The sequence below is a fragment of the Lytechinus variegatus genome, chromosome 6 (assembly GCF_018143015.1).
Source record: "Lytechinus variegatus isolate NC3 chromosome 6, Lvar_3.0, whole genome shotgun sequence".
NCBI classification, from domain to species: Eukaryota; Metazoa; Echinodermata; class Echinoidea; order Temnopleuroida; family Toxopneustidae; genus Lytechinus; species Lytechinus variegatus.
The window spans coordinates 15,878,796-16,022,974 of NC_054745.1; the positions used below are offsets into that span (position 1 = coordinate 15,878,796).

The 144,179-nt window shown below is 36.5% G+C and overlaps 4 protein-coding genes across 5 annotated transcripts; 2 read left to right on the forward strand and 2 right to left on the reverse strand.

Moving 5' to 3' along the window:
* Window positions 1-214: 214 nt before the first annotated feature.
* Window positions 215-8,860, reverse strand: LOC121417582 (transforming growth factor-beta receptor-associated protein 1-like). The gene is made up of 5 exons (XM_041611317.1): window positions 8,849-8,860; window positions 5,362-5,577; window positions 4,883-5,043; window positions 3,837-3,909; window positions 215-1,145 (listed from the first exon to the last, which is right to left on the reverse strand). Exons 1-5 carry the CDS (start codon window positions 8,858-8,860, stop codon window positions 807-809), a joined length of 801 nt encoding a protein of 266 aa, XP_041467251.1. The 3' UTR covers window positions 215-806.
* A 29,399-nt stretch (window positions 8,861-38,259) lies between these two features.
* LOC121417093 (transforming growth factor-beta receptor-associated protein 1-like) lies at window positions 38,260-66,730 on the reverse strand. Of its 2 annotated transcripts, none has more exons than XM_041610663.1 (18): window positions 66,656-66,730; window positions 59,581-59,694; window positions 59,049-59,101; window positions 56,364-56,457; window positions 55,667-55,765; window positions 53,676-53,705; window positions 52,786-52,842; window positions 52,363-52,467; window positions 51,488-51,622; window positions 49,631-49,791; window positions 48,260-48,392; window positions 47,641-47,736; window positions 46,402-46,506; window positions 45,170-45,361; window positions 44,609-44,802; window positions 42,912-42,980; window positions 40,543-40,615; window positions 38,260-39,254 (listed from the first exon to the last, which is right to left on the reverse strand). In XM_041610663.1, exons 2-18 carry the CDS (start codon window positions 59,656-59,658, stop codon window positions 39,090-39,092), a joined length of 1,839 nt encoding a protein of 612 aa, XP_041466597.1. In that variant the 5' UTR covers window positions 59,659-59,694; window positions 66,656-66,730; the 3' UTR covers window positions 38,260-39,089. The 2 variants fall into 2 exon arrangements, with proteins under 2 accessions (XP_041466597.1, XP_041466596.1); XM_041610662.1 differs by having other exon boundaries at window positions 59,581-59,710.
* Window positions 66,731-94,600: 27,870 nt separating this feature from the next.
* On the forward strand, window positions 94,601-100,811 carry LOC121417583 (low-density lipoprotein receptor-related protein 4-like). The gene is made up of 5 exons (XM_041611318.1): window positions 94,601-94,817; window positions 95,046-95,333; window positions 99,101-99,358; window positions 100,086-100,196; window positions 100,555-100,811. Exons 1-5 carry the CDS (start codon window positions 94,601-94,603, stop codon window positions 100,809-100,811), a joined length of 1,131 nt encoding a protein of 376 aa, XP_041467252.1.
* A 30,056-nt stretch (window positions 100,812-130,867) lies between these two features.
* On the forward strand, window positions 130,868-134,837 carry LOC121416532 (RING finger protein nhl-1-like). Its single transcript, XM_041610025.1, has 2 exons — window positions 130,868-130,976; window positions 132,674-134,837. Exon 2 carries the CDS (start codon window positions 132,697-132,699, stop codon window positions 133,543-133,545), a length of 849 nt encoding a protein of 282 aa, XP_041465959.1. The 5' UTR covers window positions 130,868-130,976; window positions 132,674-132,696; the 3' UTR covers window positions 133,546-134,837.
* Window positions 134,838-144,179: the final 9,342 nt, after the last annotated feature.

Below are 144,179 nucleotides of genomic sequence, written 5' to 3' on the forward strand. Positions count from 1 at the left end.
CCCAGTTGTACAAAGACTTACAATTGATCCAATCAATCGTAACTCTATGGAAATCCATCAGTGTCATAATTTTTTCTACGAGAAATTTGCACAATGTCCTTTTTATGCAAAGAGAAGCGCAGTGAATTTTCAAGAAAACAATGAATGCATGAATATACATCACAGCTAGAAAATATTTTGAACAAACATGCATAATAGATGTTGACGTTGCTGGCCGTCCATAGTTGTGATTAATCGGATCAATCGTAACTCTTTGTACAACAGGGCCCAGGTGTTGAATAGTATCTGCTGACCCAAACATCTTGTCGGCAATTTTCACTGACAAATTGGTTCTGATATGAGTCAATAACAGGGTTCCCACAGAAATTTGAAAACAAAATTCCATGACTTTTCCACGACTAAATAGCTGCTTTCCATGACTTCCTGTGACATTCCGGGAATTATGTCTAATTTGGGATGTCACCAAACTGGGAAAAATGGAAATCATGAACGCCAATTATAATAGCAGTGTATAAGAGTTGCGAGACACAACAAACTAGAAAGATGCCATAGCCAACAGGTAAATGCAATTCCATGACATTTCCACGACTTTTCCCATATTTTCTGAATTCCCTGACTTTTCCCTGACCACAAATTTTTCCAGGATTTACCACGACTATGGGAACCCTGAATAAGATGCAGAAAATTCAAAAGCTTTAAACAGTTGTCAGTGACCATTTGTGTAAATAAAAAAATCCATCTATCCTAGAAAGAGGAATATTCAGAGTTCACAGTCTCAAAGAGCACTTGTATCGGGTCAACCTTCATCACGTCGACTCCTTGCGCGTACTGAACAGCCTTCCCGTCACCGGACACACCGCTTTATTCCTCGCGCACTGCGTATGCGTGATGACCCCGTTCGGATACCGCACAAACGTTGGCTCGCTGAACGGCCTCTGGCAGACTTGACACGTCCGATCCTCGTTCATCGGGATGAGGCAGCGGCTGTTGTGGACGATCTCGCTTCGTAGGTGTAGGTTCTCGCTCCGGGTCAGGGTGTGCTCCACGCGAGACATTCGGCTGCCGTGTGTGCTGGAGCGGATCGCCTCAGAGAGGAAGCGCGAGATGAGGCCGACGGACCAGGTCTCGGGTAAGAGTTGAAGAACCTGAAATCAATATTAAGAAAATTTAAAAGTTTTCATACAATCAAAATCTAAAAATTTTGGTAATTGCAACAAGGGCATTGTGCTCTCTTTAACCCTAATTCTCCGGGGGGGGGGGGGGCCATAATGGCCCCCCCCTTCAACAATTTTCGCGATATATCTGCTGCGCGAAATTTTTTCACCTTGCAGCTCACTGACTTTTTACATTCAAGTCTCACGCAAATTTTGAGACCAAAGTTGTGACGCCTGGGTACGCGGTTAGGACATTACGCAACATTATGCAAGTGCATGTCAGACCCAAAATTGCTCATAAACGTGATTTCATGTACAAATCCAATGCAAATTGTGTATTTAGCCAAAATTGATGTGTATCATTATTTCTACTTTTACTGATTAAACTTAATTAATTTTGCCTTGTTTATGATCAGAATTATGCCTGGAACAATTTCCATTGAAAAAACAATAAAAAACAAAAAGTAAAAAAACAAAGAAATACATAAGAAATTCATAAAACAATAAAATACATAAGAAATTTCCAAACCAAAGTTTTTTTGAATTACGATTGTTAAGAATGCTACAAAGAAAATTTCTACCAAAAATTAGCATTCTAGCTTTATTTAGTGAATTAGAGCAAAAAGTATGATTTATGCATAAATTAGCATAATTAATTCGTATAAAATAAAATCTCATTATTTTGGAAAATTTTACCATACAGCCTTGTAGATTACATCGCACACTAGCAGCGTGCGTCGCTCGCGCAATCGGCGGCCGAGATCTTAAGGGGGGGCCATAATGCCCCCCCCCCCCCCCGGGAATGACAAGAATTAAAATACCCCGCGAGTTTTAGGGTTAAATATTAACATATAATCAGAGGAAATCATGCAATGAATAACTCAGGATCTCGTCAATGTATTTGACAAGAAAAGTCCATGTTTATAGGTACTTGCTAACGTAATTATTGCAGCATGAATGTAATGGGTAGTGATTTATTGTGTTACCATTTGAGTGGATTTATATGACAAGACTACACTGCTTTGAATGATGCATTATGGGTTAGGACACTGGCCAGGTTGGAGTTTCATAAAGCTGTTGGTAAGTTAAGAACAATTCTAAGAATGACTTGTGATCCTTTCTGTAACCGCACTTCATGATCACCAATGAATGGTGAACATCATTTACTAAAAGAAAGGATCACCAATCGCTCGTAACTTACAAACAGCTTTATGGAATAGCTCCACGATGTGAGTATCTGATGAGGATTCAAGGTGGCTCCTGGTTCATATTTAATTGAAAGACTTTCGCATAATATCAATGTTCGCTGCAACTACAGGTTCTATAAAGCTTTGAAAGCATTTCCCAAAGCCCTCTAAGCTGATATTGATTTTAGCATAATTATGCTTCAAAAGTTCTGCTATAAATTTTGCCTCAAAATAATGAAAAACAAAAGGTAAAAAAACAAAGAAATAAAATAAGAAATTCATAAAACAATAAAATACATAAGAAATTTCTTTTCAAACCAAGATTTTTTTACATAGTAATTGTTAGCAATGATATAAAGAACAAACCAAAAATTAGCATTCTAGGAGGTTTTTTAGTGAATTAGAGCAATAAGTAGGGGAAGGCGGGGTAAGTTGTGACACTTTTTGCATTTTAGAATTGATATGACTAGTACCATTGTAGAAACAAGTACCTTGCCTTTAAATTTGATCCTTGGGAAATGTTTTTCACCTACATATAACTTTCTACCCCCACAATGAAAGTCATCGTGACCTTTGAAAAAACCGATGTCAAATGGCTCAACTTGCCCCATATATGGGGTAAGTTGAGCCACAAAAAATATGTACAAAATGTATGGGGGGAAAACCAGCATGTTAATTTTTTGTTTAAAGTCTTTTCAATTGCTAATTCTCTATAAATACTAACGTCCTTTAAAAGGAAAAGAGCAGTCATGTAAATTCGCTCCTTTCAGCCTGCATTTCAATCGATTTTTATGGTTTGTTTGTTTTTTAAGATACATTACCATAAGAATTACCATGGCTCAACTTGCCCCATGCTGTTTGGCTCAACTTACCCCAGTCCGAACTTAATGCGATAATTTTGTATCCACACATTTATTATGCATCCATCATATAAAACACTATAACAAGGATGAAGATCCATACCTGGACTAACAATGTTGTTATCATGTCTTTACTATATTTAAAGACGTGTGTGTGTATAAAGCAGTTATCTATTTCACACTCTTTTTTACTTTTTTGGCTGAAATTCATATTTTTCCCTCTAAAAAACTACTTTTTGTTTCAAAGTTGAAAACAATATGGTGGGGTTAGGGGTTATGCTATGGGTCATCAATACATGACACCACCACTATGTCTGACTCATTCATTATTGGCCTGGGGCTGGTGGCTCAACTTGCTCCTATGCTCACTTACCCTGCCTTCCCCTACGATTTTAGGCAAAAATTAGCAAGAACTATTTGTCCCTTGGAAAAATTAACCATACAACCTTCTAGATTACATCTCACACTATTATCATGTCAATTTTCACGACGTTCACGCGATTGGCAGCCAAGATCTCAAGGGGGTGTTGATTCAACCCTCCCCCGGTTTTCTAACAGCCAAGAAAGCCCTGGCCTGGTTAGGGTTAAAGCATTTCCCAAAACTCTATATAAATCATCATGAAGAGTGAACTTACCCTGACCGTGTCAAAATCTGCGTCTGGACTGTTAAGTAGACTCATAGCAGGAGCCAGAAGAGAATCCTTTTTACTGTATTAATGAAAAGAAATAAAATGGAAAATTTTATTGCTTGAAATAGAAATCTGAAATAGAAGTACTCAGAAAATTCATTTTGCTCAACAGATCATGGGCCCAACGGTCACTAAGCAGCACCTATATCCCTTCAGTGTTGAACACAAAACAGGGTAGCAGCAGCTCCCATCTTTTAATGCCTATTGGTCTGATGCAACCGGGGCATGAACTCCTGACCTCCCGGTTGTGTGACGGATACTCTCCAACTCAGCCAACACACTGGTTAAAATAATGATAAAATCATGATAACAATAATATACAACATTTATAAATTGCTAAATACAATGCTTCTAAGTGCTGCATACTACAGTATCAAGCTGTTTTTACCACAGCTACCCTGAATATGTGCTCAAGCATGCCAGGAATTGCTTCCTACCAGTTACCCATTTACTACACCTGGGGGAGTGTGTGGAAATTGAGATAGGTGACTTGCTAAAGGAAAGGAGTGATGCAGGAGGACTATTTATTTTTAAAAAACATTTCACACCAATGCTTTATCATTTGACATCAACATGTCACAGAAAACTATATAAGCTCTGTGTTGTATACAGTTTGTGTGTGTAAATTTAAACATACATTTTTTAATGCAGATTTTCATCATTCACGATTGCTCTATCATATGTTTGAAACGTGTCACTGGATAATAAATAAGTTATACTTATGTGTGTTAAATAAAACTATTTACAATTTAAAAAAGACTTTTACAATTTACATATGCAATTGCTTTGTCATATATTTTGACTGTGCCACAAAATATTACATACATATTAAGCTCTCTGTATACTTCTGCATGTACATGTAAACACTTGCATTTTCATTCTTCTCCCACTTTTGTGTAGAAAATGTCACTGAAGAATACAGAATCTGCGTTCTAGAAAACAGAAAATTGAAGCCTTTGGATTAGGCCCTTGGTGATGCTACCAGTACTCACCCTTCCATTGGGTCCAGGTACACAGTGAGTAGGAGCTGGAACAGTCTTCTCCTGTAGGCCTGGTCCTGGTCCTTGGAATTAACCACGCAGTAGTTCTCTGCCGCTCCGTAGTCCTGGAGTTTGTGGACCAGGATCCGAAGAGCTTTGTCGTGCTCCTCGAGCTGAACGATCAGAAAAGACGAGCATAATAACAATAAACACATTGTGATGATAGTAATGATAGTGAAAACATGATTACTATCATGATCATTATGATTTGGGACCTGCTTCATGATAAGATTTGTAATATTTGTATAAAATACCTTTCCATCGAGTACCAGAATTGCACATTCTGTATACTTAGTGTGCATAATTCTTACTAAAGCCCTTGATTTGTAATATTTATATTATATGGTACATTTCTATAGAATATTGGACAATAAATACAATTATACATACTGTTACTTATGCCCTTGATGACGTGTATTATTTGTATGTACCTTTCCATAGAGTATTGCACATTCTGCGTACATATCCGTCTCCTTGACCTTCCCCAGGATAAGCTGGACCCGATAGATGGAAGAGTCCTGGAGTAAATGCCGCAGCTTGGACCGAGCCAGGTCCAGGTCTAATCGAGGAACTGTGTCTGGACTAGCCTTCATCTTCAGGACCTGGTCCAAGTACAGCACGGCTAGATGAGTGTGGTACTTCTCTTTCTGTAATAAAGGAAACAGGACAAAGAACATTGATATTATACACGTATGAATCCAACCAGTTGAGGTGAATTGATATCCGGTGCTATTAATTCCAAAAATGCACCAAGCGCCTTTAAAGCGTGGAGCGTTGTGGCCCAGTGGATTAGTCTTCGGACTTTGAAACAGAGGGTCGTGGGTTCGAATCCCAGCCATGGCGTAATTTCCTTCAGCAAGAAACTGATCCACAATGTACTGCACTCAACCCAGGTGAGGTAAATGGGGACCGGTAGGAAATGATTCCTTAAGAAGCTGTGTGCGCTATGAACGCCTAGCTTAGCCGGGTAACACAGGAGCGCCTTGAGCACCTAACAAGGTGGATATGTGCGCAATATAAATATCCTATATTATTATCATTAAACAGCTGGACCCTGTTGCACAAAACTGGTGCCTGAGTTTTTTTACGGCAAAAATAAGGAAACTACTGCATGAAAAAACTGCTGGAGTTTTCCACTGCTTATAAAATGGCCACAGTCAATTTGCAATGACATTTTGACTGAGTTTGAAACTCTAACAAATAAATATGGTTTTCACCAGACTTTTGCTATGGCAAAAATCAAGTCTGGCAAGAGTTTTATGTGAACGGGCCCTGGAGTTGAGAGTAATTGGGTGCCAATGAATAAGGAACTAGATAATCTTTTTTTTACTCTCTACAGCGCTTTCTCTCTCAAAAGCGTCCATTGGCAAAGTGTTAATCCACACTTTGCCACTCTCCACCCAGGTGTTAAATGGGTACTTGGTAGGATGTGAAAGCCTATAATTGTGTACATGTATATCGTATGCCTAGCAATTGAGTCTTGGAACTTTTGTTGGAATGTTCCCAAGGGAGTGGTGACAGTGCAGAAACTCATCTGTAGAGGATTTCCATGCAAAATAATGAGTCTCAATCCACACATTTTGCATTGTAAACTTGTAATGCTTGAGAATCAAGAACAAGTCAAAACTCACACCTGTCTTTTTTTATTTTTTTATTATTTTTTTTAATATAAAAGTCTCAATCTGTTCAAGTACTACACAGTAGGTCTATAGCTATCAAACAGTTCTAGTTTGACTACAATCTGTAGCTATAGGTTCTAGAAATATTTAATTGAATTTGACAGACACATAAAAATGTACACACATTTGTATACATAGGAAGCTGAAAATATCTTTTTACAACACTCATTGTGCATGTGTACTAATTATTTGTAATTACAAGGAAAACTCAAAGGCCCAAAAGAATTTAATGAAATGTCTCCCTCTCTAGTTGTAATTTAGGAAGTGTGACTCAAATCCTAATGAGCTCTGAACAGTCACAGATTTCAAAGACGTCATGAAATGGGATTGATAGAAGTTCAATAAAACTTTCCTAGGGTGCAAGCTGAATGGTACCAAAAATAATTATATTTTTTCAAAGTCAAGATACACTGTAAGAAGTTTAATCCCTAACTAAATTTGAGCATTTCTAATTGAAAATATATGAAATTGAAAGAAATGCCAATAGATCTCCTACATGTAGCTTGAAATGAACCCTATTTTCCAAGTTTTAGCTTACATTGTGTTGGTGGGTATATGCCTGCAGTCACTGAAAATAAGATATTTCAGACATAGATGATTAAAATAAATTAGTTACTTGATGCCTGCATGGTTGTCATTATAGGTCAAACCCTCGGTTGCGAGACGAACACTGCTCCGATCTGAACTGCGATATAATACCTATTTCAAAAAGCCACGTTAGAGGATCCAAGATATTTCATTGACAAGCACTATCGACCCTGTATCGCCCGATAATCGCCTCATCAGGCAAGCCTTGAGCATTGAGACAGGGTTGGACGAACAGCAGCTGTGATATTACGTAAGAGCAGCTCTGCCTGTAGTAGACCCTTTGGAATGAAATCATTGTATTTCATAAAGTTTTCAAAGGCATATTGTATAGAAATCCATTGATGTTAATTTTTCTCATGTTTAGATACTTAAATAACTGGCTGGGGTGATTTGGATTTTTATGCTTCAAAACTGGTGGGTGTTTCATAAAGCTGTTCGTAAGAACAACTTTAAGAACGATTGGTGATCCTCTCTTGTGGAAAATGGTATATGTTCATTGGCAATGGTTAAGCGCGTAAGAAAGGTTCACTTCTTTAAGTTGCTCTTAACTTACAAACAGCTTAATGAAATGGCCCCCAGGGGTATATCCAGAGCTACCAAGCCTCACACATTATGCGTGAGACTCAAGCATTTTGGACTCTTGTTCATCCCCTCAAATCTCTGTCTCACGCAACTGTCTCACGCAACATCTCACTCAGATTCACAGAAAACCTCACGCATACATGTAGCGGGTCTTTGAACTTGGCATCTCTGTATATCTCCTCTAATTACGATTTTGTGTCATGTCAATTATGAAGCAAACACATTTTAAATGTTTCCATTATATATTCCATATATTCATTATCAATAAAAAAGATATCATTATATTACAGAAGTGAGTCTCTTTGTACCAATTGGCTCACTTATTTTACCATGGGGTCTGTCCAAAAAGTTGGGGCACATGGCTTATGTGTGCAGTTTTCAATTTGCAAGACATTTTTTGTCTAAGTGTTTTGTTCTTACCAACAAATTTTGTGTTGTGTATGAATGTACTTGGAAGGCTACCACCATGAAATACTACACATGATTCCTGAGTAAGCAAGTTTGTGTTAAACTGTACTTATTTCTTGGTGTCTCCTGTCATTTTCCCCTCGTTTTCTGTGACATTTAAACATGTTATTTTCATGACAGAGTATTGATAACATTATTTGAGTATTGATAACATTATTTGAGTAACTACCAATTTTAACACAACCTAAGTAAACACTATTACTTGGCCAAGCTTGTCCCCCAAAACAATTTGTACCAACCCCCAAATATTTCTTAAAGATATGTCACAAAATTGTCATTACCTACGTTACATGTGGTGTCCAAATGTAAAAAGGGTGTAACATAAGTATTCTGCTTGATATTTTCTATTTCAGTACTAAGAAGAGCCAAAGTGTCTATGGAGTCAAAGAGCCTTCCCAAAGACATATAGCATGATAGCAGGAATGTTTGGTAATTTCTGCATTTCTTGTTCAAACCTTGCTGTGTCGGGATTGTGTCCTCATACAAAATGTAACGTAGGTATTCAGCTTGATGACTATCAATCTTTATTGGGGCAGCTTCACCAAAATCCATCATTACAATATCCTTAGGTATGATAAAGTTACTTGCATGTGGTTCTTACCGCATTCAACATTAACACTTTTGTCTGGTATTGATTTTTGTAATGGTGTCCATGTAACATAGGTATTGTGTTGTAGCGGCCATAGTGCCACAGAACTGCATAAATTCCTGTTGAACTGTTCCCAATAATATGGATTTTGAGAGGTTTTACATGTATCTATGACTTTACAAATCATTAATAAAGCTAGGTACTGTTTAGTGGCCAATAAACACACTGTTCTTGTCACTGGGTAATATCTATGTTACAAAGACACGGTGTCCATGTAACATAGGTAATACATGTTGCAAAATAATGCTTAACAAAATTACAGAGATCTATAATGAAAATAAATTTCTTTTCTTTGAAGGGATCCCTTTGCAACCAAGGTATTAAAAAGGCAATCACAACTTCAAAAAATCAACTTTTGGAGGATATGCATACCTACGTTACATGGACACCATGCCCAAGTGTAATGCTGGTATGAAAGGAGTAGAGAAACTGGCATGAAGAAATTTGCTTTTACTCTATGCAGGAGTGTAGAGTTGACCAAAGTCTATTAGCTCTAAGTCACATAGTCAGAAAACACAAGATTGGCACATACAATAAAAGTTTCTTCTTGTATTAAACAGAAATAGACTTCAAGCAAACTTTAAGTGATAGATATATGTTTCCCCGCCCCCCACCACCCCTAAAAAAATAAATGATTGGCATGACCAGATGATTGTTGGTTTGCTGTGCAGGTGCTATTCATTGGTGACATTACTGCTTTTGAATCATCGTTCTCATGCTATTTCTTGCAGATAAAGAGAAAGATACAAAACTTTCACCAACATGGTGTCCATGTAACATAGGTATTTATCAATCTCCTTCACACCCCAGAAAATTTTAGATAAAGAAATTTCAAGCAAATCCTATGTGGAATATATTAAAGTGTAAATAGCTGTTACTGTAAATGTATATTACTTTCATTATTTTTTATGTTGAATTTTGGACCCCCATGTCACAATTCTTGCCCCAACTTTTTGGACTGACCCCATGTGCATGTATTAAAGGCAAAGTTCACCCTGACAAAAAGTTTATTGTAAAAATAGCAGAAAAAATAATAAAAACTATTGCCGAAGGTTTGAGAAAAATTCATCAAATAATTAAAAAGTAATTAGAATATCAATTATTTGATTTGTGACGTCTATGCGAGCAGCATTCCTACATAGCGAATGGTAAAAAATCAATGAAATGTCATTTTCTCAGAAAATTGAAAAATGGTTTTCACTGTACCTTTTGTATATCAATAGACAAATTACTTCACACACGACCATGAATAGAAAACAAAATTAAGTCATCAGGAACCATACAGAATTTGAAATTCATTTATATTACATAACACATGGGGCAGCTGCTCGTTTATGACGTCACAAATCCAAAACTTTGAACTCTAATAACTTTCTTACTCTTTAACGGATTTTCCTCAAACCTTCACCAATATTTTTCAATATTTTTTCTGCTATTTTTACAACAAAGTTTTCTTCAGGGTGAACTTCCCCTTTAATAAAACATTTTGTGTCAGATCCAAACTTGTGGTGTTTTTGGGAGCAGTGGCTTCATGAAGACATGCAGCAACATGTAGGCTAATATATTTCCGCCTTCATGCACTACTAACAATTAAATAAAGCAGTAATTTTTATTTCGCCCAAGTTGATAACAAAATATAAAAAAAGCCCCATCAGATAACTTGCTATCCATAACCCCTCAACCATGACCCCCGTATTGTCTAATGGAACCTTCCACCCACAGCTATCCTTGACACGGGACAAAGGCATCTACCACGGACCGGTGCACTTCATTGTGGGTGGGGAAATAGCTTCCCACATGGTCACCTAAGCAAAGAGGGAGAGGAATGCGTCACAACAACTCTTAACACAGACAACCATTGAAACTAATTAACCAAAATCAAATAAACACCCTGTTGAGTTAAACTTAATCCGTGATTTTGTCTCGTCTGTTATAAATTTGACCTTGGTACAATATAAATGCTTTAAGTATCGCATTAAGTGCATCTTTTTAAAGTAACTGTGAGGTCATATAAAGTTTGAAGATAATTTCTAGGAATATAAAGTGTTTATGCTGGGTGAAAATTTGATTTTTTTTTACATGAATGAAGGATAAAAGTGATTTGCGAAAAGGTGGGGATTCAGCCCTCATAATGCTCCAAATAGCCCTGGAAACTAAAAAAATCTAACTTTGGAAATCCCCATTCATCCCAATGTTAAAGGACAAGTCCACCCCCACAAAAATTTGATTTGAATAAAAAGAGGAAAATCAAACAAGCATAACACTGAAAATTTCATCAAAATCGGATGTAAGATAAGAAAGTTATGGCATTTTAAAGTTTTTGCTTAAATTCACCAAACAATTATATGCACATCCTCCGGTATGCAAATGAGGGGACTGATGACATCATCCACTCACAATTTCTTTCGTATTTTATTACATGAAATGCGAAATAATCTAATTTTCTCCTCATTGTCAAGTGAAACAACAATTCGTCTCTGAACATGTGGAATGAGCATTGTTTAATGCTATATGGTTCAGTCAAGTTGGTCCTTATTGTCAAATCTGTAAAAATGAAATATATTATAATTTAAACAATAAAAAACAAAAGAAATAGTGAGTTATGGACATCATCTACTGACTCATTTGCATGTCAGCGAGTTACGCATATATATCACTGTTTTGTGAAAAATAAATGAAAACTTAAAAATGTCAACTTTCTTATTTTAATTCTGATTTTGATGAAATTTTCAGCGTTATGCTAGTTTGATTTTACTTTATTTATTCAAATCAACATTTTTCTGGGGTGGACTTGACCATTAGGCTTTAAACCCTATCCAGTGTTGTAGATTTAGGCATAAATTTGTGAAAAGTAGTACCTAAAAATATATATATCTTTTGCATGTTGCAAACATTTTTTTAATTTTAGATTGAACAAAAGCCTCGTCCTGTCCTGATAATGATTTCAATTGAGTTGTGATTGAAAATAATAACCTGAAAATTATTTGAGAGGCACCCCAATCCACTGAAGATGTGTCATACTGCCTAACAAGATCAATTTCCAGGTAATAATAATAATATTCCGCATTTATATAGCGCTTAATACATCGGGAACGTCTCTAAAAAGCACTTTACAGACATATTATTACCCCGGTCATCGGATCCTTGCATGCCCGCATACAATCTATGCACCTTCTCCACTCCCTGGGGAGCATTCCAACAAGAGTTCCAAGACTCAATTGCTAGGCATACTACATATAGGCTTTCACATCCTACCGGGTACCCATTTAACACCTGGGTGGAGAGTGGCAAAGTGTGGATTAACGCCTTGCCAAAGGGCGCTAGGCCATGGTGGGATTCGAACACACGACCCTCTGATTACAAGGCGAGAGTCAGAACTGCTACACCTAGGCGCTTCCACAGGTAGATTATGGACAAATGCACAATATATCAGTGAATACTGGATCAGATTCAATTTTTTTATCAAAATATTATTGATTCCGCCAACGGCCACCCCCCATTCTCCTCTATCCACTACTTGTGGAAATAAAAGCTCTCAAATCCCTGCCAGATGAGTCATAAAAAATGACGAAGAGGTTTCAAATCTACAGAAAAACACAGTCGTCTATTATCTAGAAATCAAATCAGACTTTGAAACATATGCCATCCATCGTGTTTGTTCCAACTGCAATGCAGACTTAAATTAACAAACTAATTGGCCCATATTTCTGAATTCAGGTTAAAGTTAAACACTGGTTTAAGGTTCTGGTTTAACTATGGATAGCCAATAGGGGCACAGATCCCTAACAGTACAAATCTACTTTATTTACTCATTTGACACTCAAATTGTTCTGGAAATGATCAGTTAACTGAAGTAATTTTCTTCATTATGAAGGCAAAATGAAGCAAAATAGTAGACATAAGAAAAATACAGTGTAAAAAGAATTTTTTTAATTTTAGGTTCCCCATAATTTTAGCACAGACTGAGACTGGTCTAATACCCTTTTCATAAACCTATCCCCCAATTAGCCGCCTAAGAGTAATGCGGATAATTCAATAAAAATTGCGTTCATAAACTCCGAAAATAAGCCGCATTATTTTTACGAGCGCCCGTCCTGAAAAAGGCGGATAATCGCCATGACAACTGGACACGCCCCCTCCGATGCGGTTGTGTTGGAAAAGGGTGACCTTGTGACCGCACCATGGCAATTATCTGCATTATTTGGAAATGCGTTCATAAACTCAAAATATTGTCCCGATGCTGCTATTATGCGGATAATAGCAGCATCAGAGTAATGCGGATAACTCTTGTCCTCCTCCAATTTTACGACCAAATTATGCTGCTATTAGCTGCCTATTTCATTGTAATTGGGTTTATGAAAGGGGTATAAGTTATATCCTACTTCAGAATACAGACCAGTGAGTGTAATAAGGGTAAACTCCATCATCTTGTTTGTTTAAACATGCCAAATACATATTTTTTTAGTACAATGATACATACAATGCACACATTATATGCAATCTGTTTTGCCAGTGCATGAATTGCCTCATTTAAAGGACAAGTCCCCCCCCCGAAACAAAAGTTGATTTTAATAAAAAGAGAAAAATCCCAAAAGCATAACACTGTAAATTTCATCAAAGTCAGATGTAAAGAAAGAAACTTATTACATTTTAAATTTTTGCTTAATTTTACAAAACAGTTATATGCACGCCCTGGTCGATCTGTAAATGAGGAGATTGATAACAACACACACTCACTATTTCTTTGTATTTCATTATATGAAATATTCTAATTTTCTCGTCATTGTCAAGTGAAACAATGATTAATCCCTCCCTGAACATGTGAGTTAGCATTTTTTGAAACCATATGGTTCAGTCAAGTTGGTCCTTATTGTCAAATCTGTAATTTAAAATGAAATATTATATTATTCAAAGTATCAAACAATAAAAAACAAAATATATACTAGTAGTGAGGGATATCATCGTCTGTCTCTTTTGCATGTTTGATTTGTGCATATCACTGTTTTGCGAAAAATAAGCAAAATGTTAAAGTGTTTAACTTTAATTTTTAATAAGCCCCATCATTTGTGTTTTTTGTGACCCCCCACTATACAAATATTGAGATATATTGAACATTGTACTGATTTGTATACACTGTATATTGTTGCTTTTTAAAAAGGAAATCAATTGAATTGAATTACAGATCCAATTTTGATGAAATTTTCAGTCTTGTTCTAGTTTGATTTTTCTCTTTTATTCAAATCAACATTTTCTGGGGTGGACTCGACCTTTAAATCATTTCAACCCAAATCTGTGCATATAGGGGGTGGGGGGGGGGGGTGGTATGGTAAGTGTCATAAGTGACAGTGCCTTGACTTTTGTCTAAAACATACAAAGTTCATGTTTATTAATATTATTACACTGGTAAAGATCATGGCTAGTACGATACCAAGTTTAATATTCATAATATAAATAAAAAATGTGGTTGAAAACTTGAAATGTAATGTATAGTTACCAAAGCAACAAGCAGAAAATAAATATTTCCCCAAAAAGTATAATTTACGAGTACTATTTTGTACATTTTTATGTACATGATGGTACAATTGTATTGTCCTATTTCTCTCTGACTGCTCTTCTTTTCTTATCTTCTATTTTTTCTCTTCTATTCTCTATGATCTCATTCTTCCCCTTTTCTTCTCTCTCTTTTCTTCTTGTACAGTTGTGCAATACATATATTAACAGTTATGATTGTTTGTCAAATGTATTATTTATGCCATTGTTTATTGTTTTCATGTTTGTTACTTTATGCCCAAAAGCGAATTTTGTGTATTCTTATGTATGACAATAAATTATCTTGAATCTTGAATTACTACCATACCAAATTTTGGCTAGATTCTCTGTCAATTTCGGTCGATTACACAGATTTATCTATTGAAAATGCCTCTTGTAATTTCAAAATAATCACTGAAATAATAACTACCCCGTTAAAACTAACTGATTCCCCCCGCATGGAGCAATGGACTAGTCCACTATTGTATTACAGCAATAGTAATTTGGTTACAGTCCATTGCGCCCTAGGGGTCAGCATTCAGCTAGTAGGTTAACTTGCACTTTTATAGCCAGCCAGCCTGAAAAAAATCTGGAGCACATAATTTTGACGTGGCAATCGAACTCAGCTTAAACTAACATTTTCTTTTTTTTTCTTTTGTATATTTTTGGGGTATTGATTAGATTTATTTGTGTGGGATAAACTAATCAGAGGGGTGGACCGGCATTCAATTGAAACTCTTCTTTATATTCTTTGGGTTGGAAAGTGTAGTGCAATCATACAGTGTAGATAATACTAGGTCCCTGGGAATGATTTTTTGACTGGGAGTGCTGATGTAAATTCAACAAGCAACAAATATATATATATATATACATAAATAAGATACATTCGTAATTCCGAAGCTTCGTTATTCCCAAGGTTCGGATATTTCGAATGTTCGTATATCCGAAGGTTTGTAATTCCGAAGGTTCATAAGTCCGAAAACGAAATGAGGTTCGCAATTCCGAAGATCTGTTAGTTCGAAAACAAAGTGAGGTTCGTAATTCCAAAGGTTCGTTAATCTAAAAACGAAATGAGGTTCGTAATTTCGAAGGTTCGTTATTCCAAAAACGTAATGATTAACAAACCTTATTTCGTATTCGGACTTACGAACCTTCGGAACAACAAACCTTATTTTGTTTTCGGATTCACGAACCTTCGGAATAACGAACCTTATTTCGTTTTCGGACTAACAAACCTTCGGAACATCGAACCTTTTTTCGTTTCCGGATTATCGAACCTTCGGAACAACGCCACAAATGTTCGGATTAATGAACCCTTTTACGTTTTCGGATTAACAAACATAGAGGTATAGGCAATTTACGTGTTTCGGAATTACTAACCTTGGGAATTCCGAAGTGTAACCAGGATTTCAATGCCCATTCCCCTATACCTCGATGCTCGTTAATACGAAAACGTAAAAGGGTTTGTTAATCCAAACATTTGTGGCATTATTCCGAAGGTTCAATAATTTGAAATTTGAAAACGAAATAAGCTTCGTTGTTCCGAATGTTCGTTAATCCGAATACGAAATCAGTTTCATTAATCATTACGTTTTTGGACTAACGTGACAAAAACACACATCAGCAATGGACATTTATATGCGGTAATTATAAGCATAATTTATAAAGGAAATCTGCATAGACCATGGGTTTAACCCATGGATTTTAAAAACCACCTTAGTGAATTCGGGCCCAAGAGTTTCTACTGATTGGAGTCAATTGTAACTATGGATAGCTACTGGAGGCACCAAGAGTGTCTACTGATTCAAGTCAATTATAACGATGGATAGCTGCAGGTGGCAAAAAGAGTTTCTACTGATTCAAATAAAGTATAATTATTGGAAGCTGTCTTGGGTGTCTCTAAGAATTTCAATTCTAACTATGGAAAGCTACTGGAGGCAACAAGAATTTCTACTGATTCAAGTCAATGGTAACTATGGATAGCTGCAGGTGGCACCAAGAGTTAACACTCATTCAAATAAACTTATGAAATGATGGAAATTCATTTTAAATGAATTTGAGAGGGTGAAGAAAAAAATCATGAAAATATTTCATACATCTATGGTACTCACATTATGTAAAATTTAATACTGTTCTTTAGATAAAAATTGACAATTTTTATGATAAACCCTACTTCATGCACGCTACATACATGTATGTAAAATTTAATGCACTTGAATACAAAAAATACAATTTTCATGATACGCCTTATACTTGATGTCATGTTTAAGCTTGTTGTAAAACACATTCCCAACACAATAGCGTGAGAGATTCCATTGATGTGTACAGATTGGAAAATTCTTTGCTCACATTACATGTAATGCACTAAGCTTTACTATGAAAAATTTGATGATTTTAATGATACACCCTATACTTGAGATGACAATACAGCTTGTTGAAAAACATATACCCAACACAATAAAGTGAGTGATTCATATTGATGAGCAGAGATTGGAAAATTCTTTGCTCGTATTACATACTCTTTGTATAAAAAAAAATGATTTTTATGATACACCCTATACTTGATGCAAAGGGTAGCTTGTTGAAAAACATATTCCCAACACAATAGGGTGAGAGACTCTATTGATGTGATGAGATTGGAAAATTCTATTGCTATGCAGGGTCTATTATATATGTGATATGACCATGACACACAGGATTCGATTGAAAAGAAGTGATGAGATTTTGGGAGTTTAGCAGACATTATGATTTCTGGAACGTGTAAGCCCAGCGAGGCCATGGGTACTGAACATGTAGAGTGTAATACACTTGCCCAAAATGAAAAAAAGGCTGAAGGAGTTTATTAACAAAAAATGGGTCATTTAAAATTCTATCAATAAATAGGCCTACTAGATAATAATTTATAGTACTTACAAATCAAATTAGATCGAGGCTCAAGAGGGACATTGCCCCCCCCCAAAAAAAAAGAAAGAAAGAAAGAAATAAATGAGATTTCGAGAAAGAAGCAATATAGTACAAATTATGATTTTGGGGACATACGTATTAAAGTCTAAAGAGGCCATTTTGTCTCAATATCACTTTAAAACAGAGACCTGAACAGGTACCATACTTGCCCCACATGAAAGAAAGCTATTAAAAACTAAAGGAGTGTTTAAAAAAACAAAATAGAAATAGGTCATTTCAATAGTAGATGAATAATTTAGTACTAACAAATTGTTTTAAACAGATTGACAAGCTTGAGGGCAAAATTTACCACCCCCCTCCAAAAAAGATAAAATAATATAAAAAAACATAACTTTATTGTATGAATACAGGTACCACTGATACATTTACATGCAGGAGTGCATGCATCATACATGTACATATAGCATGTAGTTCTTTCTCTGTAAAAGTCACATATACTGCCATCATAATTAAATAAATGGGGGCTAGACAAGTGCTAAAATTGAATAGTCTCCATTTCAGTCTCTTATCAGAAAAGTACAGAACAATTCAAACCCGTTGAAATACCACAGTGATGTCCACTGTGATAGGCCTGGGGGTGGTGTTTTGAAATCCTAACATTTGCTAGAAATATTAGATAAGATAGGAGAGAATATTGATATTCAGTTAATGCTATGTCATCCTGTATAGGGAATATTGCTCTAATCACAATTTTTAATGGAAAATCCTCAAACATGTCTCCTTGTGAAACTTATAACTTTTTGCTTAAATACCTCTGTCCCCAAAGTGGGTACCCTTTCCTGTCACAATCAACCCTTACAAATCGGTCGGGTTTCTCGACTTCAGTGCCAAATCCTGCAAAAACAGGAATGGGGAATTTGCAGGACATCATCAAATCCCTCATTTGCATGCCCCTATTAAAGTTGTGCATATCACTGTCTTATGAAAAATAAGCGAATCTTTAAAGTGCCATCACTTTCTTATTTTACATCTGATTTCGATGAAATTTTCAGCGTTATGCTCGTTTGATTTTTCTCTATTTATTCAAATCAACATTTTCCTGTGGTGGACTTGACCTTTAAATATCACTTGTTGAAGCCAAACTAGGATTAGTCTACATGTATGTGGGATGAGTCCAAACGGAATGTACACAAAGCGACAAATTGACCATTACCTCAGGTCAGTCTGACTGGGATACATGTATTTCAACAGATCACTGCACAATGTAAAAAGTCCATTGATTTGAATGAAAAGAATGCCATCGAGGAGCAAAATATATGAATCTCATCCAAGGATAGGATGAAAAGAGGGGTCAAATCGCCCCCCTCTTGATCCTTTACATCACCAAGATGCTATACCAATTATTATCCATGGAATGGGGTGCTTAAAGGGATGCTTCATCATTCAATTTCATTCAATGGATGGACTAAAACTTTAAAGGACAAGTCCACCCCAACACAAAGTTGATTTCACATCCGATTTTGATGAAATTTTCAGCGTTCTGCTTGTTGGATTTTCCTCTTTTTATTCAAATCAGCTTTTTGTTGGGGTGGACTTGACCTTTAAGAAGCAAAACATTCAAAATTTGTATGAAAATAGGAAAAGCCAAGCTGTTACAACTTTCAATTTAAATTGCACAATACTGATGAAGTAAACTGCATTATATGGATGAAGCAATTAATTGATATTCCATGGGTTTGTTAACTCGTATCTGATTTCCATAAAATATTCAGGGATTTGTTTTATCTACACAAATTGTGGAAAGCAGCTAAAACTGTAACTACAAAGACATACATGCAGTACAAGAAAGAAGACAATGATGCTTAGAATTGCTGTGAGAGAGTTGCTTAAACATTGAACCAAATAGTTTACATCGAGATTGATCAACTTTGCCAAAGTTATGTTAGAAAATCATGAAAACCCATTAAACTAAACAAATGCTTATAGTTGCTGTGAGAGATTTGCTACATTGCACCACATAATTTACATCTACGATCCCAAAGTTATATTGATTTTATGTGATTTGTTACTCAGAAAATCATGCAAACAGATACAATAAAATAAAAAATTGGCCGAAATTCCCATCTTACAAATCATAAGGAAACACGCCCCTGATAACAAAGACGTATGTTTACTGTGAGAAAATTGATCAAATTCCTCAAATTACAACTACTTTTCACAGTACACAATCTGTTAAATCATCTACTTCTAACTTATTAGCAACAGGAGATACCTTTAAATGCCTATTATTTCCATCAAACCACAAATTCAGTAGAAGCGCCACAATAGGAGAGATATGAAATCAAAAGCCTTTCACACATGAATAGGTCTTTTCAGAATACCCTAACAAATTTTTGGCTTCTCACTTGGTGCAAAAAAAGTTTTAAAACTGTACCCCTAAATCGATCGGCGGCCATTCTACAAATGTGAACTGGAGAGAGATGATCCATCAATATGCATGCACTATGAGAAGAGGAATGTGTTCAGATTTCGCTCTTTTCATTGGTTCATTTGACGTTCTATAGGTTGAATGTTACAGGTACTCCACTGGCTGGCTTCATTCGCACAATTGATAGGTATGAATGACGGAGCGCTGCATCGTCGATTTGCAATTTATTTACTAAAACTAAACAACTAAACAATTAAACTTTATTTTCAAGTTGAGAATCTAGAGAAACAGGTTTGGTAAGTATGAAAAACTTAATTGCTGATTAAACATAGTAAAAGGGGGAGACATGACACTTGCTCCGGCAACAATTCATTTTGTCTATTAAGATATAGAGTTAGGGTTAGGGTTCCAATAAGGTTTTATTTTACATGTAGGTTTAGGATAGGGTATAGTGTTAAATCAAGGGTTGAAGTTTGCCATTCCACTAGTTTGTGAAATTTACAGCCGAGCAATTGTCGCCGGAGCAAATGTCATGGAACCAGTGAAAGAATCAAACCTCAGCCTTAAAGAAGAATCATAATAATGTAATTGTTTCATTGGAAACAGGGTTTTCTTATGAGTGATATTGTTCAGAATTTCCACTGAAAAGGTCATTTCAGTTTCAAAATCTATTGAAATGTATGTATTCTCATCAATTTACGTTCAAACAGACAAATCTGTGATGCCCGATTAATTAAAATTTTTGGTTTTCAATTTATTGTTATGCTTTCTGTTTAATTATATATTTTAGGCAATTCATTTGAAAACGTTTGATAATGATGAAGGTGATTTCAACTTCGTTTAACAAGTTTTTAAGTTGTTACTTTCATTCTCGACCGAATTTATCAACAACAAACTTGGAAATCTGACCCTCATTCAAGTCTTTTATGAAATAATGTTCACTGTATTTATAGAAAACCGTGTGTTTAATATCCCTGTTGTTTATTAATTATGATTTCTTTAATGATTTTTACTAATAGTATTAAGCATTTATCAATATATTGGACAGCTAGTTATAAAATTGAAAAATAATGAAATTGTAAAAAATAGATTTTGAATTCATATTCCTCTTGTACATATCCACATTGCATTTTAAATGATTTTGAAGTATAGCTTACTTGTCCATCAATTTATTGCATAGCTACTTCAAACCTACATATAATTGAAAAATAATGATTCACAAAAAATGTATATCTCATATTCCTGTTGTACATCTAAGTTAGGCATTTTTCCAATGATTCCTAAATGTATGTATAGCATTTCTTTTTCAAAAATAAATTTATTGTACAGCTAATCTTAAGCTAATTAAAAACAAGTTCTTTGCTGTTGCCAAGTTTATATCAACCTTCCCATAATACCAAGAAACATTAAGTTTTTCAACTTGCAGAAAGGGAGAGGGAGAGGTTATGGGAAATGGAAATTGCTTGGGGTAGGGGTCACTTCTATTGAAGAATGGACGGCATCCACGTGAATTGCCCTGACAAGGATTCAGGGTAACAAATAAACTCTTTCTGCAAAGGGAAAATTGAATATTATCTGTTTGTGGTTAAAAATCATTTTTTAGAAAGAGACTAATATGAATATTAAAACTTAAAAGCAGTTATACTATTCTCATAGCGAGTATCATTTCAAAGATATGTACCATGAATTATATGAATTATCATTTTTTTGATGCATCACACATCACAAGATAACAATAGAAGAAATATGAAAGTGCAGTTTGATTCGTAACATTGCATCTAAAAAGGAGAAATTTCTGACAGCTATTAGAAATGTAATCGTAGCAATTTCACTTTTCTATTCATATCTAGTAATTATTTCATGTAGTATCCTATTAATCCAGCAAAATTGTCAATTGTGCAAATTAAACATGACTTCCCTTCTTGTTGCTTTTGTTGACGATTCAATGATTAAGTTGACACATTTTTTTCTTCATATTTTTCTTTTTTTGGTAACATTACAAGATTTACAAGAGACAGTTGAAATACCTTTACTTGTATGAAAGGTCTCGCTTTATTTAGTTATATTTTAATTCTGATTGGTACTTCATAAAAATCAACTTGAAAAAATATTTTGCCACAGAATTAGAACAGTATGCTCTCAGAAAATACCATAACAGCAAGCACTTTAGGGTTATACGACGACGAGAATACTAAGTTAACCATATAAAGGTTTCAAAGAGCATGATCTATCATCATTTCATATCATGCCATGATAAATTCATTGAATCTAATTACAATAGAGAATTGACTGCAAGGAAAAATGGCGGGTAACTCTACGGCTTACAGTCAAGCGAATCGATTTATAGTCTGATAGGCTACAGGGGGTAAAACACACGATATCATATCGACAATTGGCGCTAAAATGGACCTATTTTAAGAGAAAGAGAGAGACTGAGTGATGGGTAACTTATAGCATGCCTGGATACCCTTATTATCAGGCAAGCTCAAGGCTGACCCCCCCCATAAAATATCATCTCTTTATCTCTAAAATACACTATCAACATCAAGTAATGCATGCACATTAAAGGGGAGTATCACCCCCCTGAGGAAAGGTATCTTGTAAAAAAAGAAAATAAAATAGGCCTAATTTAACATTGGTGAAGGTTTGAGAAAAATCCATAAATGATTAAAAGAAAGTTATTAGAATTTTCAGTTTTTCATTCGCTGCCCCAAATCTTATGTAATATCAAACACATTTTTATAAATTTTTGTTTTAAAGGTCCATGATGAATAAATATTAATTTCTTTCAGGAGCGGATGTGAAGTGATTTAGACCATCTGATAGTAGACCAAGTGGGTTTAGCGATGATGGTGTTAGACAATCTGAGAATTGGACCAGATAGTAGACCAAGTGGGTTTAGCCATGATGGTGTTAGACGACCTGAGAATTAGACCAGATAGTAGACCATGTGGGTTTAGCCATGATAGTGTTAGACGATCTGAGAATTAGACCAGATAGTAGACCAAGTGGGCTTATCCATGATTCTGTAAGATGAGCTAAGAATATTAGACCATCTGATGGTAGACCAAGTGGGTTTAGCCATGACAGTGTTAGACGATCTGAGAATTATACCAGATAGTAGACCATGTGGGTTTAGCCATGATAGTGTTAGACGATCTGAGAATTAGACCAGATAGTAGACCCAGTGGGCTTATCCATGATTCTGTAAGATGAGCTAAGAATATTAGACCATCTGATGGTAGACCAAGTGGGTTAAGCCATGATGGTGTTAGACGATCTGAGAATTAGACCAGATAGTAGACCAAGTGGGTTTAGCCATGATTGCGTCAGATGAACTGAGAATATAAGACTGATCTGATAATAGACGGAGTGGGGGGGGGGTCCTGGGTTCACTAAAAGGGAAATTCTTAGTGGGGGTTCGAAGCAGCATCAGTCCATCCATGAATTGGAAACTATACCTGGATAATAAAGGAACCAAATTCCCATGCACAACTCTTTCTATTGGTTTATTCTGATCTGATTTTCTTTGAATAATTCCTTTTCATTTCTGGGCGGTTGCAACCCGTATATCTACACCACGCCAAGGACATCTCCCATAAGGTTTATTTCATTTCATGATCAAGGATAATATTGATTTAATCTCTTTAGCCTTGAAGTAGTACCTGAAAAGATGATTTGTTTGATTTTATCTGGGTGGAACATACAAGTATATTTTATTGATATACTCAATGATGACTTGATTATCAAGAGGGCTGGATCAATCCAACAACTTTGCGTGACACTTAAAGGGGAAGTAAATCCTGAAAAATATAAAAATGTCAATTTCTAAAAACTTTCTTTATCTTTGATGGGATTTTCTTCAAACCTTTACCAATATTTTTTTTCATTATTTTCGAGTATTTTATGACAAACTTTTTGTCAGGGTGAATTTCTCCATTCAATGCCTGCCTTCGAACACTATTTGAAAGCACATTCATATTTAACTATGCAAACTTGGAGTAATAGGTTCGTCCTATTTGCTTCATAGTAGATTTGAATGTGATAAATCGTTTCCTAAATGGAGTGAAATTTATATCACACAGATCTTCTTAGTGTCAGATTTAAATCTACTTTCCCTTTAAATCTACAAGTCTGGATTGACTCAATCTCTCATTTGCTTCAAAGGTGAATCAAATCTGCATTACGCCTTTCAAAAGTATTTCTTTTACATTGGATACAAACATACTCAAAATGGGCATACCCTTCTCCAAATGGAGTGACTTGTAACGCCAGGGATCCGTTTCATAAAACTTGTTATAATAACAAATTTGCAGCAATGCTTAAAAGCTACTGAAATCCTTCAATCTTATTGGCTGATAGTAAACTTGTAGAAATTGTGCATTTGTTTGCAACCTCCATGAAATCCTTGATTCTGATTGATTGATAAGTATTGTTGCCCAGGTAGTTACTATTGGATGGCAAAGTCATCATAAACTTAATATGTAGGGCCCTCATGAAAAATACTTTAAGGCTGCATTTATGCGACCTTAAGTCAGAATCATGATTTGAATCATGATTCAAAACACAAACATGAATCACAATATCACAGAATCAGCATTTAGACGACCTTCATTCCAATGATGTTTCTCCTCAGATTCGGGCCAATCCAGTGCGCATCACTATTCTAGTGCGCAGTTTGACAGAGGAAGTTTTTCGCAAGTGTTTTGGATCTTGAAAAATCTTTTGCTTCCAGAATTCAGTCTATACCTCATTTTGTTTACTTCTATCATATAGGGTCCATATGCTTCTATTCATCTTGTTAGTTTATCCAAAATGGTGTTCGGAAGTGAATTTCAGCATAGATCCAATTTAATATTGATACTGTATACTCAACAACAACTGAGATCATTGTCTGTCCAGTTAATTCATTTACTAGAACTTGAAGTTGAAGACATGACCAAAAAATGAAAAGTAGTGGACGATGCGATGACCAACACAGAACTTGAACATGACAAGAAATGCATGCATAGTACATATACAATGAGCATATAGAGCGCCTTGAGCTTGGCAAGAGTCAAACCGAAAGTAGCCCGACACAACAGTGAGGTCATAGAATCATGATTGTAATCACGATATCGTTTATTCGAACATTTTCGTACGTGATTCTGCAGAAACGTCTTTCCAAACGCCCCTTTTTTCGTGTTTCATGTTTGTGATTCTAATCATGATTATATTCAATTTCGACTAAACGCAATCGTGATTCTGCAGAATCATGATTTGAATCATGATTCTAGGGTAAAAAAGTGGCGGATAAACGCACCTTAAATCTGCTAAAGATAATCCCTGTATTTCTTCAAGTGTGTGACTTATACTTCACAAATTGAAAATGCCAAGTTGCTTTTGAGTAAAGATGTCCTGTATTTCTGCAAGAATGGAGGAATTCTATTTGATGTCATGGTAAAAACTATAACGCCATTACACTTCAAAGTTCAAAACAAGTTTCAAACTACACTCTCTCACAAGAGAAATCCAGAAATTGAAAACATGTTCTGTAAACATGAAAAATTACTGCACCATCTAGCTTTCATTTGATCAAAACTACATACTTGACTGACAGGGCTGTTCAGTTGGAACTGCCTACTTTTTGCTATAGAGCGTTTCATATTGATTCTGGAGATGATTTGATAAACGATACTCAATCATGGATAGCTAGGATAACCTTGAGGTCTTGGCTGATTGCTTCTGGGAATCAAAACGATGGGAAAAGAAACTAATAGTTACAAACATCTTATTACCCTTCAGATTTAGGTCTTTTCACGTACTACCATCAAGTGACGCCCTCTAAAGCCCATCGCACACTACACGATCCGTTGCGACACGATTGTTGAATGAATCACCTTTAACATGAAATATATCAGTCCCAAGAAGTAAAATATTATAAGTTAGACGTAATGCTTGGAATACTGATATTCAAATTGTATCAAGTCCAAATCTGTTTCAGGGGCCCGTTTCATAAAGCTGTTCGTAAGTTAAGAGCGACTTTAAGAATGACCGATGATCCTTTCTTGTGGTAAATGATAATCACCAATATATGTTGGTGATTATTTAGCACATAAGAAGGATCACCAGTCGTTCTTAAAGTCGCTCTTAACTTACAAACAGCTTTATGAAACACCCACCAGGTTGCACCCTTCTAAAGGTCTTGTCACATAATACAACTGGGCGTTGTGTCCAAGTTATGTGGGGCAAGTTACAAATTGATCCAGAGGTTTGAGGTTCGAGCCCTGTTCACGTCTTTCAGATGGTGGCGTTAAATGTCGGTCCCAGATGTATCTGATTGATACACCTCTGACGAAACTCAATTATGCACACACACCATCCAGTGTAAATAAGAAGACAGTGTGTCTTGCAACAAATTTGAAATTTGACTCTACTGAAGTTCTATTGAAGTGTCAAACATAAACGATTGAGATTTTTTTCCACATTGAAACATATTCATATAACTGACAATAATTATAGAGACCTACATGACTATCTCATCTCATGTGTCTAAATGTCTTGGGGATGAACAAATAATTCTAACAAGCACACTGACATCGCAACAGAACTGTTCCAATGAACTGCATGTAATCAATTTTACTAGCAAAATACATAAACCTTGATAGAAAAGAAAGTACATAAGCTCCAAATAGATTTTCACATGGATGACCTTGGGCCACTAAATACAGGCTAAATATCAATTTTTGAAAAGAACCTATGAAACATGAAAATCACTAACAGCCTGCTGAATACCCTAGGTGCTAGTCTTGCCTTACTCTATGCAAACCATGTAGTGTTCCATGCACTATAAAGGAACCAAACGGTGAAGTGGGGTATCTTGTGCAAATATCCCCTATAGATTCTGCACCTGCAAATAGCACAGCAATCATATGCGGTTGAGTGACGTTCAAAGGAATTTTGGAGCCAGGAATATGTTCTGGATGACGGAATCTCAGCAATCAATTTTCCTCCTCTCGGAGTTTTATCTCACGCGATGCGGGCATTGGGAGTTAAAAAGGCGTTAACCTGTTATTGATGGGTTGGAGTTAACGCCCCTTTGACTTTGAAAAGGACACAGGTACAAACACTGATTTATTTAGAAATTCAGCGCTAGTTGGCTTTTGTAAAAGAGTGCATAAAACTGAGGAAAAAATCTTCTTATTATACTTGCTAATGCTTTATCTCCATTCTACTACTTGTACCACGCCCGACAAGCACACATGAATATCAATTCATTACCGGTAAATCAAATGCATTTTAACATAAAGAATATTGGCCTATTGCTATTCTATGAAATTCGCTACCAATGAGCAAGTTATAGTAGAAGTGACTGGTAGGTTGTGAGCAATTGCATTTATGCCTCCAACTTGTAATTGGCTTAAAATAAGTATAATTCTTTTTCAGAGGAGGGGGGGGGGGGGAGGGAGTAGTTCAAGCCCTCTTGCCTTTTTTTGTCAGATTTAAACACATAGATCTACAACAACAATTTTCAGATTACATAAATTAATCATGCCAAACATTACCACTGTAAGTCATTCAAAAACTGTATTAATTTACGACACATATTTATTTATTTATTTATTCATTTATTCATGCATGTTCACAATTTACAATGTAAAAGAATACACAGAATATATCGTCGGCCTTATGCCAAAAGGGCCTTAACTGCTTTTGGCCATTCCGAGATAATGGCGTTTAAAGGTTTTGGCCTCTCTAATAATCAAAAGTTTGTGGTCGTTTTTTTGCTTTTGAAGCCAATTTCGATAAACGTGTTAAGTTATTAAGTTTTACATGAAATGTGTTAAATTTATTATAAAATATTCAGAACCCCTAAAATCGGGTTAAGGCCCTTTTGGCATAAGGCCGACGATATATAAATATATACGAAACACAAGTAAATAATGAGCATACAAAGGTGTTGCAACATAAGCTAAAAGCTTGACTGGTTGAAGCACCTTTAAACTTGCTTTGCATCCAAGCAAACAAAAAATAATATAAGAATAAGGAAGAAAGGAAAGAAAGAGAAGAATGTAATAGACTGCTGAGATATAACAATTAAGTTTCAAATTGTTATGAATATATGGTATAGTAATTCAACAAAGTTAAATTCTTAATCTTCAGTTACAAAGAAATGAAAGATAGGAAACAAAATTACTTGCTAGCACTTAACAGATTCTGTAATTTTGAAAGGAGATTGTGCTTTACATATATCTGTAACCATTGTATTTTCTAAAAATAAAGTCAAGGGATTGAAATCTTGTAACCTTCGCCTCACTTGAAAAAAAAAATCTGTCAATATTGCACTTATTACTTATAGTTATAGGTTCGAGTTCTTGTTCTTTTTCCTATTTTAGACGCAGACAGCGACTATTCATGCAGTGCAGTGAAAAACAGGACAAGGCTAAAACATATAAAAATATGAATGATATCGTTTCCAAGAATATCACTTTGTATCGCTTGTCATGCACCATGGGAGGTTGTATAGGCGACATAAACCCACCATTGATCTCAAAAGAAGACTGCAATCTATCGTTCCTCATAAATCATCCATGACCGGTTTGAAAAACACCTCATTACCGGTGGGTTCATCGTTGCAGCGCTATGAAACTCTCCCAGCAATTGTTGCACATACATTGATAGCGCAGACTTCATGAGTGCCTTTTAACCAAATTTGGCACCAAAAAACACCTACATGTACACTGTTTAGCATCCTGCCCTTTTTTTTCCAGAAAGACGGAGGGGCCCTTTTTTCTTTCAAAAACGCTGACAAACCCATCTATTAAAAAATACCAGCAGGCTAGTAATAAAAATGGTTTCCAGGTTTTTTAAGTCACCAGTTGGACTTAGGATATCATGCAAATTTATTATGGGGGGAGGGGTGAAAAAAGTAAAAAAATTAATGTTTCCATATTTTACACAAAAGGGGGGGGGGGACTAGGTGGCCCCCAAAAATTAAGGGGACACCAAACATGCATTTTTTTTATACATATGATATGGTCAGACCTGCCAACCTCTGGGAATGAAAAACTGTATTCTAGCTGTGATAAAAAACTGTATTTTTCAGAAAAAAGCTGCATGCAAGCTAAAATGCGCACTGCTCTTGCAGATGAAAAAAAACAACAAAGTTACCTGAAATTACATTGATCGAATAAACATAGTTGTGTACGTTTTATGAATAAGAGACTGGAGATGATTTTTCTCAATAAATTACGATTTTGTAAGAAAAAACGTACTGCCGTATTTCGGTTGCAAAAACGTACTAAACACGCCTAAAACGTACTGGTTGGCGGGTCTGCATGGTCTTCGTTTATTTCATAATATAGTTTCCATAGTTGTCAATATTCACAGTAAAAGTGTCTTTAATGCATCAGTTACAAATTTGCATGGTTTATTCAAAGAAAAGATCCTTATGTTCTTTGATGGATTGTAGGAAATTCTATACCATGTTAAAAGGAAAAAAAACATGGATCCCAAATTACTATGCAGAGGTGTTGCTCTGTAACATATATGGGCAACATGGCTTGAAATGTAGCAAAAAGTGTGTGCTACCTTAAGTATCGGGAAAAAGCTAATTGGTGACTCTTTTTCATGTAAAGTACCAGTACAATGAATAGCCCTTGCTGGCTATTCTGTTGTTTGTGTCACACAGGAAGCAAGGATCATTAATTTTCCAATTTATTTTGGTCTGATTCTTCCTGAACAGTGATATTTGAAAATGGTTCTTCGGCTCAAAATATAAAGAGAGAGGAATAGAGAGTGGGAAAAAGAGGGAGAGAGAGAGAGAGAAGAGGATGGAAAAAGAGAGAATGAGAAAGAGAGGAGAACAGACATACACTCAGGGAGCGAATTAAATTGTTTAGAATTGAATTCAACGATCAATTGGTTCTATTTTTGCAATCATCATATTTCAAATTGATTTGCAATCATCATATTTCAAACGCTAGAATGGCATAGGCCTACATTTGAGAATGAACAAATATTCAGTCGTTTATCTCTGACCTTCGAGAACACACATACTTTGAATAAAAAAAAATGTTAGTGAAAACTTGCATGTGTTCACATTACAACTAAAATAAAATGCTATAGTTCTATAAACTATGAATTCTATTAACGTGAACTTTCTATTTTGGCTACTGACTTTTTTTCCTAACACTGCTCAATCGAAAATGAAAACAAATAATCTGACATTCTATAGAAAAATCAATTTTCTACATGAGAAATAGGGATGGCAATCGCCATTCAAGGTCACCATTGTATCTGTCTTTAGTTCAAAACACTGACAGGCAGCCAACCATAACTGTTCTTTCATATGAGCAACAATCACAAAACTGCACTACAGGGATCTGGAAAGTGAAACTGATAAATTGAGGTCATAGAAGCCAGAGGTCAACAGAAAAGCAACAGAAAATGAGACATCATCATCATCTACTCAACCAAACGTCAATCTCTGGTGCAGTCCAATAGGGAGGGCATTGCAGGTGATATTTGAAAGCCCTGCAGTGGCTCCTATTGGTCAATACCAGATGATTGACATAACATCCAGCATCCTGATTGGTCAGCGGATGAATGCATATTTCTACAAGAGCCTCCAAATGGTCAGATTGACAAGACATCCAGCATTCTGATTGGTCAACTGATGAATGCATATTTCTACAAATGCCTCCTACTGGTTAGTTTGACATCATATTTAGCAATCTGATTGGTCAACTGATGAATGCATATTTCTACAAGAGCCTCCAAACGGTCAGATTGACAACACATCCAGCATTCTGATTGGTCAACTGATGAATGCATATTTCTACAAGAGCCTCCAAATGGTCAGATTGACAACACATCCAGCATTCTGATTGGTCAACTGATGAATGCATATTTCTAGAGGGAGTTCTGTTGGTCAATACCAGATGAGTGACATCATATCAAGGCATCCTGCTTGGTCAACAGGTGAATACATATTTCTACTGAACAGATGGACTTCAACTGGTCAGTACCATATAATTGACATCATATCCAGGCATCCTGATTGGTCAACTGTTAAATGCATATTTCTACAAAGGGACTTCTATTGGTCAATACCACACAACTGACATCATATCCAGACACCCTGATTGGTCAACCAGGTGAATGCATTTTCTTAATATACTATAGGCTGTGCATATTGGATATTCTATTTCTAAATTTATTATGATCGTGTACCCAAAAATATATGAAAAACAGGGACCTCAATATTTTTTGAAGAGGGGTTAATTGTTTGGAAACAAATTTGACAAGCAAAAAGGTTTTTTGCTCCAAAATGAAGATGATTTTGGTCAAATTTATACATTTTATCAATAAGCTCCTTTCCAGAGGGTTCTGCTTTAATGGTGGATAACACACGCAGCACCTCAGCTTCCCAGGACCATGCTGTTTTGTATCAATATCCATATAAACATACTACTTCTTTCATGCAGGAAGATTTCGAAGGGAATAGGCCAAACTAGCCTTATCAAACCAGGGGCCCCGTTTCATAAAAGACTTACAACTGTTGTAACTTTGCCATAATGGCAACTACCATGGCAACACGGCTCATCAGCAGCCAATCAGAATCAAGGTTTCCATGGTAGTTGTCATAATGGCAAAGTTACAACAGTTGTAAGTCCTTTATGAAACGGGCCCCAGTTGTAACTTTGTCATTATGGCAACTACCATGGTAAACTTGATTATGATTGGCTGCTGAGCCCTGTTGCCATGGTAGAAGCCATTATGGCACAGCTACAACAGTTGCAAGTCCTTAATGAAATGGGCCCTGGAGTATGCTGTAGAACATATCATGGCTATGATTCCCTATTCAAGAGCACTCTCATGGGTACGAGGCTATTTTTTTCATTTTATCTATTCAAACACCCCTCTTTCTCTCCTTCAATTCAACAATAAACTGCTTTCAAATTGAGGACGAGGTCGGAACATTGTCAAGGAATAAAAGAATTCCACTCATTGAAAAGGATGAGAGCTCCTTAGCCAGGAGGTGCTTCAGTTTATATTAAAGGGCATTTAAGGTCACGGCTTCCAAGTGTGGGATTCAAATCAAGAGTAAAAACAGGAATTATTAACATATTAAAGAGTTGATATGAATTTCCTGTTTAAGAAATTATCCAAAATATCAAGAGCATTTCCCTTATGTTCAATGGGCTCATGGGTTGATTTGAACAAAGGCCACAAAATAGGTCCTGGATATTTTTGCGCCCTTTTTTATTTTTACCCATTTGTGCTATAATATAGAAATATGCCCCAGGAGAAAAATTGGCCTTGACCTGAAAACATAAACATTTAAAGGCCTGATGTCTTTCAGACCGCCCTTTCACACGGTAAAAAAAAAATCGTAATTTGAATGGATTCCGGTGAAAAAATAATGACAAATTTCTAGAATGTGTGAAACCAAACTAGAATCATGAATGCTAATCACAATAACGAATACAAATTCTACTCCGGAGGTGAATTCCAGAATAAGTTTCACTCAAATTACCGAACAAATTTTCTGTTTGAAAGGTCCAATGATTCTAAAGACGAATTACAATCATTATTACGATATATGATGATTCAAGATTCACGTGTGAAAAGGCCCAGAGATTTACTGGAAATCATTTGAAACTTCTGATGATTTTGAACACTATTGAAAAGTATGATGAAAGCCAAAAATGTTTAAAGGCAAAATTACCAACCTGTTAAACTATTGACAAGAATAATTGTTTGATGATGTACAATAGACATTTAACTACATGTAAAAAAATAAATTTTTACCATTGTCACCACGATCCTCATCTTCATCATTACAATTATGAACAAATATTTCCATTCTGCTTTATAGATGTATGTATTCATCTAATGACTTTTTTTCCGGGATTATCATTTTTTCAAGCAATCTGCTTATAATGACAATCCTTCTCCTGCAAACTGTAAATGTTAAAATTATTTCATAGTAGATCATATTTGTTAAGAATGCATTTTCATTTCGTCATTTTTTTTCTCTGATTCATGCCAAAAAAAAATGTTTGTTATATATACGAATGTTATGAATGCAGAAGAAAAAAATAAATCAAATGAAATCAAATAGAATGACCTTGCATATAATTTTCATGCATTTAAACATCAAAGGCTATAAAATTTAAAAAATAATCCTAGGATTAAATATCTCAACACCATGAATACGATTAAGAGCTCGGTTTTAGAGGAATGCATCGCCTGATTATATTTCGGTGTGAGAAATCAATTTTCATCAAACAAAATTGAATAAATATCAATCGAAATCCTTTTGGGGGGGGGCATCATGGTCTAGTGGTTGTGACTCTTGTCTTTCAATCTGATGGACGAGGGTTCAATTCCCAGCCATGGTGTATTTTCCTTCAGGAAGAAATTTACCCAACTTGTGCTCAACCAAGGTCAGGTAAATGGGTTATTGCAAGAAAGAAATTCCCAAGATGCCAGAGCACCTCAAGGCGGGATGGCTATAAGCGGGGTAATGATAGCAGCCCTTTGTATACCGGTACTCAGGCAAAAAGTGCTAAATCCAGCTATTCTTCATACAAATTAAAACAATTGAAAATATTAAACTACGTGGAAGGTGAATGAAAATAGTACATGGATAGAAAAAGGAAGTAGGCATAGATCTCTACGTGATAAAATGCAGTAAAATTATATTCCATCATAAAAAAGAAATCACCCACACACATACTGTAGTGGGCATTTAATTCTTTGGAGTATAGTTGATGCCAGTGGGAGATTTATTACCTCAATTATGAATGGATGGCTTTGAAGAGAAAAATATGGACGACTAGTTGAGGTTCGGAAGGGCTAGTTATATGAAAATCTATTGAAAAGGTGGAATAAAGGTACAATGTGGATATATGAATGAGCAGGTCATTTGGGGATGACCTTGCTAACCACTGAATGAATGGAAATGACTGGGACTAGGTAGAGGGAGAGGCAGAGTGAGAGAGGGGGTGGAGGGAGAGGGAAGGAGAGAGAAAGGGGGAGAGAAAGGGAGAGAAAGAGTAATAAAAAGGTGGGAAGGGGAAAAGAAATGAGGGGGAGGAGAGAGGGGAGGAGAGAAAGCGGACAGTGAGAGAGGGACAAGGTTAGCAGGATATATATTGAAATATTGCACCATTTATTTCATAATTCATTGTGTTCTCTCATCTTTCTAAAAGTCATCTGTTACCTTCAAAGGACTTTTTAAGCAATTTCTAGCGCTAAAGCAAAGATAAAATGGGTATTAAATTGTACTTTTACTTGATTTTTTCCTCACATATTTTCTATGTGTTTTAGGGCTCTTCTGTACAGCATGAAACCATAAAATTTGGTAACTTGTTTTGTATGCTTTACATTTTACAATTTGTGTGAGGGGGGGGGGGTTATGTCTACCGTGATTGCACGTACATGTAGGTGGAATATCAGAGAGAGAAAAAAAGGGAGAACAAAAGTTGAAAAACACAAATAAATCAAAACTTCATGCCAATAAGTCCATTTCACGTACGGGTAAACAGAGACATTGCCGTATAAAAACAAGAAATCTGCTCGCATAAAAAAGAGATCAAACATCGTGCTATTGTGCATCACAGCAATAAAACTGCAAGTCAGAAATAAACACAATACCCTCCCAAAAATGGTCTCTGTTTAAAACCAAAAACCAGATCGCAGCCATTAATCATGGATGGGTTGCCGTGTGGAATTTTCTTCCTTGTTATTCTACTTTTCTAACGCACTATACTGCCCCCGTATCATAGTAAATTGGCAGCAGTACATGAATATAAAAGGCATTAGAGAGGAATATAATGTTTTTCAATAACTTCACGCATACTGTGGGTGTTTGTTCAAAGGGAATGCTCAATTCGAACTACATGTACCAACATTTCGGAGGAAGCTTTACAAAAGGCATCGCTGATGTTTAAAAGATTTCCTTTTCTGTAGAATGATGGGAAGTTTTCTTGTCCACTATTACAGTGTGTAATAATGGCAAATCAGGTTACGAGATGAAACAAAGTATTCTTTTAGATAACGTTTGAAGCTTAGAGTGATGGTATGAGCAATCGCGGAGTCCGTCTGTCCGTCTTCACTCCTGGGGAGCATTTCATCAATATGTTCATCCGACAAGTTGTCAGATCTGATATCTTTCCATGATTTTGATTGGCTAAGAGGCACAGTTCCTCTGGAAACTGTCGGATAAAATGGGACTTGTCGAATAAAACGTCTGACAAGTCCTTTCATGAAACACCCCCCTGAAGACGGACAGTCAACCTGCCCGAAACATTGAGTCTACTCCCTGCTCCTGCTATAACTCTCTTCGCCGACTCAAGCCAGCCTTCTCTCACCTATTAAAGTCTTTTACCCAAGCCTGCCTACTACTCAGCTTTCCACTCCTGGTTTACAGTCCTTTTTATAAGCACCACACTCATTTTGAAATGAATACTCTACTTTCAAATCTATACTTTCTCACTTTTCCAATTCACCTCCAATTTTATCTCCTTTTTTTTTATCTCAGTCCCTGCAGGACGTTACACATGGTGTACCATAAACCTCTTCCGCGCAAATACATGTATTTCTGAAGTTAGAAATAATAAATGACAGAGAGGTAACAGAAAATGAGAAAGATAAATTACAGATGTGAAGAAACAGGGTAAAAATATATGGAAGATAAACATCCCAGATGTTCAAATTACCCATTACTTTTCTAGTATGTAATTGGTGTCGACTTATACCATGAGACAGGTAGGTTTTTTTTTAAAGTCATTGTTCAAAGTATGATATCAGAAAAATGTATCATTTGATTTCTTACGATATATCATTTGATGCTCGGTGATTTAGAAATCATTTTATAAAAAAGAAAGTGAGCAAATAATTATGCAACAACTAAAATCCCCACTCGAAAAATAAATGTTCCAACTTCCAATGCGAAGGTCAGTGGGGTAGTCAGCCAAAAAATCACGAGGGGGTTCAACATGGCATATGGAGCGAAACTTAAACATTAGTGAGCGAGAGAAAATATTTATCTCTTTAAAATTAAAATCCAATGTGACAGATTTTGATAAATTCACCCTTTTTCCTTTCACTGGCTATCTCTTTTTCCTTAGCTATGGAACTTTTGGGATCCACTGAAACCCCCCCCCCAAAAAAAAAAAATCTACATGTATTCATCAGAGATGAAGGCATACTACTGAATGGTGAATACCTGCACATAATTTGTTTTCAAGCACCAGTGATTACGAAAAATGTGCCATGCTCTGTGTGAAAGATACGCCAGATACATGAGATAGATTCAAACACAGATTCGGAACATTTATCCCACAACAAGATACAGATGTAGTTCCTCTTTACTGCGTGTGGTGAATAGCCCCAAACGTGCCTACCACTTTTCACATTCATTGCTTGATTAAATCAATGTGTACTTGTATGCCTTACATGTAAAACAGATATGATATGAAGAGTACAAAACAGTTTATGGATAATTTGTTATTCATGTAATGATCTGATTTATAAGGTATAAATATATTTAAATTAGATTATTAGATCTTTAATTATATCAATTGCTTATTATGTTATGCTGAGAAAAAAATTATTATACTTGTATATGCTTTTGTTATTGGAATGTGGAAATAAATAAATCAATTCAAATCAAATACATGCAGCTTTCACATTTGACCTTTGACCCAATGACCTGACCTTCATCCAGATCTCTGACCCTATAGTACACACTAACCAACTTGAACTTGTTTTTACATTCCCTCACATTTCCTTCCTGCACCGCTCAGTGCCCACTGATGATACAATACAATAGCAACAAGACACATAAAACCATCCTCTCTTGCCCATGCGATACCTATTGTCCTAATTGTTGTCCTCAAACCCCAAATTTGATGTTTTTCTCTGTGGTTTTTACACTAAAAATGCCAAAATTGTGGGATTAAGAACACAATAGCTCAATGATAGGACAGCATTATACGAGGTCATAGCCTTCGCTATGCAGCTCGCATTTTGATTTTCAATGGCAATAGGTTAAATTGAACAAGTGATAAACAATATATTGAGATACAGAGATGAGTTTACTGATAGAATTGAATTGTTACACGTACATGTAGGTGCAAGGTATTTGTTCAATAGAACCATGTACATGATATATTGTCCTTGTGTAGCGATCAGAAAGACAATATACATGTACATATGTAGCTATTTGTATAATTATTAGGCTTTGGTGGTCTTTACTATGAAATCAGCATGTTTGAATATCAGAATTGTACCTTGGGAAATAGAAGTTTCTGGTTTTGTAAACCTTTCATATATTGGCCTTTTTAAAGAGAGAAGCTTAAAGTCTAGATCAAATCAAGCTTAAAGCTTGTGTATAGTTTTGGTTAATCCACCAAAATGCACCTATCACTATTCCAATTCATTGCTAGCTAATAGGAATGGATATGCCCTATAACAGTTATGATGTGGAGGATATGAAATGAAAATGTGTTTTACAGGATAAATTTTGCGATTTTACATGGAAATTTAACTTGATCGGGTCACCCGATCAAATTAAAATATCTGTGTGTTTTTGTCTTTCAATTAAATCCTATTCCAAATCATGGAATGGGCTGAAACTTTCAAGATATGTTCTTTGTAACTTTTGGATATCTAATCACTAAATTTATAAGATAAGTGCTTGAATGCCCATTTTTTTAAATTTAAAACAAGCATCGCAGAGAGAGGGCGCTATATATCCAAGATTTAAATATTTGAAATTTTCTCAGAGAAGTGCAGTTGGAAAAATATCTAACGGTCTCTACACTTCAGTAAGACTGCCATATTAGATGATATTCGATTATCAATCACATTATTGACCCTTTACCAAAGCTATACACAGGCTTTAAATACTATTGAAATGCATTGGATGTATTTGTATGGGGTAAATGACACTGAAGCCAAATCCAATGCATAATGATAATACAAAACGTCAAGTTAAGGAGCCAGGATATAGAGAAGATAAAACATACCGTGAAGGAATTGATGATGGATAAAGATAAGCAATAACAGAGGATAAACAAAAATGATAAAGATAGGAGAAGAAGTTGGTACAAAAGCATTCAAAACAGAGAGTCAAGGACAAAGCAAAGAGGAGAAGAATATCTATAGTCAATAGAAAAGAAAAGGGCCACATGAAAGAAATAATAATGATGATAATAATAATAATAATAATGATAATAATAATAGCTGGATTGATAAAGCGCTGCTATAATTACCCTGGCATTAGCTCTAGTTACCATCACCGACACTCGGTGCATTCAAGGAAATAATCCTGCCGGGTACCCATTCACCTCACCTGGGTCGAGTGCAACACAGTGTGGATAAATTTCTTGAAGGACAACACCCCATGGCTAGGATTCGAACCCATTTTATTCAAAAATAAAAGGGAGATCAGATATTGAAGGTAAAAAGGAGGCAAATTCTAAAGAGCGATGATGCAGAAAACAAGAGAAAGACAAAAGAGAAATGAGAGGGAGAAGATTAAAGACAGATGGAGAGATAAGGGACCGTCTGAACAATTCAGAGAGGCAAATAAAGAAAATAAAATTAAGAGGGATATTAAAAGGAAAATGAGGAAGAGAGAATGAAAGGAGACATGAGAAAATAGAAGAGGGAAGGGAAATGGAAGAAGGAACAAGACATATTCTGGCAGATAGAGACAGAAGGATAGAAGGAAATGAGAGAGATGAAGAGAAAAAGTAAACATTAAAAGCAATTGAAAGAAACAAGGAATAAGCTATGTTGTGTCTTGTCCACTCGTGAAAATTACCACAAATATCTCGATTTGCAAGGGCAGGCAACAGAATTGTATCAAAAGTTCATTGTGAAATAACTGGTATGGAGTAACATTTGTCACAAGAATCTTGCATGTAGACTTTTATGCTGACCTCAAAATGAACTCTGACCTTACCATGTGACCTCTGACCAAATAACAAGTACATCTACCATCTAAGTTTGGTTGAAAAGTGACTTATAGTTGCAGAGTTACGTGTCATAATGTTTGTGACAGACGGACAACATTTGGATCCTCAAGTCTTCCCTTCACCTCTGGTGGGCAAGACAAAGATACAAATATGGAGAATTGAGGAAGGGAAAATTGTAGAAGGAAAGTGACGTAAACGAAACGAGGGAGGAAAAAAAGAGGATGAAAGGAATTATAGAAAGATGGGAAACTGAAGGAAAAAAGAATCACATTTTGAGAGATTAAGATAAAGGAAAGTAAGATTAAAACATCAATGTGGGAGAGAAGAATAAAGAGATTACCAATCAAAATCATCATCACAAAATGTTTTTCATTTCATGACTTACCTCCATTTTCTTGACGAAGACTAGGTGTTCAAGGTATCTGATGACAGCGGTGGGATAGGCGTGTAGATAGTCAATAATAACATCCGGTCTCATTCGCTCACTAACAGGTTCATTTTCTGGTCTATCAGTGAATATCTGAAATTATCAATTCAATGTCAACTTAATTCATATGAAATATGTATGTAGGATTATATATTAATCTTTTGCTTCTGTTAATTTATTGTAATTACTGTTTGGTATGATAATAGGAAGTTTTCGCTACCAATAGGTAGGATGAATCCAAGAACACAGAAAATGTATTGAAAATGCCTGTTGAATGACAAAGAACAGCTGGGAGGATTTTGTCGAAAATTTGTGAAATGGAACGACAGTTCCGTCCTGTTTCTGAGTAGACAACAAAATTGCAAATATGTCGTCTGTCAAGGACGAAACTGCCGTTTTGAATCACCAATTTTTGACAGACTTCTTGGTTGCTTTTGTCATGAAGGGCACATGACAAAACATTATCTACGTTTGCGACTTTGTTTTGAAGCGTGGGAGCGAAATCATTATTCATTGCCTTGAATGTGGGTTTAACCTTTTCCACGCTACTTCGCACCAGTGCACACTCGGTGCCACGCAAACTTCGTAATTCACACTCAAAGAAACAATCCATCGTATGTATCATTTTATACCTTAATGTGTGAAATTAGGCTTTAGTTCCGAAATTTCTGATCATCATTAAAAAAAAAAAGTTATGGTCAGAAAGCTTGTAAAATTCTCTACAACTTTGCTGTGAATCATTTCCCCTCAAAATGTTGCAGTGAAAACTTTTAACGAGTGGAATTGAGTTAGTCCATTTCATTTACCTCCCCTGACCCAACCCTGAAAATAATTCAGCATAGAGGGGTTGATGGCCAAGCGCATAAAGACTTAATAATCATCTTTATCATCACCATCAGACCTGCCAACCTCTGGGAATGAAAAACTGTATTCTGTGATAAAAAAAACTGTATTTTTCCCAAAAAAAGTGTATTTTATAATAAAATGCTTGGCACACTCGCTCATCGTGGCGCTCAAGCTGCATGCAAGCTAAAATGCGCACTGCTCTTGCAGATGAAAAAAAAAATATTGAAACATGTGTATATCTTCACCCTGGTTTTAACAAAATGATTGAAAAAAAAACCAAGTTACCTGAAATTACATGTACATTGATCTAATAACCATATTTGTTTGTTTTATTAAATAGAGACATATAGAGATGATTTTTCTCAATCACGATTTTGTAAAAAAAAATAAATATTTTTTAAAGAAAAAATGTACTGCCGTATTTTGGTTGCAAAAACGTACTGAATACGCCTAAAACATACTGGTTGGCAAGTCTGCACCATCACTCTTACAACCAACACCAAACCAGGAGTGATTAAAATCAATTGTTTGATACCTTGGTTGCATTCTCCGGTTCCTTTCTCATGACCCAGTCCACATACCTCCATACCAATTCATGATCTGATAAACTGTAAAAGAGATAATATTCACAAATTCCAAGACATATATAATAATAATATCAACATGCTTATATAGCACATATCACTGCCAAAGGCGGACCTATGCACTCAATTGGATATTATCACCCTCTGTGTTTAGCCCCGCAGCCTTATACAATGCGGTGGCATTTCAAAGAATAAATTCCTGCCAGGTACCCATTTACCTCACCTGGGTTGAGTGCAGCACAATGTGGATAAATTTCCAGCCATGGCTGGAATTCGAACCCACGACCCCCTATTTCAGTCAGAAGACTAATCCACTGGGCCACAACGCTCCACGTGGATGTAAGTCCGACCTCTGTATGCGTTGGATTTTGATGAAATTATTCTTCTCTGTTTTCAATTTCATGTAAAAATATGTAATGCTCTGAATGAAATTATGATATCTTGGGTGATTGTGAAAAGTAATAAATATGAACTAACAGGTTGCTTTAGTTAATGACAATGCCCAATTATATAAATATGTACAAATTCATCAATGTTTTAAAATGATTAGTAATAAATACCTTAAAATAATCAAGGAATGACAAAGTTCTATTTCTTTCTTCAAATAATGCTTGAATTTCAAATGAAGACATTTGCTACCTGTCAGATTTACTCAACACTCTTTTTCGTTTGAATCCCAGCCATGGCGTAATTTCCTTCAGCAAGAAACTCATCCACATTGTGTTGCACTCAACCCAGGTGAGGTGAAAGGGTACCGGTAGGAAGGAATTTCTTGAATGCTTTGAGTGCCTAGGCAGCTCAGCTAAAGCCGGGGTAATAATAATAGTAGGGCCCACTGGTAGAACAGTTTTGGAAACTGAAGTAGTTACCCTGGGTAAATATACCATATTACTATTATCATTATTATTACTATTCGTTGATGATCAGTCAGACATAAATAAGTCTTTTGTAAATGATGTGATAGCTATGGTAGGCAAACAATGAAAATGCATTATGTTCAATGAAAATATGAAATTCCAAGCATCATTTTACAGAAACAGAACTTAAATCCTTGGTTATTTTCTTTGGGGTATCGTATCAAAGAGTAGATATTTAACTTTCTACACATTTTTTTTCTTCTTTCAGATGCAGTCTGCCAAGTGACTTTCAATATCCCTTCTTCAGATAGTTTTTTTTCTCACTCACTAATGCCTGAACAAATAACATGGAAACAACTACATGGGGCTCGAGGCAAAAGGCTGAAAAGAGCCCTGGAAAATCCCTGTTGATTGTTAAAGATAAATCCCAGTTTTGGTAACGATCTCAAAATGACTTTTGACAGAATCTAATATAATGACCACCCAAGAGTCTGTTTGTATGAATAAAAAATATGTGCCAAAGGATTCTGGAAGAAATCGTGTAATTGCTGAGAAATGAGCAAAATAAGCGCGGATTCGGTCACTTTCGTCGGGTCTTTATTCCAGCATTATTAATACACTGTCCCACGTGTGCCTATCTGTGTTGGTGATCTTCAGTGTGAACATATTTCAGCGTAGATTTCAAGATTTCACAAAGTTCAGTTTATGTAACTGTACCAGATCTAGATCCTCGATGATATTCTGACACTTAAGCCTGATTTTACAGATTTTCTCATGAAATCAGTGTTTACTGCAACTACTGGCATTTCTCTTTAAAGCTTATCCAATGCATCAGATTTAGGCAGTAGGCTATGAAAAGAACCCCCCCCAAAAAAAAAAAAAAAAATAAATTAAAAAACAAAACAAAACGAATAACCATGTAAGGTATACCAGATGAAAGACAAGATTCAAAGCTTTACAATCAAATATCATCTGTCTATTCTAGTTAAAATTAAGTTATAAATAATAATCATTTTTAAATTTACATAGTGCTTAATGCTTTGTGTTTCTAAGTGCTTCACATTGTAATTATCATTAGTACCCTGATCATAAATCATAGATTCTCAAATTTGTTTATTCTGGTACACAATGTACATTAATAAAAGAAGAATGGTGTTGAAATTGATTTTAATTAATATAAGAAGAATGGTTTTGAAATTGATTTTATCAAATACAAGGAGAGTGGTATTGAAATTGATTTTAATTAAAATAAAAAGAATGGTGATGAAATTGATTTTAATTAATATACGGAGAATAGTGTTGAAATTGATTTTATCAAATATAAGGAGAGCGGTTTTGAAATTGATTTTAATTAATATAAGAAGAATGGTGTTGAAATTGATTTTAATTAATATAAGAAGAATGGTGTTGAAATGGATTTTAATTAATATAAGAAGAATGGTGTTGAAATTGATTTTATTTACCTTGATAAGAAATCAATCACAAATCCTAGTCCAGGGAAGGTATCATCAGCAATGTCTCCATCAACTAATCTAAAATGGTTTATAAAGATAAAAACATTATCTGAAACATATCTTTAGTGATGGTGATAATGAAATGTGACAAGAACATAAGAATTAAGTCTTGTTACACTCAAAAAGGTGGTGATAATAACGATATTCATACTAGGCATATACAAAGCTCCTTCTTTCTAGAAATATCATATTCCCAGGCGCATATTAAAGAAAACAAATGAACACTAAAGTGCTTATACATATGTAAAAAAAAATTATGTGCCAAATGATTGGAGTAGAAGTATGTAATTTCTGAGAAATTGCTGACAAAAAATAGCATGAAATTCCAGTCCAATGTCACATCTTTTTCAAGCGATAATAATGCACTGCCCCACATGTGCTTATCTGTGCTGGGATCCCCAGAATGGTCATCATTCAGCTTTGGGTGATGTTTTCAGAGTAAGGTTTAGAAGACATGGAACTTTGTCAAAGAAAATCATGGAGGGAAAAATGAAGTCAGAAGAGGAAGTGACATAAAAGGAAAAGCTGGCTTAGAAATATTGAAGAGATGACAGGCAGAATCAATCAGTGATTCCCGCACAATGTGTGCACACTACATTGCTTTTATTTGTAATGATCCTAACCCTTTGATATCTTATAGTTAGACATACATTTATAACTGATTGCCATTTTTTTTCACTTGATTTTCTATTGTGCCAGAATTATTTCATTGTTCATTGTTTTTATCAGCGAATAAATCATACAATTAGTAGTATTAAAATTAGTTACTGTTCCCTTTTAATAATTTAAAATATTTCAGTTTGACTAATATTACCATTTAAGTAACAATATTTGTTTATATATGTTACTAAGTATTGTTATCCTTGATTTAGATTTTGACTTTATTTTCATGTATGATGTGATGATTTATGTTATTCTTTATGTTTTCATCAGGTCATTGATGATAAACAGTTTTATACTGATCTTTTGTACCTGATTAAATACGTTAAAAAAAAGGATAAACGAATGCTGCAAGACAGCACTAGAAAGAGACAGATGGAAAACCAGGACAACCAATCTTTTTAAAGAGATGGAACAGTGGTAAGGGTAAGGATTTGGTTAGTATAAAACCAAGGGCCCATCTTACAGAGAGTTACAACTGATCCAATCAATCGTAACTCTATGGAAATCCATCAGTGTCATGTGTTTTTCTACAGGAAATGTGCAAAATGTCCTTTGTAAACAAAGGAGAACACACCGAGCTTTCAAGAAATCAATGAATTTATGGATATACATTCATATCTAGGAAAAAAATGAGCAAACATGCAAAGAAAATGTTGACTTTGGTGGCTTTCCATAGTTGCAATTGATCGGATCAATCTTACTCTTTGTAAGATGGGCCCTGATCTACCGTGATGTGATGCCAATTTGACCTTGGGTCTGTTGCAGAAAGAGTTGCGTTTAAACGCAAGTCAAAAAATCAATTGCAAGTCCCAAATGCGCACTGTTGATTGGCTGAAAATCAAGTTACGCATGATTTTTAGAGTTGGGATTGATTGCAACTCTTTCTGCAACGGGTCCCTTGTCTTTATAGACTTTCTCATGAAATCAATGTTCGCAGCAAATACATTTCTTTGCCTTTACCTACAGTGAGACAGAGTCATTACCTTGACCATATGACCATAGCCTGTTCACTGTCCCCCTGGTACTTCTGGAGAAGCGCCAGAGCATGATGGCGACCGAATCGCTGAAGGTATTCACGACTGTCTTCTGGGTCAACCGAGTTCTCGCTTGAGATGAGGGTAATTAACTTGGATGGGTTGGACTCGGCGTAGAGCTTCATTAGGGCTGTATCTACCTCCTAATGTAAAGGAAAAGGATGGAGAGAGAAATTAAATTATATCTCATTGGGTTGGATTCAGCACAGAACTTTATGACAGCTGTATCAACTTCCAAATATGTGAAGCAGATGGAGAAATAGAAGAGAAGAGAGAGAGGAAGAGAGAAATGAGGGTAATTAATTTGGTTGTGTTTGACTTGACGCAGTTTCATGAGGGCGGTTATCTACCTCGTAATATGAGAAACAGACAGAGAAAAAGAGAGTGAAAGATAGAGGAGAGAGAGAAAAGATTCCTTGCCAAAGTTAATACAATTTGGCTCAAAAATAAAACTCCACTCCAGAAGTAACACCAGTGATAATAATTTGCTTAATTTCTAAACCATCTTACCAGTTTCATGCCAACTGCTAGGTCAGTCTCCCTCACGTCCTCAAGGAAGTCCATGAGAAACTGCTTACACTCTGTCGCCTTGTCAGGCTTTCCTCTCACAACCTGGCTAATATCGGCAAAGTCGTGAAGCGGAGGAATCGCTCGGTGGAAGTTGGAGTTGGAAGGCAGCAGGTTCGGGTAGAGGCAGATCAGCTATGCCATTGACGAAAATAAAAACAAAAATTACAAATGATATCATTTTTTTTCAGGAATGTTTTCCACTGTAGCAAGGGTGGCACTACCTTGCAGGCACAGACCCTGATTATTGAAATTTATTAAACAAAAGGGTCTTCACAAGAGACTAGCACAATTGAAAAAAAAGAATAGTATTTTTCTTCCTTCTAAATGATTTTTTTCCAGATTCCAGGTAAAAAAATCAGAGCTGCCACCCTTAACACAAACATTTCAGTATTTGAAAAGCTGAAATCAGTATTTTAGTAAGGAAATCAGTATTGTAAAAGAAAAACTAAATCAAAGACAAAACACAAGACTGAAACTTTAGACATCAATATTTTCCAGTAATAAAAAAGGCAACCAGTACTACTTGAAAAGCTCTGAAAAATAACACAACACCAGCTTACTTCTTTGCATACAGAACAAAGTTAAGCATATCACCAAGGTTTTTTATTCAAGAAAAGATACTATTGCTAAAAATGTTTTATTTTATTGCTTATTCACTTTTTCTCTGATTCCCCTATGATCCAAATCAATACATATTTTGGGGGTGAACTTGACCCTAGGATATAGATTATAAACAGTATTTTTCTTTCAACAATTCTGCTTACTACAACAGACCTGCACTTGCAAATTGTGTTTGTTATAATAATTTGGCAGTAAATTATATGTTTTCTATATGATACATGCCAAAAACAATTTGTACTTAATATGAATGTTTTTTATGTTATGGAAAAATGTATTATATGAATATGAACGCAGAAGGAAACAATAAAATAAAATCAAACCAAGAAGCTGAATATTACTAGGCACATCAGTGTGGGCATAAGTGTGGGCACATCATGGTCTAGTGGTTCTGACTCTTGCCTCTCAAACAGAGGGTCATGGGTTTAAATCCTAGTCATGGCGTGTTTTCCTTTAGCAAAAAATTTATCCACACTGTGCGGCACTTGACCCAGGTTAGGTAAATGGGTACCGGCAGGAAGTAATTCCTCCAAAAGCTGCTCCCCGGTGCTTACCTCTCTCACATCAAGCTTAGCTTCTTTGAATAATTCCATGGAGTCAGCAAAATTGAGCTGGGCAAACTGAATAAAACCTGCCTGTTGCTGTATGCGATTGTACATCTGAAACAAAGAAAATAATATTATTGGGAGATGTCAAGTTGTAGGATATATTTAAACAGAATATTAATGAGAGCTTATAAGTCCTTATCATGATATTTGGTAAGAATTGTAAAAAAATACAATAGCTGTAAAGGACTGCTTATAATATGCAAAAGTTTCAAAGTATACTTTCTTACTTTAAGTATTAAAGAATTCTTTCTTACTTGCACATGTACATGAAAAGGGAAATACGATTAAAATACACAAAATTAACAAATTATTCCATAACAAATCAATGACATAAATTTATTGTACTTTGTATCGGGATCTTTAACGTGGAAATCATGCTTCAAAATGACTTACTATAGTGGACAACTCTATTTGTTTCAGATTTCACCAATTATATTTTAAATTGTATCTTTCCTTTTTCTGAGCTTAACATATGTCATGGGAAAATATAATTCACACCACATATGTGAAGGTCAGGAGAAATATGTAACATAAAGGCAAAAATCCGTGAAAAAAACAAATCAGCCCTTTTGATGCATGTTTGCCAATTTGAGGATCCCCATAGAATATCTTGAAAGACTATTCAATCTTCCATAACTATCTGATTTTCCATCCAATTTTGATGTAACTTGTTTTAAATTGCTCCTTTCATGTTAATCTTCCCAATTAATGGTCCTCTCTCTGGGTTTTGGTTCTTTTAATTTTGATTAATTTTTAGTGAATGGTAGACCTGGAAACCTTCTACAACAGAAATGTATTCATAGAAGGAAAAAAAATTGACAAAAAAAAGAATATTTTAAAAAATGTGTATCAATATAACAATCGCTAGCCTGTTGTAGTGAGATTGGTGCGAAAACATGTAAAATGACTTGAAAACTTGATAAATTAACCTTTTAAACATGTGCTTGTAGGCAAGAATTCACTTGTTCTTTTCATGCAACAAGTTACTGGCCCGACAGTGATTTTTACTGGTCTGGGACTGTCGTACCGGTGCTGGTGTCACGCGCTGTGTATAATACATACTCTATGATTGGAGATTATAAAAAAAGGTAACAAATCATACAAATTGGTGTATTCATAGCAAAAAAAAGAGGAACAAATACTCTAAAAGGGCATGTCTGGAATGGGTTTGGAAATTATCATTACCTGCATGAACTTATCTTTCCCAAGTCCAGCTTTCCTGTAATTCTTGGCAAGGTTCAGGGCTTCTTCAACTCGTTTGTCAGCGAGCAATGCTTGTACCTGTTATAGAAGTGAAGAGGGTAAAAATAAAAAGTTAATCTGTTACCTACTGGAACAGAAGGGTCCCTATACATTGAATATGAAGTGCAGACATTGGTATTCAACAGGTTAAAGCTAAATCCCACTTGAAAAATGATTTTTTCGGGTTCTAGAAAAGAAAATCCAAGGAAAAAAATTTCTTGGGTCGAACCCCAGACTTATATTGAAGGCTTTTCGGAAAGATTTACCATCTGTCTTCAGAGGGGCATTTCATGAAAGGACTTGTCGGACATTTTATCCAACAAGTCCCATTTTATCCGACAGTTACCATAGGAACAGTGCCTCTCAGCCAATCAAAATCATGGAAAGATGTCAGATCTGACAACTTGTCGGATGAAAATATTGATGAAACGCTCCCCAGGAGTAAGATTGAGAGGAGTATGAGACACTTCAACTTAAATATCTCTCATATATCCTTGAACCTGATTGGCTCGTAGCAAATCAGTTTGTGTAAATCACCAACTATTTGTTTTGTGAAACCCACCTGCTTCTCAACTGGAAGTGGAACCAATGCATAGACCTCTTTATTGGAAGCGACAAACATCTTTCCTTCAAAGTCACCCAATAACTTCCCTCCCTGAAATGGAATGGTCTGCTTCTGCTGCTGGTCCAATACACTGTTGAATGAAAGAGTGTAAAGTTGACAGGGTGGTTCCATTCGAGATGAGGGGTGCAAGACAGAAGTTAAATTGTAGATTATTATTCAATATTGAGAGGTGAGATGCTATCAATAAATGTACATCATTTGATTAAGTTAAAGTATCTAACAACTAAAACATTAAATCAATAGTCACAATTTAAGATCGACCATTGTGCTGTCGTCATTCACATGGGAACAACAAGAACATAAAGATTGAAAATTTGAGAAAGAGGAAAAACGACAGTGCCTAAATTGTGGAACCAATATAGCTAACAAGCTTTTGAGTGATTCGAAACAAGGCAGCTCTAAGAGTGCTTTGAAAACTTTGTTCTTCATGAGGAATTCCTACAAATGATTCAAAACATAGTGGTTAAGTGGTCCCGAATCTCAGATTTTAAGAGTCAAGGGTTCAAATCCCAGCTATAGTGTATTTTCCTTCAGCAAATTTCATCCACAATTGTGCTGCACATATAAATATGATTGTTTTTGTAGGGCAAAAATAGAAGCATGCAATTCATTTACCACAGGGAGTATTATTAATACGTTGGTCAGCACGAGACTGAAAATTATGTTATTCAAGTATTTGACTGACATTTGATGCAATACCTTTTCCATTCCAAAGGTACCAATCCCCTCTCCGACAACTAAAACATACTACATCCAAGGTAGTGTTAGCAACTTCTATGTGTATATTTCTAACATTAAATCCCTTAAACCCACCTCATTTTTGTCAAATGTTCAGTTTTTTAAATTTCTTCCATCAAAATATTCCCAGGTGACAACACTGCCTCTAAACTAAAAATAATGATAATAATAATAAAGGGTATTTTCATAGCACACATATCCACTTTAGGTACTCAAGGCGCTTTGCATTACCCTGGCTAAGCTGGTCTATAAATTGGGTTGGGTGCAGCTGAATCAATTTCTTGTTGAAAAACATGGCTTGGTATCAAACCCATGACCCTGCTTCAAAGTCCGGGCCCCTGTTGCATAAACTTTGACATCCAATGGTGACTTCCCTGAAATCCTTGATACTAATTGGCTACCATGTTAGTTACCTTTGGATGGAAAAGTTACCAAAATGGTATCTTTCATGCAACGGGCCCAGGAAACAAATCCACTGGGCCACAACGGGCCACATTATCATTATTTGAGAAGAAACCACATTATAATCATTATAATTATCTGAGATAAAATATATATATTTTTTTTTACCTGTGGACTGTAAGGAATTCATCATCCAGCGCCACCACGTAAGGAAAGGTGTAACTGACCGCTGAAACAGACTCCGCCCACTTCAGTGGCGGCCTCTGAGACATGCCCCCGGAGGTGACGAACATTCCAAGGGCACCGGGACCGGCGAGTAAAAACTCCTCCTAAACAGAGAGAAAGAATGAAGGGAGAAACATAAAATCCACTGTATGGGTGACTGCAGATTACATATAGCTGAAAACAAAGATTTATTCCTGGGAAGCGTTTCATAAACATTTGTTGTCTGACAAGATGTCAGATCTGACAACTTTCCTTGATTTTGATTCATTGAAAAGCACTTTTATTATGGTAACTGTCAGATGAAATGAAACACTCCCCAGAAACTATCTTGCCTTTTTATTTTTGCGAAATGGCTTGATAAGGAAGCGTACTTATTTCAAATCCAATTTTTAAAGTAAGTTTTCCAAATGTATCCACTGAAAATTAAAAAAAAAAAAATATCCTTCATACTAATCATTTCAGAACATATGCATTCATATGACTTGGTTAAGACAGAACAATGACTTACACATTTGTGGTGATTAACCAAAACTGACATTTCTGACCATCCCCCCCAATTTTTGTTTATACAATCATATATGTAATTGTGGTCCATGCATGTAGGTTCAATGGCAAAATGCCAACATGTAGTCTAGGGTCATGAAATTAAATGTCCACCACTAGAAATTGCCAGCTTATAAAACTGGCAGCAAAATAAACTTTTACCCTAGATTTACCAGACAATGTCTTGTATGATGCAAAGTAGCAAAACAAAAAAAAGGTGTACAAGGGTTATCTTTTCTTTTGTTCACAATGAGAAGGGTATCACTTATAAAAGCAATTCAGTTTGTCATTCATCTGAAATGGCTAGTATATTTCATGAAACAAAGAGTCATGGATTTGTTACTAATAATGATAACAACAAAAGTAACAATATTCATTTTATTTATTATTCATTTTCAACACTAGCATAGTTATGATATGGATCTCTTCTTTTCTTTAGTCAGCCCACCTGTGCACTTTGAAACACCCGTATGAAGCGCCCTATAAATGTTATTATTATTAATAGTAATACCACATTTTATTCAGGGTAACAAATTTTGTTCCAAAAGCTGTTCTCCCAGCGGGCCCTGCTTGACATAATAATGCTATAATTACTCCCGGCTTTATCATTACTACTACTACTTGTATCAACTACTTTCATAGACAACAGATCCTTGCACATGATTGGCTCAGAGCAAATCAACGAGTGCACACATCACTGAATAATTGTTTCACGAAACACTGCCCTAATGGTGAGAGGGAATATGAGGGCAGACCTACCAACCCCTGGGAATGAAAAATTGTATTTTGTGATAAAAAATGCATTTTTTAATCAAAAAAATGCATTTCATAATAAAATGTGTGGCGTGCGCACTTAAGCTGCAAGCAAGCTAAAATGCGCACTGCTCCTGCAGATGAAAAACAGTTTTTTTTTTACATAATGATTAAAAAAAACAAGTTTATTGAAATTACATTGATCCAATAACCATATTTGTGTAAGTTTCATGAAATAGAAACATATAGAGATGATTTTTGTTATTAAATTACGATTTTGAAAAAAAAAAAATAAATCGTAATTTTCAAAGAAAAACGTATTTTGATTGCAAAAACGTACTGGTTGGCAGCTCTGTAAGGGCCCTGTAGAAAAAAGCGTAGCGAATGATTGTAAGGCCGAATTTTACAATTGATCATGCACACTAACCAATGCAATCAATCTTAGCAATCAGCCTAACAATCAATCGCTAAGCTTTATATAAAGGGGCCCTGATTAAAACCTACCCTTCCAACACGTTTGATGACCGGCGTGGTATGCTCCGTCTCGATGGGAAAGAGGTCTGTGATTTGACCTGTGTCATAGTTCACCAGGATGTACTGGTTGCTAAGGGCAACACAGACGCAAAATGAATCAATGCCCTATGGAAGATACAATCAAATACATTTCAATTTCAAAAGGGTGATGATTTTGCAAATGCAGAATGTGTACTACTGTGCTTGTGCACCTCAAAACAGAATATTTCTTCAGAGACAGCATTGTAAATTCTTCTATTATTATTACTAATATCATAATATACACTGTACAGACAATATTGACAAAAATATGTGGTATCAATATATGTTTATAAAGGATTATCCTCATCATCATAATCACCGTCATCTTCATAAGTCATCAACCTCCACACCATCATTGTTATCATCATCACCATCATCATGAATATCATCTTCATTACCATCATTATCACCACCACCATCATCATTGACAGGCGCGTCATGGTCTAGTGGTTCTGACTCTCGCCTTTCAAACAAAGGGTTGTGTGTTCGAATCCTTGCCATGGCGTGTTTTCCTTCAGCAAGAAATTTATCCACACTGCTGCACTCGACCCAGGTGAGGTAAATGGGTACCCGGCAGGATTAATTCCTTGAATGCACCAAGCGCTTTTAGCAGCTGGAGCTACAGCCGGGGTAATATATAATGCGCCACTGAATAGGCAACTAGATAGATCGGCGCCTCATAAATGCTATATATATTATCATCATTTTCATCATCCTCATCAACACCATCATCATCAGTATCATTGTCATCAACACCATTACCATCGTCATCATCATCATCAACACCATCATCAACACCATCATCATCATCATCGTATACTCACAATATTGACACTAATATCTGGTATGGATACATCTTTAACCAGGACCATCTTGTCTTCCGTCACAGAGTAGACTTGAACCAGACGCCTCTTTGTGGCCACAGCGATCTGATTGGTGAGAGGGAAGGGGAAAGTATGCAGGGATACAGAGAGAGACGGGGAGGAAAGAAACAGAGAGGCGGAGAGGGAGAAAGAAAGATAGGAAAGAACGAGATACAGGGAAGAGGAGAAAGAGAAAAAAATATTACACTTGAAGCAGCCACTCCTATATGACGTCACAAACTCACATCTTTGAAAATTCTTATTTCTCTATTATTTTTGATAAATTTGTGTCAAACCTTACCAATATAATCCTCATTTTTTCCTGCTTTTATTATTACGTCCTTATCATAAGGATGAACGTCCCCTTTAAAATATTGTACCTACCTCAACGCTGAAAGGACTACCACTTCTTGGATTCTCATTTACACAGAATGATGTCACCTTGATATAAAGAGAATTGAAGAAAGAACAATAAAAAGAAAATTACCACTATTAATGTTACCTCTACTACTAGTACTACTGCTGCTGGAACTACTACTACTAAAGCTTCTACTGCTACTACTACTACTACTGCTGCTACTACTTCTGAAACAACTTCTCCTTATTTTCTTCTTCTTCTACCACCACTACTACTATTACCACTACTACTACTACTACTACTACTACTACTACTACTACTACTACTACTACTACTACTACTACTACTACTACTACTACTACTACTACTACTACTACTGCTACTGCTACTACTGCTATACTACTGCTACATCTACTACTACTACTACTACTACTACTACTACTACTACTACTACTACTACTACTACTACTTCTACTACTAATACTACAACTACTTTTTTTTTTACTTCTACTAATATACTACTGCAGGAGATCTCACCAGAAATGAGCAAACTACCACCATTGTTCAACATGTAATGATGAAATCCTTACAAAATCACATAAGCGTTAAGACACCAAAATGGAACCATTATATCACAAGTTCTTCTACGCAAAAATGACGCCCTTTGAACCATTTGCCTAGTAAACCGGTCTAACCTGTGAGCATAAAATGCATGTTTATCAAAGTGAGTGGCACTATTTCACTCCCCATATCTGGAACCTGTTTCATAAACTACAGGAAATTTGCCATTATGTCCACTACCATGGAAACCTTGATTGGCAAGTTGAAATAGTAAACTACAGCTCATAATTTTCAGTTAAAATTGCTCTACAAATGGGGTAAGGAATTCAACTATGTAACATCTATTCATACTCACTCCTTTGATCTTGGCACCACTTAGAATAGGCTATGCAGAAAAAAAGATATATTAAAGTGATTGTTTAACATTGGTTTGACTTTTAAAAAATCTGAGCTAGAAGGTCATGACCACTTGTCACCTGTGTCTGCGATATGTTACAAAAATGAAGCCCAGAAAAAATTGCATTCGAAAATAATTATTTAGTGCTTCAAAAATTGAAATATAAAGTGACCGGAAACACCATCTTTATTTCATCCCATACACTCGTGTGTACTATTTAGGTGGCTTAACCCTAAATAGACTGGGCTATTTCGATGCCTAAAAAGACTGGGGGGGGGGGCTGATTCAGCCCCCCCTTATGATCTCGGCTGTTGATCGCGCGATCGCGACAAAAATTGGCACACGCGTTACCCATGGCATTATCTACAAAACTATAACATCAAATTCGGCAAAAAATCTCATGTCTCATTAATAATGCTAATTTATGCGTAAAATCATAAGTTTGCTATAATTAATAAAATAATGCCCCTGAAATGCTAATTTTTGTTTCACATACTCTAGATAGGCATCTGATCAAATTGATTTTGAAAAAATTTCAAAATCAAATTTATTTTCTTATGTATTCTATTGTTTTCTAAATTTCTTATGTATTTCTTTGTTTTTCGACTTTTTGTTTTTAATTGTTTTTTCAATGGAAATTGTTTGGGACTTTATTCTGACCATGAAAAAGATAAAATTAATTGATTTTAAGCAGTAAAGGGAAAAATAATTAAACATTTATCAATTTTTGCTAAGAACACTATTTGCATTGGATTTGTACACAAATTCACGTTTTTGAGTAATTTTGGGTCTGCATGCACTTACGAAATGTTGCGTAATTTTGGAACCGCGTACCCGGGGGTCACAATTTTGGTCTCAAAAGTTGCGCGAGACTTGAAAGTAAAAAGTCAGCGAGCGACGCGGTCAAAAAATTTCGCGCAGAGGATTTATCGCGAAAAATGTCGAGGGGGGGGCTGAATCAGCCCCCCCCAGTCTTTTTAGGGTTAAGACGCCTATTTACAAAATCAAAGCTTGCGTTGTAGTTTTAGCTTTTCATTCTCAATAATGGTTGTTTTCAGGGTTTATTAGTTCTAATACATGTACTGGTACATGTTTCATCTTTTGGCGGCTCACAAAGTTAAACCATACTTTTAAAGGGGAAGTTCACCTTGAAGAAAACTTTGTTGCATAAATAGCAGAAAAAATAGTAAAAAATATTGGTGAAGGTTTGAGGAAAATCTGTTAAAGAGTAAGAAAGTTATTAGAGTTCAAAGTTTTGGATTTGTGACGTCATAAACGAGCAGCTGCCCCATGTGTTCTGTAATATAAAATGCATGAATTTCAAATTTTGCATGTTTCCTGATGACTTAATTTTGTTTTCTATTCATGATCGGGTGTGAAATAATTTGTCTATTGATATACAAAAGGTACAGTGAAAACCATTTTCAATTTTCTGAGAAAATGACATTTTATTGATTTTTTACCATTCGCTATGTAGGAATGCTGCTCGCATATGACGTCACAAATCAAATAATTGAAATTCTAATAACTTTTTAATTATTTGATGAATTTTTCTCAAACCTTCGGCAATATTTTTTATTATTTTTTCTTCTATTTTTACAATAAAGTTTTTGTCAGGGTGAACTTCCCCTTTAAAAAGAATGGGTAAATTACAACGTTTGTAATTACAAAACTTTAAAAAGTCAAACAAACAACTAAAAGTTTATTTCTTTTATCCATTCTGATTGTGTTACTCTCATTATGCTGCTATGCTGTTAATATGAGTTGGGTCGTGCAAAGCTTGAACAAAAGCCTTTTATTTGAGTTGAAATGTCAAAGTCTATTCAAGATAAAAAGGTGGGTTCCAGAATTGGATAAAAACTTTATAAAAATGGCTTGATTCAATGAATCAAGCCATTTTTATAAAGTTTTAAAATCAACAAATCAGAGTGAATGGGGTGCAAACATACCTCTAGATTGAACATATGGAGCAACGTCAGAACATTATCACACAGTACAAGTATCCTGGTTAGGGCAGAGGCTGCCTGAAGTTGCTGAATTGGTTTTCTCTGTAAAAATAAACACCAACAATTGAATTTTTTTATCAAGTGTCAAATTCTTTACATTGTTACAAGTATGCATCTTTCTCCAAGGCAAATTTGTGTATCATATTTCAAATTTTCTACAAGAAAAGAATGAAGTACTTATACGAAGGCCCATTTTCATAAAACCTGTTATTTTAAAAGAAATCATAGAATGTATACCACATTCATTCTCATTTCTTTTCAGAGATTATTTTAAACACATTACTTTGCACAATACAGTCGGTCAAATTAAAGTTTATCTTCAAAAAAATTACTTATTGCATTGATATCTTAAAAAAATTTACAAAATCAGTAACTGACAACTTTTGTTACAATTCTAATTCATGTCATATCCATATATTGATTTCCAAAAATGTTGCCAATCTAAGGAGCAAATAAAAGAATGCTATCAATATGAGGAACAAAAAAAAATGGTACCAATTTGAGGAGCAAAATAAAAAAATGCTACCAATTTGAGGAGCAAATAAAAAATGTTGCCAATTTGATGAGCGAAATCTGAAATAATTTTACCATATGAAAGGTGTATATCTCTATTCAAACATAAAAAAGAGACATAACATACCACAGCCAAGTATTTATGAGACTGTTTCTCAGAGAAGAATGTGATCTTGCCATTCGGCTGCGTTTTCTCTTCTATCAAATAATGGATCACGAAGCTGAAGAAAATTGGAAAACAGAAGAAGAAATATGAAATTTAGTTTCATTTCAAGTACTGCTACAACTACTACTAATAATATGTTCATTTATATAGCGCTCTTACATTATATCATCGTTTCACAGCACTTTACACGATAGAATAGAAAATTCTAATAACTAATGTACATGTACATGTAAATATTATTGATTAAAAAGCAGTCTTGAGATGTTTCTTAAATACTTCCAAAGAAGGAGAAAGTCGCATATATATATATATCTTGGAAGGTCATTCCAGAGTCTTGGGGTAAATGTCTGAGAAGCATAGTCATCTGCTTTAGTATTTGTCCGTGGAATATGGAGTAGAGTAATGTCCGTACTCGAGCGAAGTACTACATGTAGTTCTTGTCAAGTGCGCATTTTAAATGAGGAGATGTTTTTATTTCATTTGTATGCGATTAAAGACAAATTTATTTCTAAACCAACACATTTTTTCCCTAAATGTGTTACTTTTACCAGAACAGAGGCCCATTGCAGAAAGAGTTGCGTTTAAAGGGGAAGTTCACCCTGACAAAAACTTCATTGTAAAAATAGCAGAAAAAATGATAAAAAATATTGCCGAAGGTTTGAGAAAAATTCATCAAATAATTAAAAAGTTATTAGAATTTCAATTATTTGATTTGTGACGTCATATGCGAGCAGCATTCCTACATAGCGAATGGTAAAAAATCAATGAAATGTCATTTTCTCAGAAAATTGAAAATGGTTTTCACTGTACCTTTTGTATATCAATAGACAAATCATTTTCACACCCGACCTTGAATAGAAAACAAAATTAAGTCATCAGGAACCATGCAAAATTTGAAATTCATGCATTTTATATTACATAACAGATGGGGCAGCTGCTCGTTTATGACGTCACAAATCCAAAACTTTGAACTCTAATAACTTTCTTACCCTCTAACGTATTTTCATCAAACCTTCACCAATATTTTTTACTATTTTTTCTGCTATTTTTGCAACAAATTTTTCTTCAGGGTGAACTTCCCCTTTAAACGCAAGCCAAAAAAAAAATTGGTCAAAAAATAAAGAAGTAGCATTTTATGTGAATTTTGAAAAATGAGCATAAATTAGCATATTTAATGAATTTAAAAATTCTGTGCAGAAGTTTTGAATGCCCCACCTAGTGCTATCATATAAAGCAAACAGAATTGAAATCGGACTTGAAATGGCGAAGGAGTAGCATTTTGAAATTGTGGACGGACAACAGACGACGGACGCCACGGCATAAGCTCATCTTGCCCTTCGGGCCGGATGAGCCAAAAATGGATGGACATATTTGCTTTGTTTGAATAAAATTGAAGACATCTTTCTTTCGACTGAATATTTTCTCCTGAATTTGTTGCTTTATTTGTTACAATAATCATTATGATGGCATTCATTTCCATCTCCATCAGTCTTTGGCAATTGTAGTTATTACTAGTCACAATGGAATTTAATTATGTCTTTCAAACATTGTCTTCCTTTGCTTCTCTTTCTTTAAAATCAACTAAACTTTTCACTGTCCATTTGCCATTTTGAAGCATACATGTATTTGCCAATTTGAGGATCCCGATAGAAAGTACAAAACTTTTTAAGCATCCATAACTTGCTTATTTCATAACCGATTTTGATGAAACTTGTTTTAAATGGTTTCTCTCATTTTACTCTTTCAAATAGGATTTTTTTTATTGGGTTTTTGTTTCTTTTCACAACAAATAAAAAGTATATATATGAATACAAGATCAAACAGAGTCCCATCTCATGGATGAAACAAGACATTAGAGAAAATGATACACGTGTATGACCCCATTATGTTTGTTGTAAATTTTCCCAAATGGCCACCTGGATATATATACCAAAACTGAATGAAAAACAAAACGAATCCTCACTGAAAAGACAAAATCTTGTTTTTTTTTAAATATTGACTTGAAACAAACTGTCATGCACTTGGATGCTTTTGATATTCAGCTTTTTACACTCCCCTTTTCTTTTATTTTTCATAGTATGCATAACGAACTGGGGTTGGCTTTTCAAAATGATGTTAAGGAGGTATTGTTCGACACATGTCCTACCACAATGTCAAAGAGAAATGCCAGTAGTTGCAGTAAACACTGATTTTATGAGAAAGTCTGTAAAACCAGGCTTAATTGTCAGAATATAATCGAGGATCTAGATCTGGTACAGTTACATAAGCTGAACTTTGTGAAGTCTTGAAATCTACGCTGAAAAATGTTCACACTGAAAATCACCAACACAGATAGGCACACGTGTATTAATCATGTTAATATTGCTTGAATAAAGACCCGACAGAAGTGACTGAATCCGTGCTTATTTCTCAGCAATTACACTATTTCTTCCAGAATCCTTTAGCACATATTTTTTATTCATACAAACAGACACTTGGGTGGTCATTATATCAGATTCTGTCAAAAGTCATTTTGAGATCGTTACCAAAACTGGAATTGATCTTTAATAGTTGCCCTAAATTCAGGGTAATCCTTTTAAGTGGCAGGAGTATCACAAGTGTTACTGGAAGAACCCCCCCCCCCCACCAATAAAATTATAATCTTACCAGTCACTTGTCCCAATGTAGAGATTCTTTCCACAGCATTCTATACATTCAATCTATAGGAAAGAAAGATGAGACAAAAGGAGGATAAGACAAAACAAAATGAAAAAATGGTTGTATGTATACAACCATTCTCTCATTTCCCTCAACTTTTTCTTGTTTCTACCTCTTTAAACTTCTTCAATTATTCTGCCATCTTTCTTTGTTTCCTTTTTCCCCCTCAAAATATCTCCCCATCATATCCTACTGCTGGCTCAATCAAAGTCAGGATATGTAATATAAATTTCCTGGTGATCACATTGCAATTTATTCCGAATTCTTTAAAGACTACTACACTAAAAGGTCCTTTGTGTAACAGAAGTTCCTTTTTTGTACCAGAAGGCAACAGTTTTCCTTCAGAAGGCTCAAATCATTATGAAAATGATATTTTATTGATCAAAGAAAACAAACAATATTTGCTATTCTTTCAAGCATGTTAACTTCAGCAACATACAAACATAACATCTACATGAAAGTAAAAGTATTTTAAACTTACTGAAGTTTTGCTAGTTCTCTCCCCAAGCAGTTTCAACCGCTCTACGGCTGGAACCAGCTCAAAAGCTTTCACACTCATCCTTGAAGTTCCTTATGATAAGTCTGGGTAATTTTTCTATGATAAACAAGGCCTGAAAAAAGATAAAAATATTTGGAGACCTGCCATGTAGCAAGTTACATAAAAAACCCTACATGTACAAGTTGCAGTAGCCATTCATTCACACCCGCATCACGCTCGAGGTAACTTTCAAATCCAGGCAGATCGGTTTTAGAAGCGTGCAGATGGCTTCATTTAAACACTCATTCAATGCAGATGACTATTTTGTGTTCTTTTTTTTCTTTAATTAGTCATTTTGAAGGTATATTATAATACTCGCAAAAACAAGGTTGGAAATTCCTAAACTACACCACAGATTTCTAGGTTTATTTTGGAGTTTCCAAAATTGCTTTTTTTTCTTCCTTTCTGCTCGAGTGCCCTCTTTTCGTCGATCATGTTGAGTTGTTTATGCAACTGTTTGAAACACTGTTTCTTTAATATCTGGCTAACTTTAACGATTAAGCCTCATGACACGCACTCCTAGTACCAATAAGGTGAAAACACAATAGTTTTGGGCTTGAGTGCCCCCTATCTTTTTGTAGAAACAACTAAAATAAAGAGGAATGCCAATGTGCCTCATGCCATGTCCGGGCCCCCTTGAATTTTTGTCTCAGAGGCTCAGTCATACTCAGTCATACTCATTGAATTCAAAATTACTAGACATCAGTATCACATTGACAGTAGAGGTGCTGGTCCAAAAATTGGGATTGTCCCAGAAAACAAGGATATCCTCATAAACCAAGACAGATCATGTCTTGATAAATTGAGATTGTCCTTGTTTATGGGACCTTTTTTTTCACTTACCCCAGCAGAACATAGACAGCAATTACAGGGATTTAGAGCATTTGCTTAAAATAGATTCAGTGACCTCAATCCCCTCAGTTCACTGTTACCGTGTTTACACAGTGACACGGCTCGGGGGTTCGACACGCGAGCCGTGCTCAACACGGCAATTTTATGCTGTGTAAACGCGATCAGTGTGATCCGCGAGCCGTGTCGAACACGGCTTTTTTGATCCGCCAAAATCGTAGGTTTCAACCCGCGAGCCGAGTCAGACTCAGCAATTTTTTCGTGTGTAAACAGAAAGCCGTGTCGAACTCTCTTGACCAGGTCACTGCGCGCGCTTTCACTTTTGGCATTGTTGTTGTTCGCACGGACAAGATTCGATTCCGGTGGTGAATTTCCTGCGTTTAATTTGCGACGTCATAATTCTTCTTCCGTTCGAGATCCGCGAGCAGTGTTGAACTCGCCTTTTTATATGTACGTATAAACGCGATCTCTGATCCCTTCTTCGCAGTGTTCAACCCGGCTCGCGGATTCAACACCCGAGCCGAGTCAATGTGTAAACACGGTATGTCTTCCAACAATCTTGTTATGAAACCTGACTTATGTTTACATCGACTAGTGCACTTAATTGGTGTCGGCACTTGACAGGTCAATGTACTTTCCTAGATTTCTTGTGTGGAGAAATCTTTGAAAACTGAAAGAGTCCCTGTTAACTGGGACGATCCAAATTTTCTGACCAGCACCTCTATTAGACTCCCGGGGGGGCCACTTCCATTCACGAGTGGATACCATGCGCGACCATGGGGTCTCGAAAAGCACCCTAAACACGTAATTTCCATATTCTGAAAATGCACCCCTTAACAAGTATTGGCGAGTGAAACCCTACCCTTAACAGGAATTGGAAACAAATAAACGATACTATTGGCAAATATTCCCTGAAATGAACCCCTAAACAAGTACAGGAATGTGTTATTGTTACGGGTCTTTCGGTCGTCGGCTTAACCTTATTTGGTTGAATACGACCTCACCTTCTACACCTCGCGCAAATCAGACTCTAAACACGAAGTTTTGGGGCAAAAAGGACATCCATTTTAAAACATTTTAATTTTGTTTTATCATCCCCGCAAATTCGACCCTAAACACGTAATTTTCCTAGCGAAATAGATACCCTTTTTTCATTATTTTCGTGTTTTTGACACCCTTATCACGTTACGTACGTAACGTGCCCTATCGTGAAAAATACATCCTTTTTACATGTTTTTTTGGTCACGCATGGTATCCACTCGCCAATGTAAGTGGCCCCCCCGGGACTAGACTACATACTCACTTCCAGAATACTGCCCAACTCCTCTAAAAGGGGCCGAACGAGCAGGGGTAGGGTGCGCTAATGGTTGTTACGTGGAGGTAACAGGCATTGCTTGGTATTGATTTTGCTTTAAGTGCTTCTGGATTGTTACTTTGAATATTTTTTTGAATATGAAATTACATCAGTAAGACACAACACGGAAAGAGTTCCTTTTGCGAAAGCCAACCTACCTTTAACCCCAAGGTGGTTGTTGAAAAGGGAAGCCTTACCTAGTCTTGAGGACTCTGTGATGAAATTTAAAAATATTTTTACATATACTTTTACATCACAGAGCCTTGAAATGGTCCCCATACATGCCTAAGCGAGACATGTAAACACGGATGGATTTCCTTAGGGAAATCTATCTTTAGAATTAGAAATCATTTAAATTTGTGGGATTTTATTTATCTATAAACCTTAATATGCCTATTGCATATGAAGGTTTAAAAAATCTCTTAGTATAGATATGAAAAGTGAGAGGTTTCTTACCAAACCGATCTTGTGGATCCATTCGTAAACATCATACAATAGGCTTGACCCTTGAACTGCTTTGTTAAAACGTAGCTTTGATGGGGTATGTTACAAAATGCTGTTTTGAAAACAATTTATAGATCTAGATGAAAATTATCATTTAACAAAAAATAAAGATTGAAGTTTGATTATAATTACAATAATAATTATTTATAATCATAATTCAAATTTTATTATTTTTAAAGGATAACTTTTATCTATAAATTGTACCTTTGATTAGCAATGTTTCAAAATGCCGTTTTGAAGAACAATTTATAGATAGATTAAACTTAATATGTGATTATAAATAATTATTTGTAATCACAATTTTGGTATTGTTAAACAAAATTTTTTAGATTGTTCCTCAAAACGGCATTTTGTAACGTCACTAATCGAAGGTACGTCATAACGAAGCGGTTCAAGGGTCAGGCCTATTGTATTTGCTTTGTTGACAAACAGATCGAGGGATCTACACGAGATCAGTCTGGTAAGATACCTCTCATTTTTGCCATTTGTAGCGAAATAACTTTTGTCCATTTATACGAATTAGGCGTATGAAGGTTCATAAACATATCTTTCCACCAATAGAGAGCATACACAAAAATATGCCCCAAATTTCTTTCAAGCGCTCTGGTGAATCCAAAAATTACTCCCAAGTTACTAATGAAAAATAAATTGCAACTATTATATGGAAATTAGCATTTTTGGTCACAAAAGTGACAATTTAATGATTTTTTCAAATTGTGTGCTCTGTACATTATTGGCATACCATACTAGTCCTACCTGTAGATTCCCCATAGGCAGGATGGTATTTATGGTAATGAACCCGAGTGCACCCATGGTTTCAAATCATCTCGCATGCGAAGGATTCATATGCACCTGGTGCACGCGAATCTTTCACATCCTTTTTAGCTCAAATAACTATGACTTTACATCACAGCTAAGAATTCTAATTGTGCTATGACACTTACCGAACCATATGGATCATTTGTTGACTTCTCTTTTCTGTTTTTTTTAATAAAATAAGAGCATTTTTTCGTGATCTTCACGAAGATACCTCCTGCTCAGCGTGGATATCAATTATTGCCTAAAGAGGGCGCGCGATATTATTCACAAGCCGGTTTGTTTACGGTTTTGCAGCTTGTACTGCTAGCTGCATTCTAGGCGATCAGCATTATTTTCTTGCTCGTTCAATCCACTTTCTTCATCATCTTGTCAAAAGATGGCGTACTTTACCTATAAGTATATACATGAGATGCAACCTGTTGATTTTTGGTACAATTTCCTATTTATATGCGCCGACGACTTGAATAGAGAATGTTCGATAGGCAAAATTGAATTCCGATTGTTGTTTGCGTAATTTCCACCGCAGTATTAAGGATAACTAAGGACGGATTGAACGGTTGATATTTGGAGGTAAGCGATAAAAACACTTTTATATATAATTCCTTTTTTAAAATGAACTTAAAATATGAATGTAGAATTACAAGATGAACATAGTGGAGAAATATTAAAAGGTTTGGCGTGTTTTATTCCCTCACATTCGTGTGATGAATGAAAACGTCAAAGTCCACTATGAAATCACATGCGTTGTGCGAGGTTAGTATTACTAACCTCGCATGTTGTGTGAGCGCCAGAGTGGTTCATAGATAAACAAGTGGAATGCCTCTGGCCGTCTCACCTGCATCACGCAGTTCAATATAGCAGCAGTGCTGACTTTGAATACTACTCTAACTCGCACAAGATGTTCAGTGATACATGGTTACTCTTATGTCCACTTTTTATGAACTAGACCAATAAACTTACAGAGATATGATGGTTATTCAACAGATACACCCAATTTGGCCAAAGTTCATTGACCTTTGACCTTGGTCATGTGACCTGAAATGCGCACAGGATGTTCAGTGATACTTGATTACTCTAATGTCCAAGTTTAACAAACTAGACCAATAAACTTTCAAAGTTATGATGGTAATTCAACAGATACCCCCGATTCGGCCAAAGTTCATTGACCCTAAATGACCTTTGACCTTGATCATGTGACCTGAAACTCAAACAGGATGTTCAGTGATACTTGATTACTCTTATGTACAAGTTTCATGAATCAGATCCATAAACTTTCAAAGTTATGACGGTAATTCAACAGATACACCCAATTTGGCCAAAGTTCATTGACCTTTGACCTTGGTCATGTGACCTGAAATGCGCACAGGATGTTCAGTGATACTTGATTACTCTAATGTCCAAGTTTAACGAACTAGACCAATAAACTTTCAAAGTTATGATGGTAATTCAACAGATACCCCCGATTCGGCCAAAGTTCATTGACCCTAAATGACCTTTGACCTTAATCATGAGACCTGAAACTTGCACAAAATTTTCAGTGATGCTTGATTACTATTATATCTAAGTTTCATGAATCAGATCCATAAACTTTCAAAGTTATGATGGGAATTCAACAGATATCCCCAATTCGGCCAAAGTTCATTGACCCTAAATGACCTTTGACCTTGGTCATGTGACGTGAAACTCAGGCAGGATGTTCAGTGATACTTGATTAACCTTATGTCCAAGTTTCATGAACTAGGTCCATATAGTTTCTAAGTTATGATGACATTTCAAAAACTTAACCTCAGGTTAAGATTTCGATGTTGAATCCTCCAACATGGTCTAAGTTCATTGACCCTAAATGACCTTTAACCTTGGTCATGTGACATGAAACTCTAATAGGATGTTCAGTAATACTTGATTAACCTTATGGCGAAGTTTTATTAACTAGGTCCATATACTTTCTAAGTTATGACGTCATTTCAAAAACTTAACCTCAGGTTAAGATTTGATGTTGACGCCGCCGCCGCCGTCGGAAAAGCGGCGCCTAGTCTCACTTTGCTTCGCAGGTGAGACAAAAAATTCACCCGTACTAGGCCTAACCGATTTCACCCTAAAGACGGATTTCCTAGGTAAATCCATCCGGGTGTGTAGGTCTCACTTATGCGTCTATGGAAAGAATGTCAAGGCGTCATGATGAAGAAGTATATGTTAAAATATTAAAAAATATTATCACAGTCCTCAGGGTCAAGGCTAGACAGCTGGCAGCCGTCTGTTTCGAGGAGTTTTTTAACATTTTTTAATTTTTTAATTTCTCCTCGTCGACAGACGGCTCGCTAGCGTGTCCCCGCCATTAGGGGAGGTACAACGCAAAATCCCCCCGGCGGGGCTCATCGAATATTTTCTTAAATGAATAACAATATATAAAAAGAAGCTTACCAAAATGCAGCTTGTTATTTCCTCTAGGCTTTGATTGGCATTTAAGTGGTGAAAATTCAATTGAAAAGGAACAAAAACAGTGACTTTCCTCGGCTGTCGTGTCGCTCCCAATTCACTCGTTCCTCCGAAGTCGATAATGTACACAAACATATGAGGTGGGATGAACTTCCGGGTCAACTGCTTATCGAAACCGTTGGCCAATCAGATCATCTCTTTTACGTCAGGCTTATGAATATTAATTTTCTTTTCCTTTTCAACGTTTGCTCGCCCTGGCACTGTATACGTGGTATATGTGTGACGTAAAGGTCATGGGGCGGAGTCTAACTTTCGCCGGCCACTTTTCATGAATAATTCATTACCAAGATGGCTGCCCACTCTCCGAGTCGCAAGTGTCAACTTTTAGAGACAATCCTCTGAATGCCAGTTTCAAAGCGGGAATTTAGGGTAAGAAACTGTCATCACTTAAACATTATCACCTAAAGGTGCATATAAATGCACTGTTTGTGTAAAATATCACGGTATTGAGGAGAAAAACAAGAAATTAGCCGTGGCCATTGAGCCCCCGTACAAACGACGGTTTAACTTCGGTCTATGTATTTGGTGACTGAAGCTGAGCCAACGAAGTTCAGCTGAACAACCAACATAACAGAGACCGAAGCTTTTGGTCTAGCTCAAGGCTAGCCAGTCAGACTCAGAGACTTGCCCGAATCAAATGTTTATGCCGGCATCTTGTTTCTCATTGTTGATTGCTAATGTTATGCGGACTCGGAGTCCAAGTAAGCATACGTTAGTAAATGATTTTTACTCTCTAGGAGCCTCCTGACTAACCGCAACACAAAAATACAATTCGTTGACGTGTGGCTCTCGATCTTGCACAATTGCAGTTGCAGACAACAAAGAACACACAACGCCCACTTTTCTACGCACGCAAAATTGGATACATGGGACCGTAGACAATACTATTACTTATAGAACAAACCAATTTTCAAACGACAAATAACACTCGTACGTGTACCTAGTGTCTGTAAATAGCATTCCAGAGAGAGGTAATTATAAGGAAATGAGGCTCACCTGTCCTGCGGCCTAGTTTGGCTCATAAAGTGGATCAAATTTCCGAGATTAGGAACTAAATTTATTGATGTTTCATGAACACCGTCGGAGAGGGCGGCAAACATATAAACAAATTAACCCAAACTGAAGTTGAGTTTGATCTTCCTGATAATAGTTCTTATCTGAAATCGAACTAAAAAAAAGGAGGGAAAAAATGACTGTTAGTTATACCCACTGGCTCCATCTCAACAAAATATTGATTTGAATGAGAAAAACAAAACAAGTATAATACCAATAATTTATTTTCATCGTTATGCTTGTTAAAGGCTTCAAGATTCAAGATTCAAGATATGTTTTATTCAATTTAGCAGCTACGAAGGCTGAATTGACATTGAATTTACAATAAAAACATATAAATTGCACATAAACATGATAAAATCTCAATTACAATAATAATCTTAATTCAATATAACCATAATAATTCAAATATACAGTGATAATTCAAATTTACAAAAATAATGATTCTAATTGCAATACTAATTTCGATTAACCATAATTATTTCAATGAACAATAATGATTCAAAAATAAGAGAAATGATAAGTTGAGTGTGTGTGTAAGGAAGCGTTTACAAGTAGAACGTAAAGAGGTAAAAACAGTCCTGCTGAACACAAAATCGAAAAGGTTCAACATAATGGGAATAAAGATATATGGAAGAGGGTGGGGGTAAAAACTATCTTTCAGTAAATTATTATTCAAGTTTCAAAATAGATGGGGCATATTGTTACAAAATAGGATAAAGTCATAATTGGTAAAATTGGCCATTGTTTCGTTCATCTGGTGTTTGGAATACAATGAATATATAATTATTTGAACATACATAGGAAATTGATAATATTCAACATGGATATAAAAAGGGTAATTAATACATTATAAGATCATTCGGGGAAATACATAGGACGTTTAAGCTTCATAGAAACATCGTATGTGTTACTCATCTATCATTTAAAAGCCTGATTAGATAGAGCATAGTACTTTTCTTGTATCGTTCTGTGCGGCACTTCATCAGTCTATATTTCTCGCTATTTCGGAGGGCTCTAAATTCAGATTGTTTGGGGGTAGCCAATGAGGAAAGAACTTTTCAAGGGACAGTGCAAATTTCATACACAAAGTGACACGTCTGTCATATAAGGTTGTAAGGCCAGAAGTTGAAAGTGCATTATCATATGAGTAATAATCATTGCCAAAAATGATACGCATTGCTCTTTTCTGGATAGATTCTATTTGTTTTGATTCATTTGCTGTTATGGACGAGTGCCACACAGGTGCACAGTACCGTCTAGTATGGGTCGTAGATAGCATGTAAAGATAGTTTGCAGGTCTTTTCTAGAGAGGTTGAACTTTTCAGACTACGAATCATGTACAGTTTTTTACTTGCTCTGGATACGATGTCAGTGATGTGAAGACTCCACTTCAAGTCATTTTGGATTGAGACACCCAACAGTTTTACATGATTTGAATTTTCGATGACTTGATTAGAGATGCTAATTGCTTGTGGCAATGGGGGTTTTCTACCAAAAGACACTTGAAGGGATTGACATTTGCTAGGGTTTAGCTTCATATTAGCGTTTCTACACCAAGTCTCTAGTTTGTGCACAGCGATTGAAATGATGCCAGTGGATGTTGATAGTCGACTCTCTGCCAGTGTAAGATCATCAACGTACTTCCACCTAGGGACCGATGATTCAAGGAGGGCATCACTCACGAGTGCGAGGAAGAGCAAGGGGCCCAATCGTGTCCCTTGAGGGACGCCAGCATGTGTTACTCGCTGGTCTGATAATTCACCACTATACCTCACCCGTTGGGTTCTTTGGGTTAGGAAACTCGACAACCATGGGATTGGTTCAGGTGTATCTCCAAGAGAAAAGATTTTGCGAATAGCAATGTTGTGATCTACAAGATCGAATGTTTTTGAAAAGTCAGTCAGTACTACTGTTGAGGTATAACCAGGTTTGTCAGCATTAGAATGGAGGAAGCCTAACAAGTTGACAAGGTAGTGCGTGGTAGATGTCTTAGCCCTGTTTCCATATTGATTAGGGTCCAATGTGCCTTCTATGTCTCGGAGTAGCCACCTGCAAACAAATTTTTCAGCAAGCTATGGCTGGTGAGGGCGATCGGTCTCAGTTTATCAATGGTAGCAGGGGAAGATTTAGGAACAGGCACTATTGTTGACTCTTTCCATTGTGGTACAATACCTTGTTCCAAAGAAGCATTGATTATTTCGCAGATCGGTGTGGAAAGTTCGAGGGCATATTCTCTGATCAAGCGGGTAGAAATGCCGTCTGGACCAGCGCTCTTTCCTACTTGAAGTGTGTGGAAAGTTCGAGGGTTTATTTGATGTCATCAACTTGATATATTTGTACCAAGCTCTAGGATTCTTTTTCATTTTATTCATAAATTTACTTTTTGTTAAGGGGGGGGGGGTTAGGGCTAATTACTTTACAAAGAATATTCGTCTTTCTTATGAAATAAATAATAGAGTATCTATCTAATTAAAGAGGAAAAGTCATTTCATTTGAAAAAATATAGCCACTTGAACTTTTGGAGTCTAAAACGAAATGTTGCCCATTGGCATTCTAGATTGCAATACACTACAATATTGACCAAAGTGAGAAGAAAGCTAGATTATTTCCTATAATAAAATGCAGAAAGAATGAGTGGATGACGTCATCAGTCCCATTATTATTTTGCATACCGATCAGGATGTGCATATACCTGTTTCGTGAACTTAAGCAAAACTTTAAAATGTCATAACTTATTTTACAACCGATTTTGATGAAATTATCAATTTTATGCTTGTTGGATTTTTCTCTTCTTATTCAAATCAACATTTTGTTGGAGTGGACTTGCCCTTTAAATTTTCAACGGTTGGTTTGAATACTGTCATGAATCCCCTTGCTCGAAGTGACAAAAAAATTCAAGTCGATCACCTCCTTAAAGTCATCATCCCCATTTAAAATCATTAGTGGAATGAGCAAAAAATCAGGGCAAAACACGACATGTGAGGCACATTTTCGGCACAAGTCGCGAGCGATCAGAGCTTTTGGCCTCATTATAGAGATTTTATTTCGGAATATAATATGAATTAACTGGGAAAAAACAACATCAACTCTTTCCTATTCAGACTGTTCCCATTCCCTTTTCTTTCTTCTTCTTCCCCCTTCTTTCTTTTAAAATTTGGTCGTTGATATTTTTTTGGTCAGAGCAAAAAATTATACCCAATTTGTACACCTGTTTCAAAACAATTGGCGTCGCTTTATTTATTGAGAGGCTTTTTGACAATAACTTCGATTCTTGCCATTATACAGAACAAGGTAAATGTAGCAAGTGGATCGATTTGCATAATTGATCATCATGATTGTTCCATATAAGGGACCAGGAACTGCGTTTTAAAAAGATAAAGGACGGCCATAAAAATGACGACATCTATATTCGTCTTGCCACTGACCTGTAAAGATATAATGGTCTAACTTGCCCCACACTGTTAGAAAAAATAAAAGAAGTTCCTGCAGCAGAGTCTCGAGAACACCTGTAATCTTACCGAATTGCGTAATCTTACAGGAAATTGGTATTTTATGAATGGAATCTTACAAATTTCCTTGTATAAAACACTCTTTTCCCCTTTTTAAACAGACCTGTTCTGTTAAATTGCAGAAAAATTCTTGTTTTATGAATTTACAGAATGATTCTGTTATTGCTTTCTACAAAATCTTCTGTTTATCATGTTTATTTTCTGTAAAATCACGGGTTTTTAACAATTTCCTGTAAGATTACGCAATTCGGTAAGATTACAGGTGTTCTCGAGACTCTGCTGCAGGAACTTCTTTTATTTTTTCTAACAGTGCATGCACCCCGACCCCTATGAATACACGTACTGGCCCCGCCTCTGCATGTTTCAGGAATTTACTAGTGGATTTACGTTCAATGCTCTCACGAAAAACCAGAATTCATCATCCACTCTCCCAAACAATAATCGTAAGTCGGCATGTATCTTAGAAATAATCCCTTCACAGACATTATAGCCTTTAGCATGTTTAGACCGTTTAGTCCCGTATTTAGGCTAAGTCATGATCCGAGGGGGGGGGGCAGTCAAAATAATATATTGCTGTACACATGTGTGGCCCCAAAACGCGTTTAAAGCTAGGGTGTTTTTCAGTTTTGGACGCGGACAGGGGGTGCACTTGTTAAGGATATCAAACACATCGATTTTCAAATAACGGGTGGTTTGAAAGACTGGTCAATGGTCAAAATAATGCGGGTTCAAACGTATGTATGGTATCATGTTTTTCTCTCCCGAGCTATTTAAAAAGACTAGCTAAACGTGTTTAGGGTATGTATTTTTCCAAGCTTTTCCCCGCGGGATCATATTTTGGCGACCACTTAAGGGCCAAAATGTGTAAATGAAGCCCGCGAAAACCTTGTTTAGGGGTTATTATGCACACAGAGAAAAAGTCTAGGGGGTGTTAATAATTAAATAATTTGGTCACGCATTTGTACAGCAATACCCCCCCCCCCCGGGCGGTCATGATTCGACTGCGATATGCGCGGCTACTTCGACAAAGAAGCCAAGTCTGGTTTCTCACTTTTGTATGATTGGTACCAATCCCTGCTGGAAAGAACACAGTGTCCCACAGTGTGTTCACAGTGTGTTCACATAGTCGACTCTGTGAAGATGTGATTCACAATGTTAAAACGCTCCAATTTAACAGTGTGAAGATGATTTCACATTGTGGACACCTCCACAGTGTGGTTTACCACAGAGTGTTCACTTAGTGATGTTTGATTTCACAGTGCGAATTTACTCGTTCACAATGTGAAGATGTGATTCACAATGTTAAAACGCTCCAATTTAACAGTGTGAAGATGATTTCACATTGTGGACACCTCCACAGTGTGATTTACCACAGAGTGTTCACTCAGTGATGTTTGATTTCACAGTGCAAATTTACTCGTTCACAATGTGAAGATGTGATTCACAATGTTAAAAGGCTCCAATTTAACAGTGTGAAGATGATTTCACATTGTGGACACCTCCACAGTGTGGTTTACCACAGAGTGTTCACTTAGTGATGTTTGATTTCACAGTGCGAATTTACTCGTTCACAATGTGAAGATGTGATTCACAATGTTAAAACGCTCCAATTTAACAGTGTGAAGATGATTTCACATTGTAGACACCTCCACAGTGTGGTTTACCACAGAGTGTTCACTCAGTGATGTTTGATTTCACAGTGCGAATTTACTCGTTCACAATGTGAAGATGTGATTCACAATGTTAAAACGCTCCTATTTAACAGTGTGAAGATGATTTCACATTGTAGACACCTCCACAGTGTGGTTTACCACAGAGTGTTCACTCAGTGATGTTTGATTTTACAGTGCGAATTTACTCGTTCACAATGTGAAGCTGTGATTCACAATGTTAAATCGCTCCAATTTAACAGTGTGAAGATGATTTCACATTGTGGACACCTCCACAGTGTGGTCTACCACAGAGTGTTCACTCAGTGATGTTTGATTTCACAGTGCGAATTTACTCGTTCACAATGTGAAGATGTGATTCACAATGTTAAAACGCTCCAATTTAACAGTGTGAAGATGATTTCACATTGTGGACACCTCCACAGTGTGGTTTACCACAGAGTGTTCACTTAGTGATGTTTGATTTCACAGTGCGAATTTACTCGTTCACAATGTGAAGATGTGATTCACAATGTTAAAACGCTCCAATTTAACAGTGTGAAGATGATTTCACATTGTAGACACCTCCACAGTGTGGTTTACCACAGAGTGTTCACTCAGTGATGTTTGATTTCACAGTGCGAATTTACTCGTTCACAATGTGAAGATGTGATTCACAATGTTAAAACGCTCCTATTTAACAGTGTGAAGATGATTTCACATTGTAGACACCTCCACAGTGTGGTTTACCACAGAGTGTTCACTCAGTGATGTTTGATTTTACAGTGCGAATTTACTCGTTCACAATGTGAAGCTGTGATTCACAATGTTAAATCGCTCCAATTTAACAGTGTGAAGATGATTTCACATTGTGGACACCTCCACAGTGTGGTTTACCACAGAGTGTTCACTTAGTGATGTTTGATTTCACAGTGCGAATTTACTCGTTCACAATGTGAAGCTGTGATTCACAATGTTAAAACGCTCCTATTTAACAGTGTGAAGATGATTTCACATTGTGGACACCTCCACAGTGTGGTTTACCACAGAGTGTTCACTTAGTGATGTTTGATTTCACAGTGCGAATTTACTCGTTCACAATGTGAAGATGTGATTCACAATGTTAAAACGCTCCAATTTAACAGTGTGAAGATGATTTCACATTGTGGACACCTCCACAGTGTGGTTTACCACAGAGTGTTCACATAGTGATGTTTGATTTCACAGTGCGAATTTACTCGTTCACAATGTGAAGATGTGATTCACAATGTTAAAACGCTCCAATTTAACAGTGTGAAGATGATTTCACATTGTGGACACCTCCACAGTGTGGTTTACCACAGAGTGTTCACATAGTGATGTTTGATTTCACAGTGCGAATTTATTCGTTCACAATGTGAAGATGTGATTCACAATGTTAAAACGCTCCAATTTAACAGTGTGAAGATGATTTCACATTGTGGACACCTCCACAGTGTGGTTTACCACAGAGTGTTCACATAGTGATGTTTGATTTCACAGTGCGAATTTACTCGTTCACAATGTGAAGATGTGATTCACAATGTTAAAACGCTCCAATTTAACAGTGTGAAGATGATTTCACACTGTGTTTCACACTGTGGGACACTGTGTTCTTTCTGGCAGGACGTGACAGCTCAAGGAACAAATCTTGATTGGGTGTGAATTGTTTAATGGTCATCTTGACCATTTCAGGGGCCAAAAGTGGGTCAGTATAAGGGTCGCTTTTGAAAATGTCTTGATCGTGCAATGATTGACACGTCAAATTATATCAACGACTGAAAAGAGACATCGAAAGGGGCAATGGGTGAATGTGAGTTCATACAGGATGAAGTCCTTGTCAAACCACACGCTTACATAGCAACAGATTTATAGCAACTGGGGTATAAGAAATAGCTGCATAATTATGATCTGTCGTTGATACTCCTCACATTGACCATTTTTTCCAACTACTATTTTTACTATAGAATCCATTTCAAGCAATATACCCATACCAATGGGCGACGCACAGTGGGCCAGAATGAGTTGAAAGTGTGCCAAAATTATACTCCGTGTTATATTTCTATTTTATTATATTGATTAAGGGTCATTTTGGGCGTAGAATCGACTGAACATAATTTAAAGCCGATATAATAATAATAGTACTAGGCATTATAGCGTCATCTATCTAGAAATATTCTATTCCGAGGCGCGTTGTTATTATTATTATTACCCCGGCTTTAGCTCGAGCTGTCTTTCAGCGCTCATGCATGCTAGGAATTAATCCTGACGTCACTTTGATACCAAATTTTGTTTGGCTACTTAAAACCTATAATATATTATGTGAAAAGACAAATTATGCTAAAATGTGCAGTATATAAACTTTGTGTTATGTACTGTTACTTTAAGATTGACCAGAGTGAATGTTGGTTTATGCTTCTCACATGACTAAAAAGTGTGTATGAGATCCTGATAATAATGTAATGGCATCAAAATGATCATTAGATTTAAAAACATACTTAAAAATCTGAAAAATATTGCTTTATCAAGCAGCATATATAGTAAAACGCAAAGTATAACACCGCGAATATTTTACTGCGAGGAGGGTTTTTGGCTGAAATTATTCTACAAGTAACTTTTATCTCTGGAAGAGGGGCGTGTAGCCATAATATGCGTTATCAACATATTGTTTGCATTATGCCCGGAATTCATGTCATTTTCATCGAATGGAAGGGAATCCGGCCTCGCTGTGCAAAAAATGAACGGCAATATATGTACACCCCACACGGTGCGCTGCGATGACTGCGCGGTATAAAAATGACCGTTTTTTAAACAGGTTTTAGGGATGTTGTGTCAAGTAAAATCGGCTCTAACATGAAAACGGGCAGCTAGATTTGGTATCGACTTGAAGCTTAGACATCTAGTAAAATGATGATGATAGAATATAAACAGAAATCCACGGAAAATCTAGACATGTAAATGGATTATCAGCCTATTTCGAGGAATAATTATCCTATAAACCTCCTAAAATGTGTCTTTTATCTAATTTGAACCCTTTCACACGAAAAAAGAATATATCAGGAATATGTGGGTGCCAATACAGATTCCGATTTGAAAAACCTGATGTGAAATGGCCGCTGTTGTAAGTTTTCAGTAAGCGGCATTTCGCAAAATGTCACATTTTACGATTTGAGATAGGAAATTAACAACCTTTATGCAAATTTCCGAATGAAATATCTCGCTGAAGTATTCTTCAAAGTGTTGTCTTTCAGCTGGGCACGATAAAAATTAAAAATCTGAAATTGCCCAAAATGACTTTTGGCGCACTTTTGTTTCGCCTGGCGGCCCAATGTGCGACGCCAGAGACAACCTACCCAGTAACTTTTCAAAGGGTGATTTTAAAAAAGAGGGGGAAAGAAGAAAATTAGGAAGAAAAGAAATTACAAAGACAGAAAAACCATAAAAAGAAGAGGGATTGGTCGTCTAGATATATAGCTGCAAATTAGAAACGGAAAATATCTGCCTACCCGTAGGACCTCTACCCGGCCGTCCCCCGCCCCTTCCCTCCTCCTCCCGTTTATCAAAATACCCTTCATGGGGCCTCCCAATACCCCCATGTTGGCGTGACTAACATCAGATGCAAATATTTTTATTTGTCTTGTTTGTGATAAAGTGGTAATAAAAAGATGTAATCTGCAGGCATTTATAAAAGAAGAATTTAATTGCTAAAGGGGCTAGGTCTACTTTGGACCATTCCGAGAAAAAACACGTTTTTTATTCTCACTTATTGCAATATTCTTATGAGAAACTAAATTGTCATGATGTACTACCCTATCATGTGAACAAAAAATTGGGTATAAAAGAAATCTATCTGTCTTAATATTTTTAAAGATATTCTTTTCCAAAAAAGAATATGTGGGAATTTAAGCCTTTTTGCAACTATACTGAAATGGACCTAACCCCTTTTGACAAAAAGGGTTATTTTTCTTTGCCATTTTAGTTCACTTTTTAATAGGAATTTCAACTTTTCTTTGTTGCCATCTTATAGAGCTACTAAAAATCTATACATTGAGACATAAAAATCAAGTTTGATGAAAAATGGACCTAACCACTTTTGCAAGTGAGCTCTTCAAGTACTGTATGATATTTTCTAATCTATTTGAGATATCGTCATGTTACTAATGACTATATAGCCCGGAAACTAATCAATGTTGCTATATCACCATGTTGTAAAATAATAATTCACAGCATGATGTGGCATCGCAAATAGATTAGCAAATATCATTTTTATAGATGCAGAGAGGCTAATCGTTTGATATTTTTTCCAATTTTTTCCCGTTCACTTCCTTTTATGCTTAGTCTGACTTTACGATACAAATATAATCATTAAGTAATATAGGTTATACATTGCAGATCACCTGTATGGTACGGAGGTGACCTAAGCTACAAACCAGACTCCAGCGTCGTAACCTTTCCTACCTCACTTTTCCCAATCTTATCAACATCATATGATTTTTTCCCAACCTGGTCTAACAAATCTCCATAAAAAACAACAACATAGAATTATAATCTGGTTTAATAACCTTCGAACCTTTTGTGAAAGAAAAAATATTTCTTGACTTTCATTCTCTTCAGCCAATTATATTTCCCTTTTTCCAATTCCTTTGCACTTGACATAAAACGTTATGACACCATTAATTTATAGACAATATATTGAAATAAGCTTATTATAGACTCTTGAAATTTGTTCATGTTCATATTTGTTTTCATCTCGCTTGAGGAAGACGGGTTGTTATACACTCTTCTGTACAAACTCCATAATATACACACTTCACGGTGGCAGAAAGTCGTCGTAAAGTAAAGTTCGTACCTAAATAAACATAAAATCTACTTTTTATGATAAGGAGTCAACTGCTCTGTACGATATGATAGGCCTATATACTTCAGTTGTTGAATATTCTTTCAAGTGAATTTGCGATCATAATAATTATGATTATTCTTTGCAGATGTGTCGTGATGATGGCGCATTTACCGTATTACTTTAAAACATATACACTTGTTACATGCATCTTCATCTTGTGCTTCAAGCACACTTGGAGTCGTAAGTTGTTTTGAATTTATTTCACTATTAATTGGGGGCATTTCCCTCATTCATGTTATTCATCTTTTGGGATTACAATAAAAGAAGAAAAAGCGATTTTTATTGGGTAGTCATGGCATTAATTACAATTTTGTTACTGTTAGTTATTGCAGCTTAACAAGCCTACCTTAATTTTTATTGAGAATATGACATCGTCACCATCATCAATATCATCATAATCATAATAATCATCATGATCATCATCAGCAGCAGCAGCAGTAGCAGCATCATCATCAGCATCATCATAATGATTATCACCATCGTCATCATCATCATCATCCCCACCATCACCATCATTATCGATGTCATCACCATCATTATCATGATAACCCTCATCATCATCATCATCATCATCATGATCTAACATCACCATCATCAACGTTATCCTCACTATCATTAGCATAATCATCATCGCAATCATAAGAATCATCAGTATGATCAGAATCATGACGAAACACGACACCCCCCCCCCCTCACGACCTCTCCCCATCGTCGTTAATTGGAATAATTGTCATCATTACACTCTTAAAACAAATCAGTCAATTTGACTAGACCAGTAGTCAGCTGGGAGCAACTGATATGGCAATCACTGATAGTCACATTTCTGACATATATTCTAGTCAGAAATAACGCTGTTCTAGTAAAATATGACTATAAAATAGTCAAATATGACTAGAATAACAGTTGCACCCAGCTGACCCTATCAACTAGTCATTTTTGACTGATTTGTTTTTAGAGTGTACAAATGTAGAGTCACAGCGCGAGGTGTCGGAGCGTGCGGTCACCAATTTTTGCTGCTGCGTTTTTTATCTTTTAAACTTGTTTTTAAATCTTATTTATTTGAATTTTCAACCAATTTTGGAAGGATCATACCATCAAAGATCGATGGGGAGCAATTTTGGTCAACTTTAGCGAAAATTTGACAATTGAAAACTGAAAATTAACTGAGATTGTTCGCACCGCAGAAAGCCAGACAGCGATACGTAATTGACATACATCATGCGCCGTAGATAGCCGTGTAGCACAACCTTCGTCGCCCTCCTTCATGTACTCCGACGCACCCTTCGTCGCATCGCGGTTTTAGCTATTTATTTGTTTTTAATTAAAACTCGCCGGATTTCCGTGCTTTTAATCTGTTTTAACCTGATTTGGAGTCATCTGTCTTTTTAACATCGGAACCTGGAATTTTTAGCCTGTTTTAATAAAAGTGCAAATTGCATCACGTCACGTGTTTGGTTTTCCCGCCATACTTGCCGCCATGTTGTTTTTTGTGAATCAACGAGGGACTTCTCGATGTAGTGGAAACGAAAAAGCGAGATTGGGTTCCCTTTTGACTTGTCTATCAACATATGCTATGATCTACATGTATTTGTCTGCACTGCTGAAACTGGATGGCCAAGTGAACCTGCAGAATCAGAAGAGTAATCAAGTCAGATACGGTAGGATCTTGCCATTTTTCGATCATGTTTTTGACTCTGAGTCTGATTGCGTGAACTTGCTCCTTCATCTTTGTGACTTAAATTCGAATTCAAACTGTGTGACAGTGAGTTTACGTGACATGTATTTGATATCATCCAATTGTGCAAAGAAACCTCAGCTTGGAAGAGGTCTTAATTTGAGATCAACACCCTTCTTAGGAGTACCGAGAGTCAAACTTCCCTTGTTTATATTGGTAAACTTGTTAGCTAATGATATCAATCTAAATCCTGGCCCGGAATATGGGAAACATAACAGAGGTCGTAAACCTAAATTCCCCTGTGGATTGTGTGGGTATGCTGTGAAGAGTGACTGTATCCAATGTACGGGATGTAACGAGTGGTTCCATAACATGTGTTCAGGTGCTTCAGATGAGACTTTTTTACAGCATGTTGAACACCCTAGCATGGTTTGGATATGCCCTGTCTGCGATGACCTGAACATTACTGGATCTACATGTAGATCTGAGCATGACGGTGATTCTGATTCTTGCGTAGAAAATTTTTATAACCCATTACAATACCTGGATGAAAATGATATGGATTTAGATGTAGGAAAGAATTCATATCCCGACTTTGACACGGACGCAAATCTAAAACCCATCCACTCTTCTAGTCCGAGTCGGGGCTCCCGTAAGTTAAAGGTCAAGTCAAAGTTTAGTAATCTTGAAAACTGTAGACAAGTTCCAGCACTGAAGATTGTTGATTCATCAGATGGCTGGAAAGTAGTACAACAAAGAATTTCTCCGATTAAACTTTCTAATTCCTCTGGCAAATGGATCGTAAACAAGAAAGAAATTCAGCAGCAAGTTTCTCCAATTAAGATCACTAAATCCTCGGGCAAATGGATCGTTAACAATAATAGAGAAACTGCTGCACCGTCAAACTGTGTTGCTAAGAAATATCAAAACAAAACCAAATCTGTTTCGACTATGCGTTCTTTGAACATTGCCGTTATGAACTGCCGTAGTGTTAGGGGAAAGGCTGCGGTACTATCAGCATTTATTGATTCCGAGAAGCCAGATATTATACTTGGTACAGAGTCTTGGCTTGAACAGGACATCAACTCAGCAGAAATCTTCCCAAGTAACTTTAATATATTTAGGAAAGATAGGAACTCCAATGGAGGCGGAGTCTTTGTAGCCATCAACAAAAAGGTCCCATGTTTTGAAAGGAAAGATCTTGTAGATGAGGATAATGAAGTTGTTTGGTGTGAAGCCTCCCTCCCTGGCCAGACTATCCTGATTGGTGCATTTTATAGACCACCGGGAGAAAATATAAACCCTATTAATAGGTTGGGAGAAAGTTTATTTAAGATCAACAGTTGCACCAGGTCTCCTCATGTTATTCTTGGTGGTGATTTTAACGTCCCAGGATTGACTTGGACTGCTAACGATGATGTAACTTCACCTAAAGGGAACCTCCAAAAGTCATTGTTAAACTTAATCGACGACAATCATTTGACCCAGATGGTGACTTTTCCCACAAGGCACCACCAGAATGGAACCGAGAATACACTGGATCTTTTGTTAACAACACATCCTTCCCTGATTACAGAAGTCAAGCCGGTCGCGGGTCTTAGTGATCATTGCACCGTTAAAGCAAAGTTCAGCACTATCACTAATCTTCCCAAGAAACCGCCACGAAAGATCTTTCTGTGGAAGAGTGTAGTTCCTGATGACATTAAAACCAAAACTCAGGAACTGCATACAGATTATTTTAAAAGACACCCCGAGCTGAAATCTGTTGAGGAAAATTGGTCATGGTTTAGGGACACACTGAAGTCAATAGTATCTGACACAGTGCCTACTAAGACAGCTAAGGATAACATTCGCAAACCCTGGTTCACGCGAAAACTCAAGCGCCTATGTAGCAAGAAGGAAAAGGCTTACATTAAGGCTAAGCGATCTAAGTCACATCAAGACTGGATTAATTTCATACAGATTCGCAAGTTAGCTAACAAATCTATTCGGTCTGCACATAGGCAGTATGTTAAGGACCTAACTGATAATGCCAGTGTTAAAAACTTCTGGAGATATGTACGTTCAACAAGGAAAGATAACGTGGGTATCCAGCCCTTGAAAGTCAACGATCAACTTTTTACTAAGGATCAAGACAAAGCTCGTGCCTTGTCAAGACAGTTTGAAAGTGTCTTCAATCGTCAGAGTCAACGCCCTAACTTAAAAATGCCCGGAAATCCTTTTCCTGAGATGCCGCCTATTGTCATTGACACTGAAGGAGTAAGAAAACTACTGCGGAATATTGATACCTCGAAAGCTATTGGACCAGACCAGATCCCAAATCAAGCTTTGAAGTTGGCAGCAGATGAAGTTGCTCCCGTATTACGACACTTGTTCCAGCAGTCTCTAGACTCGGGCGACCTCCCAGAAGATTGGAGAAAAGCAAATATCACACCTATCCATAAAAAGGGGTCGACCACGGACCCAGCAAATTATCGCCCTGTCTCGTTGACAAGTGTTTGTTGTAAGTTACTGGAACATATAATTGATTCAAACTTAATGGCTCACTTAACAAAATGGGACATACTCTCTGAAAATCAGCACGCTTTTAGGAAGGCAAGATCCTGTGAGACTCAACTTATCTTAACAGCTCATGATTTTACCATGAACATTGATTTTGGACTTACAACTGATGTAGCTATTTTGGATCTTTCGAAAGCCTTTGATGTCATGCCACATCATAGCCTCCTTACCAAATTGGATTTTTATGGGATTCGCTCTAAAACCAAGAAATGGATATCATCCTTCCTCACAGAGAGATATCAGAGGGTCATTGTAAATGGTGAATGCTCAAACTGGGTCCCTGTACTCAGTGGAACTCCGCAAGGCACAGTACTCGGGCCCCATTTGTTTCTTCTCCACATAAATGATATTGGGAATGGAGTGAAGAGTACCACCAGACTCTTCGCGGACGATTGCTTAGTCTACAATACCATTAGATCATCTAAAGATGTGGATCAGTTACAGACAGACCTCAACACTCTGGTCGACTGGGCTAAGACCTGGGGAATGGCATTTAACCCTAGTAAATGCACAACAATGCGGATTACAAGAGCCAGAAATCCGGTCAAAGCATCCTACCAGATGATGGGAACTGACCTTGAGGAGACCTCCCACAGCAAATATTTGGGTATCATCCTGCAGAACGACATGAGATGGAATAAACAGGTTGAGAATTCAAGAAAAAAGGCAATGAAAGTCCTTAATTTCTTGAAAAGGAACTTTTACCAATCCTCATCTAAGACGAAGGAGAAGCTGTATACTATGCTGGTTAAGCCTCATCTTAACTACGCGTCTTCAGCTTGGGATCCCTACACAACTACAAACATAAAAGATCTCGAAAGGGTCCAGAATGCAGCAGCTAGGTTCACCACCAACACTTATGGGCAAGACTCTAGTGTTACTGCTCTGAAGGACTCCTTGGGTTGGATCCCCCTCCAAGAGGAAAGACAGGGTTCCCGAATCACCAGTTTATTCAAGATGATCCACGGTTTAATGGACGTCAACTACAAGGAATACATCTCTCTGAAGGAAAATCGAGCAAGACGGGGTCATGATCAACAATTCTACATTAAACATGTAAGAACAGACACACATGCAAACTCATTTTTTCCGAGGACTGTCAAAGACTGGAACCATCTCCCCTCCTCAGTTATATCCCAACCATCCTTAGCAACTTTTAAGTCAGCACTCAAAAAAACCATAAAATCGGAACCTTAAGCTGGTGACCGTACGCGACACACCTCCAGTTTAAACACCTTTATGGCGTCTTTTGGAGGATTCCTACCAAGTACCAAGTACAATCTTCGGAATCATCATGCCATCATCTTAATCACTGCCAACATTGTGATTACGTTGTACATTTATTACCGTGACTACAACGGTTACACTTCGTAATTCCGAAGCTTCGTAATTCCGAAGGTTCTTTATTCCGAAGGTTCGTAATTCCGAAACACGTAAATTGCCTATACCTCGATGTTCGTTAATCCGAAAACGAAAAAGGGTTCGTTAATCCGAACATTTGTGGCGTTATTCCGACGGTTCGTTATTCCGAAGGTTCGATAATCCGAAAACGAAATAAGGTTCGTTTTTCCGAAGGTTCGATAATCCGAAAACGAAATAAGGTTCGTTTTTCCGAAGGTTCGATAATCCGAAAACGAAATAAGGTTCGTTTTTCCGAAGGTTCGTTAATCCGAAAACGAAATAAGGTTCGTTAATCCGAAAACGAAATAAGGTTCGTTAATCCGAAAACAAAATAAGGTTCGTTAATCCGAAAAATGAAAACCGGGAAAGCAGAGGCAGAGGCAAGGGGGGGGGGGGGTGGTGGACACTTGCCGTTCAATTGTTATGAGGATGCTTTACCCCCCAAACGAATTTTCGTTTGGGGGGTAAAGCCAAAAAATGAAACTCATACGTCAAAATGGGCACTTTGGTGATATTTTCACCTTAAGATTATCAAAAAAACTTTTTTGAAATGACTTCTTATTATGGCAAAATGTATATTTAGCCTTTATTTTTCAGGAGAGAGTATAATGAGTGAGCGGCTTGGTGAAAAAATCAAAGGTGAAGTTATAAAACTAGTTTTGGGGGTCAATTATTCTTTAAATGGCATTATTGCGAGCGTGAATCACAAGCTAAAACTTTAGGGAATTTCAATCAAAATGGAAATAAGTTTTTGAAAATCCGAGCAGATTTCTGCTGTCACAGTACATCTAACTAAAGAATTAACACGAGCGCAAAACGCGAGCTTAAACATACTGACCAGAAAAGGAATCTTAAAGAAAGAATTTAGTGACCTCTTTAAGATACATATTTCACCAATCGAATAACTGAGAGTGCGAAGCGCAAGCTGAAAATTTGCAATATTCCAGCCTGAAAACTTTACTTTAAAAAAAGTATTTTATTTCGAAAACATGAAAAACAGCATATTTATTTTTGAAAAAAGATCTTTCCCATTTTTGGAAAAATATGCATTTCTTGGGTGCACGTGCGCCCTGCCTCCCTCCCGGCGGATCCAACTTTTGTCAAATGGGGGGGGGGGGCAATTTTTTTCAGCCATATTTTCCTCGATCGGCAGCTTAAAGTTGATTTTTGTTTGTTTTTTGAAAGGGTAGTCCTAACAGTCAATAATTAGCTTTATACTTATAAAATAAAGTAAATATGTAATAACATGATAAACCCTTTTTAAATAATGCGAGCGCGAGCTATATTTTTTTTAATGATGGGCAATATGTTTGTGATCTTCAAAACGAGATGCCTATGTAACTAGATAATAACTGCGAGCAAGAAGCGCGAACAGAAATTTTAAATATAAGCTCTGACCTGATCTAAAGGGGACATTTTAAGAACTTTTTGCAGTTAGCCATGAAGACGATGCGTGTTTCAACCAGTGGCGGCGGAACGTATTTTCCTTTCGGGGGGGGGGACCCAAAAAAGGGGCCAATAGGGGCATTTTGGTGCAAACGGATATTTTCGCCATAAGATTATCATCTGTGTAAAGAGGTTGTGTGTTTTGTAGTAATTAAGTTGAGCAAAAATTATTAAGTGATCTCTGATTGGTAAGTTATATATTTACGTTTCATTTCTGCGAGCGTAGCGAGCAAGCGGTTTGAGGGGAAATGTAAAATTCGCCTATTTGGTCAATTACTGTTAAAAGGGCATCCTTGTGACATGTTGCCAGCGAATCACGTGCTCAAACTTTTGGAAATTTCATGTAGGCCTAAAATTATAAAAATGATATTATTTACCCAGGGAAGCCACTTCAGTTCTGAAAACTGTTCTCCCAGCTATTATTATTATTATCCGTGTTTGTTACCAAAATGAATAATTTTCATTTTCGGAAATACGAACCTTATTCAATTTTCGGATTAACGAACCTTCGGAATTACGAACCTTATTTCGTTTTCGGATTAACGAACCTTCGGAATTACGAACCTTATTTCGTTTTCGGATTGACGAACCTTCGGAATTACGAACCTTCGGAAATACGAACCTTCGGAAATACAAACCTTCGGAATAACCGAACCTTCGGAATTACGAAGCTTCGGAATTACGAATGTATGCGGACTACAACATGGTATTATGATAACTGTTACCATAGCATGTATGGTAAGTATCCAAATTTTATGCAATGTAGGTTACGATGGGGGAATTCGGGGGGGGGGGGGAGCAATCGTTATCTACAAACCAGAGCAGTGCCATAAAGTTTTTTTTTCTAGATGCTTTATTTCAAAATGACACAGGATAAAGGCAGAGTAGAAAAAAAATCATGGTTATACAGCCCATCATTCTGATCCAATGATCATGCTTTTGTCAAAACTGATCTCTTTCCTCCTCCTCCCCGGATCACCATGGAATGAGATCCGTGATGATCCACGTTGCATCCTTAAAGGTGTAAAAGGTGTTTAGGCACATGTGAATATACGATGATTATTGGAAATTTTGTTTTTATATTCAGTTGAGTGTATACCCGATCCTTGTGAAAATGGAGGAACTTGCAGCACATATCCTAATGTCAATGGATCTATCTGCACATGCACAGACGAGTTCAGTGGCGCAAGATGCGAATCCCGTAAGTTTAGTTTTTTTAATTTGTTGATCGCTTTGAAAGAATATTATATCAGGATACAAATACAAAGAGCTTCCTTATAACATAAAAAACAAAGGCTAATACAAACAATTATATAGTAAGCTTCTTTTTAAAGGCCAGTTTGCTTGACGATTATATGATTGAGCCGACGGTAGAGGCGGTCCCAGAGGCTGAGCGTGTGTGCAATGGGAGGAGGGGGATGCCCATGCAGAAATCACAATCAGATGGATATTTAATATTATCATTTTTTTTACAATTTTGAACTCGGTTTTGAAAAAAAAAGTTTTGGGGCCGCCTTAGCCCACCGCCCCCGTTCAGAATAAGAGGGGTAATCATAACATTTCAATAATCGTAGGGCCCATTAGAAGATCAGCATAAAAGGGGAAGTTCACCCTGAAGGAAATGTTTGTTGCATAAGCAGCAGAAAAATGGAATAACAAACATTGGTAAAGGTTTTAGTTAAATTCATTAAAGATTAGGAAAGTTGTTGGTATTTTATTTTTGTTTATTTGGGTCGTCATGGAAGTGCAGCTGCCCCATATACAATGACACTCGAGGATCTGGCTAAAACTATTCGCATCGAAGGAACATCACATAGTACTATTCTCCCGAGGGCCATCGGCCCGAGGGAGAATAGTACTATGTGACGTTCCTGAGTGCGAATAGTTTTAGCCTGTTCCGAGAATGGGTCATTGTATATTTGTTTTATATCCCTTCCACTCATACCATTTTACAGCGAAACTATTTTTAGTAAGTCGATATAGAACAATCGCTGAGAAGTTGAGAAAATAAGTTGCTGTATGGATCGTCTGTTTGTTTTAGTTTAGGAATGGGTGTGATTTAATCTGTCTTATGATATACTGAAGGTACACTAAAACCAATTTCAATTTTCTGAGAAAATTACATTTCATTGATGATTCACCACATGTGTAGTAAAGCTGCTCGCATATAACGTCACAAATCAAATAATTAAAGGGGTACTCCTGGCTGAAAAAAATAATATCTAAGTAAATAGAATCAAATTCACAAAGCGAAATGCTGAGATTTTTATCAAAATCTGATAAAAAATAACAAAGTTATTGAATATTAAATTTTAGCAATAATCTGTGAAAACAGTTATATGCACATCATCATGAATATTCATTAGGTGATGTCACATGATCCCCACTTTCGTTTTTATTATATTAATACATGACATCAATATTATTTCCTTTTTCATATATTTGTGAGTTATAAAATGTCTCTATTAAGACGAAATAAGTTGCATAAATTAACATATCAGTTGTCATGGTTTTTAGTTCTTCGCGAAAAAAAATGAATAAACCAATTATTTCACTTAATAAAGTACTATAGAACAAGTGGAGATGTGACATCATCAGTTTGCTCATTGGATATTCATAGATGGGTAGAACTGTTTCATCTGTATAATGCAAATCTTTAAAATACCATAGTTTCGTTATTGCCCGATTTTGATCACCTTTTCGGTGTTTTTTGTCCACTTTTTCTTTATCTTTTCAAATCATATGAATTTCAGCCTAAAGTACCCTCTTATAAAAACCTTAATCATTTTTATATTCAATGATTGATTTTTCTTAAACCTTCGGCAGCATTATTTTTCTCTCCTAATTTACAATAAACTTTTGTCACGGTAAACTTCCCCTCAAATGGTTTCCCGGTGTATTATCAGCTTTGGCCAATTGGAGTAGCTTCCGTATTTGTGACAGGATCATCAAATGGTTTTCTTAATTCAAGGTTCGCGGTATGCAGCTCTCATGTTTCTGTGCGACTCCGGAGCTAATCTGATTTTCGAAGCCAGTGGTGACGAGCTCGAGTTTCATCCGCTTCCCTTGACCAATCTCCGACAACCGGTGGCCGTCGGCTACGACTACGAAGACGACCGTGTATACTGGGTCAACGCCGAAGATGGCAGACTCAATCTAGCGAGACGCAATGGATATGGGCATGGACAAAGGAATGTCCTGCATGGTAAGTGGTACGCTTGGAGGCAGGAATGTATTCGATGCCGTCCTCGGGCCAGATATTGCCGGTCTTGGCCTTGGCCTCGACCCGATCGACTCCGAGTTCTATGATGGGAGGTTTTCTCCAGCGATCGACCTATCAGTAAGAAGTATCAGCCTCAATTGCAGCCGTGATTGTAGGCCTATTTATGAAATGTATGGACCCCTGAATCAAAGTATAATTCACTTTTCTACTTTTTAAGCAAAAAGCAAAACAAAAATAATAATAAACCACAAAACAACCCTCCCCGGAAATATTGAGTAAAAACTTATGATATTTTTTAGATTAAAAACAGAAAAACAATAGGTGATCAACTATTTCAGGACTGAAATTTCTAAAAACAGGAAAACGGTGAAGCTTTTTCATTTTAACCGTTTTTATATAGGCCTATGCTGACTTTTAGTTTTTTTAAGGAATTAAGTTGAACTTCTCTTTTTTTCTTCCCTTTTTCGCTTTGACAAAACAGAAAATTGAACGCGGTTTTTTTTTCTTCCTTTTCTCTGTTTCGAAAAAAGGGAGTGTCTTATTGTAACACCGCCAATCAATGTATATGTTCGTTTTTCTTGAACACGAGCTAGGCCCTATTGAAACCAAATGCAATTCCGCATGTTCAGAGAGGAATTAATCGTTGTTTCACTTGATAATGAGGAGAAAAATCAGGCAGCTAAGCTACATGTATCCATCATTGGTCCTGTTTTTATTCATATATTGTTAATCATTATTGTATATATTGTAGTTGTCGAATTAATGATAAATAAATAAAACATTTCATATTTTATATCATAAAATACAAAATAAAGAGTGAGTGGATGACGTCATCAGTCTCCTCATTTGCATATCACTGGGATGTTCATATAATTGTTCTATGAAATTAAGCAAAACTTTAAAATGTCATTACTTTCTAATTTTATTTACATCTGATTTTGATGAAATTTTCAGTCTTATGCAACTGGAGATTTTTCTCTTTTTATTTGAATCAACTTTTTATTGGGGTCCTCAAAATTTATTCCAGTGATATTCATGACTAGTTTTGTATTATATTTCATGAGCTGGGGTACGGACCAAAATACATCATTTAATTCGGTCATTACTGTTCTAAATATATATTAAATTTCATAATTTTTGTATCATTTTAAAGAAAAGAATTCATTCTGTCAGGTCATGTGTTTGAATTTAAAAGTGAAAATTGTGTCATGTACGTGAAACTTTTGATTTAAAACATGCTACAATCTAATTATTTTCACCTAACAAAAGTTATTATTTTTACATTTTATTTCGGTTTGAGCCAAAACGATTTTAAATCATGATAATACTGGAGATCTAAGGTTTAATATGATATAAGTTGTACAAGAAGAGGGTCATGATCATTAATACTGCGAAATATTTTTTTGTAATGCTATATGCTCGTGATAGATATGAGCGGTCAGCGATCCACGATGGGTTCGCGCGAATCTCGGCTATTTCCAAATCTCGCACGCTTCAATGAGGGGGAGGGGGGGGGGGGTGCTCACACATAAAAAGGCACAGAACACGTTCGTGAGGGGCACATTTCTTGGATAAAAAGGAGCACTTATACGAGAAAGGGTGCTTGGTAATACCTAAAACGGGTCCTCCTCAGGTGAAAGGGCCACAGTACACATTCGTGAGGGGGCATTTTCTTCCGTAAAAAAGACACTTTTTCAGCGCTTCAAAAAGTGGGAAGGGGGGGGGGGGGGCACTGTGCCCCCGGACCCTCAGGATTGCTGCCCCTGTATCTATTTTATATTATTGTAAATAATACGCACACCATTAATTCTCCTTTTAGGCATAGGGCAGCTTAAATCAAGGCCAATCAAAAAGCAGAAATAAGAGAAGAAAAATGAAGTACAGGAAAAATGAAGAAGAAGAAAAGGAAGAGAAAGAGGAAAAAAGAAGAAGTAAAAGATAAAGAGGAAAGAGAAGAGGGGGAGGAAGAAGAAGAAGAGGAAGAAGAGGAGGAAAAAGAAGAAGAAAAAGGAGAAGAAGAAGAGGAGGAAGAGGAAGAAGAACCATACGAAAAAGAAATAAAACACAATTGGTCGTACCCCTCTTAATCTGATTGAAAATTATGGTAAATAGCAGAAATTCAACTAAATCACCTTAATATTTTAATCAAAAACTTTTTGTTCTCGTGACCGAAATGACCTTCCTTTTGTAGTGAAAACCTTATTATAAGTTTTCTTATCAAATTTAAACCAGCACCCCCTTTAAGGAACTCCAAGTAGACTGCGCCCTGATTCCGAAATCAATTACTGTGATCATTAACATTATACCACTTAAAAATGTTGGGAAACATACTATCCACACAACAAATGGTTAAAACTTTATCCAATTCTGTGTAGTTTAAACCAATAAAGTGAGCTTTGGGTGAAAACTAGACAGTATTGGTTGAACACTTTACCCAGAGTTTCAATAATTTTTAAACCAATTTTTTTGTGGACAGCAAGTTGCCAAAAATTTTAAGAGTGCATATTTGATTTTTAACCAATTGTTTACCAAATTGTACAACTAACTGAGGGTATATTTTGTTGAATTTTCTGTCCGACAGATATTGTTGACATGGCAATCCATGTCCCATCAAAACGTATCGCATGGATCAACGCTGACAGAACTGTATCAGGCCTTTATCATTACGCTTCTGGACTCAACGGACGAACCTTTACTGGCAACAACATTTCAGCTATTGCTTCTCATCCAAATGGGTAATTAATAAAAATCATGGATTTTGATAAAGTCGGGTTCTTTCATTTCTTACTTCATCGATCAATTTGCCTTTTTATTCATTTATTTTTACTTTTATTTCATTTGTCCTCTGCCTTGGCAATAAGAGTATCATATATTTATAATCTTCATTTAGTGGTTGATTCATTTTTTCAATCATTTACCCTTATTTGTTCCATAAATATGATAAAGTTTGATATGCTGTATTGTTTTATTTTTGTTCACAGGAGTTTCATTGTTGTAGACAGTAGTACAGCAGTAGATATCTACACTCTTGACAATTCTTTTAACATAATAGCGACCAGGGAAGCATCCACGCTTGACTCGACTAGGAGTATCACATTCGACAGACATGGTGATTAATGTTTGAGTAATCATTTTGGTTATTTGAAGAAAAAATACAGGAAACTTAAAAAAAAACTGTATTGTTGTTGACTGCTAAAATTAATGTTAAGCATTATGAAGTTGAAAATAAAGATAAATGATAGAATTGATAGAATACAACACATCTAGCCTATATATTCCTAAAGGCATATAGACCGTTTTGGTTTAAGTGTATGGTACCATTCCATTTCATGACTATACTGATTATTCAGTGTACAATCGCGTTTATGCATGGAATGGACTGAATGTGAGACTATAATGTTTATTTGTAGTTATCTTACAGTCTATCACAAAATGTGTCAAATAAATAATTTCTAATGCGCCATTTTGAATAACAGTACATTACAGAAAGAGGGCGCCAGATACGGATGTCTATACGGGGTTCAATATTCCAAGAGGGATGATGGCTTTGTTATCACCCCCCTCCCCCCCAGTAATTTGAGGTTGAACATTGTAATATCATAAGGTTACACGGGCCTAATCACTAGTGGCAGGCCATAGATATTCATTCGAGCCAACCCATTGCTATTTTTTTTTATTTTGATATGGCTGATTGACGAAGTGTATGCATATGATTGTCCATCTAACACTGATTCTATTTTTGGTAATTACTGAACTTCCTTTTCCCAAATTGGGAAGAAATATCCCCAATTTTGGATCATATTTTCACTGGCGGAAGGATTAGGGCTATTTTGCTGTTTGAGGTGATGAATCTGCTCCCCCGAAGGTGTCTTCAAACACGCCAATTTATTTTTAAAATGAGCCGGTCGAGGGACCCTTTTCTGATCTGGGGCCCGTTGCAGAAAGAGTTACAATCAATCGCAACTCTAAAAATCATGCGCAATTTGATTTTCGACCAATCAACAACGCGTATTTTGGACTTACACATGATTTTTAGACTTGCGATTGATTGCAACTCTTTCTGCAACGGGCCCCAGATATGGATTGCCAGATATATATCCTATCCACTGGTAGTAAACATTCGACCCCCGAATTTCACCCTTATTTTTTATGAATTTTTTAAAGTGCCAATTTAACACATGAGTCTATGGGGAAAGAATTAGGCCTGTGATACCATAATATGATGAATCACATAATAAGTATGATCATGATATGGTGATCGTAATAACAATTATCATTTAGATTGTTATTTTTATTGTATAGTTATGGTGTTTATTGTATTTGCGCATGATGACAATTGGTATTGTGTTCTCATAATTTTCTTATGTTTATTAGATACCCATTTCTTTGCAAAACTTTATTGGACGATAATGAGTTTATGTATATGTATTTATTTAGTTTTTTTGTTTATGTATTTGTTTATTTCAATAAAATCGTCACCGGCAGGAGCACGCCTTTATGTAATCGATGACCAAAAGCAAACGATTGAATCCTTCGGTCCAGAGGGAGAAGATCACGTGACTCTTTTCACGACAGAAAGGACATCCCCTATCGGTATCACGTGGTACAGGGGGACTCCCCTATGGACAGAGGCGACACAAACAAGGGGTCTTATTCTTCTCCATGGAAACAGAGATGTATCGCCTGCGTCAACCAACCTCATTCATTTTCAAAATCCCGCAGGAATTCATACCTATCATGGTAAGATCAGCATTATCACGGCTTCCCGCTTTGAACTGCCGCCCCATGAGCCGCTAAAAGATCTAGGGAGAGTTTCATCAACATTATTTTTCTGACAAGTTATCAGATCTGATAAATTTCATTGACTTTGATTGGCTGAAAAGCACTGTTACTCTGGTAACTCTCGGATGAAACCTGACTTGTCGGATAAAACGCCCAATTATGAAATTCTCTCCTGGGGTCTTTTGACACTAAAGCCGAATATTTATTGTACCCCTGTACTGGCGGGAACTTGTGTAGTATCCTGATTGAGATTGCCTATGGCATGCGTATAAGACCTGCATGTCCGTTGTTTAAAGCCTTTTTCTTGCCATTGATCGTAAAGCCTATGATTAATGCTTCTAATAATTCAAATCTTTCATAATGAATAAATGAGAGAGAACTTTCATCTGTTTATTCATCCATTTATTAATTCACTTTCTCAATTTTATTTCTTTATTTATTAATGTACATATCTATCTATTCAATCGTTGAAACATCCGTACATTTGTCAATCTATTCAAGTTCCTTCTTTGCGAAAATGTGAATGGCTGGTTTTTAGCACTTCAATGCAGTGACTAAGAAATCTCATTATAAATTTCCTGACCTTCTCTCCTTGGATTCCTTGTTGAATACAGGCCAGTCATATTCTAAGGCACTGTATGGAAGATGTCTAGAAGACGAGTATTCCTGCGAAGATCTGTGTCTTCCTCTATCGTGGCAGTGTGATGGCCTTCCTGACTGCCCAGATCAGAGCGATGAACTCAACTGCGAACCAACAGAAGATCCAGGTGGGTGTTTCATAAACCTGTTCGTAAGTTATGAGGGAGTGGTGATCGTTTCTTGTGGCAAAGGTGATACACACCAGATATCCGTAGGTGTTTGATTAGTTTTTGTGTAGTCTTGAGATCACCAGTCGTTCGTACAGTCGCTTGTCACACCCATCAAGGTATGTTATTAGAAAGTGCGAAGCGACGAATACATAAGATCAGAGGGTATAACTCTTTCTGTATTTTCAAGTTTTCTTAGATACGCAAAATAGGTTTCTAACTCATTATTTGACGACGCAATGTTAAAAGAACGAGTAAGTACAGGAGTTCTCACTTCAATCAAAATACGGGCGAAAAAAGAAAACTATTCAGGGGGGGGGGCACTTTCATTGGATACCATGCGCGACCACGGGGTCTTGAAAAGCACCCTAAACACCTATCCTTAACAAGTATTGGAAACAAATACTATTGGCAAGTATTCCCAGAACTGAGCCCCTAAACAAGTACAGCGCTTTTCCATATTCTGAAAATGCACCCCTTAACAAGTCATTGGAAACAAAACGATATTCTTAGCAAGTATTCCCTGAAATGAACCCCTAAACAAGTACAGAGGTATTTTATTGTTATGTCACGCGTTCGTCGGTTTTACCTTTCGACACCATTATTTTGGACTCTAAATCGAACTCTTAACACGTAGTGTTGGAGCAAAAAAGACATCCTTTTTACGTGTTTTTGGGGTCGCGCATGGTATCCACTCGTCAATGTAAGTGCCCCCCCGGGCTATTCATAAAAAGGGAGGGTTACGTTCACTGGAATAACACTGTAGTTGAGAGCAAACAATTCCTCACATGTTATCCCCCCCACAATCTGATGATTATATGCAAGTAGAGGGACTCAACTTTACGTGGCATTTGTAGGGGTAGCTTTTAGCGCCCAAGGTGACACTTTAAGAGGGGCGCAAAAATCGAAACATGAATCTGATGAGAACAGTAGACCGATTCAAGGTTTTCAAGTCAAAGGTCAAAGGTCATTTTACCTATCCTGTAGATTGTAGAGGTGGGGTACAGGTTTCAAGTGATAGCCTTCTTTACCGAAGTGCGTATACTTTTCGTCAGTACTTCCACCAAAGATAGAAGAGGGCGTATATGATACACAGAGATACCATCTTATGAACACGTAATCTCCCCTCGTGCAAGAATCGTTGCATAAACGGTAATAGTTTTATATTTGCAATGCCTTATTTTTGCTGCTCTCAACCCGGGTGCTCAATGTGTACACAGTGATCAGTGCGCCAACTTTGACATTGGCGTATGCATGTGCAAGATGGTGACTCGACTGCCCAATGCTGGAATACTCCGCAAGGAGTGGGGAATGTGGACAAGGGTTCATGCCCCTTCCGCTATTGCACCCTCTTGTGTCTGTGCTGGAAGTACTGTCCCCCCCCAAAAAAAAAGAGCCCGGGCCAAGACGACCGTCCATTAAAGTCTCAAACGTTGCCTGTGTGGATCACGCCAACAACCGATGACCGATATAAAGCATTAAGATGTATGTTTTATTTGTTTAAATACGGGATAAAAAAAACATGCTTTCAGCCGCAAGGCTGTTTTTCAGCAAGTTCGTACATAAAAGTACGTCCTGGGTCCCGTCTTACAAAGAGATACGATTGATCCGATTAACCACAACTATGGACAGCCATCAACGCCAACATCTAAAAGACATGACTTGTTCGTTCAAAATTATTTTTAGAAATGTATATTTGTACATTCATCATTGTCTTGACAACTGGGTATACTCCTCCTAATCAGTTACGAAAAGACATAATGTACATTTCCTGTAGAAAAAAAATGATGATGGGTTTCCGTAAAGTAGAGGTTCATTGGACAATCACAATTCTTTGTGAGAATGGACCCTAAAGGGATCAAGTGATAAATGAAGAATATAATTGTAATTGTTATCTCCTCGGCAGGTCCTCTGATGTTTCTAACAAGCCTTAGCGGAGGAGCTATCTATGTTTCACACGCAAATAGCCTCGACTTCAGAAAGCTGCCTTTTCTATTTGTAGAAAGTCCAGTTGCAGTGGGTTATGACGTCATTGGCAAGGACGTTTATTGGACAGACGTAGAAAGGAAGATTTTGAGTGCAGCTCAAATGGACGGGTCTAATCAAAGAATAGTTGCACAAGGACTAGGAGGTTTGTCGTTCATTTATAATCATAATAAAAGTTATGTTTATATGGGGCTTCATATATGCTGTCTAAGCGCTCTACAGTAAGTATACCCCAGTCATTGGATCCATTACTATTCCACACAAAAGTGCGCCACCTCCACTTTACTGGGAGCATCCTGGCATGGCAACCGGCTGTACCCGTGCACACATGCAGAACTGTAATCACCCCAATTCCCATTCATTTTTTTTTCAGTTCCTGAGGGCTTATTTGTCGACAGCGAAAACGGAGTTATTTTCTGGACGGATGCGGATTTAAAAACCATCGAAACTATTAATTTTGACGGATCCAACCAGAGAGTATTGATCAACGATCTGGACATGCCGAGGGGTATCATAGTTGTTCCGACCAATGGTAAGCTTTATTGGACCGACTGGGGTGCCACACCTAAGATTGAGATGTCCGATCGGGACGGATCGGATCGTCAGGTGATCATAGATACGGAGATCGGCTGGCCTAATGGTATCACCTATGATATTGAAGGTACATTCTAGGGGCCTGTTTCATAAAGGACATGCAACTGTTGTAAATTTGTCCTTATGGTAACCTTGATTACGATTGGCTGCTGAGCCCTGTTGCCATTATGACGAAGTTACAACAGTTGTAAGTCCTTTATGAAACGGGCCCCTGGTTGCTGAAAAGAACCCAATGTCGCAAAGTGTGTTTGGAGTACGGAAAAATAATTATGAATATCCTTTCATCGTGATAAATTTGAGCATTTTAACAGTGTGAATCAGATTCTAACAGTCTTCATAGTCAGCTACGAGCCTATGTGAAAAAAGAAACTGTGGACACACACACACACAACCACACCAAAGATGTGTCCACTTGTACAGTACAATATTAAACCATTTATCAGTGTTCATGTTTATCTATCTTTCTTTTCCCAACCACCCTTAAAACCAACAATAGTTCGCCGAAAATTAATTTTGAGATATTTATTGAGTATGAACAAACACATCCTAAGCTTTTTTGATCAACAACAACTTACTAAAATACTTGATTGAGTGCAGAGAAAACAAAGCGTGAGCTTCAGAATGTAAGGAGAAAGCAACATTTGAAGCTTTTGTCATGTTTGTTCATTCAAGGATGAGATTTTCACACTGTGCAGTTTCAACGAAGCTTCAAAGCAGTCCTCAAGAACTTGTGTCATAGAATATCCAACTTTTCAACTAGATTTTTTATAGTTAAGAAAAAGAAATATTTTTATCAGACAAGCTATTTTTTTTAAATTTTGGCTTCTTGCATACCAATTTATAATTTTATGTTGGCTGTTAACAGAGAACCTTCCCTGGCGATTTATTGATAGTTGTGGGTCACATATTGTGAACATATAGGTCTTTTTACAAGAATAAGAATGAAATATTTGTTTCATTATGTGAATTGTAGGAAAATCATTAATTTACGAAGTTTTAACAATCCTCGAAAACGACACGGATCTCTACCTCAGGGAGCGACTTGGGGCCTCTGAGAGCCCCTCCTATGAGTAAACTTCAGCAATCCCATCGTTTTTCGCATTCACAGCGTTTCGAAATCGCGACGGCGACTGATTCTTCCACATCTAATTCTACTATCAAAAGCTCTTCAGTAGAAAATACAGAAAGATCTTAAATTCTGCAGATGTCAACGGGTCATCAGCAGCACACCAGGGATCACAGGTGTTTCGGCCATTTGAGTGCTGTACACCTCCCCCTGGCTGGCCAGTGCTACGCTGGAACACCCTAGACAGCACCCCCATTGACACCTAAGTGATCTGGATTGTCCAGAAAGCACTACGATGCCTTCTGAATAACCCAAGCCGAGCCCGTCTCGGCAGCCCCACACATTCTCCTCACCCACTTCTCCCCTTCCCTACCACTGAACCCCATTGCTCGGATCCACCTTCTTACAGAGACACCCGCAAACCCCCTGACCCAGTCTCACACTCCTACTTCAGACTAGCATACTTATCCATACTTTTCAATTTACCTCTCCCTCGCCTCTTCTATCCTCGTCTCCCATGGCACCGTCAACTCAACCATCACAATCTTACGTGCCGACCTAGCCACTAGAACCATATCTGGCCGCAGGGCTGTGACTACCACCTCTTCCGGCATAGTCCTATTCCCCTCATCCACACGTACCTCCCAGTCGTCTGCAGCAGCTAACAACCCACCCACATCTTGTCTTTGCCTAGTCTTCCTACACCTTGTCCCCTTCTTGACAAACTCGATGCCCCTCACCCTCGGGGGTCCATTCTTCTTTCTCGCCTCTACCGCTGCCCTTGCCAAAGCTCCCATCTCCTTCAAGACCTGGTTATGCCTACATGTATAGGCTTGCAATAACCCCTCCGCAAGCTGACAGGACATGCTCCAATGACCCTCTTGCCTTCCTGCAAACCTTGCAGCTGTGGTCCTCCACACAACCCCACCTCTTCAAATTCACTGGCGTTGGCAGGACATCAAAGGTGGAACTGATCATGAAGCGCACGGCTCCAGACGACATCGTCCTGAGTTGGTCCCAGGAGACCTTCTTCTGCTCCACCTCTTCCCAGAGAGTCCATGCACCCTGCTGTGCAGCTTTTGCCAACCGACATTCCTCCTCCTTCTCCTTGACTGCGTCAACCACCAAATCGCTCTTACCCTTCCTGCCTTGTTTGCTATACCATCTCATGCCAGGACGATAGAGAATTGAAACAGCAGCGTTGTCCTGCACTCTGGACAAACGCTTATTTGCATTTTTTCGTCAGCTCAAAATCTTAGGACGATCTGCTGTCCAGGTTCTTCAATCATCAAAGACCTCTTTGTTGTTCATTGTGATTTGACGGGCATTTTCAATAGATGTTTTATCTGGTAAAATCCGTCACCGTTCCACTAGCGAATACTTGCTACAATCACCCCCATCAATCAAACGGACTCCGAACCTATCGATCGCACATGTCATTGGAAATAACGTAAGAGATTGGGTTGGTTTGGAGTTGCTTGTGTCGGTGCGACTGTGGGTGTTTCATAAAGCTTTGGTAAGTTACGAATGGCTTTACAAATGACTGGTGATACCGTCCTGGGTGTTTCAATCTGTTTCTCATTCAATTACTTGTCTTGTAGCGCAAGAAGGCATCACCAGCCATAAGTCGTTCGTAATTTACGAACATCTTTATATGGAACATCCACCAGGATCTTTACTTTAAGTGCGAGCCATGGGGCGGTAAATCTCCTATTCGTCTTTTGCCATCTCGTCCATCACATGGTCTACTTTCATTTGGTCTAATACCATTCCGTCCGTGAACATTTCGTCTAACGACCATTTAGTCCTTTAAAAATTTTTTGATCCAAGCATCACTTTGTCTAATCACCAGTTTATCTATGACAATTTCGTCTCATAATCATTTGTTCTAATACCTATTTTCCTTTCATTCATTTCGCCCAATTAACCCTCAGCCCAATTAGACCAAGTGCATATGGACCAGTGGGCCACTAGAACAAGTGGTTATTAGACAAAGTGGGTGGACGAAATGGCAATTAGACGTTAGACCACGTGGATAGTGGATGAACTGGTGGTAGACCAAATGATAGTAGACGAGTTTAATTTGATAAATTGGCATGAGACCGAGTGAAACTAAACCGCTGAGACGACGAATTTGTAGGCTGAGGAAAATAACGATGTGGAGCGGGGTAGGAATTCAGCCTTGGCCATAAAATGTTTTGTTAGGAAGGAGAAAAATGGAAGAATATTGCAAGAAATCGGAGAAGCAATAAGACAGTTATAGCTGTTTTAAAATTGATATTACTAAGACTATGTAGATTTCAAATTTGCAACTGGGTAAGTAAATTATGACAAGGGGCAAGGACAACTTTTACATAGGCCATGTACTTCATCATGAATATGTCGTTTTCTCCTAAGTACCCTTCCCCAGGGGCAGTAATCTTAATATAATCCGGGCAGTATATTATTTAATGTCCTCATGAAAAAAAATGTAATTTGAAAGAAAATTTTTGGGAAAATGACTTTTATAGCCATTTTATATATTCGAGTACATGGAAGAATAGTCTTTGCCTTACATCATTATGACATAACATATGTGGCCAATTTGAAGTCTGATTACCAATATTTACAACTTTTCTTATATTCATACTTTTCTTATTGTTTGTCCGATATTGTTAAAACTTGCACCTATCAGTTTGTCTGATTTTTCTTTTTCCTATAATAACAAGTTATTATTTGGATTGAATTCCCATGTCGTTCATGGCACTTCGTTCTTCTTTCCAAACCAGGAAATCGTTTAATATGGTGTGACGCTCTCCTCGACAAGATTGAAACGAGCGCCCTCGATGGCAGTCTGAGGAGGACCCTCCTAGGTGTCACCCACGGTGTCCTACATCCATTTGGTGTTGTGGTCTATGAAGGGACACTGATGTGGAGTGACTGGGTCATGTACGGTGTCGGGATAATGGAGGGTCAGAACCATACCTGGCCATCTCTTTATACGAGTATTTTTATTATCCAAAAACCAAGTGGCTTCTGTATCGTAGGTGAGTAACGTTACGGTAAATCAATGAGCAAATCTGTAGAGAAAAGGGGTGGGGTCCGATCACTTAAGTAAAATAAGACCTATATCTGAGGTCTTCAATAATTTGTTTATTCATTGATAAGAAACAAACATTTATCAAATATTTCGTAAATCGTACTCGTACTCAAAATATACAACAAATGTTATTAAAGAAATAGGCAACATCTAGTGGAAGAAGGATACATTTATTGTACAGAATGAAGCGATAAACACTTTTTTCTGTTCGAATGTAAAAAAAATGTATGCATCAAATAGAGAAACACATATTCTTTCTAAACATTTCGACATTAATTCTAAACAGAGTAAGCATATGGCATGAAATATTCTTAAAATTGCTGTCTTGTGCGAGCAAACAAATGCTGGGTATATCCTGTGTGCGATTGGGACAATTTTCGACAATAAGGTTTACATTTCAGGAAAAAAAATGATTAAACAAATTAAGATTATATTTCACTGCTTTAGTCGAAGAATATGATTATATTTCACTGCTTTAGTCGAATTGTGGATGATAATATTAATTTAATGAAGAAATCTGTTAAACATAAAGAGGAATATAAAAATGGAATAAAATGAAAGAAATCGGACACTTAGCAGCATTCCCCAATTCTAGAATGAGTTAAAAAAAGGATTTGTTAGACATATATCCATCAAGTAGTAAAATATATTGTGGTAATTGTCATATTCTTTAGTTGATGCCTGTACTTCTAAGCCTTGCCAGTTCGGAACATGCCACCTGTTTAATGCGTCTGATTATGTGTGCCATTGCATGACTGGCTATACTGGAAAAAACTGTGATACAGGTAATTTCTAATTTCGATTGCATTTCAAATATTTTAAATAAAAAATATGATAATAGGCCTAATAATAATAATATGATAAATGATAATAAAAAAGTGATAAAAGATGCTGATGATAATAATAATAGTAATGATAATATAGTAATAATAATATGTTATAATAATAATGATGATGATAATAATAATGGTAAATGTAAGAAGAAACAATAAGAGGAGAATTATAAGAAGAAGCAGTAGATGAACAGGGGAATAAACTGCCAAATTTGATTAGGAATGGACATGACGGATGAGAAGGAGAAGGCAAAGAAAAGTGAATGAAAAAATGAGTCATAATAGATATTCAAATTATCTTACCTCACAGATGTCACATGTGGTTTACCGACTGAACTCCCAAATAGTCATATTTCTAATCCGAAAGATGTTTATATTCCCGGAGAGATCGTCGTCATCGTATGCAATATCAGTACGACCAACGGGACTCCAAGAACAACATGGATTTGCAATGGAACTACGGGAAAATGGGATATTAGAGAAGATATTAAGTGTCCAGGTATACGGGGAAAAATGGGTATCGGTTGGTACACAGACTCGCGCTTTGTTGTGGGAATAATGTCATGAAAAATATGATGGTATATGAGCCCGGTATATGAGATAAAGAAGAAGACTACAGAAGAAGAAGAAGAATGAGAAGAAGAAGACAAAACAAAAGAAGGCAAGAGGGAAAATGAGAAAAGGAAGAAAAATAAGAACATCAAGAAGGAAAGCATAAAAAAGCACGTGGAGTAGAAGGCATATAGATGCCAAAATGTGGATAAGAATAATGATAACTGAAATGGATTATTTCAAAGTAATATTTTTTTTGTAATAACTTATTATATTTTTATTGTGCATCGCATCCAGGCATCAACGTTACAAATTGGTTTTCAAAAGAGCACAGCCCTGCTCTTAATGGTTTATTGACCTGTCTACATAACCAACGCTGTATTTGTGGGAATTTTGTCAAGATAATATATTGAAAAAGAGGAATAAAGAAAAATAAAAGAGAATGAAATAAGGAGTAAAAGAGGTTGAGAAACATTTCACTTATCTTTCTTCACAGACTTCGCATGCAGTTTACCGACTGAACTCCCAAATAGTCATATTTCTAATCCGAAAGATGTTTATATTCCCGGAGAGATCGTCGTCATCGTATGCAATATCAGTACGACCAACGGGACTGCAAGAACAATATGGATTTGCAATGGAACTACGGGAAAATGGGATATTAGCAAAGATCTGAAGTGTCCAGGTATACGGGGAAAAATGGGTATCGGTTGGTACACAGACTCGCGCTTTGTTGTGGGAATAATATAATGTCATGAAAAACATGATGGTATATGAGCCCGGTATATGAAAAAAAAGATTATAGAAGAAGAAAAAAGAAGAAGAAAATGCAGAGGAAGAAAAAAAACAAGAGGGAAAAGAAGAAGAAAGAAGAAAAATAAGAACACGAAGAAGGAGAGCATAAAAAAGCAAACGAAGGCATATAGATGCCAAAATGTGGATAAGAAAAATGATAACTGAAATGGATTATTTCAAAGTAATATTTTTGTAATAATTTATTATATTTTTATTGTGTATCGCATCCAGGCATCAACGTTATGGGTTTTTATTATGGGTTTTCAAAAGAGCACATGCTCTTAATGGTTTGGTTTTGTGACCTGTCTGCGTAACCAACGCTGTATATTATGTGGGAATTATAATATATTGAAATAGAGGAATAAAAAGTAAACAAAAAGAAAGAGAATGAAAATAGGAGTAAAAGAAAATGAGAAATATTTAACTTATCTTTCTTCACAGACGTCACATGCAGTTTACCGACTGAACTCCCAAATAGTCACATTTCTAATCCGAAAGATGTTTATAGTCCCGACGAGAGTGTCGTCATCGTATGCAATATCAGTACGACCAGCGAGGCTCCAAGAACAACTTGGATTTGCAATGGCACTACAGGAGAATGGGACATTAGCGAAGATCTGAAGTGTCCAGGTATATGGGAATAGGGTATCGGCTTGTGAAACAGCTCGTTCTGGTAAAAGTAAAAACGCTGTGTTGTGGAATGGTGTCATTAAAAACATACCGATGTAATACGATAAGAACATAAAGAGGAAGGGATGATGATGATGATGAAAAAAGGGGAAGAACAAAAGAGAATGCATATAACGGTAGCTGCCAAAACCGTAGATAATTTAATGAATGATTTCAAAAGTACGATATTAAGATTTTATTTTTATCTTTAATGTGCATCACTTTAGGTATCCATGTTACACATGGGTCTTTAAAAGAGCACAGGTTTGGAACGAACGCTGTATTTGTTGGAATACAACAATATACTGAAAAAGAAGAAGAAAAGACAAAAGAAAATGCCAAAGACGATGATACTGTTAACAGTCGGATGCTAAAAATATTTATTTAAATGTATATCAATTTTTATAAGAAATATCTGATATCAATCAATTTATAACAGTTCCTTTTACAATACCAAAATAATATCAATGAAAGCTCCGTCAATACTCGTATCATATTTCTTTTTCAGAAGAATTACCAACGAGTTCAATTATATTACCTTTGACTCTCGGAATCAGTGGCTCCTTAGCGGCGGTGGCACTGATTGGTATCGTCTTTTTTTGGATTTGCAAGTAAGAGAGTTTAAATATTACTGACCTTTAATCATGGTCCCTATGATGGACAAGAGGAAGGGGTGGTAAATTGCCCATCGACTGTAATTTAATGTGATAATAATAATAACGCAGTTCTTGTATAGCGCATATCACATTATGTCATAACGTCCCATGCCCTTCCAAAGGACTTGGATATTTATTACCCCGGCTTTAGTCCTGTAGCCTTTTACAGTGTGATGGCATTTCAAGGAATAAATTCCTGCCGGGTACCCATTCACCTCACCTGGGTCGAGTTCAGCGCACTGTGGATGAATTACTTGCTGAAGGAAATTACGCCATGGCCGGGATTCGAGCCCACAACCTTCTGTTTCAAAGTCAGAAGACTAATCTACTGGGCCACAACTGATTTTTGATGATGTTTCTTTGGAGGTTTTTTGCGTGAAAGAAATTGATCCCATTCTCTCTCTCTCCCTCTCTTTATAATTACCATAAATTGTTGCCGGGAAAGTGTTTCTTGAAAGTGACCTTTTATTTGAGGGGTCTTGTATATATATTTATATATATGATGGTCTTCTATCCTTTGTTTCTTTTTTACTATAAACGAACATGATGAACCTTGTAATTATTTTTTTTATTTGTCTTATACATTCTGTTGAACATTCTTTTTCATTCAGTAATTCATGCCCGCCTTCCCGCTTACCTCTTCCTCTCTCTCTCCCTCCCCATCTTCTTTTCTTGTCCTTCGTCTTTTCTTTGTTTACTGTATTAGATTTATGTACACAGGTTTATCCCGCGCTACAAGAATTTACTTTTAGCATGTTTAGGGTCGTACGCCTTCTTCTAAACTTAACATGAAGACCTACAATGTATATTCGTCATGACAAACTGATTTTCGTATGAATTTATATGTTTACGAAGAATGTAGAAATTCATGAAATTGAAGAAAAATTTCTATTATTTGAAAGATTTTTTGAAAGATTATTTGAAAGATTTTGTCCCTGTCGAAGATATTTCAGAATATCTGCCGGGGTATAGTCACACTCGTAGGCCTATCTTAATATGTTTTAAAAGATTATTATGCCCAATTCTATGCTATTTACATAGCATTTAGTTACTATCATACGTTACTTAACATTGATCCCCAACTATATTTGCATCCTTCATGGATTGAATTATTATTTGCTAGTTTTAATATTACTGTTTTTATTGTTACTAATTTTCTGCAGATGTATGACACAAAAGGATATATCTCGAGTCGATCACAGAACTACCCCGAAGCAACTAGATGACCGCGGCCCTCTTCCATGTGTCCCATCCGATATTGACGAAGATGACCATTATTACAGCGGAATAACAAACCCGACCTCTGATCATGGTCACATATACATGACCAGTATTGCGGATGACATGGCACAACGGGATTCCATCGATTCAAGATATAGCTACCTAAGACCAAATTCCACTGCGTAAAATCATAATTTTTCTTATATCAATATCGGTTGGTATTTGCGTAGTGGTATTTCCTTTGACCAAAGTATATCAGTCATTATTTTCTTCTGTCTTGCGCAACATCCTTTACAACGAAGACCTCGTTGTGTGAAAAGCTTTGCATTTGTTCAGTAATTATGTTTGCATCAATATGATTTCTTTTGTTTTCTATTTCTTTCCTGTAATACATACATGTACGCATATAAGAATAAGTCGACTATACTTTCTTCATGTCCAAGGGGATCCACACTTTTACAAGCTTTGCTTTTTAGTGGATCCCCTCATTTCCATTTATGCTCTATATTATACTGTTTTTTATGTTTGTTTTACGAAGTAAGAATGTCCTTCTGTAAACTTGTACTTGATTTGTACTTGTACTTGTAATCGTACTTTATATTACTTTGTATTATGTTTTGAATGGAAATGAAATAAAGAATTGAATTGAAAAATTGAATTGAATTATGCCGTGCCACCCCAAAGTAACCAATAAGTATGTATGGTAACTTTGAGAAAAAGTGACGTGTAGAGGAGAATTTCATCATGACTTGTGTTATGTCATAGTGGTTTCAACATTCAAATGCTCATAATATTCTTATTGTTTGTCTTATTTTTCTCCAACTTCCATTCATCCTGTTCTGCGATTTTAATGCTTGTACAAAACTAACTCGTCCCAATTAAGGTTTCCTCCTTTCTGATATTAGAACTGAGTACATTATGCAGTCTATGCCATATTATTACGTGTAGGTAATGTTCTTTTGTTATATTTTTTTCCCAAGGGACAGTATTTTGCCCGAAGCGCGCATATGTATAAATTATATGCAACAGATAACATGTGAGCTTTGGCGTTAACGTGTGAACACTTTGATGTACAATATTTACATCAAAGTGTTCACACGTTAACGCCAAAGCTCACATGTTATCTGTTGCATATAATTTATACATATGCGCGCTTCGGGCAAAATACTGTCCCTTGGGAAAAAAATATAACAAAAAAAGAAAAAAAATCCGTTGGGGAGAGGAAATGTTTCATTTAAACTCTAAGTAGGCAATATCTGTATAATACATTTTATGTTACATTACATAATAAATATTTTTTTCATAACCATATGAAACATAATTTAGCCAGGGCCTATATATGTTCATCGTTCTCCATGCTCGCATTGTCTGTTTAACGAAATATATAATCATGTTTTACTAAAACATCAAGTCAATGTACATTGTACACCAAATGTGTTTCCTCGCACTTTGAGTTTTTATTTTATGTACTGACATAATGTTTCGATTTAAAGTGATTGCCCCCTTTTAAGGTCCGAATATAAAACACTTCAAGTCCGTGCTTACGTTCGCATTAGTGTATTGGTGAGATATGTCTGCTGTTCATGAATGCCTGAAATCAGTCCTTAATTTTTTTCTGATCTGATTTTCGTAGATTTTCAGTTCGTGCTTCGCGTTCGTAATATTTTAATAGTGAGATGCGTATATTAATCATGATAACAATGACTACAAAAAGTGCTTCATGTGTTTCATTGTAATTCTAACAAAATCAGCAAGTGCTTGGCACTCACACTAAGATGAATATGGTGAGATATAAATACACTCTCAATGGATTTCTCAAAAATAGTCCTTAAAATGTCACTGTTTTAGGTCAATGTATAGACAAATTTCAGCTCGCGCTTCACGCTCGCATCATTTGGTTCGAGAAATACATATGATCTACGTGAATCCCTACAAACAAGCCTTAAAATGTCCTTCTTCACGTCTGAATTTCCTAAATTATCTATATTTTATTAGTGAGATGCGTATAATAATCATGATAACAATGACCACAAAAAAGTGCTTCATGTGTTTCAATGCAATTCTTACAAAATCAGCAAGCACTTGGCACTCGCATTAGATGACTATGGTGAGATAATGTATACACTTAATGAATTCCTTAAAAAATAGTCGTTAAAATTTCCGTTTGGGGTTAATGTATACAAAAAATTCAGCCCGCGCTCGAATTGTTTTAGCGAGAAAAGTACGTATCATGATTACAAAAATTAGCTTATATAATGTCCCTTTTTATGTCTGAATATTAAAAAATATCAGCTAGCGCTTCGCGCTCGCATTATTTGATCAGTGAGATACATGTCCGTCTAATGGCACAGTCCTGAGAATGTCTCTAACAGGTCAGTATACTTGGCAATTGAGCGCGCTTCCTAAGTGACTCAAAATTGTTGATGGTGCCCCTCCCATGTCGTGACACACGGTACGCCCCTGATGTATGTGGGTGTGTATAAGTTGTCATCTGTCTCGTTTTTGTCTCACTTGCATAGCAGAGTGAGACTATAGGCGCCGCGTTTCCGACGGCGGCGTCAACACCAAAGCTTAACCGAAGGTTAAGTTTTTGAAATGACAGCATAACTTAGAAAGTATATGGACCTAATCCATGAAACTTGGCTTAATCAAGTATTACTGAACATCCTGCTTGAGTTTCATGTCACATGACTAAGGTCAAATGTCATTTAGGGTCAATAAACTTAGACCATGTTGGGGGAATCAACATCAAAATCTTAACCTAAGGTCAAGTTTTTGAAATGTCATCATAACTTAGCAAATATATAGACCTAGTTCACGAAACTTAGACACAAGGTTAATCAAGTATCACTAAACATCCTGTGCGCGTTTTAAGTCACACGATCAAGGTCAAAGGTCATATGAGGTTTAATGAGCTTTGGCCACGTTAGGGGGTATTTGTTGAATTACCATCATATCTCTGTAAGTGTATTGGTCTGGTTCATAAAACGTGGAAATAGAGTAACCAAGTATCACTGAACATCTTGTGTGAGTTATAGTAGTTTTCAAAGTCAGCACTGCTGCTATATTGAATCGCGTGATGCAGGTGAGACCGCCAGAGGCATTCCACTTGTTAGGTCTAGGAATGCCATTGTTTCATTTTAATCTGTTGTATAATGGGGCTGATGTTGACCAATAAGTGTTCTTTGGACTAATATGAAGAAAGAGAGAGAGAGAGAGAGAAGTATAAAGAAACAAAAAAAAATCATTGATTAAGGTTAAAGTAGTCTTCCGGGCTGAAATCAATTGTATCTTACTAAGTGGAGTAAAATAAGCGAGCACTAAATAATGAAAATTTCATCAAAATATGATAACAAGTAACGGAGTTATTGAATTCTGAAGTTTATCAATATTTTATAAAAACAGGTATATGCACGCCGTTATAAATATTCAGTTAGGTTGCCTAATAATATCACATCCCACTTTATTTTTTTTTGTTGCATGAAATCATAACAATTTTATTTTGTCATGCAAGTGCGAATAATAGTTATTCACTAAAAATTACAGCAATGAATCAATGTATTATAACAGTTTTAATCCGTTTATGTTTAATCTTGGAGGAAAAAAAACAGTAAAATAGTTTCATGCATTCAAATACAAAATAACATTTGGGGATATGACATCATTAGTTTGCTCATTGAATATTCATGACGACATGCATAGAACTATTTCATATTCAACTTCATAATCGTCGGTCATCATTGATAATTTTATCAAATTTGCGGCGTTTTGTGTTTTGCCTGAATTCTATCTATCTGTTCGAATCATATCCTTTTACCCCTCTTAGTAAAACTTTATTCTTTCAATGAATGTTTGATTTCTTTGCCTGATTAATATTATCTGCTTAAATAAAGACACATGAACACGATTGGTAACACTATTTGACTTTTACTATTTCATTACTTTATACATATGCATTTAAACTACGCAATCATCATCACCATTATAATCATCGCTTTTTTATCTAAAGTAGGTAAATGGTGTAATGTAATTTGAATAATTAAGCATAAGTAAATGAAAAATCGCAGACTAAGAAAAAAAAATAATAAGAAAAAATGGTTTTCCATTGGCCATGAATCGGAATATTAAACCTCATTAGGCCTACGATTGCCTAGAGTCATGCGAGTCATCACAGAAGACCATCTTCTATTGTTTCTTTTCTTCTACTTTTCCTGTCTACATGTAATGTTCTAATACCATGCTTACACCTGGGGCACGTTTCATAAATCCTGTACTATCAATAAAACAAAATACCATTTAAAAGCTACTGAAATCATTCAATTTGATTGGCTGATAACCAATTTGTTACAGAATAATTATGTGCATTTGTTACTATAACGAGTCTTCAAGAAACTGGTCCCGCCTCCCTACAGCACAGCCCCTGTCTTTTACGCTAGTTGATTCCAAGTAATTCCAATTGTATTGAGCAGGTGCAGGTCCAATAAGCAATAGGGGTTGCGATTTCCAAGAGTTCTTCTGTATATTCTGTTAAAAATATGAAATGAAAAGGTTACGAAGCCAGACAAGAGAAAGGAAACATAACCAAGAAAGTGATACCCTTATCTGTTATCATGATCTGATAGAAAAGATGATGCCTGAACAATTATATATACATATGTATACACACACACACACACACACACACACATATATATATAAACACATGTACCCCCTTAGTTGTGCTGCTGCAAAGCAAACAATTTTTTTTACGATATCTAGATGATCATGATACCCCCAATAAAAAATAGTAATGGACATGATGGATGGAACTTATGGAGCCTATTACCGAAGAATATGGAGGTTTCTTTTTAGGATTTTCACAAAATATCAAAAGAATTTGCTCATTAAATGGAAGGTTACAGTCAGTTCTATTAGATTTTGATAGGTCTTGACCCCGACTTGTGATTCAGCACTATACTGAAAAAATGTAATAATAATAATGCAAATCCAAATTATATGAGATGAGCACGTACTGCAACGTTTACATTATGTTTTATTTGGGAAAGACATTTAACGCGATATTCATCAATTGTGTATATAACACTGGAAAAAAAAGGAAATCAAATTACGAGCATGTACTGCAAAGTTCTACACTATATGTTTTATTTGGGCTACACATTTAACACGATAATCAATTGTGTATATTGAATAATTGTAATTTTACTAGATTTGGGTGACAAGACACTGTACATAGCCACTGTGTTAATAAAAAAGCTATTACCTCATCTGTAGAATAACAATCTTTTTCTTTTTTGGTCAATGACGAAGGTCCCGTCATCAGCCAGCGTAACGATGAACTTGTGGTTTGTGTTTTCTATTTTGGTAGCATCTGGATGGTCCAAGTCTTTCTCAGCGTCGCTTCTAGTTTTGAATACCCGGACTCTAACTCTTTTATGCGGTGTCTGGTAAGGTAAACAGCTTTTCTTGTCAAGTACTGAACACTGCGCTTCAACTAGGTTTTGACACTCGTAATCGGAGAAAAAATCAACTGTTACATATCCTGAGCGTTGAGATTTGTTAAAAATTTTGGTCGTTCTCTGCCTCCTGATAGAACCAAAAGCTTTTGCGAAAAAATCCAAGATGGAGCCAGCTCCTGTTAGAAGTGCCACGGTTCCCGCCATCTGATCAGTCATTGCATAACTTGATTTGTTGTAGGCTTAATTGATGAACGACCCGCAAATGTCACCTTGATGCCGCAAGCTGTATGACGTTTTCTGCCTGATATCGCACCAGTTCAGACAGGAACAACACTACTTGATCAGACCTACACATGCTATAGGATTTTCATTAACATTGGTTTTGTCCTAGTTCAAGGAAAATGTGTTTTGTGACCTGACGTCACATCCTAGAAATGAAAATGATTGGCTAACTTATATCTTCAGCCCCTCCCCTTTATAAAATATCTACAGGCCTGGTAAGGTGGGAGGTACCTATAAGGTTTCAAAGAAAATTAAACCGATAAAATTTATCTGAAACACGGTCATGAGTTTGCGCTAGAACAAAACTTTAGGATGACCTAGTTTCGTGGACGCGGGATTTATTTTTGAAAAGGACAATTACACTATGATGCACTGTTTGCTTTGCTCTTTTTTCAATCATCAGTTAACTCTATAAGTTCTGTCATTTTTCATTTGATTAGGCTTCATTTAGTCCGAGCATACATGATAAAAGCATGCTTGTGCTATTTGCAAAGCTATAAGTGGTAATTACGCCCTTGGTTTTCAATGGGGTCAAGTTGTCATTCATAATTTTATCTTCTGTATTATCTTGATTATATCAAACTTCTAAGAACGTCATAAGTAGAATTCTGATATGACGTCCAGTTTGCTGTACATTGCGTCCCACAAAAAAGGAAACCCGTTTTCAGAGATTGATTCCACCATTATTAAACATGCTTTTACTATGAATTTGATACTAATGGTTAAAGAGGAATTTCATCTTTAATTTGAGACCAACCGCTTAGCAAATTTTCACGCATGGCAGATTACAAAGAATTACTATTGAGGCCTATTAGATAACATTTGCGCAGAAACTCAAACTCTCATTTCAGGGATCAGTGAGAGAAACTTCGCCAAGAATACAAAAGAAATGGTAATGAGCCAATTGTTGAATAAGCACGGTTGTCGTATCACGAACCAGTCTTGTCCAATGTTTCTGTGCAACCTAATTTTTGTTCAAACTCTTCTTTGCTCATTAATGTCAGAAGTGTTCGTCACATATTGAGTATCAAATTGTAGTTAGGATAATTAAATTGAATGAGGATGTAAATGAAATATCACAATTTCCTATTTTTCTGGGACGCACTGTATAATAATGATAACAGTGGAAGCGTCGTGGTGTAGCGGTTCTGATTCTCACCTCGTAATCTGGGGCCGTATTCCATTAACGACATAAGCATGCTTAAGTAAAAAATATAAGCATTTTGTCTTATTTTTCTGTCTAAGATAAAATTCTTAGCCAAAACGCGTATTCCATAAAGAATTGGCTAAGAATTTTGTCTAAGAATTTGGCTAAGAGGTTTTGCGCAACTAAGACAGATATAGGATGAATGGCTAAGTAACTTTTCTTAAAACTGCAGATTCTGTATTTCATAAATACAACATGGCTAAGAATTTAGCCCTAACTTTAAGACAGCTGTGAGTTGTCTTAATTGTATTAGTTTCAAGGTAATTCAGCCAACAAAATTTTACAATTTATACCTATATTGCATTTCGAGCTCCTACCTCATTTTCTAAACCGATTTTCATGAAATTTTGAACACACATCGTTCTTAGGTGAGGAGGTGGAAGATATTTCTCTTTTTCAGAAATTGTGTTGCCATGGTAACAATATATTATGGCCAAAATTTTGCCGTTTAAAAAACTTCATTAATTTTCTACCAATTCTCATGAAAGTTGGCTCACACATTGGATTTGAGGAAAGATGTGCAAGACACATTAATGCATGTGTCAGAAAATGTGTTGCCATGGTAACGGTATATAATGGCAAAAATTATGTATAAATCTTGCTGTTCCAACTACTTCCTCAGTTTTTAACCAATTTTCGTGAAATAGTGCACAAACATTAGTCTTGATGTGAAGATGTGCAAAACATATTTTATGGCTATATAAAAAATTGTGTTGCCATGGTAACAAAAAATACCAAAAATAAATGAAAATCTTGTGATTGAATCAGTTTTCAACTGGTCTATTCTCCTAAATACTTGGCATACACATTAGTCTTGAGTTGAAGATCTCTAAGACATATTTTTGCCTGTATCAAAAATCGTGTTGCCATGGTAACAACATATTATTTAACGAAAATCTTGTAGTTCGAACTCCTTCATCTTTTTCAACCAATGCTCATGGAATTTGGCACACACATCAGTCTTGAGTTAAAAATGTGCAAGAATATTTCTTTGTCTGTATCAGAAATCGTGTTGCCAAGGTAACAACATATTATATAATGAAACTAGGTGAAAATCTTGTGGTTTGAAACCCTTTTTTAGTTTTCAACCTATTCTTATAGAAGTTGGCTCACACATTGATTTTGAGGTATAGATCTGCAAGACACAGTCTATATTGGAAAATTTGTTGCATGAACCAATTTTTCTGTGGCCGGTCGAGACAAGTATTTCCTAATAAAACCAATATTTCGCAATTGGTAGCGAACTGATCTACAAATAAAAGAAATGTGATTAGACTTGTGAGAATCAAAAACTATACCGAGATTGCGACAAGAACTTGACAGATTTACATTGAGGCCAGAAAATGAGATTGAGTCGATGTGGATTTTACTAAGATGTACCAGTACTTTGGAGCCAAAAAGAAGAAATTCACATTTGGCTGGATTCAACTTAATGCTAGATCCCTAGCCTACTTCCTTTTTCAGGCCTAATGTTAGATGAATAGATCTATTTACTAGCCTACATTTACAATTTTTTAGAACTAGAATCTATATTTTGATAGAGTCTACAAGTCTCTACTTAAGATCTCGACCTATAACTATTAACACCTAGATTGTCATAGTTCTACTTGTACTAGATCTAGATAGGGTCTAGCTTTGTCTTATCATATCAATTTGTTTGCGCTCCTTTTTTGCAGTGCGTAGCGTGTTAAATTATTTCCCTATGGAGAATAATAGAAAATACGCCGTTTTTGACGGATTTGCTAAGATATCTCCCAAACGCGTCAACAAGGTGATCTATCAAAACAGAATAGAATAGAGCAGATTCTCACCTTGAACATGATATGATTTTCATTTAATTTTAGTCAAATTAAGTTCTGTCACTTTTGAGGTTTTTGGAACCTTTCTTGATGATTTTGGAAATCCATTTGTACATGAGCCAATGGGCAAGTGCGGGAAACGAAACGTTTGGTGCGACTTCACATTGCTGTAAAAAAATATATACGTCATAATAGACCCTATCAAAAAAAGACATTTTGCAGAAAATGCTGTAGATTGCGAGTACCTAAGAATTATTTTGATTGGATAAAAAAAACCTCTGTCACTTTTCACATTTGCAAAAGCTTTTGCAATAATTGGTCACTATAGTTTGGCGGGTTCAGCCGATGGCATTGTGTGTACACAGTACACACGCATAGCTAGGCAACGCAGCGCGTGAAGAATTTTGCACGTTTTCATTATTCGTACAGCGACGACTTGAGTGTATGTTGGATAGGACCGTACCATTTTTGACCGGGGGGTGTGCCAATGAATGCAAGTGATCAAGAAGAGTTACAAAACTGAAGGGAGTGAGAAAACAAGGAAAGTGAGAGGGATATTTATGAAAACAAGTATATGCGAGGAAAAATGACAAGAAAAGGAGAGAAAGGAGAAGAAGTGAAAACACGCAGCTGAGTGCGCTCACGATATGTAATTTGAACACCCCTGCACCGCAATGTAGCAGCCCGCCACTATACACGTAAGTCTGCCTTCTCGATGCGAAGACAGTGGCGCGTATTAGTGACTGTGCGTTAAACGTCCCATTTCTATGCCTAAAAAAAGGAGCGTTTTTTGTACACAACAAATTGATATGTTTTTGTCTAGATCTAGGCCTACGTTAGAGATTCTAGATCAAACAGTAGACTAGTCTGACTAGATCAGCCAGTCCTAACGTTAGGGCTACCGGCTAGGCTAGAAATAGAATCTAGAATGAAAAGAAAAAAAGTATAGCCATAATAGACTAGGCCGCCTATATAGACCTGAAGTACATTTTTATATAAATCTAGGCCCCAGTCTAGACTGAGCTGTTGGTCTACTAGGCCTAGGCTTTACTTTATGCCTGTTTTCTAGAAACCTTGATCTATACAAACTCCCCAAAATGTATAAATTAAGAACTCCTCCAAATAAACATATGGACCTAAAACAGTAGACCTAGGCCTAGATCTACTTAGAATCTACAGAGATGTCGAGACTCTAGGTCAGGACTAGGCCTAGATCTAAGTTAGGCGTAGTTGGCAAGCAATGCATAGGTATAGCGATAGGCCTAGCAGTAGCAATGTAGACAGAAATAACCGTCTTTTTCTAGGAATTTATTTAAGAGTTTCTGACATTTACTGTCATATCACATTGGTGAGATTAGGGTCTAGGCCAACGTAATGTTGTTAGACTGTCGAGTGTCGTACTCGTAGTCGTAGTTTAGCAGAAAAACCAAAATACAGTCGGAGACAGAAGCTTTTGGTCCAGAATCTAGGGCTAGGCCTAACTTCCTCTAAGAAGTCAGATCTATTCTAGTCCTACATCATGTACATGTATTGGCTGTCCTAAGTAGTAAGTAAGGCTAAGCCAGGCTAAGTCCTGAATATTGTTCTAGGCCTAGACCAATACTACTATACTTCAGTCTCGGTTGCTCCACTATATGGCATGCCACTACTGTCTAGACTAACAAAGTTACGTTTTGCAGCCTTCATGACTCGTAAAAAAAAGTAAAAAAAAAACAATGTTTAATTCTCCTCCAAACAGACGGATATTATAGATCTAATTGGGCCTAGGATAGATCTAGGCATAATGTTAGACCCAAGGCTGATCTCAAAAGTTACAAAAGTGTTCCCTTAGGGGGCCTAGGTCTACTTAAACTGAAGTTATATAGAGTAGGCCTAAACTTAAAGATGTCGAGAGGAAAATATTCAATTTATATTTTGACAAACAAAACATGAAAAGTAATATATGGGACTGATACACAAAAAACTGTGCAAGTCACTCGGTTTGGGATTGAAATGTTTTGGTAATTAACAAAAATATAAATGAGTTGAATTAAAAATTCTTACCATTTATGTGTGATGAATGCTCTTCTCTTACTACAATAGTTGTAATTAGTTTCAATAAAATCAAAATTTTTAAGAAAAAAACAACTTTAGTCACATTTTTGCAAGTTTGTTGCAGTGACTTCTGCAGCAATTTATCATTAAAAAGGTCACTGAAGGTCATAGAATTTGAGACTTTGGCTTAGCCATATCGCCTGACTTGAGACAAATGTCTTAAAGTTTATAGAATATCGTTAGGGAAGATTTCTTAGACAAGCAAAATGCTAAGACAAAATGCTAAGACTTAAGCAAAAACCTTATCTTGTTTATGGAATACGGGCCCAGAGGGTCGTGTGTTCGAATTCCAATGCGTCCTTTGGCAAGGCGTCAATCCCCCATTTTGCCACTCTCCACCCAGGTATGAAATGGGCACCTACATGGTAAGATGTGAAAACCTACATGTATATAGTATGCATAGCAAATGAGTCTTGAAAGTCTTCTTCTTCTTCTTCTTCCAGTAGTGTGCATAAACCTCCACGGAGTATCGTCGCACAACAGTTGGTTGTCTATCGGCTAATTAAACGTGTTGCTCGTAGCAAAGCTCGATGAAAATAAGTCCAAAAACGAACGCATATACACTATATACAAATTGTTCTCATATTTTGAGTTAGTTTAAGACGACATCTCTGACTCGTGTCTTGAAGATGTCGATCGATGGTGAGATGACCACTTTTTCAGGTAGACCGTTCCACAAACGGATGGTGTTTGGGAAGAACGTATCCTTCAGTAGTGATGTGCGTGATCGTGGGATTAGAAATCTCTTGCTGTGGCCTCTGGTTGGAGTGTTGAGCGGTACCAACTGGTCGTCGGGGATGTCAATCAGATGGTTGGTGATTCGGTACATCATAGTAAGCTTTGACACTGCTCTACGATGTTGCAGGGTCTTCCACTGAAGCGCATCAATCATGGTTGTGACGCTACATCGTCTTGAGTAATTGTTCATCACATAGCGAGCTGCACTCCGTTGCACAGATTCTGCCTTGGAAATGGCTTTGCTGGTGTGGGGATCCCACACACAACTTGCGTACTCCACGATAGGTCGAACAAGTGTGTTGTAACAGGCAGCTTTGGTTTCCTTGGAGCATGACTTACCGGGCAAGTTTCTCCTTAAGAAGCCAAGTGTCTTCATTCCCTTTTTGGTAATGTTGTCAATGTGTCTGTCAAAGGAGAGATCACTCGAAATCTCAACGCCCAAGTACTTGGCAGATTCAACAGGCTTTAGTTCAGTTCCATGGACTGTATATGTATGGCTATGTCGGTCTTTTTTCTTCCGTTTGGAGACATGAAGAACCTGGCATTTCCCGGGATGAAATTCCATTAGCCATTTCCTTTCCCATTCTTGTAGTGCATTTAGATCTTGTTGCAGCTGAACTGCATCATCATGGCTGTTGATGGCCCTATACACCATGGTATCGTCGGCAAAGAGCTTGACATTGGTGCCATCGGAGACACAGTTGGGAAGGTCGTTGATGTAGACCAGGAAAAGGAGCGGCCCAAGTACACTGCCCTGGGGTACACCTGAGGTTACTGGTGCAATGTCGGAACTTTCCCCGTCAATTACTACACGCTGAGTACGGCCATGAAGGAAATTTCTGATCCACGTCAAGAGGCTGCCGGAGAGACCGTAGTACTCTAGCTTACGTAAAAGATGAGGATGGGGCACCTTGTCAAAAGCCTTGGCAAAGTCAAGCAGAATCACATCAGTCTGGACACATGCGTCGATGTTGCGAGCAAGGTCGTCCACGGTTAGGATCAGCTGGGACTCACAAGATCTTGCCTTCCTGAAGCCATGTTGCACATCAGTGAGAATCTTATGAACATCAAGATGGCCCATTATGGTGCTGTGGATGATATGCTCTAGGATCTTACAGCATATGATGGTCAAAGAGATCGGGCGGTAGTTGGATGGTAAACTCTTGTCCCCTTTCTTATAGATGGGTGTTACATTAGCAGATTTCCATGCCTCTGGTAGAATGCCAGTGTCAATTGATGCTTGGTAAAGAGTGGCAAGAACGGGACCAAGAATATCTGCGAGTTCTTTCAGAAGTCGGGGAGGAATGTTGTCGGGTCCAGATGCTTTGTGTGGGTTTAGTTTCTTAAGGAGTTTGATTATTCCATTTGAAGTGACGTCAATGTGCGATAGGCGGGGGTACGGACTAGGACCAAGGTTGGGGATGGGCTCCCTGTCCTCATCAACGTTGTTGAAGACTGATGAAAATTGGTCGTTGAGGAGGTTTGCCTTGTCCTTACTGCTGGTGAAAGTTGCGCCAGTTGGTCCACGAAGGGGGGAGATGCCATTACTATCACAGCGCTTGCTTGAGATGTAGCTCCAGAATCTTTTGGGGTTAGATCGAAGATCAGGACAAATGATGTTGTTTATGTATGTCTCGTAGGCCTCCTTACAAGCTTTCTGCGTTTTCCTCTTCAGTGAGATGAATTTCTCCCACATCCGTGCCTTCCTCGGACCACAGTATGAGCGGGCCTTGTTGTAGGCTCTTTGTTTCTGTCTACTTAACCTCTTAACTTTCCTGTTGACCCAGGGTTGATTGTATCTTTGAGTGGTGAATTTTGATGGAACATGTTTGTCAAGTATTTCCTGTAATTCTGTTTTAATGGATGACCACATCTCATTTACCGATGAGGACGCGTCGTATTTGCTAAAGAATTCTTCAGCCATCCTTTCACCTCCTTTACGGACATCCTCCATGTTGGCCTTGTCCCACAGATAGATCTTGCGTTTGGCAGGTTTGCGTCTGCGTGGTATGATGTCGGTGTTGATACACACGATGTCATGGTCACCAATTCCAGGCATCGACTGACAATTGTTGATGAAGGCTGGTCTATTTGTCAGGAACAGGTCGAGAGTATGTTCCAGTCTAGTGGGAAAGGTGACAATCTGCTCAAGACCTGCTTCGACGATTGTAGTGAAGATGTCATTATTCACTGATTGCGTGTTGCGGTGGCCAGTGACCACATAGTCACTCCAGTCGATGTCTGGTAAATTGAAGTCTCCTCCAATCCATAAGACAGACTTTCTGTGTTGTTGAGCCACATTTCTTATGTTGGTGCAGAGACTCTCCATGTAGTCATTCCGAGAGCTTGGTGGTCGGTAGACTGCTCCAACAATGATGGACTCCTTCCGACTCCTGTTGGCTGTAATATTAAGCTCGATAAACAGTGCTTCACAGTCATCTGCAGTGTGAAGATGTTTTGCATCAAAACTCCTGGAGATAGCGACTGCTACACCTCCATAGCCATCTGATCGATCTCTTCTGAAAAGCTCATAATGCAGACCTTGTGGTAAGATCTCACTGCTCAGGATGTTCGAGTTCAGCCATGTTTCAGTAAGGATTATGATGTCGGGCTTTGCTGTTTCAATGATTATCCAAAATTCGGCCAGTTTATTCTTGATGCTTTGACAGTTAATTACTAACACACTAATGTTTTTCTGTTGAGCACTCATGGGCACCATGTCTGGGGCATCTGGTAGCGGTGTTGAACAGGCCTGGGGATGACCAGGTACAGGACTCTCTCTACCGGAGTTCACCGAGTCTAAGATGCTGTCAGGTATTGAAGATTCAAAGAGACTTGAATGGAATTGAGGTAAACCGCATGAGCAACATATCCAGTCTGCGTTGAATTTTTCCAAGGCATTGAAGACCGCGGTACTGATATTGACACAATTCTTGTGGTACCATATACCACAGCTATTACAAGCAATAGCTGGCGCCTTCCAGGTGACAGACCTATCACAGATGCCACACGGAAACTTTGGTTTGGGTAGCATTATCGAAAATACAATAATAAGGCAGAGAAAGATGTAGCGAAGCAACATATTAGCAATGAGGTCATAGGCATAATGGAAGAGTTTGGTATAGTCTATAGACAAGGATATGGCGACGATGTTGTTGATGATGACGATAATGACGGATGTTTTCACGTATCCAGTTAATTTGATGAAGCATTAAAAGTTTAACATGAAGATGAATAAATGGAAAGATCTTACTTGATAGTTGATCTCTTTTGGCAGAAACGTCTTTGGAATCGTCATGCAGAAACACGATGATAAGCTGCCTTCATAATACTAGGTCCAAGTTGCTAAAAATAGAGGATATGGGCCATTGACAGGAAGAATTCCATTATGACGTCACTGACAACAGGTGTCGATGTCCGCGTAAATCCAGACACACACATGAGCGCAGGTGTTGATGCAGTGGGCGCGCGCAGAGATGATCCCCGCGTAGCGCATGCCCGTTGTCAAAGCAATTTACGCGAAAGAAGATGCAAATATTGAAGAAAAATCTCTCTAAAAACTGAAATTTTACGACGAATTCGACGTTTTAACACTTTTGATGATGATAGAAGAATTAAGATAACCGCATATTCATGTTGTACGCAATAAGTCCAGTAGACTGATATAAAAATTATAATGAAACTCGAACGATAACACCAAAATTAAGTCCAAATTAGCGGAGCTCGAACAAAACACGTCTTGTCAGCTTGACAGACAACCAACTTCTCGTTGCATTGCTCCCCAGTGATCGTGGAGAAAGTGCACGCACTGGCCCGTATTCTGAAATACATGGTCTATCTCTGTGCTAAAATTATGGGAAGCAGAGAATCGTAATCAGTTTACACGATATGTTTTTTTTATGTTTACAGAGCATTTCCCTCATGCGTAAATGATGAGGAATTAATCTATTCTAACGAGGAGAAGGTTTACGGTTCACTATGTGTAATATGAAGAAGGGAAGGAAATACAGGCAGAAAGATTGAAATGGAAAAACGAGATAGTAGTACACAGCTCCTCGTCATAATATTAAAGGTTGCCAAAAATTTTCTGTAGAATCTGATTTTTTGTGCTATTTCCCCTATTTTTAGGGTGCTGAACATGAATCTGCTTGTTGCCAAATTTATAAATGCCGTCTTTGACCGTTGCCATGGCAACGGATTAATTTCTCAAAAATAGCATGTGTACCCCTGTAAATGGTAGATAAACATGATAAAAATTAGCAAATAGATTAAAATCAAGGTTCCGATTAAATACAAATGAATTTAAGAAATATTTAAGATCATCAAAATAGTTCCAACTGGCCCGTTGCCATGGTAACGGCTCATTTTTCTTCCAGAAAAGTAAAAAATTTGATTTATAGTTGTAGAATCTGTTTTTTTTTTGTTTTATTTTCCATGCGTTTACGGTGTTAAACATAGGAGTGATTTTTGCTAAATGTATAAATACACTCTCATTACATTGCCATGGCAACCAAATAATACCTTATTTGGTAAAAAAGGAATAACATGGTAAAAAAGATAATGGCGAGAAATACAATAAAAGCGACCTAATCTACATGCGTTGGGTTTTTTCCCAATCATTTAGAACAAAAACTACAGTAAGTATTCTGCAGGAGTTTATTGGAATGATAGGAATTGATGTTGCCTTGACAATGTTTGAATTTAAAGATAAATAGGAATATTGCAAATTGGCCGTTGCCATGGTAACAGCTTATTTTTCTCAGAAAAGTATCCATTTGATAGAAAATATTACAGAATCTGAATTTTCTTTCATTTCCTCTAATTACAAGATGCTATATCTATATATGCTTGTTGCTAAATGTATAAATACCATCTTAAGCCATTGCCATGGCAACCGAATAATATGGGGGAGATAATAATGGAAAATACCATAAAAATCACAATCTACTTGCGTAAATTTTGAACCATTCGTTTAATATTGAACAAAACATACGGTAAGTGGTCTGCATGAGTTCATTTGAAAGAAAATAATTACTGTTGCCTTGGTAAGACTTGCATTTAATATAAATATGAATGCAACCCCCCATTGCCATGGTAACAGCTGATTTTTCTCAAAAAATACAAAGTTGATAAAAACTTCTGATTTTCGTTTCATTTCCCCTAATGTTAGGGTGCTCAACATCCATATGCTTGTTAATGTAAAAATACTCCCTCGGGCCATTTTCAATTTATAATAAAGTCCAATCGACATAATCATTATCATTAATCATAAAGTTCAAGTTTCAGGTCATATGATCAAGGTCTTAGGTCTTTTACGATCGCCAAGATTTGGCCATGTTGTATTATCATCATTGAATCTCATCAAGTTTCTGATAAGGCAAAACTTTGAGAGTGCATATAGGTATTCAACTATCACTGATCATTGTGCAGGAGTTTCAGGTTTAAGTTCTGGTCAATGAACTTTGACTGCATGTACTGTGGTATCAACATCAAAAACTTTACTTAGGTTTATTAATTTTCAAGTTAATTATATATCATGTCACAAGGTGAAGGTTAAGGGTCTTTTGAGGTAAAAAAAAACTTCTCAGGATTCTATTATTAAATGAATGGGTTTTTCATGAAAGTCCCACATTAAGTCTACATTAAAACATGGAAGAATTTTACCTTGTATCCGCAAAAGGTCAGTTGTATCTAAAAAAATAGAAGGCCAGGATTATGTCAATTTGCCAAATAAACTTTAGAGTTATAATTATTATCTTTAACAGCTTTCTATTAAAGGTCAAGTCCAACCCCGATAAATGTTGATTTGAATAAATAAAGAAAAATCATACTAGCATAACGCTGAAAATTTCATGTAAAAGAAGAAAGTTGTGGCATTTTAAATTTTGCTTATTTTTCACATAACAGTGATATGCACAACTCAGTAATACGCAAATGAGACAGTCGATGATGTCCCTCACTATTTCTTTTGTTTTTATTGTTTTAATTATACAATATTTCATTTTATACAGATTTGACAATAAGGGCCAACTTGACTGAACCATATAGTATTAAACAATGCTAATTACATGTGTTCATGGAGGAATAAAACTTTGTATTAGACATGAGAATGAGGAGAAAATAGGAAAAATTCATATTTCACATAATAAAATGCAAAAGACATAGTGAGTGGATGACATCATCAGTCTTCTCATTGCATACCGACCAGAAAATGCCAGTATGTTTTTTGTGAAATTAAGCAAAAATATAAAATATAACTTTCATGTTTTACATCCGATTTTGATGAAATTTTCAGTGTTGTGTTTGTTGGATTTTTCTCTTTTTATTAAACTTAATTTTGTGTTGGGGTGGACTTGTCATTTTAAAATAAATACATTTTAACATTTATAGCAAGTTCTTCATGTAAACATGCTCAAAGCACTTTCCAATATAGCTTAACATTGTGGGGGCGTCGTGGTCTAGTGGTTAGACCTCTTTCTTTCAATCTGAGGGACATGGGTTCGATTCCCAGCCGGGGTGTGTTTTCCTTTTAAAAGCAAGAAAATTATCCATATTGTACTGCAACCCAGGTGAGGTAAATGGATACTTGAAGGAAGTTGTGAGCACCGGATGCGGTAGACTAGCTTAGCCAGGGTAATATAGTAGCACTATACAAATCCTAGGCTATATTATTTCATTTATTATTATAAAAATGAATAATTCTACTCTTCAAGTGCTTACAATATATTAAGTGGGTGTTATACATAAAAGTCAAAAAATAATTGTACAGAAGGACATGAACTGACTTTGAATACTGGGACCAGTGAAACTTGTGCACTGTTAAGGGTATGGAAAAAACCCAGCATGAAATGTATTGTGGTGTCAAGTTATTAATCGACAAGTAAACAAAGCAATTTTTCTATGATTCTGTTTTTGACCAGTAGCAAGTGAAGCTCTTTGAACAAAGGAAACATGATCATACTTTCTGGCTGTTGTAATGATACCGACTGCTCGATTCTGAATGTGCTGTTTTGACTATATCTAGGCGCCTGAACCCCAGTGATTGAACAGCATGATGGCAAGCATCATACGTCAATATCTTTCCGGCCATTATATTGTATCATGGTAGCTCCATGTTTGTATAAATGGGAGTTTTGGGTTTTACAAAGCGAATTTACTTGCTTACTCGTTAATGACGAATTAAGTTCAACACCTAGAATTCTAACAGATTCAGCAGGTTCAGAATTACCAATTAACAAATGAACATGGGCAGGTAAATAGTGTCTATGTCTAGGACTTTTTGTTCATTCAAGAGTAGGCTTAACTTTATTTCTTATCATTGATACATTAATTTCCTGAATACAATAGCATTGTGAAAACTAGTTGGAGATTTGGGAACTAAAGACATAAAATTCAACATTATTCTGCCTAAAAGTGTCCCCAAGTGGTAATAAATACAGAGAAAAAACTATAGGTCCCAATACAAAACCCTGAGGAACGCCATATTCAAACCCATCACCCATTTTTAATTACTACCGACCGCCATTCGTTTTAAAGGCAAGGTCAGTGTGTCAAATGTAAAAGGGCCCTGTTGTACAAAGAGTTACGATTGATCCGATCAATGGTAACTCTATGGAAATTCATCAGTGTCATAATTTTTTCTATGAAAAATTTGCACAATGTCCTTTGTAAACAAAGGAAATCACACAAAATTGTTAAAAAATTAATGACTTTACAGATATACATTCATATCTAGAAATCTTTTTGAACAAACATGCATTTCATATGCTGATTTTGCTGGCTTTTCATAGTTGTGATTGATTGGATCAATCGCAACTCTTTGTAAAACAGGGCCCCAAGTTTGATTTCTTGACTCTAAAACCCCCAAATAAATATTTTGAACAACTCTCTATCAAAATGGAATCATTTGTGACCCTTAAATTGGCAGCCACCTTGGAGTTAGAAGTCGGGGGTAATTCAATTCAGCAAATAGTTGTCGCATGTCAAGTTCTTAAAAACTTTACCCCTAAATCATTATTTCTGTCAGACTTCTAGGCCAAATTGCCCAAAATATTCTCAAAATTGTCTCTAGCTGAATTCTCCCAAATTTCACAAACCCTTAGAAAAATTGGCATACTGGCTATTTTTTCGTTATGAAATTAATTAGAGCACAAATGGTCAAAAAAAATCTTTACACTACACATTCCTCACTTGAACCTGGGAAGCGATTCGCTAGGTCCATTGGAGAGATTGAGCGTTGACCACAGACTGTAGGTAGTTGGACAATAGGGTGACCCTTTGATTATGAGCAGAGCCATCAAGGGATTCAGTCAAGTGAAGGAAGCTACATCTTCATTTGAGTCTTTTTTGGGCAGGTTCATACTTAAAAGAGTGGATGAAGATGGTTATCTTCTTGCTTGTTTTTTCCACCTATGCTGATACCTCTCTTCTGATGTGTGGATGGGCAATACCACACTGTAGCTAGAGATCATCTGCTCTTGTTTTTGTCGCAGCCAGTAATTGCTCTGCAAGCAGCATTCAGGGCTGTAACAAACGTGGCAGCATGTGATGACCTAAAACGGATGAGGACTGCATACTCAGCAGTCAAGTAGCAAAGAGCAGGAGCTGTCGCACGGATGGTTTTGCACCTGTTCCCATTTTGTGTTCGAAAGCTTCTTCAGGATGCTGTTCCTTGCTCCAACTTTAGCCTTTGTCTTGGCAACATGTTCTTTGTAGGTAAGGGAACTGTCTAGGGTGACGTCAAGGTAGATTGGCTTACTGGTGTGTTCCAACCATTTTCTATACCATCTGACCCTTAGTTACTGGTCTGCATCTCTGTTTTTTAGGTGGAAAGCACTGACTCAGTGGGTTTTCTATGGATTTGCCCAGAGATGATTTGCAGCGTAGTAAGGAGTCAGGCCTACCAGAGCATCGCTGAGTGCTTTTTCATCTCTTCAAAGGACTGTTTGTGTGAAGTAATGCAAATGTCATCAGCGGACAGGTAGCTCTCATTATTTGGATTGGTTGGTCATTTGTGTAGATGATAAAGAGTAGGACGATGATGCTTCCTTGTGGGAGACCTTTTGTGTGTCAGCCATCTGCTACTGGAACCACTGAGATTCACAAAACCGTTGATTTGAGAGCATGTTCTGAATCGTCTGTCAGGCCATGGATAGGTCCATGGTCATCTCAAAGACTTTCCTTGTGAGTATTCAATGATTGTGTCATAAGCTTCAATGAGGTCAACAAAGGCTGCTCTTTTTATCAACCCTTCCTCGAAGCAATCTTCAATGTACTGTGTCAGATTCAGCAGTTAACTAGAACAAGACTTTCCAGGCCTAAATCCTGCTTGTTCTGGAATAAGGAGCTCATCCACCAAGGGAGCAATGTGGTGGAGGAGCCTTTCAAAGATCTTGTATGACAAAGCAGAGATATTGGCCTGTAGCTCTTTGGGCTGGCTGGTGTTTTGCCTGGCTTGAGTAAGGCAACTACCCTTGATTTCCTCCATAAGTTTGGCATTGTGCTTTCACTCAAGACAGTAGTTTAGCATGTCAAGCCGCCGTTGGAGTGCAACAGGTCCAAGATGTTTCATCTGTTCACAGATCGAGGACATCGTCCAATCCAGCTGCCTTGCTGATCTTCATTGCTTTGATAGCATTGCACAAGTTGTTCATGCTGAAAGTTCTTTTGAATTCAGATGACTCTTGGCAGGCTATTCCCAAACTTTGAGGATGGAACTTCGCGGGTTACCTTGGCTGTTCACTAGAAGCTGGCTGGCCACTTGGCCGGCGGTAACTTGGGACCTACATGTAGATTGGGACTTTGTAGAGTCATTCCCAAGGATCCGAATCTGGTGTTTCTGCTGGCCCTGAGTATAGCTTGTATGGCATCCCTGTGGAATATTCTTCCTTGATGATTTCTTCAGCAGCTCTAAAAATGTGTCGTAATGAGTAGGGAGTGCAGGGAGGTTCTGAAGATATGTATCCAGATCTATGGAAAACTGCTCACAGTTTACTTTCTTCAGGTTGAAAAGTCTGCAGGAGGGAACTTTGCGAGGAGTGATGTTTACCACGACATCAGGCAATTTGCAACATTGATATTTATCATATGAAATTAAATTGATTAACCACTATCAAAGCAACAGCAACAAGCATATCAATGTCTAGCAACCTACATGTATACTTTGGCGGAAATGAAAGAATAATCAGATATATCTTTATTAAAATTTGTTATTTTCTGGTGTAAATGGAGCCGTTACCATGACAATAGGCCATTTGCATCATTGATATTTATTAATAAAATCAAGCGTTGCTAAGGAAATATCCATTTTATCATTCTAATTAATTAATGCAGAATACTTACCGGAATTTTGCTTTAAAAATTAAATTAATGGGTCAAGCCTTTCACATGTAGATTAGTTCGTTTTTAATGTAAATCCACCATTACCTTTTTGAACAGATTATTTTTTACCAAATAAGTTGGTATTTGGTTGCCATGGCAATGGTCTGAGATGGTACTTACATAATTACCAACAAGCATATTAATTTTTAGCAACCTAAACTTAGTGGAAATTAAAGGATAAAAAGTGACTCTAAATGATTTTATCAAAATTTGTACTTTTCTGAGAAAAATAAGATGTTACCATGGCAACGGGCCATTTGCAACATTGATATATATTTTTAAATTCAAGCATTGTCAAGGCAACATCTATTCCTATCATTCCAATAATCTCATGCATAACACTTATGTAGTTTTTGTTCTAAACGAGTGGGAAAACCCCAACACATGTAGATTAAGTAGCTTTTATTGTCTTTCCTGCCATTATCTTTTTTTTTCCATGTTATTATCCTTTTTTACCAAATTAGGTATTATTTGGTTACCATGGCAAAGGAATGAAAGTGTATTTATACATTTAGCATAATCACTCCCTATGTTTAACACCCTAATCGCAGGGAAAATGACACAAAAAAACAGATTATACAACTTTTAAATAATTTTTTTTACTTTTCTGGAGGAAAAATGAGCCGTTACCATGGCAACAGGCTAATTGGAACTATTTTGATGATCCTAAATATTTCTAAATTTTATTTGTATTAAATCGGAACCTTGAATTCAATCTCTTGGCCAATTAATATCATGTTAATCTACCAATTACATGGGAATACATGTTATTTTTGATAAATTAATCGGTTGCCATGGCAACGGTCGAAGACGGCATTTATAAATTTGGCAACAAGCACATTCGTATTCAGCACCCTAAAAATAGGAGAAATAGCACAAAAAATCAGATTCTACAGAAAATTTTTGGAATTCTTACTACTTGCCGCCTACTATAGGATGAAAAGAGAAAATTAGAAGTATTCTTCTCTTGAAAGTGAGTGAAGTCCTGAAATGAGTAGCGATGGTTTGAGTAGTAGCAGGTTGAAGTGACGAGAGGTTAATCTATTTTAGTAATCATTCCCAGAAGGTTTCGAATGAGTTGAGTGTAAAAATGAATTGAGCCTATTATGTAAAAGGTTTTGTCACATTTGGCTCTCTACAGTGCGTATCAAAAAAGTTTACACTTTGATAAAGCCCTGGGAATTAAAAACTATACAACATGTTGGTGATTTTTTCACATATAGTCTTGGGTTTTTATTCTCATCTATCTAATGAAAGTAAAGTTTTGACAGAATGTTACACTTGAGTGAGCATTGTCCATTTTTTGTAAAGCTCACAGAAATCTGTTTGCGCAGAAATGCTCGTTTTCACGCTGTGTAAAGGGGACAGGACGAAATCAAACTTACCCTGCGAAACATTTCTCATACATTTCTTTAGCAGTTTTAGTCATTTGAAATAAAACGGATACATTCAATCATTTTGTAACAATTTTGCCACCCAAATTTCAACACTTAGTAAGCAAAACCTTTACCTTTTTTGTGCAAGCTGGGGACATAACTGAATCTGAACAAAAGTTATACATCAGACATCTCCAGCATTTTTCATTAAGTTTGTATCATGGTTTAAATTCATTTTTCATTCAATACTTGTTTCTCCACACTTTTCCCAAGCTTGACAATGATTAACAAAATTAAAAGAAATCAAGCCTAAGCAATTTCATTTACATCACAGTTCAGTGTAAAGCAAATATCGCCACTTTGGCTTCGGTGTGGGGGAGTGGGGTGGGGCGCAATGCACTCCTCAAAGTGTTTTGGGCAAGGAAACAAGTTTAAAAAAGGTAAAAGATATCTTTAAATCAATTTTACTAGCTAAATTCCACGTGTTCTTCATGAGTAAGATCTACTTTTATTCGCATATCTATTTCAAAGTTCTGCGCAAATCATTTTTCACTACCTTTTCAAAAGTAAGTGGTGCTCACTCAAGTGGAAATATTTTTCGATAGTTATATCGTCATTTGCTTAAATGGATCTGTACCAATGTTAAAATGTGGAAAAACCTTCAGGATATTACAAATATATAATTTTACAGGATTTTATCTAAATGTAAACTTTTTTTGATACGCACTGTATAGTATAATGAAAGGTTAGGCAACATAGAGCGTAAGTCCGGAATTAGGCCCCCTTCGTTTGGCATGAATGTGTACTCCGTGGTATTCAGTTATTATCAGATATGTATTTTCTTTAGTAAAAAAAACTCTATTATATGCAAGGAAACGAGATCCGAAGAAAACAACATGTAGCCATGCAATCATGATTACGTTTATTGATAACTCACATGATTTTTCTCAAGTGCTGAGTAAAGTTTACCCAAAGTCCAAGCATTAAATTATCTCTCTGAGATCTAGATTGTATATATATATTTTTTTAATGAAGAAGGGTATGATGAATAATTTAACCCAACAAATTATGTTTAACCGGTCACCTGGGAACAATGTACGATAAGAAAAGGGTGAAGGAATTTTAATCATGGGGCGTTCCAAGAAAGCATATTCAAAGTCTGCTTTATTGAAGCAAGAATTGAAATTGTTTGTTGATTCGATACAAAGTTCTGAAGTATATTCCGGTTTAGGTGTAATGAGCATTTCACGAAATGGGTTTTGATTTTCTCCTTAATAAGCTATTTGGCTAAGTCGAGTCATTTGTAATTTTTCAAACACTTATATAGCATATATGGCGCCGATTATCTAGTTGCGCATTATAATACCCCAGCTGCTATTAAAAGGTGTTGGTGCATTCAAGGAATTAATCCTGCCGGGTACCCTTTCACCTCACATTAGTTGAGTGCATCAGCACAGCTTGGGTAAATTTCTTGATGTAGGAAAACACACTATGGTTGGAATTCGAACCCACGTACCTCTGAATGAAAGACGAGCTTCGAAACCACTACATTTTGTGAAACCACATACATACACACATACATACATTCATACATACATACACACACACACACATACACACATATATAAAAGGTACATACAGAAAGGGTATATATATATATATATATATACATACATATAACGCTTAACCAAAAATATGATCAAAGCGCTTTGACCACGACGCACCCACAATGCGTCAATACGAGGCTGTCTGCAATTTTTATTTTCAGATGTTTCTTAGAGGTCAAGTCCACCGAAACAAAAATGATTGAAAAAGGTGCATAAAATTCAAACAGTTTTTTGCATTATAACATTACATTTCTTGGATTTCAATTTCAATTCGAGAATCCAATAGTGGTCAGGGTCGACTCGTGTGTGCCCATATTATTTGATTGATGAAAAATGAAGCCTTGCCCCCCCCATGCCCGCCCTTATCAAAGTACCTTGGATCCGTCCAATAACCATACTTGTATTTATTTCTCCATGATATAATTATGTTAGCGTGACAAGTATCAGATAAAGGGGCTACATGTTTGTGATAAGGGAGTGATAAATTGATTTAACACAGATAGTATGCTTGATAGATAACACAGTTATTGATGCATGTAGGTTAATCAGTGTTTGCTTATGATTTTTCGTGTTATTTCTGTTCTTTCCATAGTTTTACATTATTTAACAACCACAAATCATTGTTCAGTGGTAATTTCTTGAATGCACCAAGAGCCTTTGGCAGCTGCATGGAGCTAAAGCAAGAGTGCGATCGTTGAATTGGCAACTACTGGAAAATCGATGCTTCACAAATGCTGTTTTTATTATTAAACTCATTGCTACATATATGATTGCAGATGAACTATGACATCGATCACGTTTTACAGATTTTTTGACAGAAAAAAGGTACTCTTCATACTTGCCCAAATCAATTCCATATCATACCTGTTAACTCGAAACTAATTTCATAGAGGGTGCTACGGATAAGAAGACAACTGTCCCTCAATCGTTTCTCAAGTCATACAAAAGGGAGATAATACGAGGAAAATAATAAAATGAAGAAAAAAAGAAAAGATAAGAAAGGAGAGCAAAAAAAAAAATAGACGTGTAACTCTATTGCCCAATGTATTATTTATTTATTCATTCATTTGGTTATTTATTTATTTGTATATAATGCAGTAACTTGAGAAAAAAAAAAATAATCTTCCTCCCTACCCCGTATTAAGATACTTTGGTGTAAGCTACAATACATTAACAAAAGATACAAAAGACCTTTATAAGCATGAAAAATATCAGGAAAACCATCCCCTTTCTCAATTTAGTAATATTTTATTTGTTTATCTATTTTCTTGTTTTGGGGCTGGGGGCATTGTAAATCCAGGAATTTCTAACGTGACAGACCACTCACGCGGGAGGTTTTATCCGAAAAATGAGTCCAGGGGGTCGGAGCCAAGCCCCGCCTATCAGCCCCCTCCGTTAGACCCACTCCTGGGCTACTCAAACATATCTTGCTGCCAGCGGTTCATCAGAATATTGACATTTAAATCTTGAATAAATAACAATTGAGATAAACAGACATGCATCGAAACGAAAACGAATTTTGTATCAAGCATTAATATAAAAAATTTCCCCGAAAACTTGTCCTATCTTTACCAAGAAATCGTTAAGCTATAACAATTTAGGCCTATGTAAAGACTCCATTCATCATTGAATCAGAGATGCTTTGTTCTCGGCCTCGTAACACAAAGGTTAGTGATTAATCGCAAATGAAATGGCCTATCAAAATCATCGTTGCATGCGCAGTTTGCCCATTAGACTGACTAGGAACCAATCAGAATTGTTCTTTCAAATTAGCGGCTAACTTGTGTTACGTGTCCCTGATCATTCTCTTGATATAGACTTCAGCGAATGTTCTGAACTCCCTACAGAATCATCGCAGCAATTGCGGTCAGTAACCACCGAAAGAGGACTCCTATAAGAGGTAAGAAACGTGTATTACATCTTGTTATTTGTTCGATATTTTTGCACTTCAACAATTCAAATTCCAGGTTAAATCGTTTAAACGAAATATTAAAAGACGAACGCCTAGGGTGATGTAATATGCACTATACCTATTTTGGAGGGAACGGGGCACTGAAAGGGATTAAACTATCTGTCACCGGAACTTTTAATTCGAAGTCCGGCCACTCTTCCACCGGGCCAACAACAACTCTTAATATCAAATTTTTTAATGGATTGCTACATTCCAAAAAAAGGAATTGGTCAAATTATAACCATTCGCTTAGTTAATGTGTGTCCCGACCGAGAAAAAAAATGGTCAAAATCAACCAAATTATTGGTTAAACCGTTAAAGTCTACCGGGAATATGGTTGGTCCTTTTAAAGGCCAAGCCCACCTCAGAAAAATGTTGATTTGAATCAATAGAGAAAAATCAGACAAGCACAATGCTGAAAATTTCATCCAAAACGGATGTAAACTAAGAAAGTTATGACATTTCAAAGTTTCGCTTATTTTTAACAAAATAGTTATATGAACGAGCCAGTTACATCCAAATCATGAGAGAGTCGATGGTGTCACTCACTATTTCTTTTGTTTTTTATTGTTTGAATTATACAATATTTCAATTTTTACGAATTTGATGTTTAGGACCTCCTTGCCTGGAGCACAAAATGTTAAAATAATGGAATTCCACGTGTCCAGGGAGGAATGAAACTTCATTTCACATGACAATGACGAGAAAATCAAAATATTTCATATTTCTTACAATAAAATACAAAAGAAATAGTGAGTGAGTGATGTCATCAGTTCCCTCATTTGAGATATGCATATAACTGTTTTGTGAAATGAAGCGAAACTTTCAAATGTCATAACTTTCTTATTTTACATCCGATTTTGATGAAATTTTCAGTGTAATGCTTGTTGAATTTTTCTCTTTTTATTCAAATCAAGTTTTTGTTGGGGTCGACTTGTCCTTTAAAGGTGTACCAAGGAAGATATAAAACATTGGAAGACCTACAATATACACAGACTGTAAAAAATGAAGTGCTGATTTAGCACCTACAGTGCTTGTATATTGACTGCACTATGAATGCTGATTTTTGAGTTCAAATTTAAACTAGAAAATCAGCACTCGTAGTACAGTCACTATACAAGCACTGTAGGTGCTAAATCAGCACTTCATTTTTTACACTGAGTGCACAACAGCCGTTTTGTCGAGGGGCGGATTCATCCAGGGCGGCAAGCCTACACGCTGTTTTCCATATTAACCTGACAATACACTCTAAAAAATGAAGTGCTAATTTAGCTCTTAAAGAGCGTGTATAGTGACTGCACTTCGGAGTGCTGATTTTAACTAGACAAATCAGCACTCCGAAGTGCAGTCACTTTACACGCTCTTCAAGAGCTAAATTAGCACTTCATTTTTAGAGTAAATTTTTAACAGTTTAGACATCCGTGCTACTTTAGTGAGAATTTGATATAAAAAATCAAACGTTGTTGTTTAGGATTATTAACACTCGATTAAAGCCTGTATAATTATGCTGTAATGCTCTTTATAGTAAACAGCGTTGCATTGAATTTTTAACGATGTTCTTACTGTGTATAAGCCCCACAATAAAAACTTGTTTTGAACCATAATTGCATATCAGTTTTAACGGAAACTTCACAATTTTTTTTCAGGACCTAAGAAGAACCCCCAAATCATGGCAACGTCAAACGTTTTTCGAACTCCCCTCAAAGCGAAGCTAAACCGACCTCACGACGTTGTATTCCATAACGGCCGCTATGTCGTGGCGGATACGTACAACAACCGTGTAGTTGCTATCAATCCAAGCAGCCAGAATCCAGAAAATCCATTTTGGTCAATTTTGTGCGGCCAGCAGAATTTCCTTCCTTACGGCCTTCTTGCTCTGTCTGACATCGATGACCATTTCCTTATAACCGATATGGGTAAGGAGAGTGAAGGATGCGTGTACGAATTGAAAAATGGGAAACTTACTCAATGGGCCAAAGATTATACAGAATTCACGAATCCTACCGGTATAGCAGAGCGAGATGGAAAGGTGTATGTTGCAGATTGGGGAAAGAACTGTGTTCATGTTTTCGACATGAACGGGGACTTTACCAACAAAATAGGAGGAGATGAGTTAGTCAGTCCATGGTTTCTTGCATTCAACTCGAAGAATCTCCTCTATGTTGCCGATTTCAATGGCATCCATGTCTTTAATCAAGATGGAAAATTTAAGGAGAGGCTAACATTCCCGACGGCCAAGCTGACTTGGCATTGCAGAGGTATTGCCATTGACAAAGATGATAACATCTTCATCACCGCTCGCTCCCATGGATCGTTTCTTTGCTTCACGACTGAGACAGTGACGGTGTTAGATAAAGACCACAGACCGGCTGGAGATGTCACTCGAGGATGGTGGACTTTCAACTACTTGAGAGGACTTTGTGTCGATAAGAAGAACAACAAAGTTGTAGTGGTTGATGGCGAATGGCACAGGATACAAATGCTCTCACTAGATGAGCTTCTAGGTAAACGCGAGTAATTCAGAATCCCATGAACTCACGTCACAAATTACAGTTCATTAAAAAAAGTCCCCAGAAAAAAATAACCGAGATATTGAATTTTATCCACTGAAGGAATCTTCATGGTGCATTTAATATTAGATTACTACCTTACTATATCTGCTAGACTCAAGCCTGATTAGGTGTTGCAAGAAACTTGCGATCAATTGCAAGTCAATTTTTTGTCTCTAAATCAATCATATGTCTTGCAATTGATTGCAAATTAGTGATTGATTGCTCATTTTCTCCGTGAAATAAGAAGTTTAATTTGATTTGCTACCGCTAACTTGGAACTATCAGTTGTAAAATTGCAGCAGAATATTTGCAATTTGCAAGTAATATGCAATACTAATCTTCAATTCATTTCATTTATTTACATCTCCATCATTTACAATATGTTTTGTTCCATACATCTTGATACATAATATAGCAAGGAAAATGTATATTACAATAAACAAGACAAGTGGTCGGAAATCTGTAGGAAGCTGCTGAAATGCGAAGCTTGTAGAGTGCAACCTCCTAATAACATAGTCGCATAAACAGAAACAAGTAACTTCGTAAGTAATTGAGGATAAATCTAGTTAAAAATAAAGTTAAAAAATAAAAGAGAAAATGAATGAAAGCAAGTTTAAAAGTCTTCAGATTCCTGCCCTGGCACCTAAAGAGAATCTGAACAATCAACAGGAAACGAAATACGTTCATTAAACAGTGTTCGTATCGTAATGCTATATAAAAGAAATTGAAAGAATTTAATGTTTGAGTGATGAAGAGTTAAATCAACTGACGAGTATCTTGAAGAAACTTTTTAACTTGAATTTAAAAAAATTTAGGTTTGGGGAATCTTTGATGGTAATAATCTTATATACATTGGAAACGTGTGAAACTGTGTGAATCTTTGCGATGTTACTCAATGTCTTTCAAATTGTATGTTATTAATGAGCGATTGCTAGGTAATTGTTTTTGTATCGACATAATTTTCAAACGTCCCTGTCATCTCACGAATGTTCATATGTATAAAGTGTTATGCTATTTTTGTAAACAGAATCCTCTAACAGGAGGCAAAAGACAAAGACACTTTTAGTCACTTCAGAACGAGGAGAATGAAACTGAATTGACCATGATTAAAGTTACACACAAGCACTCATACCAGCTTTTAGTATCAAATAATGAAAGGGTGAACAAAACAATTTTATCCTTTTTAGTTTGGTTTGTGGGTAAGTTCTTCGGGACTGGTCTATATAACAGAACTAAAAATAAAGCAAAACATGTCTTATTGAACTAGACAAATATTTTCCTATGATTTTCGCCAAAAATGGTGTCCAAAAATATTTATTTATTGATTGATTGGTTGATTGATCGGTTGTTTGGTTGATTGATTGTTTGGTTGGTTGATTGATCGGTTGATTGATTGATTGATTGGTTGATTGATTGATTGATTGGTTGATTGATTAATTGGTTGGTTGATTGGTTGGTTGAAGGATTGATTGGTTAATTGATTGATTGGTTGGTTGATTGATTGATTGGTTGGTTGAAGGATTGATTGGTTGATTGATTTATTGGATGGTTGGTTGATTGGTTGGTTGGTTTGTTAATTGGTTGATTGATTGATTGGTTGGTTGATTGATTCATTGGTTGATTGATTGGTTGGTTGGTTGATTGATTATTGATTGGTTGATTGATTGGTTGGTTGGTTGATTGATTGGTTGGTTGATTGGTTGATTGATTGATTGGTTGATTGATTGACTGATTGATTGATTGGTTGATTGATTGACTGATTGATTGACTGATTGATTGGTTGAAGGATTGATTGGTTGATTGATTGGTTGATGATTGATTGGTTGATTGATTGGTTGTTTGATTTATTATTTGATTGATCGATTGGCAGATAGATTGATAGATCAATCGATTGATTGACTGAATAGTTGACTGATTAATTGATCGATAGACTGAATGATTGATTGGCTAATTAATTGATTATTTGATGGATTGGTTAGTTGATTGGCTGGTTTATTTGTTGCTTAATTGATTGGTTGATTGATTTCAGTGGCGTACCGTGGGTTACAGCATTGGGGGGCACCAGCAGAAATTTAGAGACGTTACTTAAGCAACCTGGCAACTGAGCGCGAAGCGCGCTCAGCTGCCAGGTATACTGACCTAAATCCAATTTTTGATATTGAGATCAGAAAAATTGACATTCAAGGACTGATTGTAGGAATTCATGAAGAGCAGACATCTCATCAATCAACTAATGGAAACATTAGCACGGACAGGAAATGATTTATATTAAGGCCTTAAATAGGGCAATCACTTTAAAAAGTCATGAATAGAAGCAAATGTCACTACATGAAATAACAATAACTCGAATAGCGATGAAACATATTTGGTGTACAGTATATTGATTTGAAAACGGGAGGTCTTAGTACAACAGGATTATATATCTCGTTAAACAGTCTATGCGAGCACCAGGCAAAATAAACACATAGGCCCTGAACAAATAATGTTTCATAAAGTTATGAAAAATAATTCTTATGTGATATAACATAATAATTATATAATATAGCGTTTATAATGAACATAATTTCTTCTTTCTCCACTAAGTTTCTCTTCTTTCTGCCTCTTTTTCTCCTTTTCACAGTTTTTTTGTCAGCCGATTGGGGGGGCACGTGCCCCTATGCCCCCTGTAGTTACATCCCTGATTGATAAATTGAGGGAGCTAAGGAGGGCGAGTGAAAGCCTCACTTATTTCTTCAAATATGTATTAGTAAAGCATACAAATAGTACACAATTTCAACATAAATATACAATTATTTAAACTACTCAGGTCACCTTTAATGAATGGAAAAGGTGTCCCAAAAGCATCAAAGGCTTAGAAAAGGGAATACCAAGATTCGCACATAGAGCAGAGCACCAAAAAAGGGACGCCTGTAGATAAATATTTTAAGTGAACATTTATGAATAGTTGAATTACTTAATGTTTCAACAATGACAGACTATTCATGAATTCCAAGGAGTGATGCAAAATAGTATATTAGCAATTGTTTTTAACTTTTGTATAATGTAATATTTAGGTAAATTTATCATATTTGTAGTCTTGTAGTTTCACTAATAAATGAAGGCGATTTTGTATTTGGTCAAGGAGAAAAATTTGAATAGCCATATATATATATATATATATATATATATATATATATATATATATATATCACTTTTGAAATGGCAGCCAAAAAATTACAATAATTTGGGGACAAGCTTACGTATTTGGAAGCCAATAAAGTCAACTTTCAAAAGTGATATATATTTTTTTTATTTCAAAAGTGTATCTAAAAAGAAGTTTCGCTACAAAATGAAGGCGATTTTGTTTGAATTGTTGCTCAGCATTTTCATGGTACATTGTCGACCCCCCCCCCCTTCCTCCCTAGATACACGCCTGTGATTAACAAGTGCAATGCAAAGTATAATACCAACGGTTCATGATAATATTTGTATTGATAGAAACTGAGATTATAAATTGAGAGGCATACGATTCGATATGACACTGGACATGATAGCTGTATCAATCATTAACACAGAAATTGTCCCCCGAGTTGTTGTTCAAACTTTAGCAAGAAAACTGCAAGGTAATATGCAAACACTCATTAGAGATTCTTATCACTCTCTTGGTTGAGTTGCACTCGATTAATTTCTGGCAACATTTCAAGTTCATCATTGTAATTGTGTCCGTCGAAATGATTGCACAAGCTCCTTTTGATTGTATGAGGTAAGACACATAACTTAATGTACATTTTTGCTAGTGCTTTCTGTAGCTAAATAATACATCAAATCGGGATTATTATGACAAGAAAATTTTAGAAGACGTTTTGCTGTTTTATACAAAGTAGGAGGCATTTATTTGAACTAAAATTCATCTTCTATTTGTGTGACAGGTGTATCACTCGGCCAAAGATGCAGACCAGTATGATATATCAGTGCATTATTAACAAAAGATGACGAGCACAGAATAAACATGTCTTTCAAATTAATTTAAGCAAAATAGACTGGGACCAAGAACTGTTCCTTGTGGCACTCCTAATATCGCGTCTGCGTCTATTTATCAATTTCAACGGCTTTTAGTTCTGGAGACGAATCAGTTCATAATCCCAGAGATCCCATTGAGTTTTTGAAAAATTTAAGATAAAACAGTAATCTGTTCACGCCAGTGGAAACTGACTTGTCTTGGTGGGAGAGTACTTCCTCCTTCATTTGCCTGTGAATGAATATATCTATCATATTTCAACTAAATACTTAAATAATGTACGTGATCATGTATCCTGTCTACAGGTGATCCTCACATTTACATAAAAGTTTTCTTCATAGTCATAATCATTAGAGCTTAGAAAAAAAGGGTTTCTTGTCAACAGAATTCATCCATGCTTCATCGTAACTTCGACAACGCTTTCTCATGTCAACGTTTATTCATTGTAAGCTGTATAATTGCATGTAATTTCAATTGGGATTTACCACCTTTTTCATTTATTGTTTCCAGGATCCAATACAACTAATCCGCGGTCATGGCAATGTCAACTATTTTTCAAACTCCTCTCAAAGCCAAGCTGAACAGACCTCACGACGTTGTACTCCATAACGACCGATATGTCGTGGCGGATACGTATAACAACCGTGTGGTCGCCATCAACCCTATGAACCCTACAGATCCGCAAGATCTGTGCTTCCAGAAGAACTTTGTATACCTTACGGTCTTCTTGCTTTATCCGATACAAAAGACCATTTTCTTATAACCCATTTGGGGATAACACAGAAGAAAGGTTGTGTATATGAGCTGAAAAATAGAAAGCTTTATTGTTGGGCCAAAGATTATAAAAATTTTATGCACCCAACCGTATTGCAGCTAGAGATGGAAAGGTGTATGTAGCAGACGCGGGAGGGGATTGCATTCATGTTTTTTGACATGAATGGGAAATATGTCGACAAGATTGGAGAAAACGTCCTAGTCAATCCATGGTTCCTGGCATTTAATTCAAAGAATATCCTGTATGTAGCAGATTCTAGTGGTATCCATGTCTTTGATCCGTGTGGTCAACACAAGGAGCGGCTAAGAATCCCTACTTCGAAACTGTGTTGGCATATCCGAGGTATTGCAATTGACGAGTATGACAACATCTTCGTCACTGCCCGCTCGGATACCTCTCGTCTTTTTTACACGAGTGAGACTTTGACGGTGTTGGATAAAGATCACACACCAATTGGAGATGTCACTCGAGGATGGTGGACTTTCAACTACTTGAGAGGACTTTGTGTCGATACGAAGAACAACGCAGTAGTGGTGGTTGATGGCGAATGGCACAGGATACAATTGATCTCTTACAATGAACTTATGAGTACTTTTCTGAATAAACAGCAGCGTTGTGGTGCCCAAGAAACAAAACCTCCAAAAGCGACACAAGACACAAGCCCCCCACAGCAAGACGAGACACGAGACATCTCTACAGATAGACTGTATAATACCACTCTTATATGATTTCAATAAATCTTGATTATGTACAAATATGATTTTAAGGAACGATGCTGCACACGTCTGTGTCATGATACATTTCTACTCAGTCGAGTTAGTAAAGGTTGGCCAAGATGGGTGTTTCATAAAGCTGTTAGTATGTTAAAAGTGACTTTAGGAACGACGGGTAAACTTGTCTCACGCGATAAATAATCTCCAATGAACATCTCATGGTGAATGTCATAAGAAAGGACCACCAATCGTTCTTAAAGTCACTCTTTATGAAACGGTGAAGGTTGCATCTTTTGTTAGCACCTATTGAAGCCAGAATCAATCTCATCAGTTTGTGGAATCCGTCTATATATGTTGTACCTGTAATTTTGTTAGGGTCTTTCCTCAATTTTAATCAGCAAAATGGACATTTTGCTAATGCCTTGGATGCGTTTTGAAACAGCTAATAGAATTAAGCCTAACTGAGGAAGAACATGTAGCAAACTCGTCGTCTTAACAAATTTTCGGCCAAAATGCTTGCTTTCATTACCCTTTTTTCATTTAGTGTCTATATTGAGCGATCGGATATCAATTGTCCTTATAAATCATTAATTATAACACGATGCCTTTGTAGATAATTTTGTTATTGATGATGGCCTATTATTTATTTCCATGTTTATATCATGAATGACTGATTGTCAGTTAATTTACATTTTTACATTGTAATTGATACGACTTGCCATTTGAACTGTGAATACAGTAACTATTATTAAGGAATAAACAAAAAATAATATACAGAATTAAATGTATAATATACATGTAGGCCTAAAATATCGCCTTCCGTGAAGGGGGGGGGGTGCACTTCGGCACTTCTCTATACTTTTCGCTATGCGAAAAGTATAGAGATAGGGACTCATTATTACTGTCAGGATAAAAACTGGGGTTTGCTTACCTAAAAATGTGGTTATCAATCACCTCAAAACACATAAACAACCTCACATGCCCCAAGCATCCTTTTATAAGTGAAGGGCTGACGAAAACTGAAGGCTTCTTTTGATGTAGCCCCAGAATAAAATGGCTGCCCATGGGTAACAGCTCCCTGACCAATGGACCCTTGAAAAGTGAATAAATTCCCATTTATATCTAACATGGTAAATCTTAATTTTTAACATTTCAATGATTATTTTTATCAATCACGTGATTAATACGTGTCTTTCCTATTATTCAATAAGCATCAACAGAATATGTTGATAGTATTAATTCATCGGCATAAATGTATCAATCCTAAAAAAATGAGATAAATCCATTCCTGAAAAAATACTGAAATACCACCATTCCATCACTCCAATATAATAGTGATAATTATTTAAAGCGGGCAATTGTTAAAAGCTCACAACGTAATATTCCTATTGAAGTTATAGAAAACAGGCTTCTGATTTATAGAATTATTTCAACAATTCTGGATACAAAATTCAGACCAAATTAACCTTTTAGATTGAGGAATCTAATATTTCCCTTTCTTAAGCTGAAATATACTATCAAAATATCAAATAGACTTACCACCATTGTGGGTAGGAAAACTCCTCCAAATTAATAAAAATTGAGGGTCATTTTTTTTCCTTGCTCCTCAGAACACAACCTCTCTCAAAGAGTAACAAAATGAAAGTGATCCTACTCTCTGTGCACAATAATTAGGTGCACTGTACAATCAATAGACCTCGGGCGGATCTTGGAATGCTAGCATTTATTCCATCTATCACTAAAAAAGGACCCGCAAGAGCTGAATAAATTACAGCCCTTCATATTTGAAGTAATTAAATACAAAGCTTTTTATTGTATAAATCAATCAATCAGTAATACTGCTATCACCAGGCCAAAATGAGTAATTTACCATTAAATTTTAATTTCTGACTTTCTTCTCTATTTAAACATTTCAGGATTACACCATTAAACATTTTCCTCTTAACATTTTCCCATGTAAAATGAACAATTTCCAAGAATTTGGCTTTAGTGTTAAAAAAAATTGCTTGTGACAATTACATTCATGTTCAACAGGATTAAGACGAAATATGGAGATTAATGTAAATATATCTTTATAGTGATAACCTTTTTCGATAACAAAGACAATTTATATATAAACGATAGAGGAAGAGAGAAAGAGAGATAATAAGTCTCAGATGTGATTGATATATTTTATCCTTTTTAAGGATGTAGGCCTAATGTTTAGCATTTGAAAAAATAAAATTTCCTTTTAGGGGTCATACCGCGTTATTTTATTTCTTTGAGTTTCTTGAATAAGTTTTTTCCTTGTAAATAAATCTGAACATATCTGTAACATATTCAACTTTAATTTCGTTAATATAGTGTCTTAATTTATTGGGGCCTATTATACATAAATTATTACCTTATTTTTTTAAATTTTCCTTGACATGGGGAATGTTTCATCAACATTTGTCGTCCGACAACTTTCCTTTGTTTTGATTGGCTGAGAAGCACTGTTACAATGGTAACTCTCGATGAAACAGGCCTTTAATAATTCCTCGTGATCGGTATTATACAGTGCGTCCCAGAAAAAACGAAACCGAGATTTAGCGATCATTTATCATTACTTAATCATAAATAAAATAGACGAATGACTTACCAATTTAAAGCTTAGAATCTCCTCTTTCATCTGATATTACTTAAATTATTTCTCATTCACGCATGAGTGAGCAAATGCTGTTTGAAGAAAGGATACCAAAAACTCATTTGGCGGGGGGTATCTGGGTTTCAAAAAGAAAACCACATTTTTGAAAAGTTCAATATCTCTTCTTTAATTTGATACCTAAATTACAGAAAATGGTCACGAAATAACAAAGTTCTGGTCATTTGAAATAAGGCTTGAATTTCAATAATTTCATAAAATGAAGAGGTTCTCCAGGCTGGCTTTCAAACTCTCTCGACACTCTGTTTTGTTGACGATCAGCCATGCATTAAATCTTTTGTTCACCATGCGAAAGCTTCTGTGGGAAACCGGTGAAAACACGTTTATCTCATGAAATTATGGAAATTCAAGCCTTATTTAAAATGACCAGAACTTTTTTATTTCTTGACCATTTTCTGTAATTTTGGTACCAAATTAAAAAGCAGATATTGGACTTCTTTTTAAAACCTAAATACCCCAGCCAAATGAGTTTTTGGTATCCTTTCTTCAAATTGTTTTTGCTCACTCATGCGTGAATAAGAAATAACCTAAGTAATATCAGATGAAAGAGGAGATTCTAAGCTTTAAATTGGTAGGTCATTTGTCTATTCTATTTATGATTAAGTTATGATAAATGATCGCTAAATCTCGGTTTCCTTTATTCTGAGACGCACTGTCTATATCATGACTCTTACATATACACATTTGTTTGAATGTGAATAAATTTTACAACGTAAAAACCAAATTGATTGTGAAAAGATGATTTTTTTTCTATGTGAATAAATAGTTTTGAAATCAAGGCAATATGATGGTATTCAATACTGCAACGGTGCGGGGAAATGTGTAGGCCTATGTTGAGAAAAAAAGGTATACACATGTTGGGGCGTCGTGGTCTAGTGGTTACCAGAAGTGCTGTGGCTCAGTGGGTAAGTCTCCGGACTGTGAACCACAAGGTACGGGGTTCAAATCCCATCACAGCAGTAGCGTCCTTTGGCAAGGCGTTTATCTACATTTGCCACTCTTGACCCAGGTGTAGTAAATGGGTACCCGATAGGAAGGAATTCCTTGAATGCTTGATGCGCCCGAACAGGGTAGCCGTGCTAAAGCCGGGGCAATAGTATGCAGCGTTTAGAAACATTTGTATTAAGCGCTATATAAAAATTTGCATAGGCCTATTATTATCATTATTACCAATCTCGTCTCTCAATGAGAAGGGCGTGAGTTGGAATATCAGCCACGGCGTGTTTTCCTTCAGCAAGAAATTAATCCACATTGTGCTGAATTCAACCCAGGAGAGGTGAATGACTACCCGGCATGATAAATGCACCATTCCTGGAACGCAAGCGCCTTTAGCAGCTGGACCTACAGCTAGGGTAATAGTGCGCCATTGAATAAGAAACTAGATAAATCGGCGCCTCTTAAGTGCTATATATTATTACATGTATTGGTGAAGAACATACAGTTCTTAGGACATCCGATAATAAAGAATAAAAAACAATTCAACAATACCTTTCATAGGAAGAGTAAATACAATCAAATGATTTTTTTCTCTTTAAACCTCTTTCGAGGGACTTTATTTACATCTCTATAATACAATTTACAAATCACAAAGTATATACAGTAATCAAATTAATCAATCAGTAAATGAGTTCCAGCAATTTGTCAATTTCTTTTGTATTCTTATTTTTGGTAACATATATTGAACTTAAATACCATCTTAGTTTCATTTTCAAATTCATCCATAATCTATTTACATTAACAAAGCAAGAGCCTTTTTTCATATTCGTTTCAACATAATTTCTGTAAATGGTGTATTGAGTAAAAGTCAAAATGATATTAATTAACCAGTATTTCGGTTCCTGAATATTCCAACCTAAAAATCACTACATTTTCATTAACACAGACCTGTACTTGAGAAACAGAAAGAATTGTATCTTCTACCATTTTCCGTAGAGGTTTTATATTCTCACATTTTATCAACATATGCATAATTGTTCCCTTGAGTAAAACAGAGATTACATTTATCATCATTTTTAAAACTCGATTTAAATAGATTTGATTGGGACGGAAGTATTTCATGCAGAAGCTTAAAATTAAATTTTCTAACCTTGTTATCTTTTATTTGTCTAAGTTTAAAATACAGGACTTTGTCCCAATCAATTTCTATTTGAAGTCCTAAATAATTTTTCCAAAACATAAAGAAAGATGCTTTGTTATGTTCTAAATAATAATGATGATAATGTCTAGCTTTCAAGATATTTACATCAATTATATCACCATTTAATATTTCAATATAGCTAGGTGCTGGGAAATGCTTTCTTCAACTTTTGTAGTTCAAAATTGTATAATAGTTTTCTGTTTTCAAAATCATCAAATACCGTATTGAGGTTTTTCCATTTCCCTTCTTTTATAACATGATTTACCAGCAATACACCAGATTTCCTCCATTTATT

What these genes read in the sequence shown, in the direction of transcription:
- LOC121417093 (XM_041610663.1), bottom strand. Translation starts at nt 59,658, where the DNA reads ATGAGTGTGAAAGCTTTTGAGCTGGTTCCAGCCGTAGAGCGGTTGAAA. An exon ending in AGAGAACTAGCAAAACTTCA is followed by an intron (nt 59,102 to 59,580) that starts GTAAGTTTAAAA and finishes TCTTTCCTATAG; the next exon opens with ATTGAATGTATAGAATGCTG. An exon ending in GCTATGGTCATATGGTCAAG is followed by an intron (nt 42,981 to 44,608) that starts GTAATGACTCTG and finishes AAACCATTTTAG; the next exon opens with ATTAGTTGATGGAGACATTG.
- LOC121417582 (XM_041611317.1), bottom strand. An exon ending in GTGCAATACTCTATGGAAAG is followed by an intron (nt 5,044 to 5,361) that starts GTACATACAAAT and finishes CTGATCGTTCAG; the next exon opens with CTCGAGGAGCACGACAAAGC. An exon ending in CAGATTTTGACACGGTCAGG is followed by an intron (nt 1,146 to 3,836) that starts GTAAGTTCACTC and finishes TATTGATTTCAG; the next exon opens with GTTCTTCAACTCTTACCCGA.
- LOC121416532 (XM_041610025.1), top strand. Translation starts at nt 132,697, where the DNA reads ATGGCAACGTCAAACGTTTTTCGAACTCCCCTCAAAGCGAAGCTAAAC.
- LOC121417583 (XM_041611318.1), top strand. Translation starts at nt 94,601, where the DNA reads ATGTTTCTAACAAGCCTTAGCGGAGGAGCTATCTATGTTTCACACGCA. An exon ending in TATCACCTATGATATTGAAG is followed by an intron (nt 95,334 to 99,100) that starts GTACATTCTAGG and finishes TTTCCAAACCAG; the next exon opens with GAAATCGTTTAATATGGTGT. An exon ending in TGGAAAAAACTGTGATACAG is followed by an intron (nt 100,197 to 100,554) that starts GTAATTTCTAAT and finishes CTTACCTCACAG; the next exon opens with ATGTCACATGTGGTTTACCG.